At 39.6% G+C, this 144179-nt stretch overlaps 3 protein-coding genes and 1 pseudogene across 6 annotated transcripts; 2 read left to right on the top strand and 2 right to left on the bottom strand.

Moving 5' to 3' along the window:
* Positions 1-9241: 9241 nt before the first annotated feature.
* LOC148880078 (uncharacterized) lies at positions 9242-9874 on the top strand. Its single transcript, XM_088976004.1, has one exon. It carries the CDS (start codon positions 9242-9244, stop codon positions 9872-9874), a length of 633 nt encoding a protein of 210 aa, XP_088832130.1.
* Positions 9875-22637: 12763 nt separating this feature from the next.
* Positions 22638-23195, bottom strand: LOC148880077 (uncharacterized). The gene has a single exon (XM_088975995.1). The coding sequence runs from the start codon at positions 23193-23195 to the stop codon at positions 22638-22640; it is 558 nt and encodes a 185-aa protein (XP_088832121.1).
* Positions 23196-39816: 16621 nt separating this feature from the next.
* Positions 39817-120848, bottom strand: LOC148880076 (SPX domain-containing membrane protein At4g22990-like). 4 transcript variants are annotated; one of them, XM_088961898.1, is made up of 13 exons: positions 120544-120843; positions 120210-120305; positions 117950-118000; positions 117695-117768; positions 116384-116504; positions 92791-93102; positions 92288-92392; positions 91727-92181; positions 81520-81821; positions 46730-46911; positions 45511-45701; positions 42822-42955; positions 39817-40211 (listed from the first exon to the last, which is right to left on the bottom strand). In XM_088961898.1, exons 4-13 carry the CDS (start codon positions 117745-117747, stop codon positions 39973-39975), a joined length of 2094 nt encoding a protein of 697 aa, XP_088818024.1. In that variant the 5' UTR covers positions 117748-117768; positions 117950-118000; positions 120210-120305; positions 120544-120843; the 3' UTR covers positions 39817-39972. The 4 variants fall into 4 exon arrangements, with proteins under 4 accessions (XP_088818024.1, XP_088818025.1, XP_088818022.1 ...); XM_088961899.1 differs by lacking the exon at positions 117950-118000 and adding an exon at positions 117496-117600; XM_088961896.1 differs by lacking the exon at positions 117950-118000 and having other exon boundaries at positions 120544-120848.
* A 23174-nt stretch (positions 120849-144022) lies between these two features.
* LOC148880075 (syntaxin-111 pseudogene) overlaps positions 144023-144179 on the top strand; it is a 1455-nt pseudogene continuing 1298 nt past the window's right edge.

The raw sequence follows: 144179 nt of genomic DNA, 5'->3' as shown, positions 1-144179 counted from the left end.
ACCGGTTCGTGCATCTGCTTGGTCCGTTCGCACGGGCCGGTGGGTTGCGGCGAGCAGACCTACTGGTTCGCCCAACATCATTTTGTTTCCTCGAGGCAAGGCATCAGTTGTCAAACGCCGTTTCGTCTCCCCAAGACTAAGCGCCAATCAAGTGTCATTTCATCTCCCTGAGACTAGGCACCAGTCAAGTGTCATTTCGTCTCCCCAATACTGAGCGCCAGTCAAGCGTCATTTCGTCTCCCGAGGTTGAGTGATGGGTGTCACGTCCTAGATGGGCAGTAGAGGCGAGAGACTTGTAGCCGCTGGATTGGGCAAGATCTAAACCATCCATTCTCCTATAAATAGGGGGCTTAGTCACAGTTCTCCCATCATTTGTCTCTAGGCAACTTGGTTATCAAGTGAACAGCTCCCAGACTTTCCATTCTTCAATAGACTTCATCTTCTCTCTTTTTCCTCCATCTTCTAGGTAATTCCTTGAAAATTTTTCTTTCTCAGACTTTGTTCCTGACTGCTATGTGTTTCCGAATGGTTCGAAAGGGAGCTCTCATCAGACCCCTTCTCCTCTGTCATCCTTGGGTCCCTTGGTCGTTGTTCCCTTTTGGGAAGAGGTGATGGTGTTGAGGGAAAGAGTAGCCTCCAGGGGCGCCAAGGGCAGCCACCAAGGTGATGACTCTCCCCATTAGAGTGTTCCATCGGTATCGCCGAGGAAGCCCAAAGGGTCCCCTTAGGCCGAGGGGGAATTGGTCCCAAAGATCGTCCTGGGGCCCGTGGTTGGGAGTGCAACCCAAAGGGTGGCCGTGGCTGACCTCCCACGCTCGGAGTTTGATAGCTCCTTAGAGGTGGACTAGGTCAGGTCTTTAGCTAGGAGGTTCCACATACCTTGGACATATACACTTAGGGTTCCTATTGTCGATGAGCGGTCGTTGACCCCTGATAACATTAAATAGGAAATTGTTTAAATTTCAAATTTGAATTTAAATTTTAATTTTAATTTGAATCTGGATTTGAATTTCAAATTTCAAAATTTAAATTTAAAATTTTGAATTTCAAAAAATAATAATAAAAATTTGAAAAAAATTAAAAAATATATATACTTTAAAAGTTTGGTATTTGCATTTCAACATTTAAGGTTTCATATTCTAGAGCATACATCATATAGGTTTATTTAATTGCTAAATTATCATTACTAGTTGTGAATGTGTTAGACTTTCTCTTTTTATTATTTTAACTGTTCTTTTTTGCTCAATTAGTTTGTGTTATTATTTTAAATTGTTGAATTGCATTTTAGAAATAATTTTTCATGCATTGTAGTTAGTTGCATTTGCTTTGTTTATTTTGTTTTTTCATTAATCCACTTAAGGGCATCCAATTTAAATAAAATAAGGTGGGATTTCATCACCCTCTCTTGGCCCAAAAAATCACCACCCTTCACGTGTGGTTTACTCTAAACCCTAATTTAAAATTGGATAGCAAGATCCTTTAGGGAAGCCTCACACTTTGTTCAAAGGTGTGCTGAATTTTAGGGAAACTTGTGATTACATTCTATAACCGGCAATTGGTGTTTAAGGAAAGAGGTTAAACGGCTATGCCTAAGCGGGTTTTGTGGTTACTTAATTAAGTCCTTGCGAGAGCAAGGGAGCCTCTCACATCCCCACCTCTTATCTAGCTAACCAAAGGAAGTGGTATAATTCCGAGTGAACCTAAGAGGATTCACATTGGTTGAACCACTAGTTTAGGAAACCCTAGGTCACCCCTAGGTTGTGTGGTTGTTTTGCTTACAATTTTTTAAATTTTAAAAGTTCAAATTTGAATTTAAAAATCTGAATTTGAATTTTCAATTTCAAATTAAAAAAAAAAAAGAGAAAATAAAAAAAGTAAAAAAAAATTAAATATTAAATATTAAAAAAAAAGAAAAAAATTCAAATTTTAGTTTAAATTTTAGAATTTAAATTTCAAAATCTAAGATTGAAATTAGAATTCAAAATTTAAATTTCAAATTTCATCAACAAGAAAAAGCGACTTCTGAGTTGTATGTTAGGAAGGAGGTCTCTAAGGAGAGAAACTGTAGAACCCATACCCGAAATAAAGAGATACCTCCATCACCAACAGTGCAACCAAATGACTGGAATCAATGATGCCCAACCCAGAAAGTTGAAGGAATACTTCACTCCAACCCAATATAATCCTTCATCCTGCATACAATTGCCAGATACTTAGGCTTCATAGTATGAAATTAAGTTAAGCACAATCCAAATGCTCCCCTCTTTCTATGGGAACCCGAGTGAGGACCCATACAAGCACATAGACGAGTTTTTAGAAATTTGTTCTACTGTAAGGATCCAGAACTTCAATGATGATGCCCTTAGATTGACTCTTTTCCCCTTCTCCTTGAAAGACAAGGCCCAACACTGGTTGGGAACTATAGGGAGACCTATTAAAACTTAGGCAGAAATGCAACAAGAATTCCTTAGAAAGTTCTACCCTATAGGACAAACCAATATTATGAAAAGAGCCATCATTGGGTTCACCCAAACGCCAGGTGAACAAATTCATGAGGATTGGGAGAGAACGAAAGAGTTAATGAGAAAATGCCCACACCATGGCCTATCCCAATGGCAGATTGTCCAAGCCTTTCTATAAAGGTTTGACAGATCAATACAGGCAAATGGTTGATGCATCCTATGGGGGGGGGCATTTATGAACAAAACCGATGATGAAGCGTATGCTCTTTTCGAGACCCTGAGTGAAAATTCCATTGACAATGCATTACTGTATTTCTATGAAAGGTCGGTGGGACCCTCAAAGAGGGCAGGGCTCTATGAGGTTAGGAATAATATAAAGCCCAAGGCAAAAATGGACTTGAATGCCATTTCTAGAAAGTTGGATAGGGTAGATCTTCTAATCCAAAAGGTTGATCAGTTTTTCACATTTAACCAGCAATCGAGCCTATCTACACCCTATCCTGAAGTTTGCTCCATTTGTGCCAGTTCGACCACCAGGTTGATGATTGTCCCACGATGGCCCTTTTTCTGCTATTTATCTAAGAATAGGTTCAGGCAGCCCAGAGTTTCTCAAGGCCCAACAATGATCCATTCTCAAATACTTACAACCTTGGGTGGAGAAATCACCCTAACTTTTCTTGAAGGACACATCAACCCAATTCATAGTCCCAATAGTATCATCATCCATCTAACTCCATGGCCCAACAATTTCAGAGGCCACAAGTATAGAACCAATTCCAGTAGATGTACCCTAGGAACCAACTGGCCCAACCGTATCAGGCTTACCTTCAACCTCCTCAGACCCATACATTAGATGACCAATCCATGCAACTTCAGTAGCTAATCCTAAATCAGTAGCAGTCCATTGCTAGATTAGAAAGCAAAATAGGACAGCTAGCCGAAGCTAATGCGAGGAGAGAAGTAGGGCAATTACCGAGTTAACTTGTTGCAAACCCTAGGAATTAGCTACTGGGTCTTCCTCCACAACAAATTCAATCACCTCCTAAGAACCCTTAGTTTGAAAATGCCAAAGCCGTTACAACACTAAAGAGTTGGAGAATTTTAGAAGACCCGTATGAGGAAAAGAAAATTGAAGAAAAAGAAAATGAGCAGGAAGACCCTAAGTTGGGAGGAGAAGAAGAAGGAAATGAAACTTTAGAAGAATAACCTATAGTGAACCAACCTGTGGTCCCCTTTCCAACCGCACTCACAGCCAAGCCATTGCAAAAGAAGAAAAAGATTCGCAATGAGGAGATCAAGGAGCTCTTCAAACAAGTCCATATTAACATCCCTCTCCTCGATGCGATTCAACATGTCCTAGCCTATGCCAAGTTCCTGAAAGAGTTGTGCACTCAAAAGAGGAAGCCACGAGCGGCCCCATAAAAAGTGATGCTCTCGGCAGACGTTAGTGCAGTCCTCCTAAACCAACTACCCCGGAAGATGAAAGACCTAGGTGCTCCTCTCATAAGCTGTGTCATCTCTGGAATCACCTTTGATCGGGCACTATTGAATCTTGGTGCCAGTGTAAATCTGCTTCCATCCATCATCTATGAAAGGTTCAGGATCGGCGAGTTAAAACCTACCCCGATAATTATGCAACTCGTTGAATCGGTCGGTCAAGACTCCTCGAGGTGTTATCGAGGACGTCATTTTCAGGATAGAGAATTGTTATTTCCCTGTAGACTTTTTTGTCCTAGACATGACCCCAACCAAGAAATTGAACTATAACCCGATAATCCTAGGATGACCATTTCTAGCAATGGCCAATGCAAACATTAACTATAAATCGGGAGAAATGGACATTTCATTTGGGGAGCAGAAGGTCCAGTTAAATGTTTTTAGTGCCTCTAAGTATCCAAACCTAGGGGAAAATGAGTGCAATGTGGATATAGTGGACGATTTTTTGGATGACTTGTCTACCCTTGGTTAGCCCAGTCTGAGCCCTGTTTGTATGAAGAAGAAAGTGAGTCTGAGAGTTTGGATGGAAGAAGTGAATGAATGTGTCTAGATGAAGACGTTAAACTTAGTACTAGTTGGGAGGCAACCCAACGTAGTTTTTAGTGTTTTTGCTATTAGGATTTGAGTTTCTCTTTTTTTTTTTTTATTCGAGACCAGGTGGCAGACCTTGAACCCCTCAGGAAAACCCTATTAATTGTTCCCTTTGGCTCAAGTCCTTTTTGCATCAACCTAGTCCTGTCATTGTGGACAATGGCACTTAAATTAGGGAGTGAGGAAAGAGAAAAAAAATTGAGAAGCTAAGCCTTTAAATATGTAGAATTAAAATTTCACTAGAAAATTTAAAATTTCTTTCCATTAAAAAAGATTCCCAAACAGAAAAAGTTGAGGAAACTGATAAAAGAATATTGAATTTTGTAGAAATTGGTAGCAAGTAATAGGAGAAAATTGGTCTTATTTGAATATTGTCGAAACTGTTTAGAAATTGGAAAATACTCCTAAGTTTGCCCCTACCAAGATAAGGAGAAAAATGGAGAAATTAGACAAAAATTCTTTAAATTGTTAGGAACAGTGGACTGCCCTGAACAATGTTGCAAAAAAAAAAAAAGAATAAAAGGTCAATGGACACCCTACACTTAGTAACCATGTATCTTTACCTAAGTCAAGTTTTGAGATTTGCGTCAAACAGAAAAGGGAATGCTAAAGACACTTACCTAACACTTATTAATCGGGTTACTTTACCTAAGGCAAGTGTCAAGATTCCTGTAAAATAATGGAAGGTAACAATAAAAATAAGTGTGCATATCAAGTTCAGGGGTAGCAATCCATTGAAAAAAAATGATAAGAAGAATACCCACTTGATTTCAAAAAATCAATCTCAGCTTATCAAGACAGTATGCAAATGGAAGGGTAAATAAGATTTTTAAGCCAAGTTTCTACGATATTCAAAGAAAGATAGTTTTACCGCTTAAGCCCAATACCGATCTATACAAAGTTTGAGAATTCTAGAATCAGGATACTTGGCTAATTTTGTTAATGGCGATCTTGCAATGGGAATGATCTATATACTCAGTGTAATTTTAAGGTTGCATTGCTAAGGGACTAACAATGGTTAAGTTGGGGAGTGTGATGACTCTGTATTTTGATGCCTTAAGGGAATCATTTCAGGGGTATTTTCAGCTTTTAAATAGTCAAAATGTGCCCTCTTCCCAGTTAAATTCAATACTATGACCTCTGAGGGTCTTTGTGCAACTTCTGTTAAAAGCTAGGGAAGTTTTATGGCTGAAATGCAGTTTTTGGGAAGTTAGTGTGAAGTCCAACTGAGAGAGGGGGTGTTTTGTGAAAAACTGAGAACAGGAGGGCGCCTCCTATCTGCTAAGCCCTGAATAGCGCCCCTCCTACTATGTTACCTTGGTCTCCTCTCATTAGCAAAACCTAGGGCGCCTCATTCTTTTCATCCTTAGCAAACCCTAACTACTCAATCTCCACATTCTCTCCCTTCTAATCTCCACCATTCATTTTAGGGCACTCTCCTTTTAGCTTTTTAACCCTAGGGCACCACCTAACTTATAATCCTCACCATTCAGCCCTAATCATTAGATCTCAGTCCTCCATTTCATTTTATATCTCAGCCATCCACTCTACGGTTCCACCCACTCCTTTTAATCTCCACCTTTCAACCCTAGGCGCCTTAATCTCCACCCTCCATTTCCGGGTGCCCAAATCTCAGCCCTACATAATATTGGGCACCCTCTCCTTCTCTTCTCAGCCTTAGGATCAACCCAAAACCATCCCAACCCTTCATTAGAAACCCTAGGGTGCCCATATCTTTGCTAAAACCCAGCTGCCGCCCCCCTCTTCCTCTCTAACTCCAATTGTGTCCATCATTCTCTACAAAAATGACACAAGGGCTCCTGAGAAGGGGTTGGATTCTACCCCCAAGTAAGACAAAAGGCTGATCTTGAGAAGTTCATGGGTAGAGAAAAAAGAGGACGCCTAGACAAGAGGAGGGGTTCTTGCTTGCAATTTGCCAAAGCCATTACTGCCACCTATGGATTTGGATCCCACCCATTAGCTTTAGTTTTAATTTCCATTCTTTCATTTCCAATTATGTTTCTTTCTTTCTGTAATTTACTTTCATTTAGTTTAATTTTTGTTTTCTTTTCTGTTGATCTAGAATTCGTCCAAGTAAGACGGAAGACCTAGCTTGATAATTTTGAGGGTCAAAGGAGAGATCTAGAGACTGCTACCTCTGATCGGATTACAGATTCTTTATTTTGTTTCTTTCATTTATTTATTTTATTTTACTTTTAATTTTCAGCAATGTTCGAATTCAATTTTATTTCAGTTTAATTAATTAAATTTTATGTTTCTGTAATTCCCAATTGTGTTCTCTTTCTCGGATTTACATAAATAACAAAATTTCCCTCGCTTCCCTATGGATACGACTCGTTCTCACCATTTATTGTGTTTGTAATTATTTGAGAATCAAAAAAATTTTATAAATATTAAACTGGTGTTTCGAAGTGCTTAACGACACGCTTCTAGACACACCAACCCCCGATGAGGGGGAAATTTGCATATACCAGCATTTTTTGGAGTTTGGCCTTAGGTTTCCCCTTCCTCCTTTAATCTCTGAGTTGCTAGAGTGGTATGGCATCACTATCAGCCAAGTCATCCCCAACACCCTTAGGACCATTATAGCCATTCTGGTGTGGGCTCGACTTTGGGATGTGGAGTTGACTTCAAAAAAGTTTCGTGCCATGTTTGTGCCGAGGAAGCACGCTTCCAAGGCCAGCATGTACTAGTTCTATCCTCGGAGGGAAAGACTGGATTACAACCCTTCGTCCGTCCATGGTTAGAAGGACAAGTTTTTCTATGTCTCTTGTCCCGAAGGATGGAGGTTCAGGTCGAGGTGGGGAGAGGCCAGCGTAGTAGTCAACAGGTGTCCTCCTCCGCTCTAGGACGAGGAGGCCATTGATGTAGCCCACCTACTCGTGATGGGGATAATCTAGGCCAAGCCGTTGGTGGAGGAGGAGGCTTCGTTAGTGTTCGTGGGGCTTAGCCCTGTCCCCCTCGGTAGGAGAGATCCTACAGTTTCTTAACTTGTTGCCCCTCGTCCTTGTTTTGCAATATTGATCCATTTTACTTTCATTTGCAAAGGTTCCCATGGACACCAAAAAGATTTTTATAGAGCGTGCTCGCACCAAGCAGAAGGAGCGAGCGAACTAGAAGGCAGGCTCATAGATGTCATAGAGGCCCGCTGAGGTCCTCGCCAAAGGGGAAGCTCCCATGGTCCCTACCAAAGGGACATCTACCTAGGTACCTGCCAAAGGGGCAACTCCACAAGTACCAATCAAAGGGAAGGGGCCGGCCAAGGTCACGAGAAAGCCAACCGAAGCCATGAAGGAGCCCGCCAAGGGGGTCGAGGAGGGTAGGAAGAGACCTATCAATGAGGCCTTAAGAGAACAGCCGCCGAAGAAGGTGGTCCACAGCGAATGTCCAATTGGAGACGCCATGATGAAGGGTCCTCCTGCTAAGGAGCATCACTTGGGGCTCTCATCTACCCCTGCATCTGCATAAAAGTTCGCCGAAGGGGCCGAGCACCCTTCCAAGGTCTTCCGCCCCTGATGGTCAGTTCGTGAGGGGGACTCTATCACCGAGGAAGGGGTCAACTAGGCCTTGGTGATCGGGGCCATTCTCTCAAGAGATCACTTCGGATGATGCAGATCTCACCGTAGGTCGTATATGACCAAGGGCTGCACCACCTGGCGGAGGTAAGTTTTTTGTATTCATTGCGACGTTCTTTTGTTCTCTCTTTTTTGTAGCTTTTGCTGATGGTTCTTGGTGCAAACCTGTCTCCACTTCGTCGGTCTGAGGGACCGGATGAGCCTCAACCTAGTCCACCTAGACAGGCTCGAAAAGGAGAAGGAGAAACTCCAAAAGACTGTCGCCGCTGCCAATGAAAAGCTCACAAAGTTCTGGGCGAGCCACAAGGATGAGCATATGCTTTGGCTAAAAGTCAAGGAGAAGCTAAAGGAGGCACGGAAGGACCTCTCTAAGGAACAAGAGGAGAGGGTTTGCCTCGAGAGCATCGTCTCTGAGGCCTAATGGCGGACGGCCAAGGCAGAGAGAAAGGCAGTTGAGGCGATAAAGCGGACATCTGAAGCTGAAGGGAAGACTGCTGAGGTGTTGAAGTGGGCAGCCGAAGCCAAGAAGAAGGTGGCAGAGGCTGAAGGGAAAACAATTGAAGCACTAAAGGAGGCAGCCGAAGCGGTGGAGAAGCGGGCAGAGGACCAATCGGTCCAACCTTATCAGGCTTACCCACAACCTCCTCAAGCACATACAATAAATAACCAATTCATGCAGCTTCAGCAGCTGATCCTAAATCAGCAGCAGTCAAAGCCAAGGCGAGGAGAGAAGTAGGGAAAATACCGAGTCAACCGGTTGCAACTCCTAGAAATCAGCCACTGGGTTTTTCTTCACAACAAACTCAGCTACCTCCTAAGAATCCTCTATATGAAAATACCAAGGCCATTACTGAAAAGGAGCAGGAAGACCCTAAGTTGGGGGGAGAAGAAGAAGGAAAGGAAACTTTAGAAGAAGAGCCTATAGTAAACCAACCCGTAGTTCCTTTTCCAATTGCACTCACAGTCGAGCCAGTGCTAAAGAACAAAGAAACTCACAACGAGGAGAGCCAGAAAGTCCATATTAACATCCATTCTCTCAATGTGATCCAACATGTCCCTGCCTATGCCAAGTTCTTGAAAGAGTCGTGTACTCAAATGAAGGAGCCACAATCGGCCCCACAAAAATTGATGCTCTCGGCAGATGTTAGTACAACTCTCCTAAATCAACTCCCCCAAAATAGGAATGACCTTAGTGCTCTTCTCATAAGCTATGCCATCACTGGAATCACCTTTGATCAGGCACTAGTGGATTTTAGGGTCAGTATAACTCTACTTCCATCCATTTATGATAGGTTTAGGATCGGCGAGTTAAAATCAACCCCGATAATTCTGCAACTCGCTAATTGGTCAGTAAACACTCCTCGAAGTGTTATTGAGGATGTCATGGTTAGGGTAGGTTGTCACTTCCCATTGGATTTTATCCTAGACATGACTCCAATCGAGGAGCTGAACCATATCCCAATAATCTTAAGATGTCCATTTCTAGCAATGGCTAATACAAACATCAACCATAAATCGGGAGAAATGAACACTTCATTAGGAAAGCAGAAAGTCCTATTAAACGTTTGTAGTACTCCTAAGTATCCAAACCTAGGGGAAGATGAGTTCAAGGTAGATATAGTGGATAACATTTTAAATGACTTGTTTATCCCTTGGTTAGCTCAATTTGAGCCCTATCTGTCTGAAGATGAAAGCGAGTCAGAGAGTGTAGATGGAAAAAGTGCTTGAATGTGTCCGGCTGAAGATGTTAAACTTAGCACTAGTTCGAAGACAACCCAACATAATTTTTAATTACTTTTAGGATTAGAGTTTTTATTTTCTTGATTCGAGACCAGGTGGCATACTTTGAACCCCTTAGGAAAATCCTACTTGTAGTTCCCTTTGGCCCAAATCCTCTTCGCGTCAGTCGAGTCATGCCATTAGGGACAATGGCATTTATGTTGGGGGTGAGGAAAGAGAGAGAAAAATTGAAAAAAAAATTGAGAAGCTAAGCCTTTAAATATGTAGAATTAAAATTTCATTGAAAATTAAAAAAAAAATCTATTAAAAGAGATTCCCAAACAAAAAAAAAAAGTTAAGGAAACTAATAAAAGAATTTTGAATTCTTTAGAAATTGGTAGTAAGTGATAGGGGTCAAAATGGGTCCTATTTGAATATTGTTGAAACCGTTTAGGAATTGGAAAATACTCCTAAGTTTGCCCCTGTTAAGATAGGAAGAGAAAAGTTGAGAAATTAGACTAAATTCTTCAAATTATTATGAAACAGTGGACTACCCTGAATAATGTTCCAAAAAAAAAAGAGAGAGAGAGAATAAAAGGTTAATGGACACCCTATACTTAGTAACCAGGTCTCTTCACCTAAGTCAAGTGTCGAGATTTGCGTCAAACGGAAAAGGAAATGCCAAAGACACTTAACTAACACTTAGTAATCGGGTCTCTTCACCTAAGTCAAGTGTTAAGATTCACGTAAAACGGTGAAAGATAACAATAAAAATAAGTTCAAGGGTAGAAATTTGCTATCAGAAATAATAAGAGGAATACATGTTTGATTTTAAAATCAATCTCATCTTATCAAGATGGTTTGCAAATGGAAGGGTAAATAAGATTTTTAAGCCATGTTTCGGTAATATTCAAAATAAGACAGTTTTACCCCTAAAGCCCAATACCGATCTATATAGAGTTTGAGAATGCTGGAATCAGGATGCTTGATTAATTCTATTAGGGATGACCTTGTAATGGGAAAGATCTATATACTCAGTATAATTTTAAGGCTGTTTTGCTAAGGGACTAGCAATGGTTAAGTTAGGGGTGTAATAACCCTGCATTTTGATGCCTTAAGGGCATCAATTTAGGGTTATTTTTTGCCTTATAATAGTTAAAGTGTACCCTTTTCCCAGTCAAAATCAATTATTTGACCTCTAAGGGTCTCTGTGCAAATTATGTAGAAAAATGAGAAATTTTTTAGGCTGAAGTGTAGTTTTTGAGAAGCTAGTGTGAAGACCAATTGAGAGAGGGGGTGTTTTTGTAAAAAACTAAGGACAGGAGGGCGCCTCCTATCTGCTAAACCCAGTTGGCACTCATCCTATTGTATTACTATGCTTCCCTCTCCTTAGCAAGCCCTAGGGAGCCTTTTTAACCTAATCTTTTCACTCTTAGCAAACCCTAGCCGCCCCTAAGTGTTTAATCTCCACCTTCCACCTCTTTTAATCTCAACCACTCATTTTAGGGCACTCCTTTATAGCTTTTAAACCCTAGGGCGCCACCTATTTTGCTAATCCTCACCATTCAGCTCTCCTATAATTAAATCTCAGCCACTCCCTCCATCTTATATCCCAACCATTCAATCTAGGGCACCACCTGTTCTTTTAATCTTAACCCTTCAACACTTGTTCTAATCTACACCCTCCATTTTTGGGTGCCCAAATCTCAGCCCTATATAATATTAGGTGCTTTCCTTTAATTTTCAGCCCTAGGATCACCCCAAAACCATCTTAGCCATCCATTAGAAACCCTAGGGCATCCATAACTTTAATAAAAGCCAACTGCCGCCCCCATCTTTTTCCCTATTCCTAGTTGTGTCCACCCTTCTCTATAAAAAGGGTCCCAAGGGCCCTATAGAAGGGGTTGGTCAACTCACCCAGTTAACAAGGCTAAGGTTTTTTGAGGAGTTCAAGGGTTATAGAAAGGGAGGGCGCCCAGATCTTGTTAGGAGCGGTTCCTACAAGCTGTTCAACCATTCTGCAACTACCTCCACTAGATCTGATCAACCATTCTTTTCTTTTCTATTATTTTAATCTATAATTTTTTAGATTTAATTCTTGTTCGTTTCTCCATTTTGCAAATCTGAATTCATTCGGTTCAAGGCTAAGGTGTCTTGAGGGGTTCGAGGGTTATAGAAAGGACGGATGCTCGGTTCTTGTTAGGAGGGGTTTCTACAAGCTGTCTAGCTGATCTGCATCTACCGCTACCGAATCCGAATTCTGGATCGTTTTTCTTTATTTCTTTTATTTCCCTTGTTGATTCCCATACTTTATTAAATTCTTATTTTTATTTATTGTCTTATTTAAATTTGAAACATTTAATTTCAGCAATAATAGATTTTATTTTCGTATTTTCTGCCATTCCCGATTGCATTCTCTTGTCCGGATCTAAGTATATATTAATTTTTCACTTGCTTCCCTATGGATATGACCCGTTCCTACCCATTTACTATATTAGTAGTTGTTTAAGAAATGAAAAAATTTACAAATAATTAAACTGGTGTTCCGAAGTGGTTATTGACACGCTTTCGGACACACCGGTGATTTCTAGACTCTCCCAAGGAGGCTGCTGAGGTCGCCAAGGTTGTCAGTGGTGGCACGGACTTTGCCCTTGATGTAAATGAGCTCGGCCTAAGAGGCCACAAAACTTTTTTTTGTAAAGGCTCAAAATTTGATGAAGTGTAATGATAAAATCAAGCATTCTTTTTGAACACTGTGCTTCTTTTGTTCTGTGAAATGTGTTCTCCCTTTCTTTCTTCTTTTTTCTTTTTCTATTACCAAGGGGTCCCTACCCCTCCCAACGACGAGACCATAGTGCACAGATGAAAAGTAGCTCATTTCACGCATGCCTCAAGTTGGTAGGAAGGGAAGGCCAAGGTTGTTTAGGCAAAGCCGAGATGGCCTGTCGAACCACGAGGGGGGGGGGGCGGGGCAAAGGTGAGGCTCGCCTGGCTCTCTCCTCTCCAAGTGGTTGCTTCGATGAGGCAGAGGTGACTCTCTGAAGAGGTTTAGGTCTCGGGCCGAAGAGAACTGCTGAGTTGGTCGGGGTTGCCATCTTTAGCTAATGGCGCTAAGTGTAGAAGACCAAGAGGCCAAGTACTGCTTAGGCGGGTGGTGAGGCGTGTGAGACCTCAGCCATCCTGGTATAGTCTGATGAGGCATTTAGTTAGGGTGTTCGCTATTAGCAATATGCCTTGGTGACGGTTTGGCAAAAGGGAGCAGTCCTCGGGAGTGAAAGAATGGTAGGATCCATCTAATGGATGCCATAAAGGTTGCAGAATGGGTGGGCGAATTTCAAAAATTTCCTACCTTCTCTCAACTGGGAATCATATTCCCTAAGTTTAGAATACAATATTCAAGGATCCTACTTGAACCATAATCAAACCATATCTGTACCAAAAGATAAATTGGAGGAATATACCTGATCCGGAGAAGCAGTATCTCCCAAAGTTGGTGTTCACGCCCAAAGAATGCTCCAAGATCCGTTCCTGCTGAAGATGACATAGCTGTGAATGGAACAGAACCAGCAGGGTGCGTCCTACACACTGGATCCTTCACAAGAATCCTCTGGAAGTACTAAACACTGAATCTTTTTCAGTCTTTCTTGCAAGACTGATGTCAAGAACAGATTTCTTGACCTTCTTTTCTGCAAAGATCTAATCTTGCAATGGCAGATGGCGGCGGCAGGAGGAGATCTCCAAAACGAAAAGGCTGAACTACTATTTCTGTTTTTCTGGAGAGTATGAATGTGAGATCCTATCTCAATTCGCAGGAGATATCCTATACCTCTTCAAGGTGGTTCGAAATCTCCTCCTTTCTTCTTGATTAAGAAACCTCCTTTTTAGGAGGTTATCCCAATCCAAATCAGTATTTGGATAGGGGATAATCTTAATCCTTTCTGCAGATAGAGTTAGCTTACTCCTGATCTTATCAGGAGGTTACCAGATTCAAATCTAATTTGAATTTCGTCTCTAAGAGTGGATAAGGCTAAAGGCCCAATCCTTTTACTAACTTTAATCTCAAATTTGCCCCAAGGATGGGTGATCATATCAGCCCACCTCGAAATGGGCTTTTGGCCCATTAAGTGTTCAGTGTCTAATTACTTTCCAATCTGCTGCCCAGTTGGGTTTCTTTGTATGGCGTGGGACCCAAGCATTGATCTACACACCAGCCACATGGGTTCGGCCCAGCCTCTAAAACAAGGCCCAGCTGAATTCACTGAAAAACTCAATGAACCCCTTGAGTCCATCATATGGACCCTATGGGCCCAACACTTACATTAAGTGGTCCCTGGGCCAAGCCATCTTATAAAAACCCAGGGACTGTGGGCAGATGCAAGATTAGCCCATCAGGTATTATCCTCAATGGTCTTACACTTAACCCCTCAGCCCTTAATGATCAAGCACTGCCCGACAAGAGAGGACCTCTCCCTCGGCTGCAAGGAACAGTGCCGCACTCTCCTCTCACATGGATCCCGGGAATTAAAACCATTTGCAAACAATTCGAAACCGTACATATATATAAATATATTAATTTTGCAAAACAAAATTCCAACGATTGAAATCAACTGCCGGCAGTTTGGTTTCAATCAGAGAGAGTGCATTCCCAATCATTAACCTTTGTCTGACAAAGTGGCTGATTCTGTCACTATGATCACCCACTCAGATGAATTCTCAAACTGCCCCAACATACCCAGGTTTTGATCCCCGCTAAGGATCTCACTGAATGGCATATCAAAGGCGGCCTAATCCAACACTTAGTGAAATGTCATAATCGAGTCTAGGGGTCAGGTGTAACTTTCCAGTTTTGCCCATCTATCTACAAGGTCCAGGGCAATACTGGAAATCTGGTCCGGTTCAAGGATTCAAGTAATCCCATACTACATGTGCCTCGGGTCTTACCCTGATGGCTGAGACAGGCCATCCCAACACTTGGTGGCACACCAGTATCAACCTTGGCAAGATAAATCTCCCCAGACTTATCCAACGGCTGTGAACATTTAAAACTAACATGAGTCTCTATAAATGTCCAGTTTTAGGGTTTTACACAGAATTAAACCAAACAACATGAATCAAACATGCACTTTATTTATTTCCACTAAATAACAAAAGTACATCAAATCAGATTGAAGCTAAGGGCATACAAAACTATCTAACAGCTCCCACTTGCACTTAGGTCCAATCTGGTACAAGCCGGAGTCCCATACTTTCCACGTGTTTCTCAAACACCTTCTGTGTCAGTGGCTTAGTCAATGGGTCTGCCACATTATCCGCTGATGTTACCTTCTGAATCAGGACGTCCCCTCTACCAACGATCTCCCGTAGTACATGGTACTTTTTCTCGATGTGCTTCGACTTCGAGTGAGCCCGAGGCTCTTTAGCATGGGCGATCGCTCCATTGTTGTCACACAACAATGGGATGGGAGATGTGCTGGATGGAATCGCTCCCAATTCGTGTATGAACTTCTTCATCCACACGGCTTCCTTGGCAACTTCACTTGCGGCAATGTACTCGGCCTCGGTTGTGGAGTCTGCAGTGGACCCCTGTTTGCTGCTTTTCCAGCAAACAGCACACGATCCTATCGTGAAAGCATACCCAGATGTAGACTTTCTATCATCTGGATCCGACTGGAAATCGGCATCAGTATACCCTAGAACTTGCAGTGAACTACCATCGAATACCAGACAAAATTCTTTTGTCCTTCGAAAGTATTTGAGTATGTTCTTCACAGCAGTCCAATGCTCCTACCCTGGGTTTGCCTGGAATCTGCTTACCACACTCACCACCTGAGCAATGTCAGGGCGAGTGCACAGCATGGCATACATGATGCTCCCTACGGCTGAAGCATAGGGAATGTCTCTCATGCTCTCAATCTCCTCAGAAGTCTTGGGAGACATCTTCTTGGAGAGAGTGACTCCGTGCCTGAAAGGAACGTTTCCTTTCTTGGAGTTCTCCATGCTGTACCTCTTGACAATTTTGTCAATATAAGCAGCCTGGGATAATCCAATTATCCACTTCGATCTATCTCTATAGAGTCGAAGACCCAGTATGTATGAAGCTTCTCCAAGATCTTTCATGGAGAACTGCTGTGATAGCCATACCTTGACCGAAGTCAACATTCCTACATCATTCCCAATGAGTAGGATATCGTCCACGTACAACACCAAAAAGGTGATCGTATCCCCAGTGGACTTCCTATAAACACAGGGCTCATCCGGATTCTGCTCAAAGTCAAACGTTTTGACTGCAGAATCAAAACAGATGTTCCAACTCCTAGAAGCCTGCTTAAGTCCATATATGGATCTATTAAGTTTACATACCATGTCTTCCTGACCAGCAGCAATGAAGCCTTGCAGCTGCTGCATGTAGATATCTTCACTAAGATCTCCATTCAGGAACGCGGTTTTGACATCCATTTGCCAAATCTCATAGTCATTGTACGCTGCTACAGCTAGCAGGATCCTAATGGATTTAAGCATGGCCACGGGCGAAAAGGTTTCCTCATAGTCGATGCCTTCTTTCTGAGTATACTCTTTCGCCACCAAACGAGCTTTAAAGGTCTCATTCCTGCCATCGGGGCGCTTCTTCCTCTTGTAGATCCATTTGCAACCAATTGCTTTTACCCCGGGGGGCGGATCCACTAGAGTTCAGACTCCATTGGTCTCCATTGAGTCCATTTCAGCTCTCATGGCCTCCACCCACTTCTGGGAGTCTATGTCTAACATAGCTTCCGCATAAGTCACGGGATCCTCTTCACTAGTCAAGGTTTCCACCAGGTAACTATCCTAGTCATAACCATATCGGACTGGTGGTCTGGATACCCGGGTGGTTCTTCTAGGTTGGTAATTACCTGGAATTTGTGGGACATCTCCCACTGCTCCTGAGCTCTCCTCATCAAGAACTATTTCCTGACGATGGGTGTCCAGGATGTAATCGGATTCTAAGAACTGGGCGTTTCGACTGCAGAACACTTTCTGCTCACTCAGGTCATAGAATAGATAACCCACCGAATCCTTTGGGTAGCCTATAAACAGGCAACGACTGGTTTTAGATTCCAACTTGTCCACACTTGTTCTTTTAACGTGTGCAGGACAACCCCAAATCTTCAAGTGTCTTACACTTGGCTTCCTTTCCGGTCCAAAGTTCATATGGAGTTTTCGGAACTGATTTGGTTGGAACCCGATTCAGCACGTAGATAGCAGTCTCTAATGCGTATCCCCAAAAGGATGTGGGTAATTGTGAGCATACGAGAAGTGACCGGACCATGTCTAACAAGGTCCTATTCCTCCTCTCTGAAACACCGTTGAGTTGAGGTGTAGCAGGAGGAGCTAATTGTGACACTATCCCATTGGCCTTTAAGTAGTCCCTGAATTCGTCAGAGAGATACTCGCCACCTTGATCTAATCGAAGGGCCTTAATTTCTCTCCCTAACTGTTTCTCGACTTCCTGTCTGAACTCTTTGAACTTTTCAAATGATTCAGACTTATATCTTATTAGGTACACGTAACCATATCGTGAAAAATCATTTGTAAAGGTGATGAAGTACATGTGTTGATTCCGTGTCCTAACACTCAGGGGACCACATACATCAGTATGTATTAGGTCAAGTGTGCCTTCAGATCTTTCAGGCTTACCGTCAAATGGCCGCTTAGACATCTTACCTTGAAGGCAAGGTTCACAAGTGGGAAGATTTTCTACAGTTAGAAAATTCAAAGGACCATCATTTACCAACCTTGTGATTCGGTCAGTACCGATATGGCCAAGTCGGTAATGCCAGAGGCACGTGGGACTTACTGTATCACGATTCCTTTTCTTGGGATTTTCGACCGACGTAGTTTCGGTTAAGTTAGTTTCCAGAGAAGGATGTAGAACATAGAGACCGTTCTCTTGTTCCCCGCATGCGATGAATTTATTATTCCGTTTAACAGTAATCACATTACTAAAATAAACAGTATATCCATCAGCACACAGTTTTGAAACAGAAATTAAATTTCTTCTCAAGTTCTGTACATAAAGACAATCTTTAAGTACAAGTATTCCTTCTTTAAAAACTAATTCTACGGTTCCTATTGCCGCTGCTGCAACACTTGCAGTTGTTCCCAAGAATAATGTCACTTCACCTTCACTCAACCTTCTGCTAACTTTGAACCCCTGCAGTGAGTTACACGCATGAGTTGAAGCCCCGGAGTCAACACACCAGGACACAGAAGTAACTAACATGTTAGTTTCTATGACACAAGTTTCGATGTTACCTTTCTTAGATTCCAGGTAGGCAGGACAATTCCTCTTTCAGTGGCCGGTCTGCTTGCAGAAGTGACAGACATCAGATGCCTTGTTCTTCTTCTGCTTCTTAGGATTGGTAGCCTTCTTCTGAGGCTTCTTTTGCCTTTCTCTTTTTCTTGCCCGATTTGTTAGCTTCAGCAAGCATAACTACAGGCTCATCCTTCTTGAGTAGATCCTCGGCTCTCTGCAACATATTGCTGAGTTCCTGGACGCTGACATTCAGCTTATTCATATTGTAGTTCATTGTGGACGCATTGAAGGAAGAGGGCAAAGAATTGAGGATGGCATCCACTTGCGTGCCAAGATCTAGCCCGGATCCAAGAGCTTCAAGTTCGTTAATGTAACCCATCATCCGAAGACAATGGTCATGAACTTTCTGCCCTGTGGTCATCTGCGCGGTCATGAACAATTTCAGGACCTTCTGTCGAGTAGAACGGTTATGCTCTTCATACATTGTTCTTAGACTGTCCAATATGTCCTTGGCTAGTTCGATCTGATCGAACTGCCTCTGTATTGAGTTGTCTAATGAGGCAATGACAAAGCAGCGGGCTAGGGAGTTCTTATCCTCCCACTCTTGGTAGTCCCTCCTACGGGCCTCAGAAGCCCTATCACCCGGACGTTCCGGTGAAGGATTTTTCACCACCTTGTCTAACTTTTCAGAAGTTAGGACCAGCATAAGATTTCTGTACCAGTCGGCATAGTTTGGGCCCTTTAGCTTGTTATCGTCTAGAAGCTTTGCAAATTGACCGTTTGCCATTTTCTAATGAAATAGCAAAATCATTAGTCCACAACCTTAGTTTCATTCATGTTACCTACATAGATATGGCTTTTAATCTATGTTCCATTCCCATTTGTTCATCTCTGAGATTTCCCTCCTTTCTCAGTGACGGAGACGATGAAATGTCTCTGGAAATGTGGGAAATCACATGGGGTGCGTGAAGCCAACTGTTTCAGCCGCATAACCTCACCACCTTTCTGTGACGGATCATATCCACTCATCAAATGAGTTTCCCTTTGGCCTCTGTCAGACAAGGTTCAGAGCCGTTTTCAGGTAAACCTTTCTGTCCAGTGAGTGCTTACCCATCATATTCAGGTTACGCCAAGGTACCGTGAGAGAGTTCCCATTTTCTGGTGAAGCCCCTCCCACATCAGTCTATGACGCCCCTATCATCTTATGAAACACTCTAATAGATCCAACAGCAAATGGATAGCCCAATTTTATGGTGCGTTTCCTCATTACTGAAGGACCCATCATTGTGCTAATGACAGAAGGCCTTTAGAGAGTCCATCATATGGGTCTCCCTATCACATGCATTCATATTTGCTAGAGGGAACAAAAACGCCCTAGTTTTAATTTAGGTCAAACCAGAGTGGCTCCCACTGACTTTCATAAAGTCAGATTTCTGGTGGGCCTTAATCGGCTAGGGGTTCCGTACACATCCCTTTTCAGGGTTGTGGGGCCCACCAAACAAAGAGGGGTCATCCAATGACCTTGAAGGACACCATGAGCCTTCCATCTAAATTTTCCAAACAAACAGTGTTGGGGCCAACGACTTGCTTGATCCTATAGGGTTCTTCCCAATTGGTGCCCAACTTTCCTACTCCATGTTCGGGGGCCATGACCTTCCTGAGGACGAGGTCTCCCTCTTGGTAATGCCTTTCTTTCACCTTGGAGTTGTAGTAGTGGGCCACTCATTGCTGGTAGGCAGCCACCCTGATTTGCGCTTGCTCTTGGGATTTTTTCAGAAGGTTTAAGTTTGTTCTAAGTGCTTCATTGTTCTCGGCCTCGTCATACACTTCGATCCGAAGTGTTGGATGGCCGATTTCTATTGGAATTACTACTTTCGTATTGTAAGTTAGGCTGAAAGGGGTCTCTTCTGTGGCCGTCCGAGGTGTGGTTTGATATGCCCAAAGAACACTGAGTAGTTCGTCAACCCACAAGCCTTTGGCTCGATCCAACCTGGTCTTCATTTCGTCCAGGATGGTTCTGTTTGTGACCTTGTCTAGGCCGTTCATCTGAGGGTAGCCCATTGAGGTGTACTGTTGTTTGATTCTGAGGGAGGCACACCTTTCTCGGAACTTAGCATGGTCGAATTGCTTTCAATTGTTGGTGATAAACATGTGGGGGAGGTTGAAGCGGCAAATGATGTTTTTCCCAAAAGAAGCTCTTTATGGTTTGAGCTGTAACGGTGGCTAATGGTTCGGCAAGGTGAAGGATCTCCTATACAACTTTCCCTCCAGCAAAGTGTAGTGTCATACCTGGCGTTGGAGTCGTCTAGCTTCTTTCCTACCGTCGGGCAGTCATCTTGTCAGTAGGAAGTTGATGATAGGGTCCATCCAAGACGGTTCGGTCTCTAGCGAGAGTACTTGGGCTTCTTCTATAGAGGGCCAAAATAGCTTCTCCACATGGACAGTGCGGCCGAAGTCTACGTCTGAAGTACTTGCTAGCTTAGAGAGGGCGTCGGCTCTTGTGTTCTTGGCTTGCGGTACTTGTTGCAGGGAGAAGCATTGGAAATGGTGGGATAGCTCTTGAACTTTGGCGAGGTACTTAGCCATGCTTTGTTCTCTGGCCTTGTACTCATCGTTGACTTGATTCACCACCAACTGTGAATCGCTAAATACATCGATATGCTTGGAGCCGAGGTCCCTAGCAAGCTATAACCCCGTAAGGAGGGCCTCATACTCGGCTTCATTGTTGGATGCTGAAAAGTCGAATCTCAGCACATATTCTATGATGGTGTCATCGAGGGTGAGGAGGACGAGGCCCGCTCCGCTTCCTTTGGCGTTGGATGAACCATCAACAAAGAGTCTCCATGCTGGATGGGCTTCCTCAGCTGGGCGTGTTTCTTCTGGTTCATCTTCGAGGTGCCGGGCGAGGGGTCTACTAAAGGTGCACTCTATTACGAAATCAGCTAAGGCTTGCGCTTTAATTGTGGGCCTCGGTTGGTATTGGATGTCGAACTTAGACAGTTAGATGGCCCACTTGAGCAGGCGTCCTGAGGTCTCAAGCTTGCGAGGATGACCTTAAGGGGCTGATTTGTCAAAACCATAATGGTGTGAGCTCGAAAATATGGCTTGAACTTTCTGGCCAAGATAACGAGGGTCAATGCTAACTTCTCCACCTCGGGGTACTTGGTCTCGGCGTCACAGGGGACCTTGCTAACATAGTATATAGGTCTCTGGACTTCGTCATCTTTTACCAGGACCGAGCTGATGGCTTCATCCCCTACTAACAAGTATAAGTATAGCGTTTCTCCTAATGCCGGCCGAGCGAGGAGGGAAAGTGAGGTGAGGTATAGCTTTAGCTCGTCAAAAGCATGCTGGCATTCCTCCGTCCACTAGAAATCTTTCATCTTCTTGATGGTGTGGAAGAAGGGAAAGCAGAGGCCGACCAACTTTGACATGAAGGGGTTGAGAGCAACTATTCTTCCGGTGAGCCTCTGAGTCTCTTTCATCGACTAAGGGGGCGCCATGTCTAGTATGGCCTGTATCTTGTCTGGGTTGGCTTCAATGCCTCTTTGGGTGATGACGAAGCCCAAGAATTTGCTTGAGGTGATGCCGAAGGTGGACTTGCTTGGGTTAAGCTTCATGTTGAACTTGTGCAACGTGTCAAATGTCTTGGCCAGGTCCGAGGTGTGTGCTTTGACTTTCAGGCTCTTCACTACCATGCCATCTACATATGCTTTGACGTTCCTCCCCATCTGGTTCTTGAACACTTTGTTGACAAGACATTGGTAGGTGGCCCCTGTATTCTTGAGTCCGAACGGCATCACTTTATAGCAATATGTGTCGTGCTTGTGATGAATTAGGTCTTCTCCTCATCCTCAGGGTGCATCTTTATTTGGTTGTATCCGGAGAAGGCATCCATGAAGCTGATTAGCCCGTACCCTGCAGTGGCATCGACGAAGTGGTCCATCCTCGATAAAGGAAAACTATCCTTCTGGTAGGCTCGGTTAAGGTCTATAAAATCAATTCAGATCCACCATTTCCCATTAGCATTCTTCACCAAAACCACATTTGGCAACCAGTTAGGGTAGTGTACCTCTTGGATGAAGTCGGCATCGAGTAGCTTGTCAACTTCCTCTCCTATAGCCTTCCATCTCTCTGATTCAATTTACCTCTTCTTTTGTTGAACTGGCCTAGAGCTCAGGTACACTCTCATCTTGTGAGTAATGAATGAGGGGTCAATTCTGGGCATATCAGTGGCGGTCCAAGCAAAGACGACAGCGTTAGTCTTGAGGAAACTTACCAGTTCGGATAGGCGTTCATGGGAAGGATGGACCCAATGTGGGCTGCTTTCTTAGGGTCTGCCTCATCTAGGGGAACTGAGATGAGGTCCTCGGGTAGCTGGCCTCGGCTCGTTGGCTCCTCCCTGAGGTTGAGGCCCTCCAATGATAGGGCCTCCTTGTTCTTGCCCTTCAGCGCAATCACATAGTATTGGCGGACGATCTACTGGTTCCCATGAACAACTCCAACGTCATGATCGATGGAGAATTTGAGGGCCAAGTGGTAGGAAGACATGGCTGCCCTCAGCGCGTGAAGGGTAGGCCTCCCCATTATTGCATTGTAGGGGGAGCCAATGTTCACTACCAGGAACTCATGCATCCAAGTCACCTGGTTCGGTTTAGTCCCTACTGTGATCAAGGTTATCTTTCCCTCTGGTCTGAAGACATTACTAGAGAATCCAACTAAGGGAACGTTAGCTGGCTGGAGCCACTTGGGCACGAGATTCATCCTTTCGAAGGTGTCGTAGAAGAGGATGTCGGTCGAGGAGCTGCTATCCACTAGGATCTTCTTCACCATGTAGTTGGCGATGATTGCTGCGACCACGAGGGCGTCATCATGGGGGACTGTGACCCCCTTTAGGTCCTCGTCCATGAAGACGAGAGCCTTCGAACAGCTCAGTTCCTTCGGAACATCCAGGTAGTTCTTCTTCTTAAGGGCTGGCCCCTGGATGTTCAAATACCTGGCGTAGGCCTTGCGGCAAGGCCGAAGCTGAGGCTCCATCCAAGGACATGCCCCTGACGATGAAGTCGATGATGCCTGCCAGTTGTTGGTGCTGCTGCTATTACTGTTGCTGTTGGGAGGATGAGGCGCCAGCCTTTCCTCCTACAAACTACTTAAGGTGCCCACGGCAGATGGGGGACTCTATCTCATTCTTGAGATCGTAGTAGTCCTCTGTATCATGCCCAGTGCCACGGTTGTACTTGTAGTACTTTTTTGGATTTCCACTCCTAGGTTCCTTTTCAACTTCTCAGACCACTTTACATACTTCTCCTCCCCGATTTGCATCAGTATCTGGGCATGGGTGGAGTTAAGTGGTGTGTACTCCTTGTAAGCTAGGGTCAAGGCCGGTGGCTTCTTGTTGTCCTTGCTACTGTTGTTGTTGTGGTGGGGGTTGTCCCTGCCCTTCCTCTTCTTTTTAGGGGGGCCATTGTGGCCCTCAGCTTCTCTTTCCTGATGGTCCCTAGCCAAAGCCTCTTCGGCCGCAATATACTTTTGGGCTTTCTTGAGGAACTCCAACTTCATCTTCGACAGGGTCTTGGCAACCGAGCACTTGAGGGCCAAGCCGGCGCGGAGCCCATTAATGGCAACGTGAATAGAGACCATGGGGTTGAGGTCATGGACCTCGAGCTTTTCCTTTTAGACGCGATTGATGTAGGACCGCAAACTTTCTCCCTGCTTCTGCTTGATCGACATCAATGAGACCACACTTTTCTGATATCATCTACTATAGGTCAAACGAGCAAGGAACAAACTGGTAAACTTCAACCATGAGCCGATTAATCGAGGTGGGAGGCTGGAGAACCAATGGCGAGTTGCCCCCTTGAAGGTGGCTTGGAAGGACCGGCACGTCAAGGCATCGGAATACCCATAGAGTATCATGAGTGCTCTGAAACCTTCCAAGTGGTCATCGGGGTCAGATCTCCCATCATACGTCTCTAGTGTGGGAGCCTTGAAGTGCTAGGGGAGAGGTTCTGAAATGATGTCTGGGGTGAAGGTTCCATCCTCCCTGTCTAATTGCTTTGGTTGGTCGAGGCGTCAGCTCAACTTTTGTTAGACAGTGTATGCCCTTAGCTCCAATCAACATGATGTACATTATGACATTTATTGTAAATGAATAAAGTACATATTTAATTCATGATATTATGGTGTGTTCCCGTGTAATACCCTTAAACTGGACACATATGAGACTCGCGTTAGTTTAGAATCTTCACAGTTGTTGAATAGATTTGGTGATATTTATCCTACCAAGGCTGACACTAATGTACCACCAAGTTGGTTGGGGTGGCTTGTCTCAGCTACTAGTGTGAGACCTGAGGTACATGCAGTATGGGTTTTCTTGAAACCATGAACCAGAGCAAAATTCCAATATTGCCCAGGACCTTGGAGATAGATGGGCAAAACTGGAATGTTACACCTGACCCCTAGACTCGATTATGATATTGCACTAGGTGTCAGATTGGGTTGTCTTTGATATGCCAATCAGTGAGATCCTTAGAGGAGGTCAAACCCTGGGTATGTTGTGATAGTCTAAGAATTCATATGAGTGGGTGATTATAATGATAGGATCAGCCCCTTTGTCAAACCTTGAATAGACACTCACTGAATATAGAGAGAAGACAACACTCTTGTCGCCCTTCCCTGTTTGATATCCAATTCGTGGATTGGATCAAGATTCGATCTTGATATTGTTTCTTGCCAAAAGAAACAATTTAGAAGTTGTGTTCACTGTCCCATTCGATTCTTGTTGAAAAATCACTAGTTCTTGGTGAAAAACTACCTGTTGATCCTTCCTCATCCTAAGTTGTGTCATCTTCAGTGTAGGGAGGATTTCATACACTCTTTGGGCGTGAACACCTACGTTGGGAGGAGCATTCTTGTGTGCATTCCATATCAGGTTTATCCCTCCCTTAATTTGGTTTTAGATTTGGTCCAGTTTGGTTACAAGAACGAACCTTCAAAATGCAGTTTTCTTAATTGGGAATAGGATTCTCAAATGGGAGTAAAGAAATTTTTGAAATTTCGCACAACCTTCCTACAGGGTTCGGCCATCCATATGATGGATCTCACATCCTGTTAGTGGTATCAGAGCCAGGTTCAAGTCTTGAACACCGAATTGGATCAGATCTGATTCTACGCAAATGGACAGAAGGCGTTCTACCCAATTTGCGTAGTTAGTGATTTTTCTGTGAATTGGTTCCTAGATTATGGGCAGATGATCTAGAAAATAAATCTTTATTATTCTTTGATATTTATAGAATTGTTCTGTGAATGTTTCTTGAATTCTTGAGCTGCATAAGTGATGGAGATCGAATCTTTATGGTGCCAAGAATGGCACACCCTACAATTTCTTTTCTATTCAATTCTGGTCTGTAAATATTTTTTTTTTAGACAAATTGTATAGGAATTCGATGTGATGTAATAATAGAAAAATTAGGTTTTTCTATTTTTTTTTCATTTGAATATTGTTGGAGCGTACAATAGAGGAAAGGAAGATTTCGTAGAAACAAGTTCTGCGATCTGTGATTTTACAGATATTGATTATGCAATTTGTGATTAACCGTTCTTTGCAGGTTTGTAGGATATCCAAGAACATCATAGTGCAGCCCTCTGGTTTTAATTTCTTGATAATTTGATTATCATGAATTAATTTATTTTCATATCATTATTCTTGAATTAAATCTTGAACAGGACACCAAAACTTGGGCCGATTTACACCAGATTTGGTCCAAATTGGTTGAACCGAATTGCTGGTTTGATGGGGTTGGTTTTTCTAACCCTAATATGATTTAGGATAGAGGGTTGATGGCCCACTTCAAGCTTTAATTCGGCCCACCTCTGTAAAAACCTAATTTTAATATGATAAAACTGAATCAGGCCTAATTTAGCTACATGGGCCGAACTGCTTTTGGCAGTACAACCCATGTACCTAGATAATGTTATATGATAACATTATGGGTTTTATTGGGCTAATACTGATTTAATCTCATTAATTAAGGATTTTGCAAATATTTTAATTGATTGAATCAATTTATTTCATGCATGTGATGTATGGATGTGTGATGTGCCACGTACATGGACCATAAGTACTTGGCCCATGATTATTTTGATAGTGGCTCTTTCACACACCATGGCTAAATGCACATCATTTCCATGGTGTCCATAACATCATTGGATGATCTCCCCATTTGGTGGGCCCCACATCAACTCCTCCCTAAGAGGAACCGTGCGGAACCCTAGCCGTTTAAGACCCATTTAAATCTGGCTTTGAGAAAGTCTATGGGAGCCACTTTGGTTTGGCCTAAATAAAACTAGGGCGTTGGATAATCATTCATTGGACAGAAATGTTTAACCTAAAATGGCAATGAGCCTTGTCTGATAGAGGACGAAGGGAAAGCTCATGAGATGAGTGGATGTGATCCTTCATAGAAAGTGGTGGGGCAATGCAGCTGAAATAGTTGGTTCCATGCACCCTATTGAAGGGATAGGATAACCATCACATGGACGCCCAAAGATCGAGGAATAAGGGGGCAAATTTCAAAAATTTTTCTCTCCCTTCAACTAGGAATCGAATTCCCTATTTAGAAAATCATATTTTCAATGATCATTCTTGAACCATAAACTGAACCAGGTCTGAACCAAAAGAAGTAGGAAGAGATAATATTTGATACGGAGAAGCAGTATCTCCCAATGGAGGTGTTCATGCCCAAGGAAGGATCCTAAATCTGCTCCCACTGAAGATGGCGCAGTGCAGGGTGGAGCAGAATCAGTAGTGTTCTTCCAAAAGAACTTGACCTTTCGCAAAAATCAATTGGGTGGCTTATGAATACAGCTCCAACTAATCTTTTCTCCAAAAGATTGGTATCAAGATCAAATCTTGATTTCTCCCAAGAACTGGAGATCGAACTGCTGGAGGCGGCGGCTACAGGAAGGAGGCAGCAAGAGAGTATTTGCAGGGTGCAGAATTCTCTCTTCTTGTGATTTTAGCTCTGAAGATAAGAGTGTGTTGGTTGCATGTCTAAAGGCTACCGCCCCCTCCTCCTTTTATAATCTCAAAGGGATCAGCTCCTAATCCCATTAGGAGTTGCTAACCCAAATCATATTTGGATTAGAAGTCCCTTTAAGTGATAAGGGATAATCCTTATCTTATCTGTAGATTAGATCAGCCATCTCCTGATCTAATTAGGAGGCTTCCAGACCTAAATCTTATTTAGATCTTGGTCTCTCTAAGTGGATAGGGTCTGGGTCCAATTCTATAAGTTGATCCATCTCAGAATTCGCCCCTTTAAGTGACTAATCAAATTAGCCCAGTTCAAAATCGGCTTAAGGCCCATTTAAGGTTATGTATTCATTTAGCCTTCCAAACTGCTGCCCAGTTGGGCTTCCTTGTATGGCGTGGGACCCAAACATTGATTTACACATCAGCCACATGGGTTCGGTCCAGCCTTTGTTACAAAGCCTGGCCGAATACACTGTTATGGATAGTGCACCCCCTGAAAACCATCTCATGGTCTCTATGGGCCCAACACTTACCCTAAGTGGTCCTTGGGCTAAGCCACCTTGTAACACCGAGGGACTGTGGGCAGATGCAAGATTAGCCCATCAGGTATTATCCTCAATGGTCTTACACTTAACCTCTCAGCCCATAATGATCATACACTACTCGACAAGAGAGGACCTCTCCCTCGACTGCAAGGAACAATGTTGCACTCTCTCTTCTATGGATCCTGGGACTTAAAACCTTTTGCAAATTATTTTGAAACCATAATATATATACTTTTATATCTCATATAAAATATATTTTGCAAAACAAATCTCAACGATTGAAATCGGCTGCCGGCAATCTTGGTTTCCATTAGTGAGAGTGCATCCCCGATCATTACCTTTGTCCGACAAAGGGGCTGATCTTGTCACTATGACCACCCACTCAGATGAATTTTCAGACTGTCCCAACATACCCAGGTTTTGACCCCCGCTAAGGATCTCATTGATTGGTACATCAAAGACAACCCAATCCAACACCTAGTGCAGTATCACAATCGAGTCTAAGGGTCGGGTGTAACTTTCCAGTTTTGCCCATCAATCTCCAAGGTCCAGGGCAATACTGGAAATCTGGTCCAGTTCAAAGATTCAACTAATCCTACACTGTATGTGCCTAGGGTCTCACCCTGGCAGTTGAGGCAGGCCACCCCAACCGACTTGGTGGCACCACAGTGTCAGCCTTGTCAGGATAGGTTTCCCCAAGCCAACCCACTAGCTGTGAACATTCTAAACTAACACGAGTCTCATTAAGTGTCCAGTTTAAGGGTATTACACAGAAACATACCAAGGGAACATGAATCAAATATGCACTTTTATTCATTTACAATAAACTCATAAAGTACATTATCTTGAATGAAGCTAAGGGCATACAAGCCTGTCTAACACCTATGTGGTTTCCCACATTTTCAGAGACATAAGTTTGCAGTCTCCGTCACTGAGATAGGAGGGAAATCTCAGAGATGAACAAATGGAAATTGAACATATATTAAAAGATATATCTATGTAGATAACATGAATCAAATCTATTTGTAGACTAATATTTGCTTTGCCTTTTACCAAAAATGGCAAACGGACAATTCACCAAACTATTGGACGACAATAAGCTTAAGGGCCCAAATTATGCTGACTAGTATCGTAACCTTATGTTGGTTCTAACGTTTGAAAAATTGGACAAGGTTGCTAAAACCCTGCTTCGGATCGTCCGGGTGATAGGGCTTCTGAGGCTTGCAGGAGAGAATATCAAGAATGAGAAGAGAAAAATTCTCTTGCCTAATGCTATATCATAGCCTCCTTATACAATCAGATACAACGACCACTCGATCAGATCGAAATGTTCAAAGATATTTTGGATAATCTAAGGACAATGTATGAGAAGCATAATCATTCTACTTGTCAGAAGGTCCTAAAGCAGTTTATGACCGCACAAATGTCCAAGAACCAACTAGTTCATGACCATTGTCTTAAGATGATGGGGTAATCAATGAACTAGAGGCTCTTGGATATGGGATAGATCATGTCACCAAAGTTGATGTCATCCTGAATTTTTTGTCTCCTTCCTTCAATCAGCTCATAGTGAATTACAATATGAATAAGCTAAATATTAGCTTTTAGAAACTCAACAATATGTTGCAGAGGGACAAAGAAATGACAAAGAAGGATGGGCCCATTGCCATGCTTGTTGAAGGTGGCAAATCGGGCAAGAAGAAAAGGAAGGCAAAGAAGAAACCTCAAAAGAAAACTTGCAAGCCTAAAAAGTAGAGGAAGGACAAGGCATCATATGCTTGTCACTTCTGCAAACAAACCGACCACTGGAAGTGGAACTGTCCTCAGTACCTGGAGACCGAGAAACAAGGTAATTTCGAATCCTTTGTCATAGAAACCAATATGTTGGCAACTTCTGCTTCCTAGTCCAGGGCTTCTACTTATGCATGTAGCACATTGTAGGGGTTCAGGACAAGCAAAAAACTGAGTGACGGTGAAATGATTCTTTACTTGGGGATTTCTGCAAGCATTGCAGCTACAACCATAGGAACTGTAGAATTGTATTTTAGAGAATGAATAATTACATTAAAAGATTGTCGTTATGTACCCAATTTGAGAAGAAACTTAATTTCTATTTCAAAACTGTGTGCGGATGGTCTCTATGTTCTCCATCCTTCTTTGGAAACAAATATAACCGAACTACGTCGGATAATATTCCCAAGAAAAGAACCCATGATACAGTTAATCCCACGGGTCTGTGGCATTACCAACTTGGACACATTAGCATAGATCGTATCACAAGGTTGGTAAAGGATGATACCTTTGGATTTTCTAACTGTAGAAGATCTTCCAACTTATGAACCTTGCCTTCAGGGTAAGATGATGAAACGACCATTTAATAATAAGCCTGAAAGATCAGCAGGCACACTTGACCTTATACATACTGATGTATGTGCCCCTTGAATGTTAGGACACATAACCAGTACGTTTATTTTATAACATTTACCGATGATCACTCTCAGTGTGGGTACGTGTACCTAATGACACAAGTTTGAATCTTTTGAAAAGTTCAAAGAGTTCAGGCAAGAGATCAAGAAACAGTTGGGGAGACACATTAAGGCCCTTTCGATCAGATCGATGAGGCGAATATCTCTCTAACAAATTCAATGACTACTTAAACAAAAATGGGATAGTATTACAACTAGCTCCTACTGCTACACCACAATTAAATGGTGTGTCAGAAAGGAGGAATCAGACTTTATTAGATATGGTCTGATCACTTCTAGTACACTCGAAATTACCCACATTCTTTTGGGGTTATGCCTTAGAGACTAACATATACGTGCTGAATAGGGTTCTAACCAAATCCGTTCTAAAGACTCCCTATGAGTTTTGGACCAGTAAGAAACCAAATGTAAGACACTTGAAGATTTGGGGTTGTCTGGCACATGTTAAAAGAACAAGTGCTAACCAATTGGAATCTAAAATCAGTCGTTGCCTATTTATAGGTTACCCAAAAGGCTATGTATAGTATTTATTCTATGATCCAAGAGAACAGAATGTGTTCTGTAGTTGAAATGTCCATTTCTTGGAGGAAGATTACATCCTGAACAATCATCGTCAGGAAGTTGTTCTTGATGAGAAGAGCTCAGGAGTAGTGGGAGATGTCCCACAAGCTCTAATTAATAACCAACCTAGGAGATCTACCTGGGAATCTAGGCCTCCATTGAGGGTTAGACCTGATGGGCTAATCTTGCATCTGCCCACAGTCCTTGGGCCTTCATAAGATGGCTAGACCCAAGGACCATTTAGTGTAAATGTTGGGCCCATTAAGAGCCCGTAGTGATGGACTGAGGGGTTCACTGTATTCAATAGTGAATTCAGCCAGGCCTTGTAACAGAGGCTAGGCTAAATCCATGTGTCTGATGTGTAAATCAATGATAGGGTCCCACACCATACAAAGAGAGCCAAGCTAGCCAGCATTAAAGTGGAAGTGAGCCTGAAAGCTTAATGGGCCTAAAAGCCCATTTCGAACTGGGCTAATTAGATTAATTAAATAGGGGTGAATGTAGGATTTGGATCAGTAGATAAGATAAGGGATTATCCTTATCCACTTAAAGAATCCAGATCCAAATAGAGATTTGGATCAAGGAACTCCTAGTTTGATTAGGAAGGTTGATCTTTATCTGCAGATAAGATAAGGGATTATCTTATCACTTAAAGAGTCCAAATCCAAATAAAGGTTTGGATCAAGAAATTCCTAATGAGATTAGGAAATTATCTCTTTAAGGCCATAAATAAGAGAGCAGGGCAAACCTTGAATAGACACTCACTGAATACAGAGAGAAGACAACACGGTTATACTAATCTTGCCTTCTGCTCTTTTACCTCCTGCTCTTGCTGCCCTACCCTGTTTGATCTCCAGTTCTTGGATTGGATCAAGATTCGATCTTGATATTGTTTCTTGCTAGAATAAACAATTTAGAAGCTACGCTCACTGTCCCATTCGATTCTTGCTGAAGAATCACTAGTTCTTGGTGAAGAACTACATGCTGATCCTACCTCATCCTAAGTTGTGTCATTTTCAGTGGAGGGAGGATTTGGTACACTCTTTGGGCATGAACACCTACCTTGGGAGAAGCATTCTTGCGTGGATTCCATATCAGGTATATCCCTCCCTTAATTTGTTTTCAGATTTGGTCCGGTTTGGTTACAAGAACAAACCTTGAAAATGCAGTTTTTTAAATTGGTAATAGGATTCCTGGATGGGAGAAAAGAAATTTTTGAAATTTCTCCCAACCTCCCTGTAGGGTTCGGCCGTCCATATGATGGATCTCCCATCCCATCAGCTTTCACGAACTTGTCGGATCTCGTCCCTGATGGCCCTGAACTCGACTTGTAGTTTTCTAAATTGGGAATAGGATTCCCAGATGGGAGAAAATAAAATTTTGAAATTTCTCCCAACCTCCTTGTAGGGTTCGGCCATCCATATGATGGATCTCCCATCCCATCAGCTTTCGCGAACTTGTCAGACCTCGTCTCTGATGGCCCTGAGCTCAACTTGCAGCTTCGCGATACGAGGGTTGGCGGGAGCCCGTGCCCCCCCTTTGTCTTCGTGAGCATGGTGGAGATCGGCTCGGACTTTAGAGTGCTTCGAGGCAGGACCGTGTGTCTCCCGTCTAGTGTGGCGGTCGTTTAGAATGTCGTAGAGGTCAGAGACTAGAGGGACAGAGGCGTGGTGTCGGCCCTCGACCTTGGAATGGGCATTGTGATGACCAAAGCGCCCGCCTTTGTCCCAGGTGTTGTCCCTTCTGCGACGGTGATGCTGTTCGGAGGGTTAGCGGTTGTCTTTGGACGCCGCTAGTTCTTCCTCCTTGTAGCTGGGAGGCCTTTCATTCCTCCGAGGTGGGCTGAGGGGCCTGTTGTGGCTTGACTCAGAGAGCTCTACCTGTCGAGTATTGGCTCGGCCAAGGGCTGGTAGTTCGGCCTAGTCGTGCCAATCCTGGTGTTTAGACACCCCCGACAAGGCGGTCACCTCGGGGGGGGGGGGGACCTCCTACCTAGGGGCATGCTTGCTCCACGTGCTATGTTACGTATTCCAGATGATCGAGGACTACCTGGAACTGCTCATTTGTAACCAAGTACTGAGTGTTCCTAGCTCTCTGTACCATGATGTTTGAAGTTGTGGAGGTTTTTTAGTTCTTAATGCTTTAAGGGATTGTCTTAGAAACACTTCTCACAGATGGCTCCAATTGTTGATGCTCGGATTGGCCGAAGACAACAAGGTAATTTTGCTCCTAAGCTTCGGTAGAGATGGTCGAAGGCTTTGAAGGTCCAGAGGAGGGGAAGCCGAGGCCGAGGACCATGTCTGAGGTGGAAGGTCTTCTTTAGATATTGTAGGAGCTAAAGACTGGCACCGAGTACGATGTGCAAGGGGTCTGAAGGAGATCCTACAAGGACAGAGGTGTCAGAGGCCTCGAGTGAGTACTAGAGGCGAGGACTATGACGATCAAGTTAGTACGAGTGTAAAGTGTGTCAGAGGTCTGGGGCCAAGGGGTCTAGATGAGGACTAAATAGCACTTAAGTTCTTGAGAGGGAAATAGTGCTTAGAGATTACTCAAGCTCCAAAACGAGTTCAGAGTGTCTAGCCCTTTACCTTGTGGGGGGTACTTCGTATTTATAGCCAGAATCGCCTAGGAGTAGTTAGGCCTGGATGATCCAAATACGAGCCATACGAGGACCTGACAGGATCCTCTACCAAGGCCACGCGGCACTGTTGGATTGGGTCCATCCGGTCTGCGCCTGAGCCTTGAGTGTCCCCACGCTTAGGCTGGTGCCCTCTCGTTGGACACACATCAGCCCTGTACAGGCCGGCAAATGCGCCTACATCATCTACCTATCAAGAGAATATTCATTGTTTTGGATATATTTTATTAGTGTTTAGTAGTTGGAACTTGGAAGCTGAGGATATTTTACTTTCTAATACTAATCCTTCCTAAGAAAATATGAACTGTTATCTTAAATTGTCTCCTCCCCTTACTATAATGATGATTCACATTTTATTAAATTCCACAATGATAATGGAGAGCAACGGCATGTGCTTTTGTTGCAGACGTTTGGATGGTGGAGAAAAATCTTATAAAAGTAACCCTGCTCAAAACTTCAAGAATCAGATCGTTAAGAGTCCTTTAGGCTGCATTTGGCATTATTCTTTCTTTTAAGAATTTATCTCCTTTTTACTGTTAAAAACATAGTGCTCATAGAGGCATTTTAACTGAGATTAGTCCTTAAAACAAGGAATACCAAATGCAGCCTTAGCTTGCTGATTTGTAGTATATGCTTCTTTTTCTGAGACCAAATCCTTTAATTTGCCAACTGAGGGGTGGTGTTCAGTTGGTAGTTAGCTGGTTTGACCCAGCAGAGATGTGAATTCAATTTTTGCAACGACAGACTTTGGGGAGGAGGTATTTAGTGTGGTGTTGTGCTATTCAAACGACCCCTATAGGGGATTCGGGTTTATAAATCCTTTAATTTTTATGGGGGCTTATGATTTAGTTGAATGAACTACGAGTATATATCTCATACTAAACTGGTCTTTCAGTATATATATATATATATATATATATATATATATATATAATTTAGAAAAAAGGGAAACATATGAAAAATCATCTATATAATTGATATTGGATTTGTGATCATAATAATTCAGAAAAAAGGAAACAACTTATTTGATTTGATCTATGTAAACAACAACAACAATTATTATTATTATTATTATTATTATTATTATTATTAAAGGAAACAACTTATTTGATTTGATCTATGTAAACAACAACAACAACAACAACAACAATTATTATTATTATTATTATTATTAAAAAAATTCCATTGGGAGAAGAAATAAGAAAATTAACAAACTTAGGACATTACATTTGGAATAATAAGAAAAGTTTCACTTGATTTATCCAAAAGAAACTAAAAACTCGATTTGTCCTTTTTTGCTTTGGACTCTTAAAACACTAAGAAAAACTAATAGAAGTACTTTTTTGACCCATAATTGTTGAAGAGTTTTTTTCTATATTTTAAGTTATAAAAACACATATTCTTTTACATTAGATCACTAAGTAATCATTAATACTTGAGGCATACACTTTTTTATGCCTCACACCTTAAGCTTTAGGCTTATGCCTCATTCTGACAAAAGCTTTAGCCTCACATCAAATTTGAGAGGCTTAATCCTTGAGGAAAATTTTGCGTGCCTTGCCTTAAGTTGTATGCCTCATGCCTCAAGGCTTATGCCTTTTAAAACAATGGTTATGTTGGGTTAAGCATAACCCTAAGCTCTAAACCCCCAACCCAACCTTCAACTTAACCTACCCAAACCTTAACTAAATTCCTTCAACCAAAACCCAAACCCTACCCAAACCTTAACTAAATTCCTTCAACCAAAACCCAAACCCTACCCAACCTTAACCCAAACCCTAACTTGACCTACCCAACCTTAACCTTAACCCAAACCCTAACTAAATTTGGGTTTGTCTGGGCTCGTCATGGGCCCAACCAAACTTTCTTTCCATCCCTTAAAATCTCATAGAACTTCTCAATCTCAGATCTTAACTCAACTTTCACTAAATGTATTAGTTCTATGTTTTATTAGTATTTGTTTTTTGATGTTTTTATTGGTTCTTTTAGTAAAAAAAAAAGTGTTCTAAATGACTATGGTTTAGTATAAATTATGACTTGTGATATATCTTTTATGGGTAACGAGCTATGGGTGGCAAACAACAAAGAGGAGATGAAGAATAAAATATTAAAAAAATATAAAATATGTGATTAAGGTTTTAGTCTTTCCGACTAGGATTAAATGATGTGATAATATATATATATATATATATATTACATTGTTTCTGGATAGTTCAAAACACAAAACATATAAAATTAGATAATTTCATGTTTTTTATCCCTATCGAATCGATACGGGTCTGTATCAGCCTTGCATCAAACCATTTCTGGTATGTGTTGGTCGATACAATCTTGAAATGGGCCGATACATACTATGTATCAGATATAATCTTAATTTAATTTCCCTTTCTTTTTACTGTTTAAATTCAAATTCAAATTTAATTTCTGGTATGTGTTGGTTGATACAATCTTGAAATGGGCTGATACATACTATGTATCAGATATTTACTGTTTAATTTATCTCTCCTCCCTCATTTATATAACTTTTAATTAAGCCTTTGAATTTGAGACATCATTAAATGCTAATATTATTTAATTAAATGCTCTTTGAGTCACCTTTAATTAAGGTATTTGACACGTCATTAAATGATAATTAAATCAAGTACCTTGTTAAAAACCATAAATTGAATGTAACAAGTTTCAAACCCTAAATTTATTTATGGGTAAAATACAAAAACCTCTCCTATAGTTTCTGACAATGATAAAAACCTCCCCTATAGTTTCACTTTAATAAAAACCTCCCCTAAACTTTTAAAAAAATTGACAAAAAACTCTCTTTCATTACTGACCCAAACGGAAAACGTTTAATTGATTCATATTTTTTTTTCAAAATACCATTTTTTCCTTTTATAAAATAGGCCCTGAAATAACCAACCAGTGAAGAAGGGATTAAGCTGACCAATAATAGTTGCCGGTGAAGAACCATTACTATGGAAAAACCTACATTGTAGCATGGCAATCCTCCAAATGCAAGAATAGGGCCTCACAAAAGTAGAACTATGTTATTTTCAAAATGTAAAGAAAATGAATAGAATAGATAGAAAGGACTGGAACGAAATACAAGAAGAGATCCTTTTCTTTGGAGGAGTTATTTCTTTATGAGAGAGAGGGTTTGGAGTTGCTCGTCGAGTTTTTTTTAACTTTTGGGCCTTCTCTTGGTCTAACTCAAATTGGGATTCCTTTTCCATGGGCACACAGAGATGAATTTCTCCTCTTGTTCTTGAAATTCTAACCCCCATGATGGAATAGTGAAACACAGGGTATAACCTTCAGCTTAAAAAAACAAAGGGAGAGATTAATGACGGTTTCTGAATTGTGAGAGCTTGTGGAAGAATTTGATCACACAATCCAATTTCCAGAACCAAAATGACCAATTTTTAGTCCTCGAACAATAAAACCCACTACACACAAAATCCCCATTATCTTTTAAAGCATTTATATGTTCATATGAGCAAAATCTCCATTGTCTCTCAAGGTTGATGGGACTAGAGCACAACTCTTCAATGAATTGTTGTCATCTCAATTTCTCAATGAACTAGTTCTAGACATAGTGAATTAGTGATAAATACAAATATTCCGTTCCTATTAAAAATCATGATAAATTTAACTACGGGATCCCAGCCCCAACTCTTTCTTTTGAGATTTCATTTAATCGCTGTATCCATTTTCCCTGCTCTATGGGTCTTTTTTTTTGTGAAATACTTTGTTCTGTGACTCTGTCATCCAATTCTTGAAAAGGAAGCAACCATTTTTGTTGAATTAGAGCAGAAAGATATATATGGCTTCAAGAACTATTGCCAAGGATATCATCACTCTTCGGGGTTCTGCAGTCATCGTCAGTGAGTCTTCTTCCCTTTTAACTATTACTTGGAATCTTCCACCCTCAAAGGTATTTAGCATTGAGTTAACATTTGACAAAGGAATGCCCAGGAAGTTAACGTTCGAAAACTGTTCTACACCGGCAATTGTTATTAGTTAGTTATTTCAGTATCCATTTTACAAAAGGGTAAAATGGGTATTTGGAAAAAAATATGGATCTATTAAACGTTTTCTGTCTTGGTTGGTGACGGAAGAGAGGTTTCTATCAATTTTTTTAAAAGTTCAGGGGAAGTTTTTGTTAAAATGAAACTATAGGGGAGATTTTTATGATTATCAAAAACTATAAGAGAGGTTTTTGTATTATACCCTTTATTTATACTGACAATTAGTCTACCACTATGTCATACCTTTATTGCTTGTCTTAATAATTGTATTTTGATACTTAAGTAACCTTTCTTCTCTTGGTGGAAGCCTCTCAATAAATGATAAAATTTGATTATTAAAATTTCTATAATAGTAAAAATGTTATATTTATTTATTAAAAATTAAGATATATATTAACTTATATACATAATAACTTAGGGGTGCAAATGGATCAAATCATGATCTGATCTAGTCCAAAGTCTGATCCTATTTTTTTGGAATCCGATATTCCCATTTCATATCACTCCCTTTTCGATTCAAGAGGATTCAATCCAATATATATGTTATTTATTTATTTGTATAAATAAATAAATAAATAAATAAATAAATAAATATATATATATATATATATATATATATATGTGTGTGTGTGTGTGTGTGTATGTGTGTGTGTGTGTGTGTGTGTGTTATTTATTTATTTATTTATAAATATGTTATTTACATTGCATTTTTTTAATTTATTATATTAATTATATTTTATAAAAAACATGTATAATTATGATGACAATAGTTGAAAAGATACTTGTATTTTTTTTTGTTTTTCTTTATTTAAATTGTTATATTTTATTTTTCTTTTAATAATTTATTAATTTTTTTAAATTTAATTGGATCAGATCAGATCCAAATATTCAACCTTCTCATCAGTTTCGATTCAAATATGTGAGATCCAATCGGATTGGATCTGCTGTTCAAAGAATCGGATCAGATTCAGATATGCCCTAATTCAAATTCGATCTAATTCATTTGCATATCCCTATAATAAATATTATCTAATATATAATAGCCATTAACTGATTAATGGCTTCAAAAAATATTAACTAATAAATATTAATAATATATACACACATACATTTTAGTTCTTCTAAGGATTTTTTTTTTTTTTGATTTTCTAACATATCCATGTGTATCTTGATGTTTTGTCCATATCTATGCATATCTAAAGTATTTCCCGATACATCTCTTATAATTACCTATTTTCCTTTCGCATACACTTTTCATTCCGATACTTTGAACCTTGACATAAATTAAAGTCAGGTTCATGAATTTCATCTCTAACCCTAACCCAAACCCAAGCACTAAACTGACCAACCCAACCTGAATTTTTTCAGCTGGAGTTTGGACCAATCTGGCCCAAGTTGCAGCCTTATTGCCCACAAACCCATTGTTTATTGATTGTTAACTTGTTTACAATGATAAACTCACTGAAAGTTATAAGATAATATCCCTCTCGTTTTTTATTTATTTTTTTAAATCATATGATGGTATAATGACTGGGAAAGAAGTACCAACTCATATTCCAAAAGACCGAATAAATTACCCTATCTAAGGACTTAAGAAATTAGATTCAAAACAACGTTGTTTACCATTCTAAATTAATTTTTAGTTTAACGATCTGAACAAGAGAAGTGGCACACCTGTTCAATCCAGTGGGTCGGGACGTCGGGTTACTCAGCTTCTGATGCAGCAAATCTTGTAAATGCGCAAGAATTGGACTTCCAGTTCCAGATGCTGGGACCAAGGTACTATTAGAACCTGGGCCAATTGGAGTCATTCAACTTTTGAGGCATCAATACTCTAATTTCCAGTTGCAGTGAATCAGGTTAGTCAACTTTCGAATTTTGATGTAGCCAATCTTAATTCTGTTGTTTTCTGGTTCAGTATCCTTTATTGTGTTTCTCATGTATGGAAGCTGAGTGACATGTTGGGGCTTAAAATGCTGGCAAATTCCATCTTGATTTTGAGTCCCACTAACCCATGAATGTTTGACACATACCCTTAGTTAGCATTGCATGTGACTTCAATCAGTGAGTTATTCTTGGGTAGACCAGAGACCAAACTTGAGTCGAGTATTCTTTCTGAGTGGTCCAAAATTCAAATAAACACCATCATTAACTAAGCTAAAAAACATGTCAAAGACAAATCTGCAGTCCAAAGTGGTAGATGCCCGGATCCTAAGGTGGCATGCAATTTCAAAATAAACTAGATGACAAGGAGCTTGGAGCTGCACGTCTATCCATTGTGCTTAAGCAACCTCTCTTGCTGTGGATTCCCAAACATACAAAAGTTAAATTATAAAAATGAGAATAGAACTTGCAGTCAATGAGACCCTCCATAAGCAAGACTGAAAGCAGACTTTATTAAACCAACAAATAATCTAACTTCCTGTACAACATTGACATGAAACAAAAAAAAAAAAAAAAAAAAAAACTAAGAAAAACCCTTCGGAGAAAACAACAGATGCTTGAAACTTTCATACAAGGAAAACAAATCAGAAGAGGGAGTTGTAGGTAAAGCAGGTGGCAATGATGGAACATATGCAGATGAAGAGGGAAGGAAGTAAGGTAACATTCAAGAGCTTGCTTTCACCCAAATACCCGGCCAGCGTAATAGTGCCATCTGCGACCACCCGAGCTAATGTACCAGCTTCTGTCGAAAGTAGTCCGCCATTGTAGGTCCCACGAGCAAGCCTGGATGACATAACCCGAGATAGGAGCGATAGGTTGACACCTGTATCAGTGAAGCAGATGACATTGGATGTCAAAAGAATGCCCGGACATCAATGCCATTGACAAGTTAAATCAGCATTAACAATTAACGTTTGGGAGAATGACGGTTCAGCCCAGAGTCACATTTTCATGCTTGGGCGAATGTCGATCCTGAAACAAGCAATCATTATCTCATATCAGAGTATCATTTCATGCTTGCTCTTGTATCTTACCTCTCTGTGTTTCCTTGTCCAAAGGAATGTTTAATGGGAGAATGAGGATTCAGGGTCAAAATTTGTAGGCTAAAGTACATTTGGGATAAGTGCCAACTCGAAATTGATACCAATTCACAGCAGATATGGGTGCATAAAATGTGACTTTTTAACCTTTTGAATGTTTAATTTCTTCTCCGATGTTTAATTTCCTTGTTTCAGAGGAATCCTTGTTGATGTACTGGTCGCATTTTTCATATGTTTGTGTCAACTGTCAACGCTAGCTGTTTATTTATTTATTTTTTCTCTAGGTCAATGGACTCCGAAAATTCAAAACCCAATTTAACATCCAATTAGATTATCTTGAATTTGGATAATTCTTTTACATAATTAGATTGGATTTGGATTTTACAATTGATTAAACTCCACTCAGTTTGATTAAAATCTGAGTCCAATTATTTCATGATATACATTGATTTATTATATAAATTTATATAATAATATATAAATATAAAAACATATAATTTTATATATTATATATAGATATATGAATTTATTTATAACAAATTCAATATTTCAATATTTCATATATATATATATATGTGTGTATTTGTGTTAAAATGTAAATAACTTTTTAATTTTCCTTTATCTTTAAAAAATATAAAACAGAGTTGAATTAATTAAATCCGAATCTGATCTAAGCTTGATAGGTCCCAAATCCAATCCGAGATCCTCACATCTGGTCAGATTTTGGATTAGATTCAGATTTCAGATTTTATTAACTGGTGGAGTGGATTTGGATTTTGCTGAATCAGATCCAAGTCCGACTAGGGGTTGACCGTTTGAGTCTAAGAGTTAAAAAAAAAGAAAAGCCAAAGACATCGTTTCTGCAACAAACACAGCCCAATATTGCAGCCTAGAAACCAGGTTGAGTTGCAAACTGACATCCTTTGGGTAGGGTGTGAATTTTCATCTCATTTGTTTTCGAAAAAAAATTCTAAATTCTAATCCTACTCTTGTAAGTTGAATCAGAGATGTACTGGCACCTTTGATTTAGACACCCACGTAGGGTGGTGTAACTACCAAACCACCCATACGAAAATATACAAAACCCTTGACTAACATGAGCATGTGTAAAAGCAATAGTAAAGAATAGATTTCTAATCCTACGCAAGAAGGTACGATAAGCATCCCTCAAAATTCTTTCAATCTTGGATAAAAAGATAAACTTATTCAGGAAAATAAAACAAATGTAGTGAACATGATGGTTCGTGCATGGCTATATGACATGATGGTTCGTTATTTATGTGTTTTCTTGTGGTTGAATGTGCTTTAGAATATCAGATCACAAACTAGTAAAATCGATTATTACAGCATGTCAAACCTCACTGTGTGGATTCGGTTTTGCCTAAATGTTGGGCAGAATTGAATCAACTTTTTCAGATCAATTTGCAGCTGTTTTAAGCCACAAAAATTGTAAACCCAAGAAAATAGGGTTTGAGATAGAAAGAGTGGCAGAAATTGTTCTTTGGGAAGTAAAGAATTCCATGTTTTTGTTCTTTGGACCTCAAGTTGTACAAGCCAAAGAATTCCATGTTGCCTACAAACCCAAGTCCAAGAGGTTCTATGTAAGGTCCTTAATGAGGTTAATCACAGATGTCCCATCTTTATAGCAACTTGTTGACACTAGACAGCTAGAACTGACCTCTTAAATTCTTTAGATACTTGAATTTTTCTTTTCTTTAGGAACCTTTTATTGGGCTACCTTGAAAATTAGCTTCTTTTCCTGATGAAATACTAGTTTTCCCTACAAACACTTTCCTTCAAAATTAAGGGCCACTGTTTGGTGCAATGGCAAAATGTCAAGCTAACAATAATGAAAATTCTGGTCTCTGAGTCTGAGAGTGGCCACCTCAAGCTAAAAATGCCTGAGGTTATCAGTCTACCCGAACACTCCATACAACATGAACCACCAACATCGAGTAATGGCCCTCTTTTAATAAACTTTTTGTAACTTAATCTCCCACTTATTTACCTCTTGTAGTGATGAAACTTCATCATTCCCATCCCTTGGGTTGGTGACACTCCAATCCAAGGTTTAGGATTATGGTAGAAACATTACATATCTCCTTCACAATTCCGTTCTCTATTCCCTCTGTTAGTTTTGTGCATAAATACCACTAAACCTTCTGTTACAACTTCAGTCCTCCATAGGGTACATCCATCTAATGGTTTCCACCACTGACATACTGAAGGAACAGACCTAATATATAGATCATGAAATATGAATGGTCTTGACTACTAATGACAGCAAAACATTTTCTTTAAATAAAATGTTTTGCTTAGCAAGACAATTATAGAATTCATGATGGAGCAAGTATTATTAAAATTTTATTTGAATAAAGCTGTCATGGCTATACCTTCAAGAACTTCAGCAGCTACGAATGTGACAAGGGCTGAGAAGACGTATTGGGGCACAGAATATGGGCTTATTATGTGGAAGCTCAGCAGTATTCCTATGCACACCATCACTTCAGATGCGAGCAAAATTTGCCTGCAATTAATATAAAGGAAAAAAGAATGATCAGCTAGTTATGGCAGAAGTAACTCCCTGAGGTATAGCATGCATGTCAGTACATAGATCATAAATTGGACTTTGACCATAAAAGAAGAACTCATGGATCATATCCAACCAAAAGAAGAAATATGTCTTCAGTAATACTTTCATGGCCATGCAGTAAAAAAAGTATAGATTTGTAAGTACAGATGTTTAATGCCAACCGACTACTTACAAGAACACCTAGAAGTATAATTCTCATTATACTATGTTCATTATTTTAACACATTGATCATTGGGACAATGACATTGTATTGGTAACATTGCTGCATTTGTTCTGCTTAGCAAACTTAAGATCCCCTCTACCTTAGTAGGATTTTAATCATTTCTGCCTGGGCCTGCATTGCTCACTCAAGCCCGGCCAGGAAATTTCCAGGTTGGGTCTGATGATTTTCTTCCAGGCCTGGACCAGACCAGCCCAGACCCACATCAAGCTCACACACAGGGCAGGCCAGGCCCGGACCAAGCAAATGAGCTACAACTTGGAGCATTCTAACTTCTTCAGTGAATCAATGTTCCTTCTCTTATGAGTTGAATTGAACATTGCTGACTCTTCTACTAAAAATGCAAACAACCAGGCCTATGAATGAGCTCTGTGGTTAATAACAAGTGTCAATTCAGTAAATCCTTTTTTTTTTTACTTCAATTATGTGAAATTTTTAAGTCCTTTGTAAATGGAGCACTTTTTTGTTTATTTTGAATAACAATTTTCAAATGGCATAAAATATTCCAGATGGAGGCAATATTAAGAAAATTATTAAGAAAACATAGAACTTGTGTGTAAAACATCAAGTATTGTTAAAAACTCATGAGTACATACCTAACACCAACATATCATGAAAAGACAACACATTATGATGCATATGACAGGCTATGGAGCATAATGACTCATTCAGCCATAATGCACTTTTATTCATACTGTTAGAGAATAGAAACCTGTTCAGGGACCTCACCTAACAGTTTAAGCTTTTGGGTGGAACAGTTCCTTGAGATGGCATCAGAGCCTGTTTGACCAAGTGGTTTAGTGTGTGATCCTTGTCGGCTCTATTATGATTAATTAAATTCCAGCACAAGGTATGGGTGGGCCTATATTTGTCCAGACATCAAGCCCAATAGGCCTTCACATGAGGAGGCATGTTATAGAATAAAAACCTATTCAAGGACCTCACCGAATAGCTACATGTTTCTCTCTTCTTTTCCTTTCTTTTTGCAAACAGTTCTAAACCAACTTCCTTTGGAGGCTACTGATTTGGGTACACCACATGTTTTTAAACTACACGCATCTAGGCTCATTATCCAATGAAAGTTCTGATCATCCAAGGTCTTGGGATGGGTCAACTAGATATGGGCCAACCTTTTGGCAATTTTCTTTTGCACAGTGACAGCTCTCATACTAAACCTGTTTTCTCACGTTAAACCACACACCTCTATTGGATAAAAGATATCCCTGTATACATGGTTCAAAGTATCGATATGCCCGTGTATCGGTACTTTGCACCATGTGCGCTTATATTTTCTTTCTTAGTTTTTTTTCAAAACCTGGTTTTTGGGGGTTATATTTAAGCGTATGTTTTTATTAAAAAAGGGGGTTCCCGAAACACCTGTAAACAGGTGTATCAGGACCCCAATGATGCAATATGCCCGATAAGGCTGTATACAGTAACAGAACATTAAAGTTAAAATACTGAGCTTAAGAACATTAATACAGTAACAGAACATTAACACAGGGGTAATTTTGTCTTTTAAAACACGTATTGTTTGACTAATGATTAGGGGTATGCCCCCTTTATCAATACAGTTCCAAAAACACCTATTAAAAGTTAAAAGAATATTATCTGAGAAAAATTTCTGAACCAACGTAATGCAGTATTAGATGTTCCGGGTATATTTTTATAAAGGCCAAAATACTGAGCTTAAGAAAATCAAGAAAATACAGGCTTGGCCCCACTTTTTCTAGCATTGTACTCTTTAAGCCCCTAGTTTTAACTCCAAAATACATGTCTGCATCAAATCATCGATACATGCATTGAAGGCGGGGCCATTGTAAATATATAAATAAATAATTATAAATTCAAGAAAATAATTACAAAGGCTCAAATATTTCGAAACCTTGTAGATATGAGAGTTTGATCTCAAGCAACTTAACTGGAATTATGTTGTCTTCATCAAAGCTAATAAAATGTTCACAGGTTCTATAAAAAGAGGTAGTCTAGGGACATTTTGGGTCCTATAGTAATAGATCTTTTGGGTAAAATTTCTCACTTCAAGGAATGCTTCCCAAAATATTGATATACACATCGGAAAATGTGGCATAAACAATTACACAATAATTTCTTCATTCTGTTGCTGAAATATTTTAAGATGGTAAAGCCAGTAAAGCTAAGGATAGATATATCAATGTTGCTGTTCTTGACTGCTAACCACAAATCATTACCCACAAAGACAACATTAGTCATTAATACATTAAAACCATGCCCTATCTAAAATTTTACCTGTCTTCAAACATGTTGCTGATGTAGCTGCCAACAACAATATTTACTGGAAGAACTGTTAATCCAAGACATGCCAGAAAAATTGCCACTGAACTGGTTGTCCAACCAAAATAATATGTTGTAATGACACTAGATTCGGAAAGTAAAATCTCCATTGCATATTTGAGCATGAAATATATCAATAGCTGGACCTGAAGAAAGGAAAGATATAAATTAGTTGTTTGATCAATAACAATAAAATTTATAAGAAATAACAGGTAGAAAAGTACAAATAAAGGGAATACTATAAGGACTCCTAACCCAAAATGAACAACTAGAAAACAACAAGGTAGGAATAAATACAATTAATTGTTTGATCATAACAATGAAAGTTATTAGAAACAACAGATACAAAAAATGCAAAAGAGGGGTGCACTATAAGGACCCTGACCTAAAATGAACAACCAGAAAACAACCACAAAATCATAAATACAAGAGAGAGCCCTTGATAAAAGAATTTATTCAGGATAGATGATCCTCAATCTAAGACAGTTCTCCCAACCCTACTATCAGAGATCAGCCTAAGAATAGGTAACTTAGGAATCCATTTTGGATGTAATGCTGCAATCACCAAGGGCCAACCAAACCATGAATCATCCTATCAAATAACCATGTGGAGTTTTGGGCATTCCCCCTCAATCTTCATAATCTCAAAGACCAAGGAGAATGACTCTAGAGCTATAACAAATGTAGACAATCCTAATCCAACTAGAACCTTCATATCTAATCTGACCAGAGTACATGGTAGTGTCACCTCCCCAGTCTTTATATGCACCTCCTACAGAACTACATCTGACGATCCCTAATTTTCAAGAAATATCCATCTAAGTTATGCTCGACTGCTTCCTTAAGAAAGGGGTGTGGACTAATCCTCACCAATGGCTTTCTTACAAACCAATGAGCTAGCAAGTACTAGCCATTTGACCATCAATAATACCTGGATACAGTACATTCTTAGCATACCCATGTCAGACATGGTTCATGGAATTGATCAAGATTGCATATGTAATTTAGATAACAGTGAATAATAGAAGAATTCTACCATGCTGACTTCATAATGCATTCAAATAGAGATTACCAAGTTCAGGATAATACAATTATAGTGTGTATTACACACATACTGAAAAAGTGAAACACTGAACACTATGAGTACACACAAGAAATGAAATGAACTTTAAACCTTAACAGATGGTGTAAGTAAATGATATGCAGATGCAATTGAAGTGGCAGGTCTATGTGATTCTTCAGGAGCTTCTTCACTACCATCAACTTCTTGGTCATCATCTTCATCTCTTTCCTTCTCTTCTGAACTTAAAAGCAAAGGTTTTGTAAGGCCATTTTCCAGTTTGCTTTCAACTGCTTCTGCCATTAGAAACATGAATTTTGTCTTGTAAGTTTTCCTATTAAATATCATTATCATTAATATTTATTAATGTATTAGATTTCCAAAATAGCATAAAAATTGGTGAAAGAAATAGCAAAGATTCAGAATTTCAATAGACACCTTTTCTAGGACAGGACCTACGGAGTGGGCATATTTACCTATGTCTGGGTTTTCAAAACAGGCTTTCAATACACTCAATCCTAGTCAGAGAGTAAAAATACTTATATCGATGCTCAGCCCTTGTCAGACATGTATAGACCTGTAACAATTAAGCTATCCAGCCCATAGCAATGGATCCAGTTGAACAATAAAACATAGGGATATAGATAAGCAGGATTTAAGTCATTCAGCATTGAATCAGATCTAACCTGCTTAATAACCTGATCAAAATGTCAGATTCAGATCTAACAAAACTTGGATTTATATAGATAAGCTGCATGCTTGCTTTATGTTTTTATATTTGCTGTTAGGTTGCTGTTCGTGATGTTAGTTATTTAAGCCTGTTTGTTTATGTAAGCAGTAGGGGCATTAGTGTAATTGCCATGCTATTTATGTTGCTAACATAAATAACTGAGTGGGGTGGCAACTCCTAGTTGACCCACACTCTTTCTCTCATCTCTCTCCTCTGTTTCTCTCCTCTTTCTATTCTCTTATCTTCTCCTTCTATTTTCTGTTATCATTCTTACTGAATTTACATCAGAAATTGGACTGATTACAGTCCTCATCAGACAACTTGGTATCAAAGCCAACCTAGGGTTTCTCATGTGTGTCTGATCCAGCTGACTGCATGAGAACTTCCAAGGGCTGGAACTTTAGAGATTGGTCCATCCACTGATTCTTGGAGGTTACTGGAAGGGTTCAGCAGACGTCCAAGGGCTTGTAGAGTCTTGGAGAATGTCTGGAAAACAGGGAGAATCAGAGAACAAGAAAGTTCAAGATTAGGGTTCAGTTTGGGATTGGAAGTGGCAATCAGCCTTTTCTAGGTAAGTTTTCCTTTTCCCTTGAGAATGACACCAATTAGAGATAGATCAGACCTATCTGGAAGGAGCGGCTGAGAGTTTTTGATTTCTCAGAGTTTTTTTCTAGGGTTTTTCTTAGCCCTACGATTAGTTTTCTGTTCTCGGTCTCAGTTTTCTGACCGTTAACAGTTTTCTGGGTAAATTCTAGACCAGTTTCAGCATTCTAAATTGACAGAAATTTCTTTTTTCTGGGGGAGCACAACTTCTGGTTGATTACCAGATCTGTTCCAGCATAAAAGGTTTTTTTTTTTTGAGAGGTTTCTTGCAAAGAACTGTTTTCTTCTGATAAACCTCTTATAGAAATGGTAGGAACTGAGTTAAAGATTCAAGGGGAAAGTGTTTTAGGGGCTGGAAACATGACTGAAAACACTTTTCAGATCACCACTGTCAAATTTGATGCTTTTAATTACTTGGAATGGGCTCAGCCAGCTATGGTGGCTATTGGGGGCAGAGGGAAACTGGGCTATGTGAATGGGGATGTAAAGAAACCAACCAAGGAAGACCCATCATAGGCCAAATGGGTTCAGGAGAACTATTTAGTCATGACTTGGCTGTGCAACTCCATGCAGCCTCACATTAGCCGAAATTACTTGTGGGAAAAAACTACTAAGGAGATTTGAAAGTCATGAAGGAAACTTACTCTCAGCCACTTAATGTTGCTAGGGCCTATGAACTGAAATGTGAAGTAAATAATCTTAAGCAAAGAGAGAAATTAGTCTCAATTTATTTCTCTACCTTGAAATCTTTATGGTATGAAATTAATCACCTAGAAACCATTAAATGGGAAAACCAGAAGGATGCCAAAACCTATAGAAAACAGGTTGAGACCAATAGGGTTTTTGAATTCTTAGCTGATCTGAATTCAGAGTATGATATTGTGTGACAACAACTTCTCACCAAAGAGAGTGTGAAGAAAGTAGGAGAAAGTAAGAGAAAGGTTATGTTGTAGTTTTAGCCTATGGAATCAGCTCTAGCAATAGTGAAACCAAAGTTTGGGGGTGACAAGGAAAGGGACATAAGGAAGGAAGATAAGAGGGATTTAGTTTATGACCATTGCAAGCAGCTGAAGCATACCAACGACACTTGTTGGAAGTTATATTCACACCTAATTTTATTGTTTATCCTCTGGTAGAGACAAGGCATCCATTGTTGATGAATCCTTTGTTCCCATCTCTGGGAAGGGAGACATTAGATTGTTTGGCGCCATCTCCTTATCCTCAGTTTTGCATGTTCCTAAACTTAGTATTAACATGTTTTTAGTTAGAAGCATCACTAAAAATCAAAATTGTTCAATGACTTTGGCACCCAATAAGCCTGTCTCCTCCAATAGATCAAGTACATATTTCCTCTGGCACAAATTAATACCATATTTGGACCTTGCCACTTCTATCCCTAAGAAGTATTTTAATTTTCCAAGGTCTTTTGTTTGAAAATGGTCATGCAGAAATGTTTTCAACCTATCAATCCCGGGCCTGTCACTGCCAGTAATAAAAATATCATCAACATAAACCACTAACAAAATCTTCCTCGCATCAGAGTCATAGCTGAATACTGAATGGTCAACCTGACACTATTTCATGCCAAACATCTTTATGACTTCACTGAATCTGCCAAACCAAGCACGAGGGGACTGTTTAAGTCCATAAATAGCTTTCTTGAACCTACACACCTTACCATCCTCCCCTTGAGCAACAAACCTAGGAGGTTGCTCCATATACACCGCTTCAAGAAGATCACCATGCAAAATGGCGTTCTTAATATCAAGCTGAAACAAGGGCCAATCACGTATAATAGCTAGAGAGATCAAAACACAAACAAAACCAATCTTGGCAATAGGAGAAGTCTCTGTGTAATCAATACCATATAACCCTTAGCAACCAGCCAAGCTTTCAATCTTTCAACACTACCATCAGGCAAATACTTGACCGTATATACCTACTTACATCCTACAGTATGCTTACCCGGGGGAAGAGTGGTGAGATCCCACATATAATTATGAGCTAGAGCGGAGAGTTCTTCTTCCATCGCCTGACACCAACCCAGAGAGAGGGCTTCCTGGACATCCTTAGGAACATAAACAAAAGATAACAATGAAACAAATTGTCAATGGGATGGAGATAGGTGAGAAACAGAAACATAATTGGAGATAAGATGAGGTTTACAACTACGTTTACCTTTCCGTAAGGCAATGGGAAGGTCAATGTCAGAAATGGGGGATGATGGTGCTACGGAAGTCACTTTTGGATTCGTCAACAGTGAAGAAGCTGGAGGGGCCGGTGCATGTCGATGCGTATACACTTGATGGATGGTGGCCGTGCAGGAGGAAGTGGCACCAGAGGTGAAGACTTAGGCACAGTTGGAACAAGAGGAATGGGGTCCATGACAGGAATGGGAAGCGGAAGAAAAGAAGAAGGGGAAGAGACATCTGACCTAGAAAAGAATGGAACCGACTCAAAGAAGGTAACATCGAGACACATAAAACAATGCCGAGAACTGGGATTGTAACACTTGTACCCTTTATGGGTCCTAGAATAGCCAAGAAAGACACTCTGTAGATCGTGCATCCAGTTTGTCTAGTCTGCGACCAAGATTACGAACAAAGCACACACACCCAAAAATCCGAGTAAGAGGAAAATGAGACAACGTAGGAAACAAAACAAGGGAGACTGACCATCAAGGATGGACATAGGCATTCTGTTAATATGAAAGCAAGATGTAAGCACAACATTACTCCAGAAACGTTTGGGTACATTCATATGGTGCAACAGAGATCGAGCGGTTTCTAAGATATGGCGATTTTTTCATTCAGCTACCCCATTTTGTTGGGGGGTGTAAGAGCAAGAGGTTTGATGAATAATACCATGTTGTTCTAAATATTGCTGAAAGGGTGTATAAAAATATTCTCGACCATTATCTGAATGTAGGATCTTAATGTGAATACCGAATTGAGTGCGGATTTCAGCATGAAATTTTTAGAAAATAGAAAATAATTCACTTTTCTTTCATAAGACAAAGCCATGTCATCCTTGAATAATCGTCAACAAAAATAACAAAGTTCTTGTATCCATTGTGTGACACTACTTTATTTGGACCCCAAATGTCCGAATGGACCAAAGAAAAAGGACTCGACATACAATAATCGACTCTAGGACTGAAGGAAACCCGATGATGTTTCCCATACTGACACGACTCACAATCCAAAGTAAAAGGACAACTTAATGCTAGAACAAGTTGCTTAAGTGCTTTAAGAGACAAGTGCCCAAGTCTGCAATGCCACTGGAGAGGGGTGAGAGATGACTGAAGAGCTGTTGAAGAACTACCACCACCACCATCAAGGTAATACAGTCCACCAGCTTCATGCCCTCCACCAATTTTCATCCCCGTCTTGAGATCCTGAAATACACAAGATGAAGGGTAAAAGGTGATAGAGCAATTAAGAGACTTGGTCAATTTATTAACAGACATAAGATTAAAAGGAAATTTGGGTACATATAGAACTGAAGACAAAGATAATGAACCAGTTTAACATCACCAATACTACTTATGGAAGAAGTGGAACCATTAGCAAGAGTGACGGTGTTGGTTGTAGAGGATGAAGAAAGTGAAGAGAACACACCTGGAGTCCTACTCATGTGATTGGAAGCTCTAGAATCATTGATCCAATGGGAGGGTTTGGATGCCAAACAAGCCATACCAGAGTGGGCAAGCGTAGCTGTACTCGGCTGAGAAGTAGCCTGGATCAACTGCTCATATTCAGTACGAGAAATACTCATCGTCTCCTGTCTGGAAGCATCTATAGGTGAAGGTGTCGGACCAGTCTGTTGACTCCCTTGTTCCATATCACCACTTGCCATTGCATGATTTGCCCAGGATGACAGTGGAACATGTAGATCATAGCAAAAATTAATAGTGTGCCCATCCATACCACAATGCGTACACTTTCTCGGACCATGATTACGTCCTCTACCACGAGTTCCCCCTGAATCTCGACCGCCAACACGCCCACCACTACGACTGTACATGTGTCCACCTCTACCACCACAGCCTGGCTGGCCTTAATGAGCTACTCCTCTACCACCATGGCCACCCCCTCTAGCCACTGCAAGGGCAGTCTTTGTTAGACAGTGTATGCCCTTAGCTCCAATCAGAATGATGTACATTATGACATTTATTGTAAATGAATAAAGTACATATTTGATTCATGTTATTGTGGTGTGTTTCTGTGTAATACCCTTAACTGGACACATATGAGACTCGTGTTAGTTTAGAATCTTCACAGCCATTGGATAGATCTGGGGAGATTTATCCTACCAAGGTTGACACTGACGTGCCGCCAAGTTGGTTGGGGTGGCTTGTCTCAGCTACTAGGGTGAGACCTGAGGTACATGCAGTGTGGGTTTTCTTGAAACCCTGAACCGGACTAGAATTCCAGTATTGCCCTGGACCTTGGAGATAGATGGGCAAAACCGGAATGTTACACCTAACCCCTAGATTCAATTATGATACTGCACTAGGTGTTGGATTGGGCTATATTTGATATGCCAATCAGTGAGATCCTTAGAGGGGGTCAAAACCTGGGTATGTTGGGACAGTCCAAGAATTCATCTGAGTGGGTGATCATAGTGACAGAATCAGCCCCTTTGTCGGACAAAGTGAATGATCAGGGATGCACTCTCTCTGATGGAAACCAAAGTTGTCGGCAGCCGATTTCAATCGTTGAAATTTGTTCTGCAAAATATATTTATATAGAGATATACATATATATATTATGGTTTCAAAATGTTTGCAAAAGGTTTTAATTCCCGAGATCCATGTGAGTAGAGGGTGCAGCACTGTTCCTTGCAGCCGAGGGAGAGGTCCTCTCTTGTCGGGCAATGTTTGATAATTATGGGCTGAGAGGTTAAGTGTAAGACCATTGAGGGTAATGCCTGATGGGCTAATCTTGCATCTGCTCACAGTCCTTGGGTTTTTATAAGGTGGCTTGACCCAGGGACCATTTAGTGTAAATGTTGGGCCCATTAAGAGCCCATGGTGATGGGCTTAGGGGTTCATTGTCACCTACAGTGAATTCGGCCAGGCCTTGTAACAGAGGTTGGGCTGAACCCATGTGGCTGATGTGTAGATCAATGTTTGGGTCCCACGCCATACAAGGATACCCAACTAGGCAGCAGTTTGGAGAATAAGTGAGCACATGGACTTAATGGGCCTAAAGCCCAAATCGAACTGGTTTACTTTGATTAATTAAAGAGGGGCGGTTCTGGGATTTAGATCAGCAGATAGGATAAGGAGTTATCCCTATCCACTCAGAGACTCCAGATCCAAATAAAGATCTGGATTAGGAAACTCATAAGATTAGGAGGGTTGATCTTTATCTGCAGATAAGATAAGGGTTTATCCTTATCTCTTAAAGAGAGTCCAAATCCAAATGAGATTTGGATTAGGAAACTCCTAATGGGATTAGGAGAAGCTCTCTTTAAGACTATAAATAGAGGAGGAGGGCGAACCCTAGTTCACCCAACAAGATTACAGACTCAAGAGAGAAGACAGCTCCAGTGAGACTGACGCCATCTTCTGCTCTTGCTTCCTTCTATTGCTGCCGCCATAGCTAGTTCGATCTCCACCTGTAGGAGTGATCAAGAAGCGTTCTTGATATCAGTTTTTGATGAAAAACTGATCTGAAGTCGTGCTCACTCACCCTCCATCAAATTCTTGCTGAAGAGTTTGGTTCTTGCTAAAGAACCACCTACTGATTCTGCTCCACCCTACGCTGTATCATCTTCAGTGGGAACAGTCTTTGGCGTTTTCCTTGGGCGTGAACACCTTCGTTGGGAGTTACTGTTACTCCGTATTAGGTATATTCCTCTCCTACCTTTTGGTTTCAGATCTGTTCTGGTTTAGGGTTCAAGATTGATCCTTGAAAATGCAGTTTTCTAAAACAGGGAATATGATTCCCATATGAGAGAGAAATTTTTGAAGTTTCGCCCTACCTACAGGCAAAGTTCGGCTATCCATATGATGGATCTCTCATCCCTTCAATCTTATCGGATATGGTGGGGTTCTCTAAAGAGTCAACAGAAATCCTCCGAAGATGGGCAAACACCTCCTGAAGAGAGGGGAGGGCAGAACCACCTAGTATCTGAGCCCCCACCGGTTCATATTTAGGCTTCAATCCCACCAAAAATCTGGTTAAATCTAGCTGCTCCCTCTATTGTTGCTGAATTTTAACATCAGATGTAAGGGGGTGATACACACTCAACAAATTCCTCAAATTTCTCAGACTAACGTAATACTCTTCAAGACTTTGTTTACCTTGATGCAGACTAAAATACTCTTGATAGAGCTGATATACTCTGGTGGTGTTATCCTGTCCTGAATAAATCTTCCTTGCATGATCTCAAATTTCCTTGGCTATAGTTGAAAAACAGCCCACTTGATGTATGGAACTGTTTGAGATTAGATGCAAACCAGAAAATGAACAAACAAGAGAGCAAGAGAAGAGAGAGCTGGCGGCAATGAGTGTTAGAGAGTAAGAGGTTCGAACATAACCTCTCTCTAACACTCTAAACATCTTATTAATAAGTTAATCTTTGACAAATTACAGAGAGGCCCTTGAGTGAGCAGGAAAATACAAAAAATAGAATATTACAAAGTATGGGCCCAGAATAAAGCCCACAATAGAGAGAAACATAACATAACATGAAATGACAGTCTATGGGCCATTCGGCCCATCTTCTCTACACTCCCCCTCAAGCTGAGCATAGATGTTAATCATGCCCAGCTTGCCAGTGTCATGTTGAAGCCTTGCCTTGGAAATGCCCTTGGTGAGAAAATCTGCCAGTTGTCCTTCAGAAGTAATGAATGGAAGACACACTTCACCAGAGGAGACTCTTTCACGAATAAAGTGTCTATCAACCTCAATATGTTTGGTTCTATCATGTTGTACCGGGTTGTGAGCAATGTTGATGGCAGCCTGATTATCACAGTACAACATCATGGGTTTGTCATGATCTACCCCAAGTTCTTCCATTAAGGACCTTAGCCACAATAATTCCGAGACTCCATGTGCCATGGCTCTATATTCTGCTTCTGCGGAGGATCGAGCCACAACTGTTTGTTTCTTACTCCTCCAAGAGACAACATTACCAGCCACCAGATTGCAATACCCTGAAGTAGATCTTCTATCATCAATATTTCCAGCCCAATCAGCATCAGTATAGGCTTCAAGTTTCAGATGACCATGTTTGGCAAATAGAATTCCTTTTCCTGGAGAACCTTTCAGATAACACAAAATCCGTTCTGCTGCTGCCATATGGGTATCTCTAGGAGCATGCATGAACTGGCTAATGCAATTGACAGCATACGCGATATCTGGCCTAGTCATGCACAGGTACAAAAGCTTCCCAAGAAGTCTCTGAAAGACCCCTTTGTCTTCCAACAAAGTTCCATCCGAAGCTGAAAGTTTGTGACTCATATCAATAGGAGTTGCAGTTGGTCTTGCACCCAATTTTCCAGTTTCAGACAACAAATCAAGGACATATTTCCTCTGGGAAATAAGAATCCCATCCCTGGATCTGGCAACTTCTATGCCAAGGAAATATCTCAACTCCCCCAGATCCTTAATCTCAAATTCTGTACGGAGGAAAGACTTAAGGCCCAGAATGCCAGAGGCATCATCACCAGTCACTATAATGTCATCAACATACACAATGAGATACACTGCTAGAGACCCACTTTTCTTCACAAAAAGAATATGATCTGACTGTGTCTGAACATAGCCGAATTTAACAAGTGCAGCTCTAAATCTCTCAAACCAGGCTCTAGGAGATTGTTTGAGGCCATAAAGAGATTTCTTCAGTTTACATACCTTTCCTTGCATATCTTTCCCATACATTCCTGGAGGAAGACACATGTAGACCTCCTCACGTAAGTCACCATTCAGAAATGCATTCTTTACATCTAACTGATAGAGAGGCCAATCAAAGTGAGCTGCCAGAGATAAAAGAACCCTCACAGATGTCATCTGTGTGTAGCCCTTTGCAACAAGTCTGGCCTTGTACCTCTCAATAGTCCCATCTGCCCTGTATTTAATGGTAAAAACCCACTTGCATCCAACTGGATCCTTCCCTTTAGGCAAATCCACCACCTCCCAAGTACCATTTTCATGTAGAGCATCCATTTCAGCCTGCATGGCATCTCTCCATTCTAGAATCCCAAGAGCTTCTGATACAGACCTAGGAATGGGGTTAGAAGCAACTGAAGAGAGGTAGGCACAATATGAAGGGGAAAGTAGGTCATAAGAAAGGTGTTTGGAAATGCAGTGTGCAGTACACTTCCGCTTTCCTTTCCTAACAGCAATGGGGACATCAAGATCTGGGAAGGGGGATTCCAAGGGAGCTGAAGCAATACCTGTTATCTCATCTGTGATTGGGAGGGTATGAGCCTCATCTGTTGTAAGGGAAACCACTTGCTCATTCCTGGATCTCTGCCTTTGATACACTTTGGGATTATGGGTAGGACGAGGAGGTAAAGAAATAGGAGCACTAGGACAAGAGGAATGAAGTGGCTGATCCTCCTTTGATTCATTTTGTGAGGATACAGATTTGTCAAGAGACTGAACTGGGACAGGAAGGGGAAGAGCAAAAACTTGTGACAGACTCTCCCCCTGTTGACAATGTCCTTCTTGAGAGGAACCATAAAAAGGAGAAAGTTCATCAAAGGTAACATCCATAGAGACATGTCTGGTGCCAGTCTTTGGATCAAAACAACAATAACCCTTTTGTGTGGGGGAGTAACCGAGGAAGATGCATTTGTGGGCTTTTGGTTCAAACTCGTGTCTCTACACACTTGGAATGTGAACATAACAGGTACAACCAAACACACGAAGAGGAATTGGGAAGAGATCCTTATCTGGATGAAGAAGACTGAAGGGGGATTTAAACCCTAAAACCCTGGATGGCATACGGTTTATGAGATAGGTAGCAGTAAGTACAGCATCACCCCAAAATCTTGTGGGAACATGTGAGGCAAATAAAAGGCTCCTTGCAACTTCAACAATATGTCTATTTTTTCTCTCAGCAACTCCATTTTGTTCAGGGGTTCTAACACAGGAGCCTTGGTGAATAACCCCCATGTCAGAGAGATACAAGGATAAGCTCTTCTCAAAATACTCTTTTGCATTGTCAGATCTGAAAACCTTAATTCTGGTACCAAATTGAGTCAAAACAAGCTCATGAAATTGCCTCACAAGTCTCGGGACTTCGTCTCGGGATTTCATTAAGTATATCCAAGTGAATCTAGAAAAGTCATCAATGAACAGGATAAAGTATTTGTAGCCCCCCATAGAGGATAAGTGGTAAGGCCCCCACACATCAGAGTGTACAATATGAAAAAGAAAAGAGGATCTTTTATTGCTCACAGGGTAATTTTTTCTACAATGCTTTGACAACTGACATAACTCACAATTGAGACTGGACACACTTTCTCCCTTAAACAGTTTGGGAAGCAAATGACTTAAAGCAGAAAAAGGTAAATGACCCAACCGACAATGACTCAACATAATTTGACTGACTGGCTCTGAAGAAGTAGAACCAAAAGCAGCATTCTTGGGATGATCAAAGCATTGGCCAGGGGTGTCGAGCAAGTATATTCCATTCGCTTCATGGCCACTCCCAATCACCTTCCGAGACTTCAGGTCCTGAAACACACAATGAGAAGGGAAAAAGGTTACACAACAATTCAATGACTTGGTCAAGCTACTTACAGATAACAAGTTGGTATTTATCTTAGGTACATGAAGAGTGGAAGATAAAAGTAAAGAGCCTGTAGGCTTGACAGTTCCCTTGCCAGAAATGGGGGCAAGAGAACCATCAGCTAAGGTGATTTTGTCACGACCAGGAAGCAAATCATATGACACAAACAAAGTGGAAAGGTTGGTCATGTGATCAGAAGCACCTGAGTCAATGATCCAAGAGGTCTTGGGATTACCTGAGGTAGATGCATGGTTAGCAGAAGCCCTTATACCTGAGTGAGCAAATGTAGAGGTGGCTGGACTTCCAGAAGGGTTGGATGATGAAGTTACACCTTCAAGCTGGCTGATCATCCTTCCAAACTTCTCATAATCAACTTTCATGGCTTCCAATTGTGCACTTGCAGACTCAAACTCTGTATCTGTACTTGTGGCTGTATGTGCACTTCCTGTCTTTCTACTGTCATTCTTCTTCTGGAATCGGATAGGGACAAGACTGGGATGCAATTTCCAGCACTTGTCCTTAGTGTGTTTCGGCTTCTTGCAATATTCACACACCACCTCCTTCTTTCCTGTGCCACTGGGGGCTCCTGTAACCCCTTTGGGTTTGATTCCCATATTTGCAAAATGATCATTGATACTGACCCCTTGAACCTGCACTTGCCTCCTGCTTTCTTCACTGCTGACCAAAGCATATGCTTGAGACAATGAAACATCTTCCTTGGACAAGATGTTTTGCTTTGTAATGTCATATTCAGAATTCAGCCTTGTCAAGAACTTAAAGACCCTATTCCTTTCAACCAATTTCCTATATGTTTCAGCATCCTTAGGGGTATCCCATGTCACGGCCTCTATCAAATCAATCTCTTGCCATATAGATTTTAGGGCTGAGAAGTATGCTGCAAGTGACTTCTCCCCCTGTCTTAAATTCTTCACATCACTTATCAGTTTGTAAGCTCTGGCAACATTCAACTTCTGGGAGTAAGTTTCTGCAACACTATCCCAGATTTCTTTAGCCGAGTTCATCCACAGATAATGCTGACTAATCTATGGCTGCATTGAGTTCACAAGCCACCCAATCACTGTGTAGTTTTCTTGTACCCATCTCTCATAAGATGGATCATCCTCTGGAGGAGCTTTCTTGCTCCCAGAAATAAAACCCCATTTTCCTGTGCTACAAATGTGGATTTTCACTGATTGTGACCAAGCCAAGTAGTTGGTCCCATCAAGCTTAACTGTAGTTACAGCCAGCATAGAATCAGTTGGGGTTCCCAAAATCTGTCCATATTCAGCAGCATTCTTGTTTTCAAGGCTTGAGAAATCCATCATGTAAAGGCTCCAATTAGGATTTTTAATAGGTTTCTCAAGGTACTGGGGTCTTGATGAGTTTAGTTTGAGCTGAATAGGCAACAACAACTAGCTCACAGAATCAGTTCAGACTTGATAACTGTGACAGTCCAGTTCGGTGGTAGTTTTTTCTTTACTGTTTCACCCTTTAAAGGACACCCAACAAACCTCTAATCACAAGGTATTTCAGGTTCTCAACAGCCGTTGTCCCAAAGAGAAGAAAATATGGCCACAGTCCTTAAGAGACCTTTCGTCGAACACTCAGTGTGCAGTAGTTAACAGCCTACTGTTAACTAGAAGAAACCACTTCAAGGTGTTCAGTATAGGTCCAAGAAGAGGCTGGGATGAAGATGAGACTAGTGCCACTTAGTTTTAGATCAGTTTCAGCAGCTCGGCAGTCCAATAATCAGCCGAATAGCACTTCCAAAACAACCCAGAAAAACAGTCCAGCAACAGTGGGCCGAATGTATGTGGGCTTTGAATGCTTTAATAGTCCTCCCAAACAACAAAAAATAACTCAGCAAAGGACTGAGAAAAGACTTACAGCAAGAAAGTCTCTGGTTTGAACTATAAACCAGGCCGAACACTTGTTCTCTGAGATAACTTCGAAAGTCCTTTTCTCTGATTTCAAATCAGGCCAAACAACTTGCTCTCTGATTCTTCCTGGTCACCGAACCCTTCTCCAAGTGTATAGAAACTTGGGCACCCTCCAATGACCTCCAAGAAACAGGCGGATGACTGTAAACTTTCAGCCCTAGAACCTCCTCATGTAGTTGGCTGAACTAGAACCACATGAGGGACACGCCAAGCAATGGCCCGCTCTGATACCAAGTTGAAAGACAGCCCACTTGATGTATGGAACTGTTTGAGATTAGATGCAAACCAGAAAATGAACAAACAAGAGAGGAAGAGAAGAGAGAGCTGGCGGCAATGAGTGTTAGAGAGTAAGAGGTTCGAACATAACCTCTCTCTAACACTCTAAACATCTTATTAATAAGTTAATCTTTGACAAATTACAGAGAGGCCCTTGAGTGAGCAGGAAAATACAAAAAACAGAATATTACAGAGTATGGGCCCAGAATAAGGCCCACAACAGAGAGAAACATAACATAACATGAAATGACAGTCTATGGGCCATTCGGCCCATCTTCTCTACAGCTATGTCTAAGAACATGAAGTTTACACTAATCTTAAGTTCCATACTGTTCCACAGCCAAATCATAACCTGTGCATCTTCTTGCTCCCAATCACCATACTCCTAGGAATCAACTGGAGGTTTTCCTTCTCTTGTATGCTTTGCTTTCTTCTTGGCTCTGAGAAACACTTCAATAGATTTGGCCCAATGTATGTAATTTTCTCCATTCAATTTAATTGAGGTCATCTGTACATTCAAGTAGTCTTGGGGGATCATAACCAACTTATGTTCATTATCTCCCATGGCTGTAATTTTTTTTTTCAACCTGCCTTACCCAGAAACCACTACACTGCACTTCAAGAACACCGTACTTAACTCCTCAAGTTAATCACTCACCACCATACGACTGACCATTGCTGAAACATACACTGTCAAGTAACAATTCAGTTGGTTACTATCAAAGTAATCTACTAGGAACAGATACTGGAGAATTTATCAACTGTAGTAAACTTGACCATTAGGAAGTGGGTCAAAAATTCTCATAAAGCAAAAACCATTTTGTTGTGGTCTGAACATAGTTAGAACTTCATCAAGCTAAATTTGATAAGTTCCTACTTGGGGATCCTGGACAGTATGGCATGGGAATAGGCTACAGAGATAATGAAGTAATACCTCTATTAATTAAGGTATTATCCCTTACCAAGTGAGTCACCATCTATATCTATAGCTAACAGAGAATAATTATTGAGGAAGACTTTCAACTCATTGTAATTAGGGGTGGCCACGAGTCAAGCTTCTCACAAGCTATTCGAGCTTGGCTCAGTTTAAACCAAGCTTCGAGCCAAGCTCGAGCTTGATATATAGGCTTATTTGCTAATCGAGCCAAGCTCGAGCCCAGTGAAGCTCGGCTCGTGAGGCTCACGAGCCTGGTATTATAAATAAATATTTTTTATTATATGCATACATACATACATATACCTATAAATATATAAGCATATATAATAAATAACGTTTATTATATATAATAATTTTTTATATATAATAGTAAATAATTTTTATAATTCTTAATTTTTTGTATGTAAAATAAAAAATATTTTTATACGTATAATTTTTATTTAAAAAAAAAACTTGGTTTGTAGTCAAGCTCGAGCCGAGCTGAGCTCGAACTTGTGAGCTTTGAGCCAAGCCGAGCTCGACCTCAAGTCTCTAGCTTGAATCAAGCTCGATCTCAAGCCTAACACAGTTTCAACGAGCCAAGCTCGAATAGCCAAGTATTCAGCTCAGCTCGGCTCGAATCCAACCCTAATTGTGATCGTAAAATCTTTGGTTGACAAGCATGGGAATACAGTTGTACATCTCAGAGCTGCCACTTTATTTATAAAATTTCAAAGGTTGGGTCTATATCCAGTCCACCCCTTCCAAGATCCCATACAGCTGGGACTAACATTCAATAATGGATTTTACTTTCATCTTGTTGTAGGATCAGTGAGGGATAAATATAGTGGATCATACCAATGGATTTTTGCATATTTAAATAGGAACCTGCCTATGGGTTTTGTGCTTGTTAGTGTCAACTAAATAAAGGTAGAATGGCCATTTGTATGTAAATTAGAAAAACTAATACACCCTGGTCGAATGAAGAGAATAATTTTTTTCTCTTCAGTTCAAACTAGGTTTTCTCCCCTCATTCTTACTCTTTCTTTCCTCTCTTTTCTCTTCTTCCTTCTTTTTCTTTTTCTTCCTTGATTAATCTGAAGGCTACAGGTTTACAGATCTGAACTTTATCATGGTATCAGAGCTATATTACATTGGTTCAGATCTGTACAGTCTCTGCACGCCCTAGTTGAGGTTTTTGCAGATTTCTCTTAGGGTTTTTGGAGTTTGTCAAAAAGGCTGAAAAGGAGTGGTCGTTTTCTACTTCTAGAGGTTTTAATGCCTCTAGCTGAGTGTGGTGTGGTCATTTCAGGTGGCTGATAGAGCATCCTCTGATGGACTGATGAGGGTTACTACAGTAAAATCGGGATTTGTGTTCAGGCATGTGGTTCAGACAGGTGGTCCAAGGTATGTGAAGTGCTGTGTGATGCTCTTGTGTGTGGTGGTCTCTTGTGAGGTGCCGAAAGAGGAGGAGACTGTTTAACTACCATTGCTGAAATCTGTGACAGTGCATGTTTCAGCAATGGTCAACCGCAAGTGTTGTGGAATAGTGATGATTGCTCAACTACAGGAGTGTAGTGTGGTGGGTGTTGGTGAGCTGAGGTAACATATTAGTGTGAATAAAAAAATTAACATTTCTTTTTGGCAGCCATGGGAGACAGCAGTGAATACAAATCTGTTACGGTCCCTCCTAACTACTTGAATGTGCAAATGACCTCCATCAAACTCAATAGAGAAAACTACATCCCTTAGGCCAAATCTTTTGAAGTGTTTCTCAGAGCTAAGAAGAAAGTGAAACATGTGAGAGAAGAAAAACCTCTAGTTGAATCCGAAGAATACAGTGATTGAGAACAAGAAGATGCACAGATTATGACTTGGTTATGAAACAGCATGGAACCCAAGAGTAGTGTAAACTTTATGTTCTTAGACACAACAAAGGAGATTTTGGATCATGCAAAGAAAATTTACTCAGAGTCAGCCATGCTGTGGTAGTAGAGGTTTTGCTCATCAGAGTCAGCCAGGCCGTGGTAGTAGAGGTGGACACATGTACAATCATGGTGGTGGGCGTGTTGGAGGCCAAGATTCAGGGGGAGCTCATGGTAGAGGACATAATAATGGTCCGAGAAGGTGTACGCATTGTGGTATGGATGGACTCACTGTTAATTTTTGCTATGATCTGCATGGTCCACCTTCATCTTGGGCAAATCATGCAGTGGCTAGTGGTGGTACGGAACAAGGAAATCAATAGACAAGTCAGACACCTACATCTACAAATGCCTCTGGACAAGAGACGATGAGTATTTCACATACTGAATATGAGCGGTTAATCCAAGCAACTTCTCAGCCAAGTATAGCTACACTTGCCCACTCAGGTATGACTTGTCTGGCATCCAAACCCTCCCATTGGATCATTGATTTTGGAGCTTCCGATCATATGACTAGGACTCCAAGTGTGTTCTCTTCACTTTCTTCATTTTTTACTACCCATACTGTCACCCTTGCTAATGGTTCCACTTCCCCCATAAGTGGTATTGGTGATGTTTACACTGGTTCACTTTGTCTTCAGTTCTATATGTTCCCAAATTTCCTTTTAACTTTATGTCTGTTAGTAAATTGACCAAGTCTCTTAATTGCTCTATCACCTTTTACCCTTCATCTTGTGTATTTCAGGATCTCAAGACGGGGATAAAGATTGGTGGAGGGCGCAAAACCGATGGACTATATTACCTTGATGGTGGTGGTGGTGGTTCATCAACTGCTTTTCAGTCATCCATCTCCATTGGTGGTGGTTCATCTCTCTCCCCTCTCTAGTGGCATTGTAGACTTGGTCATCTGTCTCTTAAAGCTCTAAAGCAACTTGTTCCATCATTGAGTCATCTTTCTACTTTAGATTGTGAGTTGTGTCAGTATGGGAAACATCATCGGGTTTCCTTTAGTCCTACAATCGAGAGTCGTTTGTCGATTCCTTTTTCTTTGGTCCATTTGGACATTTGGGGTTCAAATAAAATACTGTCACACAATAGATACAAATACTTTGTTATTTTTGTTGATGATTATTCAAGGATGACATGACTTTATCTTATGAAAGAAAGAAGTAAATTATTTTCTATTTTCCAAAAGTTTCATACTGAAATCTGCACTCAATTTGGTGTCCATCTTAAAATTCTACGTTCAGATAATGGCTGAGAATATTTTTATACACCATTTCAGAAATATTTAAAACAACACGATATTATTCATCAAACCTCTTACTCTTACACCCCTCAACAAAACGGGGTAGCTAAGAGGAAAAACCGCCATCTCTTAGAAACCACTCGATCCCTATTGCACCAAATAAATGTTCCCAAATGGTTCTGGAGTGATGTACTTTCATCCTACTTTCTTATTAACCGAATGCCTATGTCCATCCTTGATGGTTAGTCCTTCTCGGTTTTGTTTCCTACATTGTCCCTTAGTTGGGCAAGAATTTACAAGAACTTAATATAGACAGGATGGGCCCAAAATAAGGCCCATTACAGAAAAACATAAATAACATGAAATTATAAACAGCCTATTGGCCATTCGGCCCATCTTCTCTACACTCCCCCTCAAGCTAAGCATAGATGTCAATCATGCCAAGCTTGCTGGTATCATGCTGAAGTTTTGCCTTGGGAATGCCTTTAGTGAGAAAATCTGCCAACTGTCCTTCAGATGTGATGAAAGGAAGACAGACTTCACCTGAAGAGACATTTTCCCTAATGAAGTGTCGATCAACTTCAATATGCTTGGTTCGATCATGTTGCACTGGGTTGTGAGCAATGTTGATGGCAGCCTGATTATCACAGTACAACATCATTGGCTTGTCATATTCAACCCCAAGTTCTTCCGTCAATGATTTTAGCCATAATAATTCAAAAACTCCATGTGCCATGGCCCTGTATTCTGCTTCTGCAGAAGACCGAGCAACAATCGATTGTTTCTTGCTTCTCCAAGAAACAACATTACCAGCCACCAAGCTGCAATACCCAGAAGTAGATCTTCTGTCATCAATGTTTCCGGCCCAATCAACATCGGTGTAGGCTTCAAGTTTCATATGACCATGTTTGGCAAACAGAATACCCTTTCCTGGGGAGCCCTTCAAATAACATAGGATTCTCTCTGCTGCTGCCATATGAGTGTCTCGGGGAGCATGCATGAATTGGCTAATGCAACTGACTGCATATGCAATATTTGGCCGAGTCATGCATAAGTACAAAAGTTTCCCAAGAAGCCTCTGAAAGATTCCTTTGTCTTCTAACAATGTCCCTTCTAAGGCTGAGAGTTTATGACTCATATCAATAGGAGTAGCAACTGGTCTAGCACCCATCTTTCCAGTTTCAGAGAGCAAGTCAAGAACATACTTCCTTTGGGAGATAAGAATCCCATCCTTGGATCGAGCCACTTCTATGCCAAGAAAGTATCTCAATTCCCCCAAATCTTTAATCTCAAACTCTGTATGGAGAAAAGATTTTAGATCATGAATTTCTGAAACATCATTATCAGTCATTACAATATCATCTACATACACAATGAGGTACACTGCCAGAGGTCCACTCCTCTTCACAAAAAGAGTATGATCGGACTGTGTCTGCACATAACCAAAGTTAACAAGTGTTGTTCTAAATCTCTCAAACCATGCTCTAGGGGACTGTTTTAGTCCATAAAGAGATTCCTTCAGCCTGCATACCTTCCCTTTCATATCAGTTCCATACATCCCTGGAGGAAGAGACATATAAACCTCCTCATGTAATTTACCATTCAGAAATGCATTCTTCACATCCAATTGATAAAGGGGCCAGTCAAAGTGAGCAGCTAAAGATAGAAGAACCCTCACAGATGTCATCTTGGCAACAAGTGCAAAGGTCTCCAAATAATTAATCCCATATGTCTGTGTATAGCCTTTTGCAACCAGCCTGGCCTTGTACCTCTCAATGGTGCCATCAGCTCGGTATTTGATAGTAAAGACACACTTGCAACCGACTAGATCCTTCCCTTCAGGCAAATCCACCACTTCCCATGTGTCATTCTTGTGTAAGGCATCGATTTCAGATCTCATAGCATCCCTCCATTCTGGAATCTTAAGAGCTTCTGACACAGACCTGGGAATAGGGCTAGAAGCAACAGAAGAGAGATAGGCAAAGTATGAAGGTGAAAGCAAACTGTAAGAAAGGTGCATGGAAATGCGGTGTGCAGTGCACTTCCGTTTTCCTTTCCTAACAGCAATGGGAATATCAAGGTCAGGGAAGGATGACTCCAAAGGTGTTGAAACAGTACCTATTGTCTCTTCTGTGACTGAAAGTGTATGAGGCTCATTTATTGTAGGAGAAACAACCTACACATTTCTGGATCTTTGCCTTTGATACACCTTGGGATTGAGGATAGGACGAGGAGGTAAAGAGGGAAGAACACTGTGATAGGGAGAATGGAATGACTGATCCACCCTTGATACATTTGAAGGAGAAGCAGACACATCAAGAGACTCAAGAGGGACAAGAAGAGGAAGAGCAAACACTTGTGACAAATCCTCCCCCCGTGGACAATGTCCTTCTGGAGAGGAACCATGAAAGAGGGAAAGCTCATAAAATGTGACATCCATTGAGACATACCGAGTACTAGTCTTTGGATCAAAACAACAATAACCCTTCTGTGGGGGGGAATAACCAAAGAAGATACACTTTTGAGCTTTGGGTTCAAATTGATGCCTTTGGACACTTGGAACATGTACATAATAGGTGCAGCCAAAGACACGAATAGGAATAGGAAAAAAGTCCTTGTCTAGATGAAGAAGATTGAAGGGAGACTTAAACCCCAAAACCCTGGATGGCATATGGTTTATAAGATAGGTAGCAGTAAGAACAGCATCTCCCCAAAACCTTGTAGGAACATGTAAGGCAAATAAGATACTTCTTGCAACTTCAACAATATGCCTATTTTTCCTCTCAGCAACCCCATTCTGTTTTGGGGTCGTAGCACATGAGCTTTGATGAATAACCCCCATGTCAGAGAGATAGCAGGATAGGTTCTTCTCAAAGTATTCTTTTGCATTGTCAGATCTGAAGATTTTAATCCTGGTATCAAATTGGGTTAGAACAAATTCATAAAATTGTCTTACAAGTCTCGGAACTTCATCACGGGATTTCATCAGGAATATCCAAGTGAACCGAGAAAAGTTATCAATAAACAAGATAAAATATTTGTAACCACCCATGGAAGGTAAGTGGTAAGGCCTCCACACATCAGAGTGCACAATATTAAAAGGAAAAGAATATATTTTATTGCTCAAAGGATAATTGTTTCTACAATGCTTTGACAATTCACAAGACTTACAATGAAGACTGGACAAACTAATTCCCTTAAACAGTTTAGGGAATAGATGACTCAAGGCAGAAAAAGACAGATGACCAAAACGACGATGACACAACATAATCCGACTAACAGACTCTGAAGAAACAGATCCGAGAGCAACATTCCCAAGATGATCAGTGCATTGTCCCGGAGTATCAAGCAAGTATATTCCGTTCGCCTCATGGCCACTCCCAATCACCTTCTGAGACTCCAGATCCTGAAAAACACAGTAGGAAGGGAAAAATGTTACACAACAGTTTCGTGACTTGGTTAAACAATTTACAGACAACAAATTTGTATTTAGTTTAGGTACATGAAGGGCAGAAGGTAGGAATAAGGAATCCGTAGCCTTGATGGTTCCCTTACCAGAGATTGGGGCAAGTGAACCATCAGCTAAAGTGATTTTATCACATCTAGGAAGCAAGTCATATGAAACAAACAAGGTAGAAAGATTGGTCATATGGTCAGAATCACCTGAGTCAATAATCCAAGGGACCTTGAGATTACCTGAAGTGGTAGCATGATTGGCAGAAGCCCTTATACCTGAATGAGCAAATGCAGAAGAAGCAGAATTTCCTGAGGGGTTGGAAGGAGAAGTCACATCACCCAGCTGACTGATCATCTTCCCAAACTTTTCTTATTCTGCTCTCATGGCTGCCAACTGTGCAGAAGCATACATCTCTTCACTATCTGGCTCGACAGCTACATTTGCACTTCCTGATCTTTTACTATCATGTTTTTTCTGAAACTGAATGGGAACAAGATTAGGATGTAGTTTCTAGCACTTGTCTTTGGTGTGCTCCGGCTTCTTGCAGTACTCACATATAACTTCTTTCTTTCCTGAGCCACCAGAAGTTTCAGCATTCCCTTTAGGTTCAAACCCCATATTGGCAAAGTGATCACTAATATCAGCCCCTTGAACCTGGGCAGCCCTTCTGCTCTCTTCACTACTCACCAGTGCATAAGCTTGTGACAATGAGACACACTCCTTGGAAAAAATATTTTGTTTTTTAATATCATATTCTAGGTTTGCTCCAGTTACGAAATCAAATACCCTGTTCCTTTCAACCAATTTTCTGTAGGTCTCTGCATCATTGGCGATGTCCCAAGTTACAGCTTCTATTAGGTCAATCTCTTGCCATAGAGACTTCAGGGTTGAGAAATATACAGCAAGAGGCTTCTCCCCTTGCCTTAAATTCTTTACATCACTTCTCAATTTATATGCTCGGGCCACATTGAGTTTTCAGAATAGGTTTCTGCAACACTGTCCCAAATTTCCTTTGTTGAATTCATCCATAGGTAGTGTTGACTAATTTCTGGCTGCATTGAGTTCACAATCCACCCAATGACAGTGTAATTTTCTTGCATCCACTTCTCGTAGGATGGATCACTTTCTTGAAGGGATAGGAAATCCATCACATGGACGCCCGAGATTGTAGAATAAAGGGGGCGAATTTCAAAAATTTTTCTCTCCCTTCAACTGAGAATCGAATTCCCTATTTAAAAAATCATATTTTCAATGATCATTCCTGAACCATAAACAGAACCAGATTTGAACCAAAAGGAGGAGAGAGAGATAATACCTGATACAGAGAAATAATATCTCTCAATGGAGGTGTTCACGCCCAAGGTAGAAACCAAAAACTGCTCCTACTGAAAATGGCGCAGTGCAGGGTGGAGCAAAATCAGCAGTGTCATTCCTAAGAACTTGATTCTTCCTAAGAATCACCTGAACGGCTTGTGAATACAACTCCTACCAATCTTTTCTACAAAAGATTGGAATCAAGATCCAATCTTGATTTCTCCCAAGCAATGGAGATCGAACTACTATAGGCGGCGGCTGCAGGAAGGAGGTGGCTAGAGAGAATTTGCAGGGTGCAAAATTCTCTCCTCTGTGATCTCAGCTCTGAATACTAGACTTGTGTCTGTTGGATGTTGTGTCGGATGTCTAAAGGCTGCCGCCCCCTCTTCCTTTTATAGACTTAAAGGGATCAACTCCTAATCCCATTAGGAGTTGCTAACCCAAATCACATCTGGATTAGAAGTCCCTTTAAGATAAGGGATAATCATTTATCTTATCTGCAGATTAGATCAGCCAGCTCCTAATCTAATTAGGAACTTTCCAAATCTAAATCTCATTTAGATCTTGGACTCTCTGAGTGGATAGGTGTGGGCTCAATCCTATCAGCTGATCTTATCTCAGAATTCGCCCCTTAAAGACTAATCAAATTAGCCCAGTTCAAAATGGGCTTAAGGCCCATTTAGGGTTATGTATTCATTAAGCCTTCCAAACTGCTACACAGTTGGGCTTCCTTGTATGGCGTGGGACCCAAACATTGATCTACACATCAGCCACATGGGTTCAGCCCAGCCTCTGTTACAGGGCCAGACTGAATACACTGTTATGGACAGTGCACCCCCTGAAATCCATCAGATGGGCTCTATGGGCCCAACACTTACCCTAAGCGGTCCCTTGGCCAAGCCACCTTGTAACACCCAGGGACTGTGGGCAGATGCAAGATTAGCCCATCAGGTATTATCCTCAATGGCCTTACACTTAACCTCTCAGCCCATAATGATCATACACTGCCCAACAAGAGAGGACCTCTCCCTCGGCTGCAATGAACAGTGTTGTACTCTCTGAAATATGGACCCGGGAATTAAAACCTTTTGCAAATTATTTCGAAACCATAATATATATACTTTTATATCTCATATAAAATATATTTTGCAAAACAAATTTCAACGATTGAAATCGGCTTCCGGCAGTCTTGGTTTCCATCAGTGAGAGTGCATCCGATCATTACCTTTGTCCGACAAAGGGATTGATCCTGTCACTATGATCACCCACTCAGATGAATTCTCAGACTGTCCCAACATACCCAGGTTTTGACCCCCGCTAAGGATCTCATTGATTGGTACATCAAAGACAGCCCAATCCGACACCTAGTGCAGTATCATAATCGAGTCTAGCGGTCGGGTGTAACTTTCCAGTTTTGCCCATCAATCTCCAAGGTCCAGGGCAATATTGGAAATCTGGTCCAGTTCAAAGATTCAATTAATCCCACACTGTGTGTGCCTAGGGTCTCACCCTGATAGTTGAGACAAGCCACCCCAACTGACTTGGTGGCACCACAGTGTCAGCCTTGTCAGGATAGGTCTCCCCAGACCGACCCACTGGCTGTGAACATTCTAAACTAACACGAGTCTCATTAAATGTCCAGTTTAAGGGTATTACACAGAAACATACCAAGGGAACATGAATCAAATATGCACTTTTATTCATTTACAATAAACTCATAAAGTACATCATTTTGATTGAAGCTAAGGGCATACAAAACTGTCTAATAGCTCCCACTTACACTTAGGTCCAATCAGGTACTAGCCGGAGTCCCATGCTTTCCACGTGTTTCTCAAACACTTTCTGTGATAGTGGCTTTGTCAATGGGTCTGCTACATTTTCTGTTGACGCTACCTTCTGAATCAGAACGTCCCCTCTACCAACAATCTCCCTCAGTACATGGTACTTCCTCTCGATGTGCTTCGACTTCGAGTGGGCTCGTGGCTCCTTAGCCTGAGCAATAGCTCCATTGTTGTCACACAACAATGGGATGGGTGATGTGCTGGATGGAACTACTCCCAACTCGTGAACGAACTTCTTCATCCACACGACTTCCTTGGCAGCCTCACTTGCGGCAATGTACTCGGCCTCGGTCGTGGAGTCTGTAGTGGACCCCTGTTTGCAGCTTTTCCAGCAAACAACACACGATCCTATCGTGAAAACATATCCAGATGTAGACTTTCTATCATCTGGATCCGACTGGAAATCGGCATCTGTATACCCTTGGATCTGTAGTGAGCTACCATCGAATACTAGACAAAACTCTTTTGTCCATCGAAGGTACTTAAGTATGTTTTTCACAGCAGTCCAATGCTCCTGCCCTAGGTTGGCTTGAAATCTGCTTACTACACTCACCGCTTGAGCAATGTCAGGGCGAGTGCACAGCATGGCATACATGATGCTCCCTACGGCAGAGGCATAGGGAACGTCTTTCATGCCATCAATCTCCTCAGAAATCTTGGGAGACATCTTATTGGAGAGAGTGACTCCGTGCCTGAAAGGAACATTTCCTTTCTTGGAGTTTTCCATGCTGTATCTTTTGACTATTTTGTCAATGTAGGCAGATTGGAATAATCCTATTATCCGGTTCGATCTATCTCTATAGAGTCAAAGACACAGTATATAGGAGGCCTCTCCAAGATCTTTCATGGAGAATTGCTGCAAAAGCCATACTTTCACGGTAGTCAACATTCCTACATCATTCTCAATGAGTAGAATGCCATCTACATACAGAACCAAGAAGGTAACCTTATCTCCACTGTACTTCCTGTAAACACAAGGTTCATCCGGATTCTGCTCGAAGTCAAACGATTTGAAGGCAGAGTCAAAACGGATGTTCCAACTTCTAGAAGCTTGCTTAAGTCCATAAATGGATCTATTAAGTTTACATACCATGTTTTCCTGACCCGTAGCTATGAAGCCTTATGGCTGCTGCATTTAGATATCTTCAGTAAGATCTCCATTCAGGAATGCAGTTTTGACATCCATTTGCCAAATCTCATAATCATGGTATGCTGCTACAGCTAGTAGGATCCTAATGGATTTAAGCATGGCCATAGGCGAAAAGGTTTCCTCATAATCGATGCCCTCTTTCTGAGTGTACCCTTTCGCCACCAGACGAGCTTTGAAGGTCTCAACTCTACCATCGGGGCCCTTCTTCCTCTTGTAAATCCATTTGCAACCGATTGCTTTTACCCCGGAGGGTGGATCTACTAGAGTCCAGACTCCATTGGTATCCATTGAGTCCATCTCTGCTCTCATGGCCTCCACCCACTTCTGGGAATCTATGTCCAACATAGCTTCCGCGTAAGTCACGGAATCCTCCTCACTAGTCAAGGTTTCCACCAGGTAACTATCCTGGTCATAACCATAACGGACTGGTGGCCTAGATACCCGAGTGGATCTTCTAGGTTGGTCACTACCTGGAATTTGTGGGATATCTCCCACTGCTCCTGAGCTCTCCTCATCAAGAACAATTTCCTGGCGATGGGTGTCCAGGATATAATCAGTCTCCAAGAACTGGGCATTTCGACTGCAGAACACTTTCTGCTCACTTGGGTCATAGAAAAGGTAACCTACAGAGCCTTTTGGGTAGCCTACAAATAGGCAACGGGTGATCTTGGATTCCAACTTGTCTGCACTCGTTCTTTTAACGTGTGCTGGACAACCCCAAATCTTCAAGTGTCTGACACTTGGTTTCTTTCCGGTCCAAAGTTCATATGGAGTGTTCGGAACCGATTTGATTAGAACCTGATTCAGCACGTAAATCGCAGTCTCTAATGCGTAACCCAAAAAGGATGTGGGTAACTCTGAGTGTATGAGAAGTGACCGGACCATATCCACTATGGTCCTATTCTTCCTCTCTGAAACACCGTTCAGTTGTGGTGTAGCAGGAGGAGCTAATTGTGATACTATCCCATTATCCTTTAAGTAGTCCCTGAACTCGTAAGAGAGATACTCGCCACCTCGATCAGATCGAAGGGCTTTAATTTCTCTTCCCAATTGTTTCTCGACCTCTTGTCTGAACTCTTTGAACATTTCAAAGGATTCAGACTTGTGTCTCATTAGGTACACATAACCATATCGTGAGAAATCATCTGTGAAGGTGATGAAATACACGTGTTGATTTCGTGTCCTAACACTCAGGGGACCACATACATCAGTATGTATTAGGTCAAGTGTGCCTGTACATCTTTCAAGCTTACCGTTAAATGGTCGTTTCGTCATCTTGCCTTGTAGGCAAGGCTCACAGGTGGGAAGATCTTCTATAGTTAAAAAATCCAAAGGACCATCCTTTACCAACCTTGTGATTCGGTCAACACCGATGTGGCCAAGTCGGTAATGCCACAGACACGTGGGATTAACTGTATCACGGACTCTCTTCTTGGGGATTTCAGCCGACGTAGTTTCGGTTATGTTAGTTTCTAGAGAAGGACGTAGAACATAGAGACCGTTCTCCAGTTCCCCGTATGCGATGAATTTGTTATTTCTTTTAATAGTAATCGTATTACTAAAGAAGACAGAATAACCATCTGCACAAAGTTTTGAAACAGAAATCAAATTTCTTCTTAAGTTTTGTACATAAAGACAATCTTTGAGTACAATTTTTCCTTCTCTAAAAATTAACTCCACAGTTCCTATTGCCGTGGCTGCAACTATTGCAGTAGTCCCCAAGTAGAGAGTGACTTCTCCTTCACTCAGCCTTCTGCTTACGTTGAACCCCTGCAGTGAGTTACACGCATGAGTTGAAGCCCCGGAGTCAATACACCAGGACGCAGAAGCTACCAATAAATTGGTTTCTATAACACAAGTTTTGAAATTACCTTTCTTGGATTCCAGGTAGGCAGGACAATTCCATTTCCAGTGGTCGGTCTTCTTGCAGAAGTGACAAACATCCGATGCTTTGTCTTTCTTCTGCCTTTTGCCCTTGGTGGCTTTCTTCTGAGGCTTCTTTGCCTTCCTCTTTCTCTTGCCCGTTTTGCTAGCTTCAACAAGCATAGCTACAGGCTCATCCTTTTTAATCAGTTCTTCAGCTCTTTGCAACATATTGCTGAGCTCTTGCAAGCTGACATTCAGCTTGTTCATGTTATAATTCATGATGAACGGATTAAAGGAAGGAGGCAAAGAATTAAGGATAGCATCTATCTGGGTTGCAAGGTCCAGCCCGGATCCAAGAGCCTCCAGTTCGTTGATGTAACCCATCATCCGAAGACAATGGTCGTGAATTTGTTGGCCCTTGGACATTTGAGTGGTCATGAACTGCTTCAAGACCTTTTGCCAAGTAAAACGATTCTGCTCTTCATACATCGTCCTCAGGCTGTCCAATATGTCCTTGGCAAGTTCGATCTGATCGAACTACCTCTGTATTGGGTTGTCCAAGGAGGAGATGATGTAACACTGGGCTAGGGAGTTTTTCTCCTCCCATTCCTGATAGTCTCTCCTTCGGGCCTCAGAAGCCCTGTCACCCGGACGCTCTGGGGCAGGATTCTTTGCCACTTTGTCCAGCTTTTCTGAAACTAGGACCAGCATAAGGTACCTATACCAGTCGGCGTAGTTTGGGCCCTTAAGCTTGTTGGCATCAAGAAGCTTTGCAAAAGATCCGTTTGCCATTTTCTGATAAAAGAGCAAACATCAGTCCACAACCTAATTTGATTCATGTTCATTTCATAGATATGGCTTTTAATCTACGATCCATTTCCATTTATTCATCTCTGAGATTTCCCTCCTTTCTCAGTGACGGAGACTACGGGTTGTCTCTGGAAATGTGGGAAATCACATAGAGTGCATGGAGCCAACTGTTTCAGTAGCATAAACCCACCACCTTTCTATGAAGGATCATATCCACTCATCATATGAGTTTTCCCTTTGGCATTTGTCAGACAAGGTTCAGAGCCGTTTTTAGGTAAACCTTTCTGTCCAGTGAGTGCTTTCCCATCATATTCGTGAACGCCAAGGTACCGTGAGAGAGTTCCCATTTTCTGGTGAAGCCCCTCCCACATCGGTGTATGACGCCCCTATCATCTTATGAAACACTCAGACAAGCCCAACAGCAAATGGATAGCCAATTTTCTGGTGCGTCTCCTCATTACTGAAGGACCCATCCTCATGCTAATGATGGAAGGCCTTTAGAGAGTTCATCATATGAATCTCCCTATCACATGCACTCATATTAGCTGGAGGGAACAAATAATTACGCCAAAGTTTGATTTAGGTCAAACCAAAGTGGCTCCCACTGACTTTCATAAAGCCAGATTTCGGTGGGCCTTAAATCGGCTAGGGTTCCGCACGTAACCTCTTGATGAGGTGTGGGGCCCACCACTGAGGGAGGTCATCCATTGACCAAAAGGGACATCATGGCAATGATGTGCATTCAGCCATGGTGTGCGCAAGAGCCACTGTCGAATGAGCATGGGCCAAGTACTTATGGTCCGTGAACGCAGCACATCACACATCCATACATCTCATGCAGGGGTAAATTGATACAATCAATTAATTGTCTGTAAAGCCCGTTGGAAGCCCGTTAAAATTCCATAATATTAACCATTAATATTATCTAGGTATATGGGCTGAATTCGGGTTACCCAATTCGACCCATATAGCTTTATCCTTTAAAAAGGGCTTTTTGCAATTTTAACTATTTAAAAACTGTGCCTTTACAGGCTGGGCCGAATTAACCATTTAATTAAATATCAATCCTCATGCCCATTAGTGGGAAAATTAAGGTTGACTTTCAGCCTTGATTAAACCCTGAATTGGTCCAAACAGTTTGAACCAATCTTGGTTCGAACGGGTCTAGGGTTTGATTTTTAATTAAATCCTTAACTCAAGAAAATAATCTGAAATTCAATAACTGATAAAAGAAAAACAAAAATCAGTTAATAATCAGATTTCGATCTCCTCTTGTATGAACAACCCATAAATCAAGAAAATTATAAAAAACTATTCTAAATAATAATCAGATTTATTTAAAATTAATTTCAGATTATTTGCCCATCTGTTTTGGGAACAAATTTCCCAAAACCCATATCTGCGCAAATTGGGTAGAACGCCTTCTCCCTATTTGCGTAGGTTCAGATCTGAAACTGAATGGTTCAAGATTTGAACCATGGCTCTGATACCACTGAAGGGATAGGAAATCCATCAAATGGACGCCCAAGATTGCGGAATAAAGGGGCGAATTTCAAAAATTTTTCTCCCTTCAATTGGGAATCAAATTCCCTATTTAGAAAATCATATTTTCAAGGATCATTCCTGAACCATAAACTGAACCAGATCTGAACCAAAAGGAGGAGAGAGAGATAATACCTGATATAGAGAAATAATATAACTCAATGGAGGTGTTCACGCCCAAGGTAGAAACCAAAAACTGCTCCCACGGAAGATGGCGCAGTGCAGGGTGGAGCAGAATCAGCAGTGTCATTCCTAAGAACTTGATTCTTCCTAAGAATCACCTGGACGGCTTGTGAAACAACTCCTACCAATCTTTTCTGCAAAAGATTGGAATCAAGATCCAATCTTGATTTCTCTCAACCAATGGAGATCGAACTACTATAGGCGGCGACTGCAAGAAGGAGGCGGCTAGAGAGAATTTGCAGGGTGCAGAATTCTCTCCTTTGTGATCTCAGCTCTGAAGACTAGACTTGTGTCTGTTGGATGTTGTGTCGGATGTCTAAAGGCTGCCGCCCCCTCTTCCTTTTATAGACTTAAGGGGATCAGCTCCTAATCCCATTAGGAGTTGCTAACCCAAATCACATCTGGATTAGAAGTCCCTTTAAGATAAAGGATAATCCTTATCTTATCTACAGATTAGATCAGTCAGCTCCTAATCTAATTAGGAACTTTCCAAATCTAAATCTCATTTAGATCTTGGACTCTCTGAGTGGATAGGGTGTGGGCCCAATCATATCAGCTGATCTTATCTCAAAATTCGCCCCTTAAAGACTAATCAAATTAGCCCAGTTCAAAATGGGCTTAAGGCCCATTTAGGGTTATGTATTCATTAAGCCTTCCAAACTGCTGCCCAGTTGGGCTTCCTTGTATGGCGTGGGACCCAAACATTGATCTACACATCAGCCACATGGGTTCAGCCCAGCCTCTGTTACAAGGCCTGGCCGAATACATTGTTATGGATAGTGCACCCCCTGAAACCCATCAGATGGGCTCAATGGGCCCAACACTTACCCTAAGTGGTCCCTGGGCCAAGCCACCTTGTAACACCCAGGGACTGTGGGCAGATGCAAGATTAGCCCATCAGGTATTATCCTCAATGGCCTTGCACTTAACCTCTCAGCCCATAATGATCATACACTACCTGACAAGAGAGGACCTCTCCCTCGGCTGCAAGGAACAATGTTGCACTCTCTCAAATATGGACCCGGGAATTAAAACCTTTTGCAAATTATTTCGAAACCATAATGTATATACTTTTATATCTCATATAAAATATATTTTGCAAAACAAATTTCAACAATTGAAATCGGCTGCCGGCAGTCTTGGTTTCCATCAGTGAGAGTGCATCCCCGATCATTACCTTTGTCCGACAAAGGGATTGATCCTGTCACTATGATCACCCACTCAAATGAATTCTCAGACTGTCCCAACATACCCAGGTTTTGACCCCCGCTAAGGATCTCACTGATTGGTACATCAAAGACAGCCCAATCCGACACCTAGTGCAGTATCATAATCGAGTCTAGCGGTCGGGTGTAACTTTCTAGTTTTGCCCATCAATCTCCAAGGTCCAGGGCAATACTGGAAATCTGGTCCTGTTCAAAGATTCAATTAATCCCACACTGTGTGTGCCTAGGGTCTCACCCTGGTAGTCGAGACAAGCCACCCCAACCGACTTGGTGGCACCACAGTGTTAGCCTTGTCAGGATAGGTCTCCCCAGACCGACCCACTGGCTGTGAAAATTCTAAACTAACACTTGTCTCATTAAGTGTCCAGTTTAAGGGTATTACACAGAAACAAACCAAGGGAACATGAATCAAATATGCATTTTTATTCATTTACAATAAACTCATAAAGTACATCATTTTGATTGAAGCTAAGGGCATACAAAACTGTCTAACATTTCTGGGGGAGTCTTCTTACTCCCGGAAATGAACCCCTACTTTCCTCTACTACATACATAAATCTTAATTGATTGTGACGATGCCAGATAATTAGTTCCATCTAGTTTAACTGTGTTCACAGTCAATAAGGAATCACTTGGAGTCCCCTGAACCAGTCCATATTCAGCACCACTCTTATTTTCAAACTCTGAGGAGTACATCATGTAAACACTTCAAATATGATTTCAGATGACTTCTACAAGTATACTGAATGAGAACAAGCAAGAACTGCCGACCACAAGAAGGCAATACACTGAGTTTAGCCTTCAAGAAGTAATCAGAAACTTCTAGGCACTGTGCACTTAGCCAAAGCAACTTTTCAAATCTGGATTTCAAGGTAACCCCCAAAGAAGAGTAAATACCAATTGGTATTGCTGAAAAGGCCTTTTTACAAACACAGTGTGGGCAATAGAGACAACCCCCACTGTCAAAAAAGAAAAAAAGGCCTCAAGAACAGTTTGTACAGCCCCCCAAAAGCAGCCAAATATAAGTAACAATCCACAGCCTTGTTACAAGGGAGTTTCGATAGTTTTGGCAGTCCAAGAAGAAGAGAAAAATAGGCCAGAAATTTCTGGGTCAAACCAAATTCAATGGCAGCCGAAGGTAGTACAGAACAACCAGAAAATTTTGGACACTTCAACAATCCAAACACAGCCGGAAGTAGTACAGAACAACCAGAAATCTTCGGACACTTCAACAGTCCAAACACATCAGAAAATAACCCAGAAAACTGAGCACAACTTACAGTTTCGAGCTTCAAACCAGAACTGAGTTGTTCACCTTCCCTTCCTTTTTTTTCTCTGATTCTTCCTGGTCACCGAACCACTTCTCCAAGAGATTCTAGTCTTGGGCACTTCCAATGACCTCCAAGAATCAGGCAACACGAGCCTAAGCTTCCAGCCCTAGAATATTGAAGTTCAGGCCTGCTCTGATACCATGAAGAAAACTGAAGAGAGGAGAGATTGACAGTTCGGCAATGAGGGTTTGAGAATGAGTGTTTCGAACTTACTCTCTCTCAGCACCCTAATACTGTTTTATTAAGATAGGTTTGAATAATTACAAGGAGGCCCTTAGTTTGGCAAGAATTTACAAGAACTTAATATAGACAGGACGGGCCCAGAATAAGGCCTATTATAGAAAAACATAAATAACAAGAAAGAATAAACAGCCTATGGGCCATTCGGCCCATCTTCTCTACAGTTGCCAAGGGTTATTCACAGTTACATGGTATTGACTACACAGAGACCTTCTCTCCTATTGCCAAGATTGGTTATGTTCGTGTTTTGATCTCCCTTGCTACTATGTATGATTATCCGTTGTTTCAACTTGATATCAAGAATGCTTTCTTGCATGGTGATCTTCTTGAGGAGGTATATATGAAGAAACCACTCGGATTTGTTGCTCAGGGGGAGGATGGTAAAGTGTGTAAGCTCCAGAAAGTTATTTATGGACTTAAACAATCTCCTCGTGCATGGTTTGGAAGGTTTAGTGAAGTAGTGAAAAAGTTTGGCATGAAGCAGTGTCAAGTCGACCATTCTGTATTTAGTTATGATTCTGTTGCTGGGAAGATTTTGTTGGTGGTATATGTGGATGATATTGTTATTACTGGTATTGACAGGTTTGGGATTGATAGGTTGAAGATCTTTTTGCATGATAACTTTCAGACAAAGGATCTTGGTAAACTAAAATATTTCTTAGGGATAGAGGTTGCAAGGTCCAAACATGGTATTAATTTGTGCCAAAGGAAGTATGTCCTTGATCTATTGGAAGAGACAAGGTTGTTGAGTGCCAAACCAGCTGGAACACCTATGGAATTGAATGTTAAGTTGAGTAATGATACGGGTGAGGAGTTTGAAGATCCAGGAAGGTACAGAAGGTTAGTGGATAAACTGAACTACATAACTATCACTCGACCAGATATTTCATTTGCAATTGATGTGGTGAGTCAGTTTATGCAGAACCCTCAGATCCCTCATTGGGATGTAGTTCTAAGGATTGTAAGGTACTTGAAAGGTGCTCCGGGTCATGGTTTGCTATACAAGAGTAGAGGAAAACTTGAGATAGAAGGGTACACCGGTGCTGATTGGGCTAGTTCTATATCTGATAGGAGGTCGACTACAGGTTGTTGTACCTTTCTTGGGAGTAACTTAGTGACATGGAAGAGTAAGAAACAAACAGTGGTGGCAAGAAGCAGTGTAGAAGCTGAATATAGAGTCATGGCACATACAACCTATGAACTGGTGTGGTTGAAGAACCTTCTACAGGAGATGGGGTACTCAATTGGTAAACCAAAGAAGCTTTATTGTGACAACCAAGTTGCCGCCCACATTTCCTCCAATCCAATCTTTCATGAGATAACAAAAATATAGAAGTTGATTGTCACTTTGTGAGAGAGAAGGTTCTTAGTGGAGTAATAAGTACAGCTTATGTTAGCACAGGAAGCCAATGGGCAGATCTATTCACCAAAGGGTTGAATTGGGCAAGAGTGGATTACATATGTAACAAGCTGGGACTATATGATATATACTCTCCAACTTGAGGGGGAGTGTTAGTGTCAACTAAATAAGGGTAGAATGGTCATTTGTATGTAAATTAGAAAGACCAATACACCCTAGTCAAATGTTTGTTCTCTTCAGTTCGAACCAGGTTTTCTCCCCTCATTCTTCCTCTTTCTTTCCTCTCTTTTCTCTTCTTTCTTTTTCTTTTTCTTCCTTGATTAATCTGAAGGCTACAGGTTTACAGATCTGAACTCTATCAGTGCTTATCCTAGATTCTTATTTTACTAATTGTTTGTACAGTAGCCAATGAATTGGTAAAGGGGTAATGCATGGATTTTAGTTTGAAACAGAGTTCAACACAATCTGATCAATAAAATAACCAGAGAACTAAGGTTTTGATCCAGATAATATATTTACTTTCCTACTAATTGATTGCGCAATAGCCAGATAAGTAGTTCAGTATGACAACAGGCATTGATAAACAAACAATAACCAAAAGTAGTGCCAACCTAATCAGTTAAAAGGATCAGACTGATGCATTTGCATCTGACATAATGGTTCAGTGATGTAGGATGGATAACAGGTTCTACAAATTTCATCATGTGAGAGGCAAAAAGGTGGCAGATGAGTTTTAAAAGAGAAAGGACAGAGAACTGCTAAAAACTTTAGGAAGGTTATAGCAAGGACTAAGAAGAGAATGAAAGGGTTAAACTAATCAAAAGGTGAAGTTTCATAATGTTTTATTATGGAGAAAAGCAGTTGTAGGTGCAACTTTTAGTATCAAAAGCTTGAACCTGGAATAATAACACATATAGTGTAATTTGGAGAGGCCTAGAGTGCAACCTTTCACAGTACAACAATAGAGAAACGAAGAAGAGAAGAAACAAGTGAAGTTCAGGACATTTGATAGTTCTATTATGGATAATAACTGCAGATAATTGATCAAATAATAAGAGTATCGGAAAATCTAATAGTTTAGTATCTAAGTATTTAAAACATTAGAGTTCAGCTCCTGACATTTGTTGTAAGCGGAAAAGAAGGGAGGTAAAATTTTAAAATACCACATGGCAATAGATTCAAGTTGACATACCAGTACTAACTTGTTGTGCTACATTGTTCTCATGACTCTCATGAAAAGGTTCCTTAAATGAAATCCACAGCCACAGTAAATAAAATAGCCATGCCAGAGCCATCACCCAACCAGGTAAGGTATCCTCATTAAATGTGATTTTGTAAATCTTAAACCTAGTTTGGAGTAATCCAGCAAGAGCAGGACCACATGCCATCCCAAGAGCACTTGCACTAACAAAACCTGCTGAAGCCTGCATGCGTATTTTAACTGGTACGCAATCACTGATATAACGGCGGTTAACAGCTCTTGCAGAGCCCAATCTGAAACATTGACAAAATTGATTTGTCAAACAATATAAATTGAACTTTTTTGAAAAGGTAAAGTATAATTTATTGAGAAGATGGTATACGAGGCATATACAAGAAAAGCAAAGGAAAAGCCTTTAGCCTAAGACAATGAATATTAATTGAGTTAAATATTAATTTATCAGAATACAAAAATAAATTTGATATAAATTACTGAAAATGGATATACTTGAAAGAATTTTAGCCCTTCTAACAACCCAAAACACCACTGTTAGAGACTGTTTTGAGGTGGAGGAACATGGGCAGGCTGTATGGACTCCTCAACTCCGCCAATATGTTTTTGATTAGGAGCATTTCCTGATTAGAAAGTTTAAATCAATCTAGCATCCAAATGGAGTCTGCAGATTGTCACTTTTGTACAGCAAACATGTATGCCACTTTTCTGTTAAATCTATCTACGACTGTTGAGCATCGGATCACCATTTTTGTTGGACATGGATTTGGGAGGATATGTCCCATGACTCCCATCTAAGGATTCTTTCTTTATATGGTCTGCACTTGACAAAATTTACCCATCAATCACTCATGTCCAGACAGAGGACCAATGATAAAGTTTGCAACCTAATATGGGGTTAGTAAGGAATACATACCTAGAGATTATCAATTCTTTGTAGAGACAATGAGATCTAGCCAAAGGGCTATTTTTGTACTTTTACTTCTCTTTATTGTACATCTGATTTCTTTGTACACTATCTTTTGTACTAAGTGCAGATTTTTCCTTTTACTTTCTTTAATATAAATATATTTCTTAGGGTGTGAAGAACTATCCTTATGTATGTGATACACCCACCAAACTGCTGTTCTCTCTCTCTCTCTGTCCTTTACGATCTGACTCCGACATTCTTATTTCTTCCTGACTTTTGTGTGTGAAGAACTATCCTTTGGAACCTCCATTCTATTGCTGAATGCTGGTGCATCCAGAAGGAGCAGCCTAATGGTTGTCTGATTGATGGCAAAAAAACCACTTCACTGAATTATTGGTTGGTATGACAGAAAGGAGCTTTGTGCAGGCCATGCAATGGTCACTGATTTTGAAGGATTTCAAAGATTTCAAGCATGATCATTTCAGACATTTTTTGGAGGATATCCTGCCTTCGGCTAAGGATTAAAGTATCGGTATCGGGTATCGTATCGGACAACTTGGATATGGATACACTTGGGAAACGTATGGATACAAACAAAAAATATGAAAATGCTTGGATACACTAAGGAAATGCATATAAATTCAATAATTATATTAAAAACTTCAAGTTTAATATCAAAATAACTATAAATAACATATAAATACATAAGAACTGTATAATGGTATATTTGAAGAAATATATTATTATTGATATAACGGAATGCATAGATATTATACAATTTTATTGATAATGCATCAATTTTTATTTCTATTAAAATCCAAGGCATAAAAAATATGCAACCATTATATTTGAATTATTATATCAATTCTTTTTATTTTATTATTTCAATTTTTAACATCAACAAAAAAGTCAACTAAAAATTATTTTGCAAATGTTTAGTAAATAATATTTTCACTTTTGTAAACAATAAATATATTTATATAAAATGTAAATGAAATTTTGAAGATGCATTTCATATGAAAATTCATAAATTTTAATTACAAAAATAATTATTCATTATTAACGTTTTTATTTTTATGAATTTTTTAAATAAAAAAATTAATAATTTTGAATATTATTCTTGTTAGTTTGTACACGGAGTTATTGAATACATTATTTGTTTAGATTAAATGTAATAATTAATTTAATAAAAGATAAGTTATTTCATTCATTATCACGAAGTGGAAGGTGGCTTGATGGTTAATACACTTGTGCACTTGGATGTTGCGCGACTTGGGTTTCGGGGATTGAATCACGCTAAAAGCATTTTTTCTCGTGAAGGCTATGAAGCACTTGTGTGATACGCAAGTTCGATACGTTTCTGTATCGGTGCGTATCAGTCGATATGCTGCAATATGCACCGATACAATGGTGTATCGGACCGATACGCACGACTGATACTGTATGCGTATCTCGTATCTTCCCTTAGCAATACCAATACGATACGCCCGATACAAGGCGTATTGTGTCGATATTTTAATCCTTGCCTTCGGCTATGACATATATTTGTATGATTTTCATGTTTCTTGTTTCATTTACCATGGGTAGCTGATGGTGTAATCCTTCAGGTACCATATACATCATCGTTCATCAAAAAACAAAAACCATGGATATACTTGATAAAGATATGTGATTGATATCAGTTATTCATGATGACAAATTTCCACAGCCCATCAAATGATAATTTTATAGAAACCATAATGTGGTAAGTGATTATGGAGAAGAATATCTTAAATGCTTAGTCAGGTCATCTAATCTTATACTATCCTAGCTTGAGAATCTTAACCATATAATGCAATGGAAATCTTAAAATCTATTTTGAAGGTTGAGATGGTTCCAAATTAATTCAATCACCTAATAACCCCAGTTCTCCTACAGTGTGCAAATACAACCAATCCCAGAAATTGACAACTAAAGTTTCATATAGCATTGCAGTGAAAAAGTATTTATTCGGCTTACTAATTAAAACAAACCAGCACATTGAGACCACTATTTTAAAAAGAAAGCTGTTTTCAACAGAATAATGTTTAAAGCTAGAAATAGTTTATTTTGAACATTATTTTAAGCCCACATTTGTTATTGTTTCTGTTAGAGTGAGTCGAATAGGGGTAGTTTAGTAATCTCATGCCAATTAAGTACTTCGCTTATGTGGCTGTTTTATTAGAGTACTCTGCCCCACACTTAAGTGAGGGCAGTCTTTGTAAGTGTAATTAGAACCTAATAAACATTAGGGGGTCGACTGAATAGGAGACTAATCAGTTTCGACTAAACCCTCCTGTTCTCTCTTTCTCATCTTCTTCTTCATCTTCTTCTTCCTTCTTCACTGGTTCGGGTTACTGTAGCTACTCCAAAACATGGTATCAGAGCAAGGTTTCTGACCTGCTTCTGCTTGTAAAGCATCTCAGCTGTGTTCGTGACACTTTCTTCTTCGTTTCTGGTTAGTTAATGGAGAGAGCTGGTTCGCCCTAGGTCTGAGACATCACAGCTCGTTGTTGGCCTTGTTGAGTTTTTTGTTGGTCTTGTGGTGCCCTCTTAAAAGCGTTAAAGCAGGTCGGTATTGTGTGTGACAGCTATGGCTGTGTAGTGGTGCTTGTGATGCACAAACTCTGTTGAGTAGTTGTAAGAGAGCTTGCATGTGGTTAGTAAGTGCTGAATTAATGTCGGTGTAATCTGTTTTTTTTTTTTTTGTGAAATCAGTAATGGTGTGTATCTATCATTGTGTTTAGGGACTGTTGTAGGTTCTGGAACATCAAACTCTTGACAGCAGCACTTAGTTGGTGATTGAGAATTCAGATTAGAGGCAGCATTGAAAAAGTATCATGGCAACAATGGGAGATGGCTGTAGTGATCAGAAACCTAGTGTAGTGGTTTCCTCTGACTATCTAGGTGTACAGATGACCTCAATTAAACTGAATGGTGAGAACTATGTTCCATGGGCCAAGTCGGTGAAAGTTTTTCTCGAGGCAAAGAGAAAAGTGAAGCATGTGAAAGAAGATAAACCATCGGCTGACTCTCCAGGGGGTTTGATGATTAGGAACAGGAGGATGCTCAAATCATGACATGGCTATGGAACAGTATGGAACCCAAAATAAGTGCCAACTTCATGTTCTTAGATACAGCTAAGGACATATGGGAACATGCCAAGAAGCTGTATTCTGGGCAAGATAATACTACAAGGGTATATCAGCTCTATCAGGAGTACTTTGGTCTGCAACAAGGAAATAAAACCCTAGAAGAGTACTATGCCAGTATGAAGAACCTCATAAATGAACTCAATGTCTATCATCCTCTCACTCCAGATGTTAAGGTTCAGCAACAACAGAGGGAACAACTAGATGTCACAAGGTTCTTAGTGGGGTTGAAATCAGAGTATGAACCAATTAGGGCCCAAATATTGGGGGGCTCTACCCTTCCTACACTTGAGGAAGTGTTTGCTCGGCTTCACAGAATTTCTTTGGGACATACAGAGAATCCCACATAGTTTGATAAATCAGCTTTTGTGACAGCCAGAGGAGGTGGACGTGGTACGAAAGGGGGAGGACATGCCTCCCGAGGAGGTCGTGGTGGTTCCATATTTGGCCGTGGTGGTGGTCGTGACTCAAGGGGAGGCCGTGGCAAAGAAAAAGGCAGCTCTACAAGGAAGTGTACCCACTACGGCAGGGAAGGACATTCCGTAAATTTCTGTTATGATCTTCATGGTCGCCCTCCCTCTAAATGGGAAAATCATGCTGTTGCTGGTGGGGTTGATGCCAGAAGGGAGATGGTGAGTATACCACGTGATGAATATGAGCGGTTCCTTCAGTCCACTTCACAGCACACTACTGCTACTCTTGCCCACTCAGGTATAGCTTGCCTGTCATCTAAAACCTCTCCTTGGATTATTGACTCTGGAGCCTCTGATCACATGACCGGGACTCCAGGTGTGTTCTCTTCTCTCTCTGAAACTTCCACATCTCAAACTGTTACCCTTGCCAATGGCTCCTCCACTCCCATCTGTGGTGTTGGCAATGTTGACATGGCTTCTCTTTCTTTATCATCTGTTCTATATGTTCCTAAGTTTCCATTCAATCTTATGTCTGTTAGCAAATTAACCAAAACTCTTAACTGCTCTGTTACTTTTTTCCCTTCCTCTTGTGTTTTTCAGGATCTCAGGACGAGGAAGAAGATTGGTGGGGGGCATAAAGCTGGTGGATTGTATTACCTTGACGGTGGTGGATCATCAGTTGCACTTCAAACTTCACTCACTCCTCTATAGTGGCATTGTCGACTGGGACATCCTTCTCTCAAGGCACTCAAGATACTAGTTCCGTCTTTGAGTCATTTGTCAGTGTTACAGTGTGAGTCGTGTCAGTTTGGGAAACATCGTCGTGTTTCCTTCAGTCCTAGAGTTGAAAGTCGTATGTTGAGTCATTTTGCTTTGGTTCATTCAGATGTTTGGGGCCCGATAAAAATAGTCTTATAATGGTTACAAGTATTTTGTCACTTTTATTGATGATTGTTCAAGAATGACATGGATTTATTTAATGAAAGAAATGAGTGAATTATTTTCCACTTTTCAAAAATCCCATGCTGAAATACATACACAATTTGGTGTTCCAATCAAAGTTCTTCGTTCAGATAATGGTCGTGAATATTTTCTAACTTCCTTTCAATAGTATTTAGAACAGCATGGCATCATTCATCAAACTTCTTGTGCATCCCCCCCTCAACAAAATAGGGTGGCTGAACGGAATAACCGTCATCTCCTTGAAACAGCTCGGTCTATTCTTCATCATATGAGTATTCCTAAAAGGTTTTGGAGTGATGCTGTACTTACTACGTGTTTCCTCATTAATCGGATGCCCTCCTTTATTCTTCATGGTCGGTCTCCCTTCTCTATCTTGTTCCCCACCTTGTCTCCCTTTCCATTAACACCTCGTATCTTTGGCTGTGTGTGCTTTGTTCACAATCTACGTCCTAAAATAGACAAGTTGGATGTACGCTCCATTAAGTGTGTCTTTCTTGGCTACTCTCGGACTCAAAAAGGGTACAAGTGTTACAATCCCATTACTCGGAAGTGCTATGTTTGTCCCGATGTCACCTTTTTTGAGTCTGTTCCCTTCTTCTCTGGAACTGAAGCATCTTCGTCTCCACCTTTACTTCCTCTTCCTCTTCCGGTCAGTGATCCCATTCCGGGTGTTCTTGTTGGAGTTGACTCGTCACCTCATCCAGTGCAGATCCCTACTAAACGACCACCAATTCGGCAAGTGTATACACGTCGAATGACACCGGCCCCTCCTCTAGCTTCTACTGTGTCCGCGGATCCTATCGTTGCTCCTGTTGCTGAACCCTCAGGACTTGACCTACCCATTGCCTTACGGAAAGGTAAACGTAGTTCTACTCTCCATCCCATTTCCAATTTTGTTTCAGTATCTCGCCTTTCTGCCTCACATCGCCAGTTTGTTTCACTATTGTCATCTATTTCCATACCTAACAATGTCCAAGAGGCTCTTAGTTCACCTGGGTGGAGGCAGGCAATGGAGGAGGAACTATCTGCTCTTCAGCATACTCACACGTGGGAGCTCACTACTCTTCCTCCTAGTAATTGTGGGTTGTAAATGGGTGTATACTGTTAAATACTTGCCAGATGGTAGTGTGGAGCGTCTGAAAGCCAGACTTGTTGCTAAAGGGTATTCACAGTTGTATGGAGTGGACTATATGAGACCTTCTCTCCAGTGATTATGATTAGCTCTATCCGTGTATTAATTTCCCTGGCAGTTATGTATGATTGGCCCTTATTTCAACTTGACATAAAAAATGCCTTCCTTCATGGTGACCTTATAGAGGAGGTATATATGAAGCAACCACCTGGGCTTGTTGCTCAGGGGGAGGCAGGTAAGGTGTGCAGACTGAAAAAGGCAATTTATGGGTTGAAACAATCGCCTCGTGCTTGGTTCGGGAAATTTAGTGAAGTGAAGAATTTTGGAATGAAACAATGCCAGGTTGATCACTCAGTGTTCAGCTATGACTCAGAAGCTGGAAATATTTTATTAGTGGTCTATGTGGATGATATTGTCATAACTGGTAGTGACAAATTGGGGATCGACAAACTCAAGGTCTTTCTGCAAAATTATTTTCAAACAAAAGACCTTGGAACATTGAAGTATTTCTTGGGTATAGAAGTTGCTAGATCAAGACAAGGTGTAAACCTGTGCCAAAGAAAATATGTTCTCGACCTATTGGACAAAACAGGACTGTTAGGTGCAAAACCAGCTGAGACTCCTATGGAACCAAATGTTAAATTGAGCACTGATATAGGGGAAATATTTGATGATCCTGGAAGGTATAGACGACTAGTGGAGAAGTTGAACTATTTGACTATCATGAGACCAGACATCTCCTTTGCAGTCAGCGTGGTGAGCCAATTTATGCAAAACCCTTGTATATCTCACTGAGATGCAGTTCTTAGAATTGTAAGATATTTGAAGGGAGCTTCGGGCCGTGGGCTATTGTATAAACCAGAAGGAAAACTTGAAGTAGTTGGGTACACGGATGCAGATTGGGCAGACTCTGTGTCTGATAGAAGATCTACTACAGGTTACTGCACATTTCTTGGAGGAAATCTTGTGACGTGGAAGAGTAAAAAGCAGACGGTTGTGGCTAGAAGCAGTGTTGAAGTCGAGTACAGAGCCATGGCACACACTACATGTGAATTAGTGTGGTTGAGGAATCTCCTACAAGAAATCGGAATCCACATGGATAAACCTATGAAGTTGTACTGTGACAATCAAGCTGCGCTCCATATCTCATCCAACCCTGTTTTTCATGAGAAAACAAAGCACATAGAGATTGATTGCCACTTTGTGAGGGAGAAGGTTCTTATTGGAGAGATAAGCACAGAACATGTAAGCTCAGGTGATCAGTGGGCAGATTTGTTTACAAAATCCTTAAGCTCAGGGAGAGTGAACAATATATGTAACAAGCTGGGATTATATGACATATATTCTCCAGCATGAGGGGGAGTGTTAAAGTTAGCCGAACAAGGGCAGATTAGTCAACTCACCTTGGTTAAGTTATGAGCTTATGTGGCAGTCTTATTAAAGGTTCTCTGTCCCATACTTAAGTAGGGGCAATTTAGTCCTTGTACATTTAATTAGAAGCCTAATCACTATTAAGAGGTCGACTGATAGGGTTTAGCTATCAGGTTCGACATTTCTTTCATCTTCTTCTTCTTCTCTTCTTCTTCTTCTCCTTCTCTTTCTTCTTCTCCTTACTGGTTCGGACTACTGTAGCTACAGTAGAAACAAGCTTGATATAAAGAATGCCTTTCTCCATGGTGATCTTGTGGAGGAGGTATATATGGAGCAACCACCTAGGTTTGTTGGTAAGGTGTGCAGATTGAAAAAGGCAATTTATGGGTTGAAATAATTGTTGCGTGCTTGGTTTGGGAAGTTCAGTGAAGTGGTTAAGAGTTTTGGAATGAAGTAGTGCCAGGTAGATCACTCAGTGTTCAGCTATGACTCAGAAGTTGGGAAGATTCTATTAGTGGTCTACGTGGATGACATTGTCATTTCCAAACAAAAGATCTTGGAACATTTAAGTATTTCTTGGGAATAGAGGTTGCCAGGTCAAAACAAGGTGTAAATCTGTGCCAAAGAAAATATGTTCTTGATCTATTGGAAGAAACAAGACTATTAGGTGCAAAACCGGCTGAGACTCCTATGAAACCAAATGTTAAGTTGAGTAGTGATACAGGAGAAGTATTTGAAGATCCTGAAAGGTATAGACGACTAGTGGGGAAGCTGAACTATCTAACTATCACGAGACCTGACATATCCTTTGCAGTCAGTGTGGTGAGCCAATTCATGCAGAACCCTCGTATACCTCACTGGGATGCAATTCTTAGAATTGTGAGGTATCTGAAAGGAGCTCCAGGCCGTGGACTATTGTATAAACTAAGAGGAAAACTTGAAGTAGTGGGGTATACAGATGCGGACTGGGCAGGCTCAGCGAATGATAGAAGATCTACTACAGGCTATTGCACATTTCTTGGAGGAAATCTTGTGACGTGGAAGAATAAAAAGCATACGGTAATGGCCAGAAATAGTGCTAAAGCTGAGTATAGGGCCATGGCACATACTACCTGTGAGTTAGTGTGGTTGAGGAATCTTCTACAAGAAATTGGATTTCACATGGATAAACCTATGAGACTGTATTGTGACAACCAAGCTGCACTCCATATCTCATCCAATCCTGTATTTCATGAGAGAACAAAGCACATAGAGGTTGATTGGCACTTTGTGAGGGAGAAGGTCCTTGCTGAAGAGATAAACACAGAACATGTGGGCTCGAATGATCAATGGGCAGATTTGTTTACAAAAGCTCTAAACTCAGGGAAAGTGAACTATCTATGTAACAAGTTGGGATTATATGACATATATTCTCCAGCTTGAGGGGGAGTGTTAGAGTGAGCCGAATAGGGGTAGTTTAGTAATCTCATGTCAATTAAGTACTTTGCTTATGTGGCTGTTTTATTAGAGTACTCTGCCCCACACTTAAGTGAGGGCAGTTTAGTCTTTGTAAGTGTAATTAGAACCTAATAAACATTAGGGGGTCGACTGAATAGGAGACTAATCAGTTTCGACTAAATCCTCCTGTTCTCTCTTTCTCTTGTCTTCTTCTTCATCTTCTTCTTCCTTCTTCACTGGTTCGGGTTACTGTAGCTGCTCCAAAACAGTTTCATTTAATGAGAAATTATATGCTTACCCTTAAAATCTGTTACAAATCATTGTTCATGGAAATCCCTCCGATGCATAAAGATTTATACATTTAAGCATCCATGCTTTTAGAGAAACTATTGTTTTAAATAGTAAATTGTATTTGCTTCATTAAAGACCTTTATATGTATGTTATATGAATGGTAACTTTTCATTAAAGATTTATATATGTATGTTATATAAATGGTTGCATACTTACTTCGGATGGTAATGAATCATAGCTTTTTCTATGAGTCATGTACATGCAGTTAAATCAAATTGAAAATTTGAGTCATGCCTACAACTGCTTGTTTGATGTAAATTTTTAATAAAAAGGTGACACAATAAGTGAAAACATGAAGCTAAAGAATCCCAGCAAAAAGTGAGCTCAACTAAAACATGCTACGCATCAAGCCTGACAATCCAAAAAAGTTAAATATATATAAAGTACAAATAATTTTAATTGATCATGTCATAGAAAAGAAATAAAGGAATCCCTTACCCACAGAATAGACGACCAATTAGAAGAACTGCTAGTGAGTTAAAATCATAAGCCAATGCATATAAGGTATTTCCCACGAGAAGAACAATACTGCTAAACACAAGAGGTCTGAAATATGATTTATTTGACCATGCACTAAAGTACACTGAAGAAAACACCTGAGCAACAGCCATAGACCCAATCACAACACCACAAACTGTTGCTGCAGCTCCAAGACTGAGGGAGTAGTTGTCTGCTGTTGGCACTATTATATATGTGTTAACCATATAAAGGAATGTGTTTGCTAGGTTCAAAATAAGGGACATAAAATTATATCTCTGATCATCGATTTGTTCCTCTATTGGAGTTGGCAACTCCTCTTGCATGATAAGAGCATGTTGTCCTAAAAAGTGAAGGAAGTTTGTTGAATGTGTTAACCTGTCTACAGCTGCTTTTATGGAATCAATAACAGGATCCTACAAAAAAAACCAATTAAACACCACCCACGTGAATGTGAATTCCATTCTCAACCAAATGTAAGGAAATAAACAATATCTATGTGAAGCAAATGCCAGAAAATACCTGGACAGTAAGTGTAGGTTGATCATAAATTGATAAATAACTTCCCTGACGATCCTGAAGATCTGCAAGATTGCGAGATATGGCTCCAACAACAGCCCCAAGCCCCTGTATACTCGATTTAATTAGATAATTACATTTTTTCAAGCAAAAAGGTGTACCCCTTTCAGATGATAATTCATGATTAACACTTAGCGCAATTCTTTATGCCATTACATGCCATAACTGAAAACAATAATCAAGAAGAAGAATGCTAATCTTAGTCTAACAAGTGAAATTAGAGATATATTCCCATCACTGATTTTACATGTATCCATGTAAGGTGAGGCAATATTACCAAATGTAAAAAGACATATACACCTTGGTATGGACATGCGTAAAATAACTGCTCAAAATAGATACAAATAAAGGATGTCAAATTTTAGTCTTATGAACTTAATCATCTATGGATCTTCTTGAAAATGTTGACAACAGACAGAAAATTACATATGAAATGGACATATTACCACATGCTTGAACACTTGTTGCAGCTGAGAATAAGGATGATTAGCACGAGTTGTGACATAGTAATCAGTGAATCTATATCCAAAGCGTTTATCAAACTTCTTCAGTATCTTACGGATACCAATAGCATTCATCTCAACAAAAAATAGAAGCTTCAAAAGATCTTGTCCAACTGCTCTATATGATTCTCGTAAGTCACTTATTTGGGATATATCTGGTTGCTCTAAAAGAGCAGTACGCTGTTCTCCAAGCTTAGCTAACCTGCTTGCAAGTAGCCCTTGTTGTTCCAACAGAAAGAGGACAATCTTTTCAATCTGAAATTATAAGAAGTGTAGTAAATACCATTCATCTTGTGATAAACACTTGTAAATACCATTATCCAGGAAAAGAATAAAAATAATGTTATTTTAACAAGAAAATGGAAAAAAACTGACATGAAGAATCAAATTCCAAATTCCAATAGGAAAACAATAATCCTTCCAATTAAAACTATAAATAGCTCCACAAGGACAGGAGATAACCAAATGCAACTGAGTTTGCAAAGCTTTTCAACTTTATTATTAATTGTGTCCAAATGAGCCACAGTATGATATTTTATGACTAATTTATAGTTATCCATTGTCCATAAGAAGAGTCATAAAATTACACCTGATCATCCAGGCACTAAATATCCAGATATTGCTTTGTCCATAAATGCTACAGCCTACAAGTACTTCTACTCCTTTAAGACAATGAGAAAATTCCAGTTTAGTGAAGCATTATGAACACTCATAAAATCATAGAGTTTCAATCATGAATATACTACAAAACAAATATTCAAATTTACCAACCACATAACTCCCCAATAATATACTTAGCTCTAATTTGGAGGATATTATTGTCTGAACTCTGAACCCTAATTATGTCTAAACTGTAAAGGTCATAGCCTCACATGTGGAGCCATGTCATAATTTTAATTGGGATAATTTGCTCCCTTTTTTCTTATACATAGTTATTACTTATAAGAAAAACCACCAAAGTGGTTGTGCATAACTGGGGAGACATTTGTTACTCCTACTACCTTGGCCGTAGTGGTTATTGCTTAAAAATGGTTCTTGAGAACGTTTTCCCAATTGATTGCAACATGTAATTGTGTCACATGATCAATTATACAATAAATGGGTAGGTATGGCAGGGCAATAATATTCAGGAAGATCTAGTGTAAGAAAGCATATTATCAGCTAATGCCACCCACAAGGTTGCTTCACCACATGCCCGAGAGAGAGAGAGAGAGAGAGAATGCATGCTGAGGAACCTACATAGAGTCCTAATAGATCATTAGACAAGCTCAAGGTTCTAAAAGGATAAGGTGAAGGCTTAAAAGAATTTATCTTAAAGTAGTGAGAAAAGATGCTTTTAACAGAAGCTATGACCCAATAGTGGAATGGCACATAAAAAACTAAATCAGTGTACATCCCAAATTGGGATACTACTCGCAAGTAGAAGAGACACATGAAAGATTATGTAACATTGCATATTAGGTGACTTTGGAGACCTGGGAAATCTTTACTGCCAAAGAAAAAAGCAATTTAACCTGGGCTAGCCTCATGAGATATTATGGCATGGCTAGCACCTGGCAATCAGGTGGCCCTCAGCGAAGGATTTATAGAAAGTGATCTCTCTTTTGTAGTTTCTTGGGGGATGTTGAAGGAAAGAAATCACAAAAAAAAATGGAAATGAAAGTAAATTTAGATATCTATGCACCTATGTGGGATCTCTAGTTCTTATTAGAATTTGGTGGGGGTGGACAGGATTTCTTTTAGGAGGGGTTTTTGTGATATTTTTTGGATAACACTGTACCGGAAGTGAAAAGACTAAACAACCTTGCCACCCATATTAACATAAAATACTACTCCCAACAAAGGCCACACCAACTGCATCACTAACTAGCAATCACCACTCGTGATGCAGTGGCCTAGGACAACTAAGCATCAACTAGGTAGACTAGTCGAACTAGTCAACCACAAAGCTATTTTAAACAGTGTTCTAAGACTTGACCCAGACCGGAAAACCAGGAACCAGTGGCCTTTTGGGGTCCCAGTTAAATTACAGTTTTGGTGGGTTGGATGGGTAAACTGCCAGGTTAACCAGTAAAACCGGCACCCAGAGAGCATTCCATATTTTACTCCCATCCAAGTCTTAAAACACCAATTTTAAAGCTTTATTTGTTATGTTAGCATATTGTCATGTTTATGCTGTTGCTTTAAATATTTTGATGGAACGTGATTTTATGATGGCATATAAAATAGAAAAAAGGCATAAAATAATAGAAGGCAGTCAAGAAGTTCTTCTAAGTTTTCTTCCAATTAGTTGTATGTTGGTATGGAGTTGCCACAAACAAAGGGCACATTGAATAATCAAAGATGCTTTCTTTCTAAGGAAACTTTTTTTTGAGCAAAGACTAAACTAAATGCTCAAATATTGTAGAGATAATGGGCCGAATGGGCCTTAGTTTCTTTGTTTTTCTTTATGTTTATGACTTGTGTTAGTAGGTAGTGGGCCTTAGTTATGGGCCTGTTTTCTTGTTTTTTATTGCTGGCAACACTCTTGGCTGAATAGAGAAAAGAACAAGAATGATCTTAGAGGTGTCAAGAATGAATGACCCCCACCTCAAAGAGTCTCTTATATATTAAAAGAGATGTACAATTACAAGAATGCCCATACAGGGCTAAAAGAGAAAAGAAGAATAAGATGTAAAAGTAATATACAACAGGGACTATACTAATAAGGTACATCAAGTTATAGAGTCTCCACACCCCCCCTCAAACTGATGCCTCGACATAAGCATCAGTTTGTCTATAAGAAAGAGATGTCGAACTCTAGTCATAACTTTGGTGAAGATATCAGCAATCTGCATGTCTGACGCTGCATGAGGAAACGATATAGACTTAGTAGTGAAGAGATCTCGAATAATGTGGCAGTCCACCTCGATGTGCTTTGTCCTCTCATGGAATACAGGGTTAGATGCAATCTTGATAGCACTCGTATTGTCTGCATAGAGAGGAATAGGAGCAGGAACCTAAACGCCAAGATCCATAAAGAGAGACTATAACGAAACAATCTCACTGCAAACCAAAGACAGGGCCCTATACTCTACTTCAATGGAAGACTTGGAGATGTTTGTTGTTTCTTACACTTCCAAGAGATGAGTGAATCACCTATAAAAATACACCACCCAGAAGTGGACCTACAAGTGTTTGGACAACCAGCCCAATCCGCATCAACATATGCTATCAACTGAATAGGAGAGGAGGAGGAGAACAGTCCCTGGGAACTTGTGCTTCTAACATATCGAATGATACAATGATCAACAATCATATGAGGCCGACGAGGAGCAGAAACAAAATGACTAACACCTGAACAACATGAGAAATATCAGGCCGAGTCATAGTGAGATAAATGAGGGACCCCACAAGTTGGCATAAGGCAACATCAGGAAGTAATGGACCTTCAGATTTAGATAGCTTAAGATTTAGCTCCATAGGTGCATCAACATGCTCTAACCAGCAAGTTTAACAAGGTCAGAGGCATACTTCTGTTGACAAACAAAATACCCTCGATCGTTCCCAGTCAACAACATGTCATCAACATATAGTAGGAGAATGGTAATACCCTGAGGTCGTCACCTAACAAATAAAGAGTGATCAGAAGAACTCTGGCTATATCCAACATCAACTACAACATCGCAAAAGCGTTCAAACCATGCACTGGGAGCTTGTTTTAGACCATATAGAGATTTTTTGAGGCGACATACTAAAGAAGGATAACTACAATATCTAGGAGGAGGCTTCATGTAGACCATCTCCTTCAATTGACCATGAAGAAAGGCATTCTTTCTTCACATCAAGATGGCATATGGTCTAAGACTGAGCAGCAAACACTGCTAAAAGAACATGGACTGTGGTGTTCTTTGCAACAGGAGCAAAGGTTTCTTCATAGTCAATACCATACTCCTGACTATATCCTTGGGCAACTAAACATGCCTTGTATCGATCAAGAGATCCATCAGACTTCAGCTTAATGTTGTAAACCCAACGACTCCCAACAATGGATGCATCTGGAGGAGTAGGCACAAGATCCCAAGTGTCATTCTCATGTAAAGCATGAATCTCTACATCCATGGCTTCCTTCCAATGAGGGCTACTACTAGCTTCCCAGTAGGAGCGAGGAACATCTGTGGAGGATAGGACAGCAGACAAAGAGCTATGGTTTGAAGGAAAACCATAGCGGTCAGGAGGTCTAGATATACGAGTAGAATGACAAAGAGGAACAAAAGTATGAAGAGTGTCTGAAGTAGAGGTATCACTTAAAGGAGCAGTGGTAGGATGATGATCTGAACCAAGAGGAAGGAGAGTCACAGGCGCAAGGGCTAGATCACGTAACCGCTTGCGAGAGAAGACGAGAAAGTCCTCAGCAGAAGGAGGTGGAGCATCCTGTGAATCAAAGTTTGGAAAAATAGAAACAAACGGTGCAGACAGTCCAACAATTCCAGCAAAAAATGAAATGTGCTCAAGGAAAACAACATTACGTGATATACAAATGCGACGAATAGAGGGATCATAACAAAACAATCCTTTGTGGTCAGGATTGCAACCCACAAAGGCACACATGACAGACTGTACAGACAATTTAGCACGTTCACGAGAGGGAAGATGAACAAAGCACACACATCCAAAGACATAAAGCATAGATAAATCTGGAGAACGACCAAATAATTTCTAAAAGGGAGACATATTACCAAGAACTGAGGAAAGAATATAGTTGATCAAAAACACAACTGTACTGGCTGCCTCTACCCAAAAGGAAGGTGGAGTATGGGACTCCTACAATAATGTCCTCACAACACTAAGGTTATGTCCATTCTTAAGCTCGACCACACCATTTTGCTAAGGAGTATCTGGGCAACTTCGTTGCACTTGTATTCCATGATCCTTCAGATAGGATAAAAAATCTCCATCAGTGTATTCTTTTCCTGAATCTGAACGGAGAATATGCACTTGTGATTGAAACTGAACCCGCACTATAGGATGAAACAACTTAAATGTTGGGAACACCTCAGACTTGTAGCAAAGAAAATATATCCATGTGTATTTGGTACAATCATCAATGAACGACAAAATATTTGTATCCAATCTGAGAAGAGACAGAAGCAGTCCAGGCGTTACTATGTATAAGCTCGAAGGGAGAGGTAGCATGCTTAGATATGTGAGGAAATGGTAAGGTACAACTCTTACTTAAGCAACAAGAAACACAAGATGTATCAAAGGTGCGCAAGGAAGGAACTTTATTCTTAATAAGGCCTGAATCAAACAAAAATTTTAATTTTTCATAATGTAAATGACCCAGACGTTTATGCCACAAGTCCCAAACATTATTTCTATGATTCAGAAAGGAACTAGAAGTGGAGGAACTGGAATAAACTAATGATGTTTCTGTTTGAGGCTTCTCGAACTCCAATGCAAACAAACGGCCCAACCTGTGCCCCTTCCCTTTCACCTTCCCAATGTTCCGGTCCTGAATCAAACATCCATCCAGAGAGAAGATGAGAATGTTACCTTCATCAATTAATTGGCTAACAAAAATCAAGTTTGTAGTGAGACTAGGAACAATAAGGGTCTTGGTAAGAGGGAAAGATGTAGTGGGTGAATGCTTAAGAGACAGATAACTACTACCAATGATGTTTAACTTTTCACCATTGGCAGTGTGAATAAACCCTAGTTGTTTCTAGGTCAAAGTAGAGAAGAAGAAAGAAGAAAGAAAAGAGAAAGAAGTAGAGGAGAAGATTGTTCGGCTAGACTAGAAGAGAGGATGTTCAAAAGTCACTCTCCTAGCGACCCACATGACTTTTATTCATGAAAAACATGAGTTACAAGAAAGACAATTTTGTCCCTCATAGAAGATGGGACACAACTTAAATTCAGATACAATAGACATTTCACTTTCAATAAGATACACCAGAATGACCAAAATGCCTCTGACTCGAGCATTCTAACACTCCCCCTTAAGCTGGAGAGTATATATCATATAGTCACAGCTTGTTACAAATGTAATCTATTCTTCCCCGAGACAATCCTTTTGTGAAGATATCTGCCCACTGGTTTCCTGAGCTCACATGAGAAGTAGTTATTACCCCACTTATCACTCTCTCTCACAAAGTGACAATCCACCTCATATGTTTAGTTCTTTCATGGAAGATAGGATTGGATGAATGTGAACAACAGCTTGGTTATCACAGTATAGTTTCATGGGTTTGCCAATTGAAAAACCCATCTCCTGTAGTAGGTTCTTCAGCCATACTAGTTCACATGTGGTATGGGCCATAGCCCTGTACTCTGCTTCCGCACTACTTCTTGCCACCACTATTTGCTTCTTGCTCTTCCAAGTTACAAGATTGCCACCCAGGAAGGTACAATACCCTATGGTTGACCTCCTGTCTGATATAGAGCCAGCCCAATCAGCATCTGTGTACCCTACTATCTCAAGAGGTCCTCCCTTTTGGTATAACAAACCACGACCTGGAGCACCTTTTAGGTACCTAAAAATTCTCATAACAGCTTCCCAGTGAGGAACCCGGGGATGTTGCATAAACTGACTCACCACACTCACAACAAATGATATATCTGGTCGGGTAATGGTCAAGTAGTTCAACTTTCCCACCAACCTTCTGTATCTTCCAGAATCATCAAACTCTTCACCTGCATCCACACTTAACTTGACTTTGAGTTCCATAGGAGTCTTTGCTGGTTTAGCACCTAACAACCATGTTTCTTCAAGTAGATCAAGAACATATTTCCTCTGACATAGGTTGATCCCCTGTTTTGACCTTGCAACTTCTATTCCTAAGAAATACATTAGCTTCCCCAGATCTTTCGTATTGAAGTGGTCCTGTAAGAATTTTTCAACTTGTCAATTCCATTGTTGTCACTTCCAGTTATGACAATATCATCCACATACACGACTAGCAAGATTTTTCCATCTTTTGAGTTATAGTTAAACACAGAATGATCAACCTGACACTGTTTCATCCCAAAGGCCTTCACCACTTCACTGAACCTGCCGAACCATGCAGGAGGAGATTGTTTCAGTCCATAGATTGCCTTTTTGAGCCTACACACCTTACCAGCCTCCCCTTGAGCAACAAACCCTGGTGGTTGCTCCTTATACACCTCTTCAACAAGATCACCATGTAGGAAGGCATTTTTTATGTCATGTTGTAGGAGAGGCCAATCATACATAATAGCCAATGAGATTAACACCCAAACTGAACCAATTTTAACCACAGGAGAGAATGTCTCTATATAGTCCACACCATATAACTGAGAATAGCCATAGGCCACTAACCGTGCCTTCAATCGTTTCACACTGCCATCAGGAAGATGCTTCACTGTATAGACCCATTTACACCCAATAGTGTGCTTACTAGGAGGAAGGGTGGTGAGTTCCCACGTATGATTATGTTGTAGAGCAGAGAGTTCTTCTTCCATGGCTTGCTGCCACTCTGGAGAGGTAAGGGCTTCCTGTATAGTCTTGTGAATGGGAACCGATGAGAGTAATGATATAAACTTGCAATGAGAAGCAAAAAGGTGAGAAGTGGAAACATAGTCAGAAATGGGATGAGAAGTACAAGTACGTTTACCTTTGTGCAAAGCAATAGGGAGATGAACATCTGAGGGAGAATGAGCAGTAGCAGGATCTGTTGGCGGGTGCTGAAGTGGAGGAGGAGCCGAAGCACTTCTGCGAGTATACACTTGAGAAATTGGCGGCCTTTCTGTAGTAACTGGCATATGATGTGCATCTGTAGTAGGAGTGGGAGCTACGGGAAGGGGGTCCACAACCGGAACAGGAAGAGGAACCACAGAGGGAGAAGAAGAGACCCCGACATTGAAGAAAAAAGGAACTAACTCAAAGAATGTGACATCAGGGCACACAAACGATTTATGAAACTTAGGGTTATAACACTTGTACCCTTTCTGAGTCCTTGAGTAGCCAAGAAAAATACACTTCATAGCCCAAGCATCTAGCTTGTCTACTCCAGGCCCCAAATGCTGAACAAAACAAACACAGCCAAAGACTCTTGGGGTGAGAAGAAAGGGAGACAAAGTGGGAAACAACACAGACAAAGTGGGGAACAACACGGAAAAAGGAGATTGACTTCCAAGGATTGACATGGGCATCCGATTTATTAAAAAATAGGATGTAAGAACAGCATCACTCTAAAAATGCTTTGGGACATGCATATTGATCATCAAGAACCGAACAGTTTCAAGAAGATGTCTATTTTTCCGTTCAGCTACACCGTTTTGTTGCGGGGTGTGGGCACAAGAAGTTTGATGAATTATTCCATGATGTTCTAGGTATTACTGAAATGATGAGATGTATTCTTTGGCATTATCGAAGCGAAGTATTTTCATATGAACACCAAACTGAGTGCGTATTTCAGCATGAAATTTCTGAAAAATAGAGAACAATTCACTACGGTTTTTCATAAGATAGATCCATGTCATCCTTGAAAAGTCATCAACAAAGATTACAAAATACTTAAACCCATTGTAAGACTCCACTTTAATTGGACCCCATACATCAGAATGAACTAAAACAAAAGGACTTGAGACACGACTATCAATTCTTAGACTAAATGAGACTCGATGATGTTTGCCCAACTAACATGACTCACAATCTAATGATGAAAGATGACTCAAGGAAGGAACTAGCAGCTTCAAAGCCTCGACAGAGGGATTACCAAGTCTGTAGTGCCATTGGAGAGGAGTAAGAGACGACTGAAAAACCACTAGAGGGCCACCACCATCAAGGTAATACAAACAACCGGCTTCATGCCCTCCACCAATCTTCGTCCCTGTCTTGAGATCCTGAAACACACAAGAAGAAGGATAGAAGGTTATAGAACAATTAAGGGACTTGGTTAATCTACTAACAGACATAAGGTTAAAAGGGAACTTAGGAACATATAAAACAGATGCTAAAGACAATGAGGAGAGATCAACATCACCAACACCACAAATAGGAGATGTAGAATCATTAGCAAGTGTAACTGTCTAAAATGTGGAGGTGCGAGAAAGGGAATAAAATACATCAGGAGTCCCAGACATATGGTCCGAGGCTCCAGAATCAATGATCCAGGGTGAGGCTTTGGAAGCTAAACAAATCATACCTAAATGGGCAAGTGTAGTTGTGTTCTGTTGAGATGTTTGAAGGAACTGCTCACATATTGCCCATGGTACACTCACCATTTCCTGCCCGGAAGCACAAGTGGGTGTGGAGGGGGTTGGGGCAGTTTGCTAGCTTTCAGTAATTGTGCTACTACTCTTAGATGTAACATGATTAGCCTAAGTGTTGGGTCGACCACGCAAATCATAGCAGAAATTAACTGTGTGCCCCTCTAAGCCACAATGTGTACATTTTCTCTGAGCATTACCCCTTCCTTTTCCACGGCCTCCCCCTGACTCACGGCCTCCTGTTCGGCCACTGGCCCGGTTAAACATGTGTCCATCACGGTTGCTTGGAGGGCCACTGCTGCCACCACCACTTCTACTTCCATGACCACTCCCTTTTGTCACTACCAAACCAGATCTATCAAAGAAGGAAGAATGATCCACCGGGTCAATGGATGTCCTCTTAAGACGGGCAAAAACTTCTTCAAGTGAGGGGAGGGTTGATCCCCCCAATATTTGTGCTCTAGCAGGCTCATACTCAGCCTTCAAGCCCACAAGAAACCTAGTCACATCAAGTTGTTCACGTTGTTGTTGTTGGATCTGGACATCTGATGTTAGAGGGTGATACACATTTAGCTCATTGCGGATGTTCCTCATACTTGCATAATACTCTTCTAAGGTATGTAGATACTGCACCTTTGTAGGAGGGAACATTGTTACTTGGAGGAGTAAGAAGCAAACGGTGGTGGCTAGATCTAGTGCTGAAGCTAAGTACCGTGCAGTGGCACACGGAGTAGCCGAAGGTATGTGGATAAAGAATCTGTTGGGTGAGTTGGGTTTTCCAGTGGACAAACCCATGACTCTACTCTATGATAACAAGGCAGCTATAAGTATTGCTATTAACCCGGTACTACATGATAGAACAAAGCATATTGAAATTGACAAGCACTTTATCAGAGAGAAAGTCATCACAAGCGAAGTATGCACTCCATATATCAGCTCTGAAGACCAACTAGCAGACATCTTTACAAAAGGGCTAAACCATTCCAGACATCAAGATCTCTGTGACAAGTTGGGCATGATTGATATCTATGCTCCAACTTGAGGGGGAGTGTTGACAGATGTTATTGTATGTATTGTACACAAATTTAGTGCCCATAGGGGTATTTTTGTAATTTTTGTATCACTTGTGTTGTACGGCCAATATAGTATAAATACAAATGCTTCACTCGCATGAAGCAAGTTCTTTTGAGGCATTAAGTCCGCCAGCCTCTTCTTCTTCTTTCTTCTCTTCCTCTTCTTTCTCTTGCTCAACAGATATGTACAATTACAAAAATGCCCATACAGGGCTGAAAGAGAAAAGAAGAATAAGTTGTAAAAGTAATATACAATAGGGACTATACTAATAAGGTACATCAAGTTATAGAGTCTCCATGCAACTCATGTAATTTTCCCTATTTTTTACAACAAAAAATAAAAGAGAACATTGGGGGCTAAAGAGAGGTTTTAGAACAATTCTCTCTTCTTACTTCCTTTTCTTCCATCTTCTTCCTCCATCATTTCTCTCTCTTCAATCTCCTTTTCTCCTATTTCTTTTCTTTTGATTCAGATTATTGCACGTGTGATTTGCAACTTGGTATCAGAGCAAGTTCTCACCTTCTTTTCTTTCTTCTCTCTTTGCCCATACACAGTGTATGGAAAATTGATCAGTTGACTAGGGAGCAGCTTATGTAGCCCAATTGGGAGGGGTTTTGGAGAGGTTTTGTGAAGTTTTCATTCCTAGTTGAAGCCCAAGGCAAGTTCTTGGAGTTTTTTCCCCAAAAACCCTAGATAACAAGAGAAAACTAGTTACAGGTCCTAGAGACACTTTGAAGCAGGAAGCCTTTTGATTTTCATTAAGAGTGATTTGAGTTGGACAGGGTTCTAGAACCACTAGTAGGAGTGGTTGAACTTTCTCTTCTTCTCCCCTTCAGGTGAGCCCTGTGAAACTCTAGATTTGGCTTTTTAAAGAGTAGCTTTTTGTTTGGGATAGTAATTCTAGCTTAGTTGAGACGTATTTTGATATTCGTTTCACTCAATGAAGCAAACTGGCAGAGAAATCAAATATCCTACAAATTTCAAGTTTGGACATGGGGGCTCAATGGAGAATCTTTTTGGGGCAATAACCATTGTGAAGTTGTATGAGACCAACTATTTAGCCTGGTCTCAGTCTATTAAGATACATGTGTGTAGTAAAGGGAACCGGGGTTATATCACTAGGATCAAGAAGAAACCGGAGGATGACCCTACCTATGAGAGGTGGATGTAGGAAAATTATACAATAATGGGTTGGTTAGTGAATTCTATGCAGCCACATTTTAGCTAGCACTACTTGTGGATGAAAACTGCAAAGGAGGTGTGAGCTAATGTCATCGAGACCTATTCCCAAAAATTGAATGTTGTCTGGGCTTACAAATTAAAGAATGATGTGAATAATCTAAGGTAGGAAGAGAAGCCCTTAGTTGTTTACTTCTCCATGCTAAAGTCTCTTTGGTAGGAGATTGACTTGACGGAGACTGTGGTTTGGGGTGTACAAAGGATGCTGAAGCACATAGGAAGCTGGTGGAAAGAAATCGGGGTTTTGAGTTCCTTACCGGATTCAAGCCAGAGTATGATATTGTGATACAGAATGTTTTGGCAACGGATGAGGTGACTTTATCTCAAATTTATGCTATGGTGAGTAGTGAAGAGAGCAGGATACAAGTGTAGTCTATAGAGCCATAGATAGATCACTATGCTAATGCCAAGATGAAACCAAAGGTCAGCACTGGGAAAAAAGATGTTGTTTGTGAATACTTTAAGAAGCCTAAACATACTAAAGACATATGTTGGAAGTTGTATCCAGAGCTCATACCTCCCAGACTCAATAATGCAAACAATGGAAAAGGAATGAGAATGTGAAAGGTGGATATGCAAATATAGCCACCTCCTCATAGAGTGAACAAGGGCATATTGGTGAGAAGTCAGTGGGAGAGCAACTAGCAGCCACCAAGGTCGAGTATGAGAAGTATGGCCGAATTATTAGTCACCTATAGTCTACTACTACAGCACTTAATTTATTAAAGACACTTCCCTCTTCATCCGCATATGCCCATTCAGGTATTTGTGCTACTACGAATCATGCTTCTATCTAAGGTAACCATAAGATCCCCTGGATAATTGATTCTGGTGCCTCTGACCACATGACTAGTGTGTCCCATTTATTTTCTAGTTACAAGCATTTATCTGGCCGAGATAAGATCACCCTTGCCAATGGCTGTCTTGCTCCTATCTCTAGCAAGGGAAACATCAGAGCTTCAGACACCCTCACCTTACCCTCAGTTCTTCATGTTCCTAAATTAAACACTAATTTGCGTTCAATTAGTAATTTGACAAAATCTTTGAATAGCAATGTGATATGTTTTTTTAGGACATGGACTCTTAGAAGGTGATTGGGAGTGGCCATGAGGTGAATGGGATATACCTATTGAACATGCTTGGACAAAGTTATGTTATGTCATTATTGTCTGGGTAATAATTCTTTTCTTTGTTCAGACGTTTGTTTCCAACTTTATTCAAATAAACTAAGTTGTCAAGTCTACATTGTGAATCATCCGAGTTGTCAAAACATTGTAGAAACTCTTATTCTGCAAGTAATAAAAGATCTACAGTTCCTTTTCATGTTGTTCACTCTAACGTGTGGGGGCCATACCATTTACCTTGCATGGGTGGTTATAAATATTTTATTCTTTTTATTGATGATTTTTTTCATTACACTTAGCTTTATCTTATCCGTTCCCATGCTGAAGTACCCAAGCTTGTAAAATAGTTTCATGAATTTGTGCTTACCCAATTTGATACCCACATCAAGATATTACGATTAGATAATGCTAAGGAATATTTTGAGAATGATCTTATTTCATACTTTGAGAAGTTTGGGGTTATACATTAAAGTTCTTGTCCTTGTATTCCAGAATAGAATGGGGTAGCAGAGAGAAAGAATCGACATGTTGAAGTAGCCAGGAGCATCCTTTTTGCCTCCCATGTTCTAGTAAGATTTTGGGGTAATGTAGTAATGACAGCCACCTATCTTATTAACCGCATGCCTTCTCAAGTCTTGGGGTTCAAACCTCCCTTTGTTGTCTTGTTTCCTGAGAGTGAATTGTTTCCTATTCCCTTGCGTGTCTTTAGGTGCACATGTTATGTTCATGTCCCCACCTCTCAAAGACATAAGTTTGAACCCAAGGCCTGAAAGTGCATTTTCTTAAGGTATGCCTCCATACAAAAGGGATATTGTTGTTTTGATCATACTAGTGGAACCTGTTTTGTCTCCACGGATGTTACCTTTGTAGGGTCACTTCCATTTTATGGTCATTCTTCTGAGGTGGAGCATTCCGTTGAACTGTTTTCTTTATCACTTCCTCGGCCTTCTTCTGTTGATCATGAGGTCGAGTCTCCTATTGTTCCTTCTATTCCAGTAGTAGAACCTTTGTCTCCCAATTCTACCATTCCTGTTGCTCCTCCTACTAGTCCTCCAATTTTCATTACTCATCTTATTGTTCAGAGGTGGTACTAGAGACAAAAGCTACGGCATGATCAAGTTGTTTCCTCATTTGCAGCTGAGCCTCATACACTCTCAACCCCTGAAGAGAGGACAAGTCCTTCACCACCTACTCAAGTAATGTTGTGAGAAAAGGTAAGAGGAAATGTACAATACATTATATTTCCAAACACCTGCCTTATAGCCTGTTATCCCCATCTTATTATTCTTTCTTAGCCTCCATTTCTTCTCAGCCTATACCTAAGTCAGTTATAGAAGCCTTATCTAAGCCAAAATGGAGGAAGGCTATGAAAACTAAAATAGAAGCACTTCATAAAAACCATACCTGAGATATTGTGGATTTGCCTCATGGAAAGGAACCAATGGAATGTAAGTGGGTGTTCACTATTAAGTATCATGTTGATGGCCCCACTGAGAGGTATAAGGCTTGACTAGTAGCCAAGGGTTATACTTGGGTCTATGGAGTTGATTATATGGAGACTTTCTCACTATTTGCAAAAATGACCATAGGGAGAGTTCTGTTATCCTTGGCAGTGAGTTATTACTGACCCTTATATCAATTTGATGTGAAGAATGCTTTCTTAAATGGAGACTTGACTGAAGAGGTTTATATGTCACTTCCACTGGGTGTGTATGGTAAGGAAATGCAGGGCAAGGTATGCAAGTTGAAGAAATCTCTTTATGGCCTCAAGCAATCCCCACGAGCTTTGTTTGATAGATTCAAAGCTGCACTTGTTGAGTTTGGCTATACACAGACACTGTCTGATAATACCTTGTTTGTAGAGAGGAGAGGCACTCAAATCCCCTCCCTTATTGTTTATGTTGATGATATTGTTGTTACAGAGAATGATACAGAGGAAGTTCAGGCACTCAAGATATTCCTTAACTCAGAATTTGAAATTAAGGATTTAGGGGAATTGAGATATTTCTTGGGAATCGAAGTTTCTAGGTCTAAATATGGAATCTTCAACTCCCAACGGAAGTATGTGTTAGATCTTCTCACAAAGACTGGGAAACTTGGTGCCAAACCTGTTTATACACCTATTGATGCAAATCATAAAGTTTCAACTGATGATGGTGAGCTTTTGGCAAACCAGGGAGTGCTCTAGAGACTTTTCAGGAAGTTGCTATACCTTTGCATGACATGACCAAATATCTCATATGTCGTTAGTGTGATCAGCCAATTTATGCATGCCCCTAGAGACACACATATGGCTACCACAAAATGGTTCTGTGTTACTTGGAGGGAACTCCAGGAAAGGGTATCCTCTTCTCTATGCATGGACACATGAAGCTAGAGGCTTACACAAATACCAATTCGGCTGATAGTATTGATGATTGGAGATCTACATCGGTTTACTGTGTCTTGGTTGCAAGGAACATTGTCTCCTGGAGGAGTAAGAAACAGTTAGTAGTAGCCAGGTCTTTAGCTGAGGCAGAGTATAGGGCAATGGCACATGGAATATCAGAGTTGCTATGGCTCAAATCACTTCTAGAGGTGATGGGTATTACACATGATAAGCCCTTAATGCTTTACTGTGACAATCAGGTTGTGATCAACATACCTCACAGCCCAATTCAGCATGATAGGACAAAACACATTGAAGTTGATTGACATTTTATATAAAGAAAGGGTAGCTTCCAAAGAATTTCGTTTTCCTTTTATTGCCTCAGAGCAACAGTTAGCAGATGTTCTAACCAAGGGTGTCCCCAAGGCAAAGTTACAACATTGTGTAAGCAAGCTAGGCATGTAGAGATAATGGGCCGAATGGGTAGCTTACAGAGAAGCTTGCCTTCCTTTTATTGCCTCAGCTTGAGGGGGGATGTAGTGAATGGGTCGAACGAGCCTTAGTTTCTTTGTTTTTCTTTAAGTTCGTTTATGACTTGTGTTAATAGGTAGTGGGCCTTAGTATAGGTCTATTTTCTTGTTTTGCCCTACTAAGGGCACTCGTGTAATTGTCCTTATTTTTTACAACAAAAGAATAAAAGAGATCATTGGGGGCTGAAGAGAGGTTTTAGAACAACTCTATATTCTTCTTCCTTTTCTTCCATCTTTTTTTTTTTTGATAAATGAAGAATTTATTAATGGAATAAACCACAATTACAGAATACACTTGGAGAGGTACGAGCTACAACCTCTCCAACCCATCAAGAACTAAAAGGATTACAATTGAGCCCAATATAGATTTTCCCTATTTGCCCCTTGCTTGGCTAAACAATCAGCCATAGCATTGGTAGATCTCCCTACCCATTGTATTCTAACATCCGAATTCCTCGTCAAGCATTTGAATCTTCTAAGTTCATTTTTGAAGCACCAAACTATAGTCTATGGTTTTTGTAGCCACCCCACAACCACCTAAGAATCACCTTCTATTAGTAGCTGCTCCACTCCTGCTGTACAGAAAACAGTACCCCTTATAGTGCAGCTAATAATTCTGCCCTCATGGAGTCTCCCTCACCTAAAGGACCTGAAAACAGAAAAGTTACAAAACCCACTTACATTCCTTATAACCTCTCCCATCCCAGAAAGACCTGGATTGCCCAGACTACTACCATCAAAATTTAACTTCACAAATCCTTCAGATGGGGGTACCCAGCTCATGTGCATCTTTGTCTTCAGAGAGGAACTGCTTGCCACTTCTACCCAATGCCTCCACATGTCATTAAAAGAGAACTGCTGAAATAAATCCAGAGATTTTAGCCACACTATAGCCCTGTATGGGATACATTCCTTTAGATCTTGTTGGTTATGCACCTTCTCTTGGAATATTTTGGCATTCCTTCTTCCCACACTATCCAAAGCAGTGTTTTAAAAGCGCAAGGTGAGGCATGTACCTTTTTAAGCAAGGCGCAAAATTACAAAAAAAAAAAGCTAAAAATTCAAAAAAAAAGTTAGAAAGTTCAAAAAAATGCCAAAAAATTTTTAAAATGAAAAAAATCAAAAAATATTAAACATAATGTTAATAAAAAATATAAACTTAAATTTTAAAATAACAGTTTTAAAAACTTATTATCTAAAATTAAAATACATAAACATAACATGTAAAGCGTATTCAAATGAAATTTTAAAAATAAAAGCAAACATATAAAGCATTTTCAAGCATGTAAAACCCATAATCCCTTTTTCTCCTTAATTGCGTTGCTTCAAGTAGCCGATGTGATATAAAACATACCGCATTCTTGATTCTACCAGTCGCCTTTGTACCATGCCCCTTGAGCCAAGGCCAAACAAGTCCATGTTAGGGCCTAAAATTCTTATTTCTCACATAAAAAATAATGATTTTATAACTTTCATTGCCTTTTAAGAAGATATTTTATTGTAATGAATGAATTAACACATTATCAAATATGCGTTAGACTCAAAAAAAAAAAGCAAAAAGCGCAAAATTTTAAAAAGGCGCACGCCTAGGCGTGTACCTTTTGAAAGGGGTGCACCTAGAACCTGGGCCAGGCACATACCCCAAAATGCACCTCGCCTGAGCACCTAGGCACACCTTTTAAATCACTGATCCAAAGCAAAGCTGCTCTTACAACCCTCCACACTATTCTTCCTCTTCAGTGGCACTAAACAAAGGCAGAAGGGTCAAAGAGCCTGCTTACATCTGTTGGCCTATTCCACCTGCATCCAATAATCAAGAAGAGCCAATTAGTAAATAGTTGCAGTCCTCAACAAAGGATTTTCAAAGAGCACCAATTGGGTGAGATGCAAAGAGAGGGCCTTCTCCTTTGTAGATTATCCAAGGTATTTACTTTCCCATGAAACACTTCCCAAAAGAAAGCCAAGACCTTAGGGGGGAAAAGCTTATAGCAAACCTCCTTAAAAGGGAAAGAAAGAAAAGACAGTGGACAACCCAAGGCCTTGAAGAAATAAGCACAAGAAAAATTACCTGAGGACACAAGACTCCAAAACCTTTTATCTAGTTCCTAAGATCCAAGCAAACTTTTTCAAGAGAATTCAATAGGCCAGTTAGACTCACAATTTCCTCATCCTTTAGACCTTTTTGGAACCCAAAGTCCCATACTAGAGTCAAAGGAGATTCCAAAGGGGAACAAAGAAGAAACAATCTCTTTCTTATACAAAGAGATAGAGAATAAGGATGGAAAGAGGACCTTCAACGAAACCTCTTCAACCTAAACGTCTTTCTAAAACAGAACCGAATTACCAGTACACACATCATACCTGAGAAAATTGTTGAGTTGAGGGAGTGAAGGGATGAGAGATCCATCACATGGACGCCCAAAATTTGCGGAATAGGGTGGGCAAATTTCAAAAATTTCTCTCCCTTCAACTTGTAATCGTATTCCCTATTTTAGAAAAAACATATTTTTCAAGGATCAATCTTGAACCATGAATCGAACCAGATTTGAAACGAAACAGTAGGAGAGGGATATACCTGATACAGAGAAATAATATCTCTCAATGGAGGTATTCACGCCCAAAGAAGATCACCAAAGACTGCTCCCACTGAAAATGACACAGTGGATGGAGGAGCAGAATCAACAGGGCCCGTCTCACGAACCGAATTCTTCAGCAAGAATCCAATGGAGGCAGTGAGCACAACTTCCTATCAGCCTTTCAGCAAAGACTGATGTCAAGATCCAATCTTGACCACTCCTACAATGTTGGAGAACGAACTAGCAGTATGACGGCGACATGAAGGGATCACAGGGAGAAGGCGCAGTCACACTGTGTATTCTTCTCAATGTAATTCAAGATCTAGTATCTCTGGAATTTCTAGGATGACTTGGATGGTTCGCCCCCTCCTGTTTTTATAGGCTTAAAGAGATCAGCTTCTGATCCTATCAGGAGTTTCCTAATTCATATCATAATCTGAATTTGGACTCTCTTTAAGTGATAAGGATAAAACCCTTATCTTATCTGCAGATTAGATCAGCCTTCTCCTGATCTTATTAGGAGGTTTCCATATCTGAATTCAGATCTGGTCTCTCTGAGTGGATAGAGTAGGACTCTATCCTATCAACTGATTTAATCCCAGATCCGCCCCCTCTATTTAACTAATTAAAACAGGCTAGTTCGAAATGGGCTTTAGGCCCAATAAGTCTATGTGCTCAAACTTCTTCCAAACTACTACCCAGTTGGGCTTCTTTGTATGGCGTGGGACCCAAGCATTGATCTACATCAGCCACATAGGTTCGGCCCAACCTTTGTTACAAGGCCTGGCTGAATACACTGTTGTGGACAGTGCACCCCCTGAAACCCATCACATGGGCTTCTATTGGGCCCAACACGTACATTAAGTGGTCCCTAGACTAAGCCACCTTATAAAACCCAGGGACTGTGGGCAGATGCAAAATTAGCCCATCAGGCATTACCCTCAATGGCCTTACACTTAACCTCTCAGCCCATAATGATCAAACACTGCCCGACAAGAGAGGACCTCTCCCTCGGCTGCAAAGAACAGTGTTGCACTCTCTGCTTATATGGATCCCGGGAATTAAAACCTTTTGCAAACATTTTAGAAACCGTAATATATATACTTTTATATCTCATATAAAATATATTTTGCAAAACAAATCTCAACGATTGAAATCGGCTGCCAGTAGTCTTGGTTTCCATCAGGGAGAGTGCATCCCCCGATCATTACCTTTGTCCGACAAAGGGGCTAATCCAGTCACTATGATCACCCACTCAGATAAATTCTCAAATTGTCCCAACATACCCAGGTTTTGACCCCCGCTAAGGATCTCACTGATTGGTACATCAAAGACAATCCAATCCGACACCTAGTGCAGTATCATAATCGAGTCTAGGGGTCAGGTGTAACTTTCCAGTTTTGCCCATTAATCTCCAAGGTCTAGGGCAATACTGGAAATTTGGTCCGGTTCAAAGTTTCAATTAATCCTACACTGCATGTGCCTTGGGTCTCACCCTAGCGGCTGAGACAGGCCACCCCAACCGACTTGGTGGCACATCAGTTTCAGCCTTATCAGGATAGATCTCCCCAGACCGACCCACCGGCTGTGAACATTCTAAACTAACACGAGTCTCATTAAGTGTCCAGTTTAAGGGTATAACACATAAACAAACCACAAGAACATGAATCAAATATGCACTTTATTCATTTACAATAAATGTTAAAAGTACATCATTCTGGTTGGACCTAAGGGCATACAAAGACTGTCTAACAGGGAGAGCACTGTAGATTGCCTTCCAAGGTGTTGCCAAAGTTGCCCGCCGAGAAACCCCAGCATTCCATCCATTCTCTGAGTGGCCATGAATACTTCCTATCACCTCATACCACAATCTCTCTCTCTAATGGCCATCTCCATAGCCATTTCCCCAACAAGGCCACATTCTTTTGCAATAATTTCCCTAGTCCTAGACCTCCCTCTTCTTTACTCCTGCACACCACCTCCCACTTCACAAAGTGATCCTTCCTACTTTCTCCCGATTCCCAAAGGATGTCTCATCAACTTTTCTAGCTTCTTAGCTTCCCTAGAGGGAATCCTAAAGATTGACAAAAAATAAGTAGGTAGGTTAGTCAAGGTGGCTCTAATTGGGGTAATCCTACCCCCAAAGAAATATAATTATTCTTTCAAGAGGCCAATCTCTTCTTAAACTTCTCTAGGATAGGACACCAGAAACTGCTCGCCCTAGGGTTTGCCCCTAACAGAAGACCTAGGTAAGTCAAAGGCCAAAAAGCTATAGAATACTCTAAACACCCTGCAATTGCCTCCACCTCTCTATCATCCAAATTTACCCCTGCCACAACACTCTTCTCAAGGTGAACTCTCAAGTTGGAACATACTTTCAAACCTTTTCATCGTCTTTAGATTCCTTACCTTCTCAAGGTTCCCGCCTTTTCTTCCATCTTCTTCCTCCATCAATTCTCTCTCATCAATCTCCTTTTCTGTTATTTCTTCTCTTTTAATTCAGATTATTGCAGATGCGATTTACAACTAATATCATTCTTTTATTAAATAAACATAGCTTATATGAACGTATTTATGAGGGTGGGCCTTGGTGCAATGGTTGGGTTGCTCCATTGCGACCTAGGTGACCAGGGTTCAAATATTGGAAATAGCCTCTTTGTATGTATAAGGGTAAGGCTGCATACATCTGTCCCTTCCCAGACCCCGCATTGGCAGGAGCCTCGTGCATTGTACTCCTCTTTTATATTTTTATCAACTAATTAGAACCTAGGCACAAATTAGTCATTGCATCAGAATCAGCTAGAGAGGCCTAAACAACTAACCAACGTTTCACCTCATTGATAAAACTGGTAGAGAATACAAACATAACAGGTGCTTGACTCATAGGCTCATAAAAATTTAGAGGTTGACAAAGAAATTGAGGAGTCAGAAGGTGAGATTCTAAATTCTGGAGGGACAGATGTAGAAGGTAGACCCCTCAATCATGAAGAGGTGATTCATTAATCATAAGCTCAAAATTGAGGCTCTTGTAAATGTAGAAGGCAACATAGAAACTGATAAGATAGGGGCTGGGGTTCAAAGTTCTGATTGGATAGTGTACAGTTGAAGGAAATATGGGACAAAACCTATTGCGAAAAATCAAAGGAAGACACTGAGGACCATAATAGAGGAGTAAACAGAGTATGTGGAGGATCAAGGAATTGTGAAGAGGAAGTTGGTGTTCAGGTTGATGAGGTTTTTATGGTAAATAGATTATTTTTTTATTGAAGTTGTGGATAGAGAAGTGCAGGTAGGTAAAGCTCTACTGTGGAGATGAACTTGCAAGAAAAATCTTTGAGGACCTTGTAGTTAAAAATAGACGGAGTTGGAAGAAGCAAGAAGTTATGAGTGGAATCCAATATTAATGAAGCAAGTGAAGAGGAGGACAGGGTTGAGGGAGTTATTAGGGTGGGGAGACAGAGGGGTTAAAAGGGTGAGTTAGGGATGGAAGTCAGGTGGATAGTGATATTTTGCGATGCTGGAGTAGACAAGAAGTTTTTCATTATCTTTGTTGTCTTGTAATTCTTTTATTCTTTTAATGAAAAAGTTCTTTATTATCAAAAGAAAAGGTCCCACAACCAAGTGAATTTACAAGAAATCCACCCAAAGTCCTATAAATTACTTAACAAACATACTCTCAAGCAAGAAGCTGTTCAAGAAAATCCAACTATCAGTTTCAGATAGAAACTGCAACAAATTGCACAGAATCCAAAATAATATATTCATCCACTCTCAATTCTTGAGGATGGGATGATAAATTGATAGTCTATCAGAAATTCTGTGAAACATTCTTGAGAGAAATTGTAGTATGCATTAACATCAAATTGACAAAATACCTATTTGAGACATTACAAATGCAGGGAAATATAGATGAAATGTCATTGTTTTCCCTTATAATGTTAGGAAATATAAATTATTAATATCTAGCCCATGCATAAAACCTAAATAATAGTTCCAACCTAGAATTAAAGAAGACATTGAGGTAGTTTTGAACTGTTTTCCTAGTTTCCCAGCAAAAAAGAAGCTAACAAAAGAAGGTTAGCCAATAAAAATATTCATATTCTGGTGAAGATGTCATTCTATGTGAGGGAAGAGAAAATAAGGCTGTTTTTGGTTGAAGAAAAAAGTGAGGGAAAGGTAGGAAAACCTTTACAAACCTTGTACGGGTTTCCCCACCTTTCCCTACCTTTAACTTCAAACCAAACATAGCCTAAAAGCTACCAAAAGAGTACACAATTCCAAATGGCTTAACCTAATGCACTGATTGTGAGAGTTGACTGAGCCAATACTATCAGGTAGGCTAACAGATCTAATTCAGGCCCATGGAGGCTGGTACTTATCTCCATGCCAAAGCTGATAGTATAGCTAGGAAGGGTTCTCTTTTCTTTTCCTTCCCAGTTTCTTTGTTGAGGATGGGGCCATGTTTGCTCTTCTTGTAAAACTGTGCAACCCTCTCATGCACAACTCTTTTTCTCCTTATTGAAGTAGTTACTTTCTTCATATAGAGAGAAACTGAGAGAGAGAGAGGAAGAAAGAGAGTAAAACAAATGAGAAGTACTATCTAAAGTTGCCCATAAATATTGGCTTTTAGCGGGACTACAATCAGTCAATGAAAATGTTGAGTATTTACCAGGTACATAAAACAAAGGTCGACGCCTTGTATCAAATACTAACAGTTAACAAGTTGAGGAAAACCAAGAGAGGATCCTGGGTTGTAAAGAAACTACCCAGAAACTACCCCACTTTCTCTGTGTTTATTTACCACACAGAAGATTCTGGGTTGTAAAGAAACTACCCCACTTTTAGTTAATAAATCCACAGCTAGATTCATGTCTCTAAATGGATATTAAGCTCAGTTTGGAAGGAGTATAAATACAAATATACACAATGCAAATACATAAAAAATATAAGGCTTTTCACTCTATATATTTGCATTTGTACTCCTTCCAAGCTGAGCCTCAGTAAAATAAAAAACAAATGTATTTCCTAATAGAGTCACTCATGCAGACCAATATCCAGGGGTCATCCAATAGTAGTTGATGACTACTCGCTTGATACAACCTTGAAAATATGCAATTTTTTTCTCCAATTCTCTGCCACTGTGAATCAACAAGAATTTACATATGCTTGCCTCCTTTAATCTCCTCAGTACTTGAGGAACCAGAAATATTCCAGGGTTATGTGAAGATTTGAGGAACTTATTTCCACAAATGTTCTTATTTTGATGTAATTGACTATTCAAAAATATATAAAATATAGTAACAGCAACTTAACAGAGCTAAACTTATAATAGAAAAGATTAATGTTTAGATGAAAACAATCGATGATAATGGTGATGATAATGATGATATTTCATATATAACTCCCCTGTACCTGAGTATCCAACATTCTTGAAAACTCCTTGAGAACATGACGACGATCTTGAGCTCCCACTTGCATTTGTTGAGAATATTGTTTCACTTTCTTTTTCATTAATTTGTAATTGATGTAATATCTTTAGAAAACCAAAGTTAAGCACGAATTAGAATATAAGCAAAACACTTAAGACATAATAACTGACATTTGACATAGAGTATTCAACTTAATAGATTAAAAGTCATGTTAACAAGCACATTAGTTGTTTGCAACAACACCAAGATGAAACCAAAAAATTATGCAACAGATGGGCTTCCTTGCTTATATATATATATATATATATATATATATATATTATATATTAAGCATGAATTAGAATATAAACAAAACACTTAAGACATAATAACTGACGTTTGACATAGAGTATTCAACTTAATAGATTAAAAGTCATGTTAACAAGCACATTAGTTGTCTGCAACAATACAAAGATGAAACCAAAAAACTATGCAACAGATGGGCTTCCTTGCTTTTATATATATAGATAGATAGATAGATAGATAGATAGAGAGAGAGAGAGAGAGAGAGAGAGAGAGATTGGCATTCTATTTTTTCAAGAAATAGCATCCAAGAAGTGAATTTCTCCCACTCTCAAATTGGAGCTTTCTTCTTCAGACATGTGGCATGTTAGACCCATATTAATGTGTTTTTTTCAATTTCCTAATTCAAATAAAAGATTCATTATAAAGTCTTCAAATAGTGTGAGTCCCATTCTTTTAGATGAAATAAGTTGTCAATTACAAATTAAACCTGATTTGATTTTTTTTAAATAAGGAACTCAAATTAAATATACCGTATAAAGAGCAAATTTGAAACAAATACAAGTGTAGTTGCCCCATACTTAGTATGGGGTCACTCTCTAGTGTTTCACTGAAATGGCAAGCTCAAATATTTTATAGTGTTAACAGATAACTTTAATATATAGGTACTAGGCAGTTTCCCTAACCTAATAGCTTCCCTAGGAAATTATGTATGGTTTTTGTGCAAAGCCAAACTATCCAAAATTTAATATGGCCCTTCAAATTTTCAAACATCTTAGGTTCACATGAGATTTGTGAAGCATTCTGCATTACCACATTTTATGTTGAAGTCATAGAGCTCTATCATTGTATGGGGTCATCACTCATCAGTTGTGTTTGCAACAACTGCATCCTTTTCGATCATAACAGTCAGGAAAGCTAACAAAATAAAAAACAATCCAAACATTTACCAAATAGTTTTGCAACAACCAAAATCAGATAATTAATATCTGCAGAAAGATATCAAACATACCCCTGCCATTCCTGAATTTGTCTTTCCTTCAACTTTTTCCCGAATGCAACCATCTTTCAGTAAAACCAGTACAGCTAATTGTAAATAGATAAATAACAGTTAGTTATTAGAGATCAAAACAAAAAGAATGCCAAATACTATAGCAGAAATTATTCTCCCAGAAGAAAGCAGTTTAAATACTATTTTGAAAGTAAAAGGTAATTCATAGAAAATAACATAATAGTATATCAAGAACTAATCAGGTAGCTATATTACCATTCTCTTCTCCTAAGTGGTGTTAACAGAGAAATTATTAGATAATATAACCTGCAATGAATTTTTTTATGAAAACAAATAGAATGCTCGTTATAAATATCTCAACTTTCAGTTGCAAGCTTCTTCTTTCAAAACCATGATAGGAAATATCACATTCAGATAAAGATAATGAATCAAACATTCCAAAAAAATCAAAGAAAGAAAAAAGAGAGAAAAAGAAGGATCACACTGCTCTAACATTTATGGTTGGTAATGTTATGAAAATAAGATCCAGATCAGATATATGCTAATCTGCAGAAACAATTCAACAAACCACCACTAATTTCCACATAGTGCCTGTTAATAAATTAATAAAACAAAGTAAATAGTTAGTGATCAGGAAAAAAAAAAACAGAGCTAATACTTAATAGACAAAAGAAAGGCCATAACCCAATGTTTGTCCCAGTCATATGGGGTCTTGGGAGGAGTAGACTGGATACAGTCCTAACCTTTGGCTTTTTTTTTTTTTGCACAAAGTGGCCACTCCCAGATTCAAACCTACATTTCATGTTTATCAGCCTGAGATTTTACCATTACACAAATAGAGACCTTCCATCCCTTATTACGCAAACATTCACATATGTATACTAGTATATGTATACCTTACACATATATGAGAACTTCTAGCCATGCATGCTGCAAGAGTGCGAGACTGCAGATAAATCAACAAAACTGATCATGATTTCCTGGTTAAATGCCCACCCTACCCCCTATGCCCCCCCCCCCAAAAAAAAAAAAAGAAAACAAAAAAAAATAATTGTTATCCTGTAATTTTCAGGCCTGTATGGCTAGTGTCTATATGTGTGTGGACATTTAAATCAACAAAAGTAATCTTGATTTTTTATTATTATGAAAAATATGTCCGCACAAAAAAAAATATACATGTCAACACTCATAGACGTATACTAGCATATGCATACCTTATATATAAGAACTAGCCAAACAGGATAAATCAACAAAAGTAATCATGCTTTCAGGTTAGAGCCCCCCCCCGAAAGAAAAAAAAAAAAAGAATGCAATTTGTAATTACCAAAAGATCATTGTTTTCTCTTTGTCAACCTGTAATTTGCAGGCCTGCATGGCTAGTATCTGTATATATATGTATGAGTTTGGGGTGGGAGTGGGGGTTTGACATCTCTAATCACTGAGTTTGTATATAACATTTTTACCCTCATGTTTATTGGAAAGTACAATGAAATTGACATCTCTAGTGAAGGAAATAACCAACTCCCCCCATAACTGTATGCACCCCATTACCTATTATAAAACAGAAAGAGAGGAAGAACCGAAGAACAAAGCACTGTTATATTTCCTTCAACTGGTAGTTCAGTCATTTTTCAAAAGCAGAGGATAATTTCTATTATGTTTCCATATTTTGTGTTATTCTCAGTTCATTTTTCCCTCTCATATTGCTTTACCAGTTAGACACAAGAAGGATTCAGACAACAGGACTCAGCAGCAACTTTGATCAAATCACTAAACAGACTTCAATTAACTAAAGGCCACTTACTCCATTATTACCCAAGAAACAGAAAAAGAAAGGACAGCTCAATTCCTGGTTATAAATCAAGCAATTGAATCTTGGTTTCTGCATGAAATTCAAACCAAAACGAAGATAAAACTGGTCTGGTGCCTCTATTGCAAAGGCAGTTTCACAATTATTCCCTCATATTAAGAGAAACCAACCCATGAAAGGTAGCAACTCAAAAACCTTTTAATAAGCTTTCCTCAATGGTGCTTGCCAGGCTTTGGTTATTTTCTGAAGTGACAATTCAGACCATTCTGAATGTTCAGAAGAAGTATCTTCTGTACGAAAGTGCTTTTCCTATTTCTCCAAAAAGAATGCTCTCACAAGGTTCATGGATAACTTGAACCTCAGCAAAATGAGGACAGAGTCAGTGATCTACAGAATTCGCTCCAACGGCCATCAGAAATCCAAAATGTTAAGCGCTGTTAACGAGATGCTGCATTATATGATATAAAGGTATAGGTCCAGCTCCTCTACTTTTCTTACACAAGTCAAGCATAGCAAATCTTTAGTTGCGTAACCAACCAAATTGATTCCAAGGATCAACGGTAAATAGTCTATTTAATTCCTAGAAGACGAACTAAAAACTAGATTGTGGAACTGTAACGTAAGATTTTCCGGATACTAAGCATAGAGACATAAAGATTTATAAACACGAGAAGAAACTTGAAGAGTCGGAAAGAGAAGCATTACAGGAGCTGAATACGGAAAGAACAGCTGTTCTAGTACGTATGGATTTGGGAGCAACTTAGATGATCATCAACAAGGAGAGAAACAGGAACATAGATTCTGTCAAAAGACAAAACAAAACGAGTCAGAGATCTCTCCGCATACAGCGTGACATAACAGAAAAAAAAAAAAAAAAAAAAAAAAAAAAAAAAAAACAGAACTTCTAATTCACGAACGAGTGTACAAACTGCTCCCTCAGAGCTTTCGAGGGATGGACCAGCAGAACCAAAAGTTCAATGGCTTCAATCCAAAAATCTAAAAATCACACTACTTCATGATATGCAGGAGCCATATTCACCTTACAAATCCGTGCTCCTGACACAACCGAATTCGAAGGTAAAATGAAGCGGATGAACACCCAGTAGAATATAAGGGCTTGGATTGAATTACATTACATCAGAAAAAAAAAATGTATATATATATATATATATATAAAAGGAAAAACAAGTCACATCTCACCGCATAAGAACAATAATTTAGGGTTTGAAATATTTTCCACCCTAAAAAAGAGAAAACAGAACTAAGAATTTAGTTTGCATTTTTAAGAAGGTGAAATAATATGCAATTACTAAATTCAACAATTTTATTAGATTCGTCTACTACACATGCTCTCGCGTGGAACCAAACGGTTATGAATAGCTTCCTCCTCTTATGCCACGTGTCAATGTTATGTAGAATCGTCCGTGGATCCCATCTAAAAAAGTAACAAATAAATAGAAGGAAGGATCCCCGATTTCGAACGAAAGATCCAACCACATGTACTGTGCTGGCACGGATCTGTTTGATAAGATGATCGATTAAGATTCTAATCCGACGGCCAATGAAAATTCCAGTTTGTAATAACTAACAATAATGGTGGATAAGACAAAGATTCGCATTTAATGTTTGGTGTTCCTTTTGATATAAATGTGATAAGAATGGAGATAATGGCATGGCAGTAGAGTAGAAACTGGAAATAATATAATTAAATAAAACTGGAGGTCTGCATTTATTGACACAACTCCACCTATATGTATGGACATAAATTATATAAATAAAAGGAAATCAGAAATTAAAATCTTGCGTGGCAGGCTATGTAGCCATAAGCCATGCATGGTCCTGTCTGTCTTTTTAGTATTTTCCCTCAAAAGATTATATAATAGATCCTCGTGGCCCTACACCCCCTTAGTTCTATTATATACCTTTTGTGGAGTGTGGGCATTGACCAGGTTAATACTTTTTCTAAACTGGCAACGTGTCGTGCTCAGGTTGTTCAACTGTAACGGCAGGGTTTCAAAATAAACATCGGCATCGCGATGGGTTTTCCGGAACTCGAAAATGGATAGCGTATCGTAATTGGGGTAATTTATAGATATACAACATGTGGATCTGAATTCTGCTTCTCTTAATCACATATTTACTTGTGGTCCGTTTGGTTCGTCAGTATGGGGATCTGAAATTGGAATCGAAATAATCTATTCGAATTCTAGCTGTTCAGTCAGGACTCAAGGAGGTGAGATTCCGATTCCCATTCATAGTAGAATGTTCCCCGAATATTCTCTTTTCAACCTGCAGCTCCAAAAGAAAGAAGTGATTTAAAAACCCCTGCAATCATATTTTTCTTTGTGTAAGGCCAACTCACTTAAGAGTCCTACATAGTTTATAGAACCTATTTCAGTTTCAGCCGGAATCAGTTACGGTGGTATTATTAAAAATTAAATTAATGATATAAAATATTTTAAATTAAGAAATATAGAAAACTTTCTACTTTCTCATATTAAAAAGTATATTTAAAATATAAAATATTAATATATATTTATGATCAAGTTGATTCAGTTTTGGTCGGTTTATAAATGGCCAAATCGAAACTGATCTAACTTGGTCAAATTGGAAATTGCTAAACCAAAACCGATTGAAAATACTATAAAACCAACCAACTAGAATTGAGTTCAATTGGATTGGTTATTAAAAAAGTTAAAATATAAATTAATTATATATTTCTATTGTTTAACTTCCATTTAACAAAACTCGTACATCACATGGATCCCCACTAATAGTTTATACAATCTGATTTCAGTTTCAACATGGACGGCAAGATTAGGTGATTTCAGTTTTGATTTTAATTCCAATTTCAATCATGATCCAAACAGATCTTTAAATATACCTTTGATTTCGAAAACTACTTAAATATATTTTATTGGACGATCCCATTTTACACAAATAGCATGTTCAATTTTGTTCCTCTATGGTTGAAAATACACTCGTTGTAGTTCATCAGTTGCAAATAACAGTGTGCGGGGATGCAGGCATTCAATTTAAAGAATGGGGCAGAAAGTTTGAGTGACCCATGATTGGTCGGGCTGCTTTACAAATTACCAAACCGAAATTGGCCTATCTTCGTTGAGTTGGAAAGTTGCTAAACCAAAGCCGATCAAAAATATTAGAAAACCAACCAACTCAAGTTGAGTTTGACCAAATTGGTTATTAAAAATTTAAAATATAAAATAATTATATACTCTTATGTATTTCTATTATTTAACTTTTGCTTAATAAAGCTCTTGCATCGCACGGGTCCCCGCTATATATATTATGTTGTAAATTTAAATTTTTTAATTTATTTTTTAATAATACCACTATAATTTTTAAATTTAATTTTTTAAGTCTAAATCCTTTGAACCAACCAACCAAACCAAAAGTTGACTCAGACCAATATAACCCAAGTTGACTAACTCACCAACCTAACTATCAGGTCAATTTGGTTGGCTAAACAACCTACAAGTAAATCGAACAAACCTGTGGACACTCCTAATTTTAGCTGAACTAATAGTTTAATCTTCAATAACTATTGAAAATTTTCTATTAAATAAAAAACAAAAATAGATTTATATATAATTATTGAAAATATATTTATCACAAAAAATGCAATAAATATAAATTTTAGTATACATAAATATATAATAAATATAGATTAAGATTTTAAAATGATTATCAGCTGATATAAGTGAAATAATGATTTTATTATTAGCACATTAATAATTGCAATCATTATTATACATTTTTTCTATTTTAATGTATATTAAAAACATTTTTTTAAGTTATTACCTATTTTTTTTATTCGAAAGCTTCAATACCTCTAAATTTTTAATCTACTTTTCATTATTTATACAATATTTAAAAAAAATATATTTCATACTTTTATTATCAAATATTATTAAGTCTATTATAATTACTTTTGTGTTTTTTATAAAATTTTTAAGGTTATTACATAATTTCTTTATTTAATCTTTTTTTTTTTGTTTTTAAACAATATTTACAATATGATTTAGTTATTAATTTTATAATATTTAAAATTAGTTATTTACAATATTATTTATCTATTCAAATAATCTCATTATGTAGTTATTTCATTATTACATATTTATTGAATTTCATAATCCATAAAATTATAATTTATACTATTATTACATAATTTCGTTATTAATTTTGCAAAATATAAAATTATTATTAATTCAAATATTATGGAATATATTATAACGATTTTCTATTAAATTAATAAAAGTTTTAAGTTTAATACATAATTTTTTTTATTTTAACTATTTAAAATTTAGTTATGTTAAATATTTCTTTATTTAAAATATTCAGTTATTTAAATATTTAAATAAAATGTAAAAAATTTAAAATTTTTCATTACTTAAATTTTATTTACTTTAGAGTTATTACATAATATTAAATATTTGTAAATAATATTTGTCTATTTTTTATATTTTTATTTTTAATATTTAGTTACTGAAATTTTTAAAAATATTTTTTTAATTTTAAAATTTTAATATTTGATTAATATTTAAATTGAATAATTTATAAAATTATAATTTAAATTGTTGGTATATAATGTCGTTATGAATTTCATATAAAAGTATAAAATTATTAATATTTTGAATATTATTAAATCTATAACATTTTTTTGTTTTTAATAAATATTTTAAAGTTATTATATAATTTCATTATAATATTTAAATAATTCTTAAAATTTTTAATTCAAACATTCTTTTAATAAATATAGATAAAAAGTGGAGAATAGGATAAATAGTAATTAGAGGTAATGTAGGGGGCGTTTGGCAAGTCTTTCAACAGAAGATCTTCTAATAGCTAAAGACCCATAAGACCACAAGAGTTTCCATAAGTAGATCTACAAAGTCTGAAGATCGTTTGGTTGCAGTAATTGTAACAGATATTATAGAAAGCTAGGAAGACATGAAGATCATTTGGCAAAGTCCATAACAGTGATGAATAAACATGTGCTTAATACATGTGAAATATAAGTGTGAGACCCAATAATACATTCAAATATGCAAATAGTACTCTTGAGTCCCATTTATACAAAATATTAAAGTGATAACAAAAAAAAAAAAAAAAATCAATCTAGGCCCCTCTCATCTTTGACTTACACATACATCACCTGCTTGACCCCACTCATGTGTTTACCTATACAAAATATTGAAGTGAGACCCACTCATGCATTCACATATACAAATAAAACAATGTGGGCTCCACTCTCATTTTGGGCTAGCACATATATTATCTATTGGCCCCATGGCTGTTATAGTGTTCAATATCCTGTTTAGTATAAAATTGTAAATGCATTTCTTTCAACTATGGATGTTACAGTCTTCAATATCCTCTTTAGTATGAAATAATTCAAAGAAGAACCATCATATGTTCCAAGATAATTTATGATAATAATTCTTAGACAACAAGAAAATTAGAGAATTAATAGTTGTGTGTAACAGAAATAATTTTCCAATAAATAGTTAATCTTCGTCAACAGAAAAGAGAAATATGCATTATAATTTGGCAATTGGGAAAGGTTAGAAATGAATTGATAATAAATTGTATCAGAAATAACTCTTGAATAAATAGTGATGAGGGCAGATTTGGCCCTCCAATGAAATTGTGACACGTGGCACCTCGTGATAACTAGGCAACACCCAGGCAATAACTTACTAAGTTGGTGTCCCACCAGGGCACCGACCTAGCGCGACTTGCACGCGGCCTGCGTGCTGCCTGGCACACAGCCTGCACGCGACCTGCGCGCTGCCTGGCGCGGCCTACACGACCTGGCCGACCTAGCCACCCATAAGATGCCCACCGATAAACTCGGCATGCATACCCCACGAGCTCGGTAGCTCACCAAGGAGCTCGTCAAAGAGCTCGCTAAGGAGCCAGGTAGCTCGGCAGAGTTCGCCACAAGCAGCTTGGCATAGCCCAAGGAGCTCGGCATAGCTCCCCCGGGCAGCTCGCCACTCGTAGGGTAGCTCGATACAGAAGAGTATGGTGTATCACAGGAAGATCTCCTGCCTGACAACCTGGCCCAGACACCGAATTGCCAACTGACACAGGCACCGACCTGGCCGCCTAACACAAGCGCCAGCTTGACGACCTCGAGGAGTTCACCACCGTACCCCCGTTTTGACAGGATGTGACGAGTCTTACCGTTTGGAGGCTTGTCACCCACCTAACCCGCGAGGACTCCAGTATATAAAGACCTCACCCCACAAAGGGTGAGGGGGGGAAATGGAGGTAATCCCTACTCTCTAGCTCTCTCATTTCTCCAAAATCATCTTCAAGCTCTCTACAATCAGAGTGCTAACTTAAGCATCGGAGAGTCCCCGCTGGGAAAATACCCCCGGGTCTTTTTATTCAGTTCTCGTAGGTCCCTCAACTCCCGCCACCTACAAAGAGGAGGAAAAGATGGAGTTCTCACAGGTCCCTTAACTCCCACTGCCTACAAAGGAAAGAAGGTCACCTCATGCAGAGGGCAATCGGGTTGCGCTACACCAGGGAGTTCCACCATTCTCTGAGTCACAGGCCACATAGTAGGGAAATCCCCACCAGGGAGCTCGTCACTAGGCATCTCACCACCAGGGAGCTCGTCACCAAGCAGCTCACCACCTCACAGGCAGCTCGCCACTAGGTAGCTCGCCACTAGGCAGCTCGCCACCAAGCAGCTTGGCACCTCACAGGTAGCTCGCCACCAAGTAGCTCACCACCAGGGAGCTCATCACCAGATAGCTCACCACTAGGGAGTTCGTCACCAAGTAGCTCACCTCCAGGCAGATCATCACCAGGCACTTCACCACTAGGTCAAATGATGAGGTATTTAGCCAAAAAAAAATTGATACATCACAAAAAATTGGTACATGACCAGAAACGGTTACATCAATTGGCATCGTCTGTGGGAACACACTACAAAAAGCTAAGTTCTCATCCTACAAAAGCTAAGTTCTCATCTTATCAAAGCTAAGTCCTCACTTTTTAGAAATTGAAATTATCGCTTTATAGTTTACATTTTTTATAAACTCAAAGACTATGCAGGGAGCTAATAGACTAAGTAGATCTACCAACCTTACTTTTAATTCAGATAAAGCCTCATCAGTCCTCTCCGCAAGGTCCCCCTACAAAGATGAGCTCTTCATGGCCTACACAGGAATTGGCGGCCAACAGACTACATAGGCGCCCTTACCGGTCGAGCCTTCCAAGGCTCCCGTGTGAGCTGGGGACTTAAAATTAGTAGTGCTGCCCCCGAAGGTCGAGCTCCTAGTAGCTTCTTGTAGGAGTGGGTGGATGGCATTACGAAGCTGATGCAACACAATCATAGCTCGGCACATGGTCAGCTCGACACCTGGTCAGTTCGGCACCTCACAAGTAGCTCGGCACCTGGTCAGCCCGACACCTCAAAGGTAGCTCAGCACCTCACAGGCAAAGCCTACGGGCCACATTACTGCTTAAGACCCGATCACCACTCTGGCACGGACAAAGTCAAAAAAGAGTAGACTACGAGTCACTCCCAAAAGCCTACAAGCCACATTACTACTTAAGACCCAGTCGCCTCTCCAGCATAGGCAAAGTCAAAAAAGAGTAGACTACGAGTCACTAAGCCTACGGGCCACACTATTGCTAAATACCCAGTCGCTTTCTCAACAGGAGCAAAATCAGCAAAAGTGAACTATAAGTTGCCGCCAGAGCCTAAGGGCTACACTATTGAACTGGCGGAGACCTCCTCACCTTACTAGCAGCTCCCAAAGCCTAAGGAATTGGATCAGTACTTACTAGCTCATCGACTTACGGGCCAAAAGAAGAAATCTACTCCCTTCGCTGAGTTACTCTCAGCTCGGGAGTGTGGGGCAAATGATGAGGGCAGATTTGGCCCTCCAGTGAAATTGTGACACATGGCACCTCGTGACAACTAGGCAACACCCAGGCAACAACTTACCAAGTTGGTGTCCCACTCGGACACCGGCCTGGCCGGCCTGGCGCAGCCTGGCGCGACCTGCACGCAGCCTGCGTGTTGCCTGGCCCACGGCCTGCATGTGGCCTGCATGCGGCCTGCATGACCTGGCCGGCCTGGATCAACCTGGCACATGATCCGACCTGGCCGACCTAGTCGCCCATAAGACGCCCACCGATAAACTCGGCATGCATACCCCACGAGCTCGGTAGCTCACCAAGGAGCTCGCCAAGGAGCCAGGCAGCTTGGCAGAGTTCTCCACAAGCAGCTCGGCATAGCCCAAGGAGCTCGGCATAGCTCCCCCGGGCAGCTCGCCACTTGTAGGGTAGCTCGGTATAGAAGAGTATGGCGTATTGCAGGAAGATCTCCTACCTGACAACCTGGCCCAGACACCGATTCGCCGACTGACACAGGTGCCGACCTGACAACTTGGCCCAGGCGCCAACCTTGCCACCTGACGCAAGCGCCAGCTTGACAACCTCGAGGAGTTCACCACCGTACCCCGGTTTTGACGGGATGTGACGAGTCTTACCGTCTGGAGGCTTTTCACCCACCTAACCCGCGAGGACTCTAGTATATAAAGACCTCACCCCCCAAAAGGGGGGGGGATGGAGGTAATTCCTACTCTCTAACTCTCTCATTTCTCCAAAATCATCTTCAAGCTCTCTACAATCAGAGTGCTAACTTAAGTGTCGGAGAGTCCCCGCAGCGAAAATATCCCCGAGTCCTATGATTCAGTTCTCGCAGGTCCCTCAGCTCCCACCGCCTACAAAGAGGAGGAAAAGATGGAATTCTCACAGGTCCCTCAACTCCCACTGCCTACAAAGGAAAGAAGATCACCTCATGCAGAGGGCAGTCGGGTTGCGTTGCACCAGGGAGCTCCACCATTCTCTGAGTCACAGGCCGCATAGTAGGGAGCTCGCCACCAGGGAGCTCTTCACTAGGTAGCTCACCACCAGGGAACTCATCACCAAGCAGCTCGCAACCTCACAGGCAGCTCGCCACTAGGTAGCTCGCCACTAGGCAGCTTGCCACCAAGCAGCTCGGCACCTCACAGGTAGCTCGCCACCAGGTAGCTCACCACTAGGGAGCTCATCATTAGGAGCTCACCACCAGGGAGTTTGTCACCAAGTAGCTCACCTCCAGGCAGTTCGTCACCAAGTAGCTCACCTCCAGGCAGTTCATCACCAGGCACTTCACCACTAGGTCAAATGGCGAGGTACTTAGCAAAAAAAAAAATTGATACATCACAAAAAATTGGTATATGACCATAAACGGTTACATCAAATAGTAATATAGGATTTGAAGCCATTTTGTAATATGCCCACAAGGAGGTTATTTCTTAGCTCTAGACCAGCTAGAACTAGCAAATCAGTGAAAGAATCTACACTACATTGAGTTTCAAAAAAAAAAAAAAACCATCGTCCCGCCTTCACAGTAATAGTAATTAATATGATATCATAATTATTTTTAATAATTCTCTCTCTCTCCCCATTGTTGGATCACGTTAGCAAACAACCCTTTGATTTGATCTTGGGAGGGAGCTTGACCATAGAAGGGAAAATTCAATTCCAAGACATTGAAGCAATTTAATAAACATGAAAGTAAACAATAGAAACTTCAATTAAAACAAAGAACGCATACGAGTTTTAATAAATTGAATGGAAATTCTTCAAATTTAAGCACTCTTAATTCTAAGCACTTGGGCTGGTCGTTAAAGAAAAAGATGAACAGAAGAGAAAAAACAATAGAACTAACTAGGTTGAGAACTAAAAAGATGATCAACTAACTAGGTTGAGAACCAAAATTAAACAAATAAATAAAGCAAACCTATGTGGAAAATCAAAGTAAAGAAAAAGAATATGTACAAGGTAAACCCTGTTGAGGTGAAAAATGAAAAATATTTGCAGGTTTGAAAAACAAAAAGCCTTCACCGGGAGAGGTGTTGTAGATTTTGTCCACATTGAGTTATCACCATCCCTTCGAAATCTTTAGACGCAGTTTGCGGAGACCCAGAATTTTTAATAATCAATTGTAACAGAAATAATGCTTCAATAAACAGTAATATAGGATTTGAGGAAAATTTGTGATATATCGGAATGGAGGTTCTTGCTTAGCTCTAGACCAGCTAGAACTAGCAAATCAGTGAAAGAATCTACACTGCATTGAGTTTTTGAAAAAAAAAAAAAAACTATCGTCCCTCCTTCTCAGTAATGGTAATTAATAATTCCTCTCTCCCTCTGTTCCCATTGTTAGTTCACATTAGAAGAAGAAGAAGAAGAAATAAAAGAAAAAGAAAGCAAAGAAAGAAGATGAAGAAGAAAGGAGGAGGAGAAAAATACTTTCCACAGAGGAGGGTTTTACATGCACATTGAGGAATGGGTGGTTTTGTGTGAAGAACCCCGACTACTTTCTCAATCGTGCGCTTCTTTGCACACGTATGATAAAGCTTAGAAGACCCGAAATTTGTATAATCTTGAGTTGGAGCTTTTCAATTTTGGGGATTTTTGAGCTTGCACAAGCTTTTTGAACTGCCCATCTTCTTGGCTTCATGTCTTCTTTTGCCAAACAGAAAAAGTTCAAAAATTGGGCTTTCAGGCTTTGAGAAGCCCAGAAGACACCATTGAAAGACTTGCCAAATGCAGCCTTAGTACGAGAAAAACTTTCTACTAAATTAAAGATAATTTAAGAGATAAATAGAAGTTAGAGATAATTTAGGAGATAAATAGGAATTGGTGACAATTTAGGAGAAAGTGGGGAAAGTGGTGCCACTTGGGTAAACATTAGATAAACAAATCACTCTTTCTTTATGGTTGTTAGAAATAATTAAGCTGTGTGATTTCCTTATTGGTTTAATGGGTAATTATGAGGAATTAAAAATAAAAAATTCAAAAAAAACAGAAAAATTAAGATATATATATATATAGATATAGATATATATGAGGTATTGAATTTTTCTAAATTTTTTATACCTTTTCTGCATTTTCATATATTTTTTATATTTTTATATAATTAAAAACATATTATGGGTAACACCCGTTTAATTCATAGGGTTGAATAGCCGCACCCAATGTGATAGCTAGACAACTGAGGATCGAGCAACATGTTTGGACATGATATTTTTGGTAGTATCCAACTATCCACATAAGCTTGCCCAACCATGGTTTTCAAAGCGGGATTGGACCGAAAAAATCAGGAATCAATTAGGTGACTGATTCCGTTTTTCCCTAAAACTGATTTTTTCCAAAAACCATTGATTTTGGTCAAAAAATCGCTGACCCGAATGATTAACCATTTGAACGGTTTTGACATTTTTTTATTTTATTTTTTATTTTTGTCAGAATGAGCCATTTGACCCAGTAACCAAACCCTGACCGGTTCGGTCTTCGGGCCTGTTATAAAAACCATGTACCCAACATTACTTTCCCACCTGGTATTGTTTAACATATTCGGCATCAATCACGTCATGTATTTTTAATTAAGGTAGCACACCTATTACCAATATGAAAATGACACCATTTGATCTATTTTTTATTTATAATTTACTCATGTTAGATATGTAACTCAATACAACAGAATAGAAACAGAATCCATATTTAGTCGGGGCAAGATTTAGACATTGATGATGAAGAATTTATTCATAGTTATCTATTATGATACAAACAATGTAGCACATTGGTGTCTACTGTCAATTAGTATTGTCGTTTGCCCTGGACCTGGCAGTTGGGTTGGGTGGGTCGGGTTTAGGTTTGATCAAAACACTGCAGGTTGATTTTGGGTTGGATCGGCAAATGTTAAACCTTAACCTTAAATGTTTGAGTTAGGGTTGACCTATGGATCAATTTGGGTCATTTTTAAAAATAACTGAAATTTTAAAAAATAAAGAAAAAATACATGAAAAATGTCAACATTAAAGAATTAACCTTAAAATTCTAAATATATAATAAAAAATTTATACACTTAACAATTCAAAGAATAAACAATAAAATGCAAAGACTAAATAGTAAAAATTAAAGAGTGAAAACTTCTAATAATATACAAATAATCCCAATTAAATCTGACAATTGAGTCAATGGACTGACCCAAGACTCAACCTAGTTTTTTCCGGGTTGAATCAGGTCTGGTCATCCTCAAATTCATCAAGTAATTAAATATGACACCCTAACCTTGTTCTTTCAGGTTGAGTTGGATCGGATTCTTGTTGCATGCAACACAACAAGAAGAGGTAAATTGACTTAACTCTCCGCAAGAGAACAAAAATGAACTCTCCCCAAAAGATATTTGTAGTAACTTTGCATTTTCTATTTATCATTGGACGACTATCTCTCATTGGCAGAAGTTTTAGAAATTGTCGATAAAGTGAATGAGTTTCAGATGATTTTATATTTAAAAATTTATATAAAAATACATATTTTTTATAAAATAAATAAAAATTAATATAGTGTGAAATCATCGGCATGAGATAGAGGCCCATTTTGATTATCACATGCACCCTCACATCGGCATTATTGGCTAAAAATTAAGCAGTACGGTGTGCTCCCTTTATAGGTAGGATGTAGACCCAAGTTGCCCTAATATTTAATATTTTATATTATATTATATATATATATATATGTTTATGGCTTTTATTGATTAAAAAGACAAACATATTTAGATTTTTAAAGATGTTTAAAAATATTCGAACAGTTACCCCATACATGCATTGACATGATATAATTAATATATTAAACAATTTATTTAATTATTATGGTGTATCGGTCTCTTTATTAAGATAAGAGATCTATTTGTGGTTAGAGAATGAGTGCTTTTCTTTGGAGCATGGTTTTCTTTTTGCTTCGAAACACCCTACCATCTCTCCAAGGAAAAACTTTGGTTGTTGGTAACATCAGCCTATGTTGTTGAGAGAGTTTTTGGGCTGGCCATGTTAATGGCAGTTTACCCAAGGTTCAAGGTTTCGATACGTATTGATCTATATTGGCCAGTACGTATCATATCAGGGCCTTCCCATTATGCTCTTATAGGAGGTGTTTCAGATTGCTGGTGAGTGGTTCAGGGGGTAGACCGGCCTTAAACCGGCTCCTCTGAATCAAATTTAAAAAAAATAAAAAGAAAAACAGTAGTGATACAGGTCACCTTGTATCAATATTTTAAACCTTGGGTTCACCTATTCACACTCATGTTTTTATTTTTAGTCAAAATATATTAAGGAGAAATTACTAATTTATCCACTCTCATAGTAACATGACATTACCAAAAACTCTTTCAACAGCATGCCAAAATTTTTCCTCTCCATCCGGAGGGAAGTAAATATAGTGTGTAGATTATCTACTTGTTTTATGGTGCATGATCAAGCTCCTTATGTTATAATTCCATTGTTACCGGCGGATATGTATGGGGTTAATACCCCCTACACTTTTGATATAGTTTTTAATATATATATTAGGCCCTGTTTGCTTTTTGGTAAGTTATTTGTTCAGGTAAATGCAGTTATCTGGGTAAGTTTTTTCTTCCTAGGAAATATTTACATGGGTAAGTGCATTTGTCCATGTTCTTTTATTTTTCATGTAAATAAGGTAATGACCATTTTAACCATAAAAATTCATTATTAAAAGGGGCATTTTTATCCCATTCAAGTGTTGTCAACTTTCTCCCCAGGTGGAAAAGTTATTTACTCACCCGTGGGTGGTGGTGCTATGAACAAATGGCAAAAAGAAGATGATGATCAGTATTTTTACCCCATTTTTAAATTATTTTTAAAAAACTTAACATATTTTTAAAATTTTTTAAAAATATCAGAGAACTCCATTCCATCAAGAATGTGAAAATCTACTTCTGACCAAACAAAAAACTGAAATCAGAATAAAAATTTTCTGATTACAAGTCCAGGCACCCATTTTGGGAAACCAAATGAATGAATCACCAATTCAGTCTTTATCAAAGAAAGAAAGCACTTAACAATTCCCATAAAGCACTCCAAAAATGCTTGGTCTTGGTTTACCGTATGCCCCCACCATTCGTTCCATCAAGGTCAAGGTGGTTAGGCCATCCTTTCCTTTTAGGGGCAAGTCCAAACGGCAAAGACAAAGACTGCATCCTGCATCCTGCATAGAATCAGCCAAATGTTTAGGGAGTGGTGTCAGAGATTCATTCTCCCTTCAACGTTAGCTTTTATAGATGGGGTTTGTTTTTGTTTTGTAGTAGATCCAATCTTTTTACAGATAGCATAGAGTCGTATTCAACCGTAGTAAATAATTCATTTCCACCTTTTCAACAGTTACGAGATGGCTTCTCTGGTGGGCCCTTGGCTGAGATTTGAGAGAGCTAGCTCGTTAGATACTGTCTCTGTCTGTCTACCGCTTTTTTTTTTCCTCTCAATATCGTTACTCATGAATTTATGAGGCAAGGTCAAAGACTTAAGCCTCGAGGCAAAAATGTGAAAGAAAATATCTTACTTTATTGTTCATGCTTTATTCTTACTCATTTGTCCATTTATCTCCTACTTGATGATCTGTTATTTTCTAAGGCTCACATATTTATCTATCTATCTATATAAGGAAAGGCTGTTGAATGCCAATTTTTATAAGCCAATACCACAGCTAGACCTTGGAGACATCCATGACTTTGTGCTTGGTTTGCCCAAGATGGCTCGAGGGCAAAAAGTGGTGCCAATTTTCGAGAATGGTGCATTGAATCTTGTGCTATGAAAGAAATTAGGTACTAGATTGAGGTTTAGCAATGCTTATCACTTTGGATGGACAAACTCCAGTTGTCAGTCACTGTGTGATATATGGTCCGTGTCAGCATGCCTCTCCTTGCTCCATTGCCCTCACCTTGCGTTCTCATTATCTCTCTCATGTCCCCCTTTTCACCATTCCCAATAAGCCATGTCACCATTCCCAACCCAACTACCTAAAAGTATTCTTAGAATCTCTCTCCTAAGGTATCTCTTCTAAGCCATTAGGAACGTATCATGTTACTCCACTCCCCAATCAATTCCTAAAATCTCCCACCCCAATTTATGTCCATTCTCTCATTTAAAATATCCATATTAATTAATAAATAGTTAAATCCGGTTATTATTTAATCCAACCCATATTAAATGAATATTAAACATTGTTATTACCAAAAGTTAATAAATTACCAAAAATTAATAAATATTGTTATTAATTAACTAAACATGACTTTTTAAAGTAATTTGGGTAAATATTATTATATTCATGTTAATTAACAATATTTTCTAGAAATCAACAACTCTAACTAATTTCTATAAAATTGAGTATTATATTTAACGACTATCAAAGTATAAAATCTTAATTGTTCCTATTATTATAGTTAATAACTGATTGCAGATGGGGAATAAAATATTATAATGTTGGAATGTGAAATTATTAATTAATTTATATTGAAAAATAAAAGATTAGTTTAATTTTTTAGTAAACTACCTAATAAAAATAAATATTCAATAACAATTTAAAATAATTTTCCATAATTACACAAACACAATCAAAATTTCCAAAATTTTCATAAAATGACATTTTGAAAATTAAAAGATATAAAATTTAAAGTTTATTTAAAATGTCAAATAATTATTGAAAATTATTTGAATACTTTGGAAAATTTAGGAAAATTTTACATTTGATAGATTTTGGAAAACTATTTAAATATTATGTAGCTTTCATTGTAAATATTTGAAAATTATTAAAGATAAATGAGTATGGGAAAGGGAAAACTGTAATTTGAACTAATAACTACACAAATTATTAAGATAAATTAGTGTAATATTGGAAAAAGGAAATTATTGATTAGTTTATATTAAAAATATAAGATAAATTAATGTAATTCTGTAAGTAAACCATTTAAAAATAAAATAAATTATTTAATAATAATTTAAAATAAATTTGAATAAATTTTCAAAACTACACAAATGTAATAAATTTTCTAAAATTTTCATAAAATTACATTTCAAAAATTAAAGACAATTTAGCATACTTTTAGAAATTTACCATGTGGTTGATACTCGATGTATCCTTTTGATCATTTTTGTCATCAAATTGAATATTGGGTTGATGGAAAGTGGGTGCCTTGCTTTAAACTCGCCTAACATTAATGATGGGGTGGGGAAAATTCAAGGATTTCCTATCCTTGATGAGGAGTGGGTGTCTTGCCCTAGACTCACCCAACATTGTGGACGAGACAAGGATAGGGATGGTATGCCCTGCTTTGAACCCACCCGTTGCCATATTAATAAAAATGTTAGCTTTTGTAATTATTTTTATTTATTTAAAGTCAATCAAAATTTTATTTAAAAATAATAAAAATAATAACGGTTATTAAAATTATTACAAATGATTAATAAAATTAAATTTATGAAAAAAGTATTTGTTCATATTAAATTAACAATAATTATTTTCTGTAAATCAACATTAAATGAAAATACAATTATTAAAATTTTTAATATTAACAATAACTTTGAATTAATAGTAAATAAAATTATTCAATATTTTAGATTTTCCTATGCACCACACGGGTCCCCACTAGTGCATCATATAGATGGACACTCTTCGCTAATGCATACTAGTGCAAGAAAGGAAATATGAATGCCTTGCTCTTAAAACAATGTTGGTTCATATTGTTGGGATTGAGAATACAAAGAGGAAGAAATAATGGATTGACCTTCTCTTTGATTACGTTAGAAATATATACACGGGAGTGGGTATTGGTTAGTCACCCAAATTACAAAGATAATGGAAAGATTACCTAAAGTTAAGGGATTACAACTAATTATTAGGGATTATAACTGATTACAGAATATATGAAAATATATAGAAAATATTTATTGAGATCTTTCCTCTAATATGCCCCCTCAAGATGGAGCTCCGGAGGAGATGCCAATCTTGACTCAAAGCATATGGAAGCGTTTACAAGCAAGCGGTTTTGTAAGGGCGTCAGCAAATTGATCTTCAGAGGAGACATGAGCAACTTGAAGGGCACCTGATTGTACCTGATCCCGAATGAAATGATAGTCAATTGCTACATGCTTCATTCGTAAGTGAAAAACTGGATTGGAGCAGAGGTAAATAGCTCCCACATTGTCACAATAGATGACTGGGGAGGTGGGAAGAGTAACACCAAGTTCCGTAAGAAGAGAACAAATCCAATTGATTTCAGAACCAGTAGCAGCAACTGATCGATATTCAGATTTGGTTAACAATCGGGCAACTGTACACTATTTCTTGGAAGACCAAGAAATGGGGTGACGACCAAGATAAACAATGTAAGCACTTGAGGAAGTATAGTCATCTTTGTTACCAGCCCAGTCAGCATTGGAGAAGGCATGCAGAGATAGTGGATTTTCCTTAGGAAGAAATAATCCATGAGCGAATGTACCACACAAATGCCGAAGCAATCATTTTGCAACATTCCAATGTTCAGACATTGGACGATGCATAAATTGGAAGAGCTTGTTGACAGCATAGGCAATGTCCGGGCGCATTAGACAAAGGTATTGGAGACTGCCAACAATATTCTTGTATTCGGTGGGATCAGTGAGAGTTGTACCGGAGTATAGAGATAGAGTACCATCTATAGCAAGAGGTGTAGCCACAGGTTTTGCACCGGACATATTTGTCCTAGCAAGAAGGTTAATGATGTAGTGATGTTGAGTAAGAATCATACCAGAAGAAGTAGTGAGAACCTCAATACCTAGAAAATATGATAAGGCACCAAGATCCTTCATCAAAAACCATTGTGCCAGTAGATCAATGAAGCATTGAATAGAATGATGATTGTTACCTATGCCAATAATGTCATCCACATAAACAAGGAGAAATATAGTAGTGTCACCAGAATGGAGAACAAACAGAGAGCTGTCAGCATATGAATTTATGAACCCAAACTGAAGGAGAAATTGACGAAGTTCATAGTATCACGCCCGTGGAGCTTGCTTAAGTCCATGGCCTTCTTTAATTTGCATACATGCGTGGGATTGTCTTGATCAACAAATCCTGGATGTTGAGCCATGTAGACATCTTCCAAAAGATGACCCTAAAGAAAGGCATTATTAACATCCAACTGTCGTAATGACCAGCCACGACTGACAACCAGACTTAGGACTAGACGGATTGTAGTAGGTTTGACAACTGGACTGAAGGTGTCATGATAATCTACTCCAAGGCACTAATGAAATCCTTTGGCAACTAATTTGGCTTTGTACCTGTCAACAGAACCATCCGGAATTCGTTTAGTACGAAAAATCCACTTACATCCTACAAGATTCTGCACAAAAGTAGGAGGAACAAGCTCCCAGGTGCCATTTCGAACAAGAGCATCAAACTCATCATACATAGCCTGCCGCCTTTTAGGATCTTTGAGGTCTTGGGTAATGGTACGAGGTTCAAGGTTAGAGGATTGATGAAGAACAAAAGAAAGGTTCATTTTGGTGAGGGTTTTTTTGAATGTTGTTTTTGGCTCTAGTGATCATGTGATGTGTGTTTTGGTGGGTGGGTTGAGAGGGAAGGGTAGTAGAAGAATGAGAGGATGGAATGGTGTTTGGTTCAGGGGAAGAGCGATCAACTGCTACAGGTGAGTGGGGACGATTGACTGTTCTGGTGTGGGAAGATGGATTGTTACACGGGGAATCCGCAGGGGATGGCGTAATAAGTGAGCGGCCTGTCATGGGAAAAAATTGTGACCGGTGGAAGCCATTGTGATAGATCATCTTATGTGGGATGCGGGAGATGGGATTGATGAGAGGCAAAGGGAAAGGATTGTTCAATGAACTTGACATGACGGGAAATGTATGTTTTAGAGGTAGACAGATCATGATAGATATAGGCACTTTGTGTGAGAGAGTAGCCAAGAAAAACACATGGAGTGGAATGAGAATCAAGTTTATGTTGAGAGTAAGGGCGAAGCCAGGGATAGCACAAACAACCAAATACTCGAAGTTTGGTGTAGTTGGGTGGAGAGCCGAAAAGCGTCTCAAAGGGAGAAGAGAGATTTAAAGTGGGTGTGGGCATACGATTGATGAGATATACAATAGTGGCAAAGGCATAGGTCTAATAAGACAGAGGCATGGATGCATGGGTGAGGAGAGATAGACCGGTTTCAACAATGTGACGATGACGACGTTCGGAGATACCACTGTGTTCCAGTGTATGTGGTAGCGTGGTGAGATGTGAGATGCCGTTGGTGGAGAAAAAGTTTTTTAGAGCTTGATATTCACCACCATTATCAAAGTAGAGGGTGAAAAACCAATGTTTCAATTGGTTTTCGACTAATGCTTTGAAGCGTATGAACACATCATACACATCAGATTTTCATTTAAGTAGATAATACCACATGTATCGTGTATAATGGTCAACAAAAATAACATAGTATTTGAAATCATCAACTGAGTAAATAGGGGAAGTCCATACATCGGAGAAGATAATTTCAAGAGGATGAGAAGAGGTCAAGGTTGAAGAATGAAACGAGAATTTATGACTTTTATTGCATGAACAAGAATTACAATTGCTTGGAGAGGAAAATGAATTAGATAGTGGTAGAGAAAACTAAGAAACAATGTTTTTCATAATATCAAACGATGGATGTCCTAATCTAGAGTACCACTCGGACGAAGTGATCTTGACACTGGAGAATGCAAGTAACAGTGAGGAAGAGGAAGACGAAACCGGCCACTCATATACGCCATCTTTAGGTTGACCCGTTAGTAGGATTGCCCCCGTGCTGAGATCCTTCACATGAAAAGTAGAGGGTGAGAAGTCAATGGAAACATGATTACTGATACAAAATTGATAAATAAAAATTAAGTTCTTTTTCATGGAGGGAACACAAAGGACATTATGTAATGTAAAATTACAAGAGGAAGTAGGTGTAGTGGTGGAATCGGTGTGGGTGATTTGAAGACCCGAGCCATCGCCGATCATGACGTCATCGGTGCCTTGGTATGGGTTGTGCAGAGAGAGATTACTCAAGTCGGAAGCCACATGGTGAGATGCTCCACTATCTAGCAGCCAGGTAGGAGTAGGGTCGGTGCCAAGAACAACATGATTGGCATGTGGTTGCCATGGAGTGGATGGGCAAGGTCCTTGGTGGCCTTGTGAATGGGGAGCCGGTGATGGTTGATGAGATTCAAGCCAAAACATGGGGCAATGCTTGGTAGTGTGTCCTTGAACACCACAGGCTTGACAACGACCAAGATAAGGCTTGGGTTGGCGTTGATCAGTGGTGGTGGAATGTTGTGGGGAACCGGAAGATGACGAGTTGGGGCGCCAATTGTGATGATTCCTCTGTGCCGTTGGATTTGCCGTTACTGGAAGGGAAAATAAGCAGATTGCTGGGACTGAAGAGAGGGTTCCTTATTGAGTAGTTTTTCATAGAGTTCGGCAAAGGAGATAGGAGTCTCACGTTCATTGACAGCATCTGTAATGGACTTGTATTCATCACCAAGTCCTTCAAGAACCCGATCAACAAGGTCCTCGTCACCAAGTGGTTTACCAAGTAAAGCAAGTTCATCGGATTGAGTCTTGATAGCCTGCATATATTCATTAATGGAGTTGGAGCCCTTGGTGCATCTTTTCAATTGTTCCTTTAATTGTTTGATGTGGCCATGAGATGGTGTTGCATATGTGGTGGCCAAGGTAGTCCATGCTTCACGTGATGTAGTGGTTCGAGCAATGAGTGGCTGCAAGGGAACAGAAATAGCACCAAGGAGAGCACTACAAATTAATTAATCTTGACGTTTCCAAGTGGTATGTGCTGAATTTGGGGTTGAAACACCATTGACAGTGATGGTAGGTGGTGGAATCGATTGCGAGCCATCGATAAAGTGGTGAAGATCATACCCCTATAGAAGGAATTGAATTTGAAAACTCCATGTGAGGTAATTTGTAGAAGAAAATATGGTGATGCTGGAAAGATTGATGGTGAGCAAGGGATGTTGAGGATCTTGAGTGTTTTGGATGGTGATGGGATCATTGGTGAAGAAGGAAGACATGTCGGACGCCATTAAAGAAAAAAAAAAGGGATGAAGGCAAGGTTTTCTAAAGAAAAGAAGGGAGACGGCCCAAGGATGAAGTTAGGCTCTTGATACCATGTTGAGATTGAGAATACAGAGAGGAAGAAATAATGGCTTTAGTTACCCAAATTACAAAGATATTGGGAAGATTACCTAAAGTTAAGGGATTATAACTAATTACAAGGGATTACAACTGATTATAGAATATATGAAAATATATAGAAAATATTTACTGAGATCTTTCCTCTAATACATATATCCCTAAATTGAAAAGTTTGACTCCTATGGTTTTGTAATTTTAGGGAAAATAAAAAATAGGGAAAAAAAATAAAAACTAATTTGGTAAGATTCTAACCCAAATTGTAGTGTCTCTTTGGGGTACCAATACCCCTTCTTTGCAATATTAAAAAAAAACTCTTTTTAATAATTAAAGAATATAGAACTAATCTTATAAAAAAAAAAAGAGAAAATGTATGCATGGTTCAAAGTGTCAATACTCAATACATCCTTTTCAGCATATTGGGGTGTATGAATACTTTGAACTATGAATTTATGTCTACTATATCATATAAGCCATATAAGATTCTAAATTTATGTAATCATGTCTTTATTGCTTATGGATTATATCCATTTTTTGCTCAAGCCTTATGCCTCAAAATGCCTTGTGAGTTACACCTCACTCCTATGAGACACAACCACCTCGCTTCTGCCTTTAGCCATTTAAAACCATGTTGATTGCTTGTTAATAATTCAAGATTAATTTATTGTATCTGATAGTACTGAAAGCTAAAACATTATTCTCGGTTTTACATGTTAAGCGCAAATCTAATTTGAGCGGCTCATACACTTTCTCAACTGGCTTTTAACACTTACCACCTCTATTCACTTTCCTCAGTTTTTGGTGGATATTAGGATATGGTATTATGATGTTTCTTTTTCTTTTTTTTTTCCTTTTTTGAGTTGTTAGAAATTTAGTGCCTGCTTGGTCTGTGAGAATAGGGTATGGAATCAGAATTGGAATGGTCTAACTATTTGATTGGGCAGAATTAGAATTTCATTCTCATTTTTTGTGGAATGACATTCCCCCATTTGAGGGAATGGCCATATCGTCCCCTCTCTTGGGAATAAAATCCCATTCCAACTAATTTCAATTCCTATTCTGATTCATGTCTAAACCAAACAAACAATAGAAACAGGCCTTTCCAATTTCAATTCCAACAGATTTTGATAATTCTGATTCTGATTCCGATTCCAACTGAAAACAGAATGGATTCTAATTTTGTTTTGTTGGTTTTATGAAATTTGCCTTCGGAAATTGGGTGGCTCATCAGATTGCAAGATTATGCTGCACCTAGTAGTGCCTTGATTTCTTATCCTCCATTGTACAAAAGGATTCTTTGAACTGAGATGAACGAAATTGTGATTTGGCACTCGTAAAAGTAGAAAAAAAATGAAGATTGCTCCTTATTTTTGTTTTTAAGTTGCGTGTGATTGCAGTACAAATCTTGATTATGTGCAGAATTTGTTTTGGCCAGTTCAGTTTTATTTTTGTTTGTAATTATAATTTGCATTTCTACTTGGTAAATAAAATTCAAAAATATATACTCTTTTTTCAAGCTCTTATGCACCCACTGTCACTGCAAATTTGGCATCCTAAAAGCTGGTGCAAAATTTGCACCACCTTCCTCCAACTTCAATTCTTTCCAATATCAACTAGACCACATTATCTTAATTTCATCTTACCTTATTCTTACTCCTATATTTATACTACTTATACAAGTGTGAATTCCCTTATTTTTTGGATTTTTCATTCAACGTTTTTTACCCTTTTTGTCTAAGCACACAGCGGGCAAAAAGAGGGCATATATGTCCTTTATTCTTACTTCAAAAACTGTCCACTCATAACTGTTCAGAAACTACCCACTCATAATTGTTTAAAAATTACCCACTTATAAGTTATAACCGTTTAGAAACTGTCCGTGAATTATAAATAGTTTTGTCTTAGACATACTGTCACGTGCAAATATACGTACGTTTACTAGTACAAAAAAATAGGATGTAGCTTTAATAGGCTTGCATTCGACTTTTATCAAAATTTGCCAAAAGCCTCAAACTCAAAACAATACAAAATACTATCTCAGGTCAACGCGAATTTGCACCCCTATGTAAAAGTAAACCACAATTTAATTTATCTTTTGCACGTCTATGCATCATGTCAATGCAAATAAAATTTGTACTTCAGCCAAATGCAACCTTGAGCATAAAGGATTAGAAGGAACGAAATTAATACATTTATGATCAATGAGCGGATCCATGACTATACACAAGTGATACCAACACAATAAAACTCTGTCGTCGTCCCTTTGCTTGCTAGCCAATCTAATCTTGTTAAGTTTGATGTTATATTAATTAGGGTAAAATACAAAAACCTCCCCTAACGTTTTTTATAATCATAAAATTTTTTTCTATAATTTTATTTTAACAAAAACTTCCTCTGAATTTTTAAAAAATTCGACAAAAACCTCCCTTCCAGCTATGACCCAAACAGAAAACGTCCGACCGGTGCATCAATTTTATTCCAAATTCCCATTTTACCTTTTTGCAAATTAGTTTGCATACGTTTTTACTGAAATACCCCTGTCGACCTGTTATCCTCTTTACCTCTCCTGTCAAGCTCTTTTATCCTCTGTCCTATCCCTGAATTCTATCGTCTAAAGAGGAGGAAAGCAACACCTCTTTCAATCTTTTATCCAAACCCAAACGGAACACAACTCTTTCCTTTTCTCCCTGAACTTTATTTGCTGATTTCTTCCTCCTCTTTCAATCTTCCAAGAATTTGTAATTTTGTGTTCAGTTATGTTTCTCTTGTTTATTGCCCTACTTGACTTAGAAAAAAATCTATTTATTGAAGCATAAAATTTTAATGTTTTTTGGAGGTATGAACCTGTTGAATGATATAGAGTATTTTTCTTATAAAAAATCCTCAAACCAGCAAATGTTTGCGCTAATGGGATGTTGTTTTCAGCACAGAATTAACTAATGTTCACCATTCATTGGCCTGGCTGCCTGGCATTGACAGCTCCAAGGTGATGCAAGATACTTATGGTGGGGAACAAGATGATATTGATCATCCGTATGAGGTTCCTATAGCCAACCATCCACCATTACCAGTCAAGGAAGCTAATGGGAACGAGGGCTCATTCTCATGAATTTTTTGTACGTGGGTTTCCAAATCATAAAGCACACAGTGTGTTGTATATTTTCAGCCCCACAATTTTCTATATACAAGTTTCCAAATCATTCTTCTATATAAATGCATCATTGTAAGTCATTTGTATATAGATTTCACTTCTAGGAAGGAAATTATTTTCAAAATTGGGTCCTTTAAATCGAAAAACATCTCATATAGCCATAATCTACTCTCGCAGCTGAAGCTTTCTTCTTCCAAAGTTCTGTGATTCCAAGTTTCAACCGAGATAGAGAAAACAGAGCAAGATGAACGATTTGATAACAAAACCCTTCCTCAACTATGTGCATCTGAAGAAAGAAGCCATGAAAGATTTGGAAGTTGGTAGTGACGGGGATGCAAAATCAAATAGATCATAGGAGGTCGAGATGGTGAAAGAGATTAGTTTCATCAGAGACATCCTTG

This window comes from Nelumbo lutea, chromosome 1, assembly GCF_056320005.1.
Source record: "Nelumbo lutea isolate HS-2025 chromosome 1, American lotus-T2T, whole genome shotgun sequence".
NCBI classification, from domain to species: domain Eukaryota; kingdom Viridiplantae; phylum Streptophyta; class Magnoliopsida; order Proteales; family Nelumbonaceae; genus Nelumbo; species Nelumbo lutea.
Note: the sequence above shows the minus strand (reverse complement) of the source record. Positions and strands in the feature narration are given on the sequence as shown.

What these genes read in the sequence shown, in the direction of transcription:
- LOC148880076 (XM_088961896.1), bottom strand. Translation starts at nt 117,747, where the DNA reads ATGGTTGCATTCGGGAAAAAGTTGAAGGAAAGACAAATTCAGGAATGG. An exon ending in CAAGAATGTTGGATACTCAG is followed by an intron (nt 93,103 to 116,383) that starts GTACAGGGGAGT and finishes TTATAATTTCAG; the next exon opens with ATTGAAAAGATTGTCCTCTT. An exon ending in ATTGGTCGTCTATTCTGTGG is followed by an intron (nt 81,822 to 91,726) that starts GTAAGGGATTCC and finishes TCAATGTTTCAG; the next exon opens with ATTGGGCTCTGCAAGAGCTG.
- LOC148880078 (XM_088976004.1), top strand. Translation starts at nt 9,242, where the DNA reads ATGAAGGAGCCACAATCGGCCCCACAAAAATTGATGCTCTCGGCAGAT.
- LOC148880077 (XM_088975995.1), bottom strand. Translation starts at nt 23,195, where the DNA reads ATGGAGCCTCAGCTTCGGCCTTGCCGCAAGGCCTACGCCAGGTATTTG.